General features: G+C 36.4%; 40 non-coding genes across 40 annotated transcripts; 5 read left to right on the top strand and 35 right to left on the bottom strand.

Moving 5' to 3' along the window:
- Nucleotides 1-6,085: 6,085 nt before the first annotated feature.
- Nucleotides 6,086-6,253, bottom strand: LOC134951809 (U1 spliceosomal RNA). Its single transcript, XR_010184480.1, has one exon. It is a non-coding gene; the product is annotated as a U1 spliceosomal RNA (small nuclear RNA).
- Nucleotides 6,254-25,895: 19,642 nt separating this feature from the next.
- On the top strand, nt 25,896-25,969 carry TRNAS-ACU (transfer RNA serine (anticodon ACU)). Its single transcript has one exon. It is a non-coding gene; the product is annotated as a tRNA-Ser (tRNA).
- Nucleotides 25,970-27,065: 1,096 nt separating this feature from the next.
- TRNAS-ACU (transfer RNA serine (anticodon ACU)) lies at nt 27,066-27,139 on the top strand. Its single transcript has one exon. It is a non-coding gene; the product is annotated as a tRNA-Ser (tRNA).
- Nucleotides 27,140-28,234: 1,095 nt separating this feature from the next.
- On the top strand, nt 28,235-28,308 carry TRNAS-ACU (transfer RNA serine (anticodon ACU)). Its single transcript has one exon. It is a non-coding gene; the product is annotated as a tRNA-Ser (tRNA).
- Nucleotides 28,309-29,403: 1,095 nt separating this feature from the next.
- TRNAS-ACU (transfer RNA serine (anticodon ACU)) lies at nt 29,404-29,477 on the top strand. Its single transcript has one exon. It is a non-coding gene; the product is annotated as a tRNA-Ser (tRNA).
- Nucleotides 29,478-30,572: 1,095 nt separating this feature from the next.
- On the top strand, nt 30,573-30,646 carry TRNAS-ACU (transfer RNA serine (anticodon ACU)). The gene has a single exon. It is a non-coding gene; the product is annotated as a tRNA-Ser (tRNA).
- Nucleotides 30,647-39,795: 9,149 nt separating this feature from the next.
- On the bottom strand, nt 39,796-39,869 carry TRNAS-ACU (transfer RNA serine (anticodon ACU)). The gene has a single exon. It is a non-coding gene; the product is annotated as a tRNA-Ser (tRNA).
- Nucleotides 39,870-45,633: 5,764 nt separating this feature from the next.
- On the bottom strand, nt 45,634-45,707 carry TRNAS-ACU (transfer RNA serine (anticodon ACU)). Its single transcript has one exon. It is a non-coding gene; the product is annotated as a tRNA-Ser (tRNA).
- Nucleotides 45,708-47,970: 2,263 nt separating this feature from the next.
- On the bottom strand, nt 47,971-48,044 carry TRNAS-ACU (transfer RNA serine (anticodon ACU)). Its single transcript has one exon. It is a non-coding gene; the product is annotated as a tRNA-Ser (tRNA).
- A 4,607-nt stretch (nt 48,045-52,651) lies between these two features.
- On the bottom strand, nt 52,652-52,725 carry TRNAS-ACU (transfer RNA serine (anticodon ACU)). Its single transcript has one exon. It is a non-coding gene; the product is annotated as a tRNA-Ser (tRNA).
- A 1,096-nt stretch (nt 52,726-53,821) lies between these two features.
- On the bottom strand, nt 53,822-53,895 carry TRNAS-ACU (transfer RNA serine (anticodon ACU)). The gene has a single exon. It is a non-coding gene; the product is annotated as a tRNA-Ser (tRNA).
- Nucleotides 53,896-56,158: 2,263 nt separating this feature from the next.
- TRNAS-ACU (transfer RNA serine (anticodon ACU)) lies at nt 56,159-56,232 on the bottom strand. The gene has a single exon. It is a non-coding gene; the product is annotated as a tRNA-Ser (tRNA).
- Nucleotides 56,233-62,002: 5,770 nt separating this feature from the next.
- On the bottom strand, nt 62,003-62,076 carry TRNAS-ACU (transfer RNA serine (anticodon ACU)). The gene has a single exon. It is a non-coding gene; the product is annotated as a tRNA-Ser (tRNA).
- Nucleotides 62,077-64,343: 2,267 nt separating this feature from the next.
- TRNAS-ACU (transfer RNA serine (anticodon ACU)) lies at nt 64,344-64,417 on the bottom strand. The gene has a single exon. It is a non-coding gene; the product is annotated as a tRNA-Ser (tRNA).
- A 2,264-nt stretch (nt 64,418-66,681) lies between these two features.
- TRNAS-ACU (transfer RNA serine (anticodon ACU)) lies at nt 66,682-66,755 on the bottom strand. The gene has a single exon. It is a non-coding gene; the product is annotated as a tRNA-Ser (tRNA).
- Nucleotides 66,756-70,188: 3,433 nt separating this feature from the next.
- TRNAS-ACU (transfer RNA serine (anticodon ACU)) lies at nt 70,189-70,262 on the bottom strand. The gene has a single exon. It is a non-coding gene; the product is annotated as a tRNA-Ser (tRNA).
- Nucleotides 70,263-72,528: 2,266 nt separating this feature from the next.
- On the bottom strand, nt 72,529-72,602 carry TRNAS-ACU (transfer RNA serine (anticodon ACU)). The gene has a single exon. It is a non-coding gene; the product is annotated as a tRNA-Ser (tRNA).
- Nucleotides 72,603-74,866: 2,264 nt separating this feature from the next.
- TRNAS-ACU (transfer RNA serine (anticodon ACU)) lies at nt 74,867-74,940 on the bottom strand. The gene has a single exon. It is a non-coding gene; the product is annotated as a tRNA-Ser (tRNA).
- Nucleotides 74,941-77,206: 2,266 nt separating this feature from the next.
- Nucleotides 77,207-77,280, bottom strand: TRNAS-ACU (transfer RNA serine (anticodon ACU)). Its single transcript has one exon. It is a non-coding gene; the product is annotated as a tRNA-Ser (tRNA).
- A 4,604-nt stretch (nt 77,281-81,884) lies between these two features.
- Nucleotides 81,885-81,958, bottom strand: TRNAS-ACU (transfer RNA serine (anticodon ACU)). The gene has a single exon. It is a non-coding gene; the product is annotated as a tRNA-Ser (tRNA).
- A 2,265-nt stretch (nt 81,959-84,223) lies between these two features.
- TRNAS-ACU (transfer RNA serine (anticodon ACU)) lies at nt 84,224-84,297 on the bottom strand. The gene has a single exon. It is a non-coding gene; the product is annotated as a tRNA-Ser (tRNA).
- Nucleotides 84,298-86,563: 2,266 nt separating this feature from the next.
- On the bottom strand, nt 86,564-86,637 carry TRNAS-ACU (transfer RNA serine (anticodon ACU)). The gene has a single exon. It is a non-coding gene; the product is annotated as a tRNA-Ser (tRNA).
- A 4,605-nt stretch (nt 86,638-91,242) lies between these two features.
- Nucleotides 91,243-91,316, bottom strand: TRNAS-ACU (transfer RNA serine (anticodon ACU)). The gene has a single exon. It is a non-coding gene; the product is annotated as a tRNA-Ser (tRNA).
- Nucleotides 91,317-98,258: 6,942 nt separating this feature from the next.
- Nucleotides 98,259-98,332, bottom strand: TRNAS-ACU (transfer RNA serine (anticodon ACU)). The gene has a single exon. It is a non-coding gene; the product is annotated as a tRNA-Ser (tRNA).
- A 3,434-nt stretch (nt 98,333-101,766) lies between these two features.
- Nucleotides 101,767-101,840, bottom strand: TRNAS-ACU (transfer RNA serine (anticodon ACU)). The gene has a single exon. It is a non-coding gene; the product is annotated as a tRNA-Ser (tRNA).
- Nucleotides 101,841-105,272: 3,432 nt separating this feature from the next.
- On the bottom strand, nt 105,273-105,346 carry TRNAS-ACU (transfer RNA serine (anticodon ACU)). Its single transcript has one exon. It is a non-coding gene; the product is annotated as a tRNA-Ser (tRNA).
- A 2,267-nt stretch (nt 105,347-107,613) lies between these two features.
- Nucleotides 107,614-107,687, bottom strand: TRNAS-ACU (transfer RNA serine (anticodon ACU)). Its single transcript has one exon. It is a non-coding gene; the product is annotated as a tRNA-Ser (tRNA).
- A 4,605-nt stretch (nt 107,688-112,292) lies between these two features.
- On the bottom strand, nt 112,293-112,366 carry TRNAS-ACU (transfer RNA serine (anticodon ACU)). The gene has a single exon. It is a non-coding gene; the product is annotated as a tRNA-Ser (tRNA).
- A 3,433-nt stretch (nt 112,367-115,799) lies between these two features.
- On the bottom strand, nt 115,800-115,873 carry TRNAS-ACU (transfer RNA serine (anticodon ACU)). The gene has a single exon. It is a non-coding gene; the product is annotated as a tRNA-Ser (tRNA).
- A 2,263-nt stretch (nt 115,874-118,136) lies between these two features.
- On the bottom strand, nt 118,137-118,210 carry TRNAS-ACU (transfer RNA serine (anticodon ACU)). The gene has a single exon. It is a non-coding gene; the product is annotated as a tRNA-Ser (tRNA).
- Nucleotides 118,211-120,474: 2,264 nt separating this feature from the next.
- Nucleotides 120,475-120,548, bottom strand: TRNAS-ACU (transfer RNA serine (anticodon ACU)). Its single transcript has one exon. It is a non-coding gene; the product is annotated as a tRNA-Ser (tRNA).
- A 3,434-nt stretch (nt 120,549-123,982) lies between these two features.
- On the bottom strand, nt 123,983-124,056 carry TRNAS-ACU (transfer RNA serine (anticodon ACU)). Its single transcript has one exon. It is a non-coding gene; the product is annotated as a tRNA-Ser (tRNA).
- Nucleotides 124,057-127,488: 3,432 nt separating this feature from the next.
- TRNAS-ACU (transfer RNA serine (anticodon ACU)) lies at nt 127,489-127,562 on the bottom strand. Its single transcript has one exon. It is a non-coding gene; the product is annotated as a tRNA-Ser (tRNA).
- A 1,095-nt stretch (nt 127,563-128,657) lies between these two features.
- TRNAS-ACU (transfer RNA serine (anticodon ACU)) lies at nt 128,658-128,731 on the bottom strand. Its single transcript has one exon. It is a non-coding gene; the product is annotated as a tRNA-Ser (tRNA).
- A 3,435-nt stretch (nt 128,732-132,166) lies between these two features.
- TRNAS-ACU (transfer RNA serine (anticodon ACU)) lies at nt 132,167-132,240 on the bottom strand. Its single transcript has one exon. It is a non-coding gene; the product is annotated as a tRNA-Ser (tRNA).
- A 1,094-nt stretch (nt 132,241-133,334) lies between these two features.
- On the bottom strand, nt 133,335-133,408 carry TRNAS-ACU (transfer RNA serine (anticodon ACU)). The gene has a single exon. It is a non-coding gene; the product is annotated as a tRNA-Ser (tRNA).
- A 4,603-nt stretch (nt 133,409-138,011) lies between these two features.
- Nucleotides 138,012-138,085, bottom strand: TRNAS-ACU (transfer RNA serine (anticodon ACU)). The gene has a single exon. It is a non-coding gene; the product is annotated as a tRNA-Ser (tRNA).
- A 1,096-nt stretch (nt 138,086-139,181) lies between these two features.
- Nucleotides 139,182-139,255, bottom strand: TRNAS-ACU (transfer RNA serine (anticodon ACU)). The gene has a single exon. It is a non-coding gene; the product is annotated as a tRNA-Ser (tRNA).
- A 3,435-nt stretch (nt 139,256-142,690) lies between these two features.
- On the bottom strand, nt 142,691-142,764 carry TRNAS-ACU (transfer RNA serine (anticodon ACU)). Its single transcript has one exon. It is a non-coding gene; the product is annotated as a tRNA-Ser (tRNA).
- A 1,094-nt stretch (nt 142,765-143,858) lies between these two features.
- Nucleotides 143,859-143,932, bottom strand: TRNAS-ACU (transfer RNA serine (anticodon ACU)). The gene has a single exon. It is a non-coding gene; the product is annotated as a tRNA-Ser (tRNA).
- Between the last annotated feature and the right edge of the window lie 247 nt (nt 143,933-144,179).

Genomic DNA, 144,179 nt, shown 5'->3' with positions numbered 1-144,179 from the left:
AAGACTTCCTGATGAAGTCCCCACTCTCCCGGATGTAGGTCGTGTCTGCTGAGGAAGTCTGCTTCCCAGTTGTCCACTCCCAGAATGAACACTGCTGACAGTGCGCTTGTGTGATTCTCCACCCAGCGAAGAATTCTGGTGGCTTGTGCCATCGCCACTCTGCTCCTTGTGCCGCCTTGGCGGTTTACATGAGCCACTGCGGTGACGTTGTCTGACTGGATCAGAACCGGTTGGTCGCGAAGTAAGGTCTCCGCTTGACGTAGGGCATTGTATATGGCCCCTAGTTTCAGGATGTTGATGTGAAGACAAGTCTCTTGACTTGACCAAAGACCTTGGATATTTCTTCCCTGTGTGACTGCTCCCCAACCTTGGAGGCTTGCCTCTGTGGTCACCAGGATCCAGTCCTGAATGCCGAATCTGCGTCACTCGAGAAGGTGAGCACTCTGCAGCCACCACAGGAGTGATACCCTGACCCTGGGGGACAGGGTGATCAACCAATGCATCTGCAAATGTGACCCAGACCACTTGTCCAGTAGGTCCCATTGGAAAGTCCTCGCATGGAACCTGCCGAATGGAATGGCTTCGTATGATGCCACCATCTTTCCCAGGACTCGAGTGCAGTGATGCACTGACACAAGTTTTGGTTTCAATAGGTTCCTGACAAGAGTCATGAGTTCCTGGGCCTTTCCTATCGGGAGATAAACTCTCTTCTGGTCTGTGTCCAGAATCATGCCCAAGAAAGACAGACGAGTCGTAGAAACCAACTGCGACTTTGGGATATTGAAAATCCAGCCGTGTTGCTGTAACACTTTCAGTGAAAGTGATACGCTGTTCAGCAACTGCTCTCTTGATCTCGCTTTTATGAGATCGCTCAAGTACGGGATAATTGTGACACCTTGCTTACGCAGGAGAACCATCATTTCCGCCATTACCTTGGTGAAAATTCTCTGGGCCGTGGAGAGACCAAACAGCAACGTCTGAAATTGGCAATGACAATCCTGTACCGCAAATCTGAGGTACGCCTGATGAGATGGATAAATGGAGACATGAAGGTATGCATCCTGTACACAAATGCCGACAACAGGTGTCAAGCCGTGTGTTGCCTTTGTCAAGCTGTAATAAGTAGGGGTAAGGACGTTAACCACCTCAGAACATCCTCCCTTATACGTCACCTGCAGCGCATTAATCATAAGTCAGTGACAAGTTCAAAAACTTTGGATGACAGCGGAAGCAGTCCACTGACCACTAAATCCCTTCCTCTTGTAACCAAGCTCCTGCAAACCACACCACCAACTCCCTCAGTGTCAATTTCCTCCTTAGACAGGAAAGCCAATAGTCCTGCAGGCCATGTCACTGGCAAGTCTGACGAGTCCTCTCCTGCCTGGGATTCCTCCGATGCATCCTTGAGTGTAACGCCTACTGCTGCTGGCGCTGCTGTTGTTGCTGCTGGGAGTCGATCGTCATCCCAGAGGGGAAGTCGGAAGACCACTTGTACTACTTCCAGTAGGCAATTGACTGTCCAACAGTCCTTTGCGAGGAAGATGAAATATCACAGCAGTCATCCTGCTGCAAAGCGGATAACTCAGGTCTTGTCAGCCTGGGTGGTGAGAAACGTGGTTCCGGTATCCATCGTTAATTCAGAGGCAACTAGAGACTTGATTGAGGTACTGTGTCCCCGGTACCAAATGCCATCTAGGTTCCATTTCTCTAGGCAGGCGATACCGAAAATGTACACAGACCTCAGAAAAAGAGTCACCAGTGTCCTAAAAAATGCAGTTGTACCCAAGGTCCACTAGTCCACATGTCCGTGGTTAAGTGGAGCAGGGCAGACTCAGGACTATATGACTGTGAAAGCCCACTGGGTAGATGTATTGCCTCCCGCAGCAAGAACAGCAGCGGCGGCACCAGTAGCAGCATCTCGCAAATGCCAACTCGTTCCTAGGCAGACTACGCTTTGTATCACCGCTTTCCATAAGAGGCACACAGCTGACAACCTCTTACGGAAACTGAGGAACATCATCGCAGAATGGCTTACCCCAATTGGACTCTCCTGGGGATTTGTGACATCGGACAATGCCACCAATATTGTGCGTGCATTACATCTGGGCAAATTCCAGCACGTCCCATGTTTTGCACATACATTGAATTTGGTGGTGCAGAATTATTTAAAAAAATGACAGGGGCGTGCAAGAGATGCTGTCGGTGGCCCGAAGAATTGCGGGCCACTTTCTGCATTCAGCCACCGCGTGCCGAAGACTGGAGCACCACCAAACATTCCTGCACCTGCCCTGCCATCCTCTGAAGCAAGAGGTGGTAACGAGGTGGAATTCAACCCTCTATATGCTTCAGAGGATGGAGGAGCAGCAAAAGGCCATTCAAGCCTATACATCTACCCACGATATAGACAAAGGAGGGGGAATGCACCTGACTCAAGCGCAGTGGAGAATGATTTCAACGTTGTGTAAGGTTCTGCAACCCTTTGAACTTGCCACACGTGAAGTCAGTTCAGACACTGCCAGGCTTTTGCAGAAGAAGCTGGAGACATTGAAGGAGGAGCTAAAACAGAGCGATTCCGCTAGGCATGTGGGACTTGTGGATGGAGCCCTTAATTCGCTTAACCAGGATTCAATCTGTTGAAATCAGAGCAATACATTTTGGCCACCGTGCTCGATCCTAGATTTAAAACCTACATTGTATCTCTCTTTCCGGCAGACACAAGTCTGCAGAGGTTCAAAGACCTGCTGGTGAGAAAATTGTCAAGTCAAGTGGAACGTGACCCGTCAACAGCTCCTCCTTCACATTCTCCCGCAACTGGGGGTGCAAGGAAAAGGCTAAGAATTCCGAGCCCACCCGCTGGCGGTGATGCAGGGCAGTTTGGAGTGAGTGCTGACATCTGGTCCGGACTGAAGGACCTGGCAACGATTACTGACATGTCGTCTACTGTCACTACATATGATTCTGTCACCTTTGAAAGAATGGTGGAGGATTATATGAGTGACCGCATCCAGGTAGGCACGTCAGACAGTCCGTATGTATACTGGCAGGAAAAAGAGGCAATTTGGAGGCCCTTGCACAAACTGGCTTTATTCTACCTAAGTTGCCCTCCCTCCAGTGTGTACTCCAAAAGAGTGTTTAGTGCAGCCGCTCACCTTGTCAGCAATCGGCGTACGAGGTTACTTCCAGAAAATGTGGAGAAGATGATGATCATCAAAATGAATTATAATCAATTCCTCCGTGGAGACATTTACCAGCAATTGCCTCCAGAAAGTACACAGGGATCTGAGATGGTGGATTCCAGTGGGGACGAATTAATAATATGTGAGGGGGGCGATGTACACAGTGAAAGAGGTGAGGAATCGGAGGATGATGAGGTGGACATCTTGCCTCTGTAGAGCCAGTTTGTGCAAGGAGAGATTGATTGCTTCTTTTTTGGTGGGGACCCAAACCAACCAGTCATTTCAGTCAGCCGTGTGGCAGACCCTGTTGCTGAAATGATGGGTTCGTCAATGTTTTTCTTTTCAATCTAAGCCCCTGCAGTTTTCTGTAAGAATCTGCTTCGCTATGATGATCAACAAGTCACAAGGGCAAACACTCAGGGCTGGAGGTGTAGATCTTAGGACCAGCTGCTACAAGCATGGCAAAGGTGTCACTATCATTGGTGACACCCAGAGAGGCAGCGAGGGAGATTGTAATGCAGTGCGCGCAGATAAGCAGCGCAATGGTAAAAAGGAGGCATGGTCTCATAGGTAGGGGTGTGGCCTGTTTTCCTGAATCTCTGAATCTCCATTTTGTTGCTCCGGGTATCCCGGGGGTTGAGTGCTGCACCCGGGGACTAGTGTGTGAGTGGTGCTGGCTCCTGCACAGTGACAGAAACTGGGTGTTGCACGTAATGTTACAGTGAAACACCCATATTCTGTCACTGAAGAGGAGCCGGCACTTTGGTGTCACCCCCCTTGGCGGGTGACACTCGGGTGTGGGCCGCAACCCCGTTGTGATGCCACTGACCCATGGGAAGCTTTACGTGGCTTACCCATGTGTTAGTAGCCCCAAGCATCTTTTGTGTTAGTCCCTGAAGAAAAACTTCAAATATTTACAAATACATTTTGTAATCAATGGGCCTAATTCAGTAAGGATTGCAAATTCTGCTAAGTAACAGAATTTGCAATCCTTTGGTTCGCATGCTGGGGCCACCCAGCATGCCGCCTCCCTTCTTGACCACGCTGAAATTGCAGTCTCAGTGCAGTTCAGCGTGATCATAAAAAATGGGTTAGCCTCCTGTTGGTGCAGACTGTATGTGTGCGCAGGAAGCCGCCACCATTTTTGTGATCGCAGCTGCTGCATGTGATGTCATGCAGCAGCTCTGACCACGCCTCCTGTTTCTCCGTTGCCGACCCCATTTTGTAGCCCTGCCCATGCACCGCTCCATCTCCGACTTGGAAATGGATTGTTGCTGCCCCCCCCCCCCAGCACCGATTGACAGTCAGAAGCGATCGCATTATCTGCGGGGTGCCGCAGAAAATGCAGGCGCATGCGTATGCTCTTAGCAATTTTTGCAGTTGGATTGCTTATTGCGATTGCAATCCAACCTGAATCAGGCTCTATTACCTATCACAATGCACTGCGGGTAGTACAAAATGGGGTTAATATAAGAGAAAAACCCCCCAGAGCTGTGCTCCTTAACTGTCCCTGGTGGCTAGTGGAGCGGCTGCCCAGTAATCAGTGTCCACGCCAGTGCGCACATGGCCCACCCCCTACAGCCACGCTGGATCACGGTATAGTGTGGGCACAGAAGTCCCTTACCTCCCTTTCATCAGCGGCCTCGTGATCCCGGAGGGCGGTGTGTGTGTGACTGACCTTAGGAAGAAACCGGAGCCTCCGCTGCAGTGACCCAGCAACCAGGGCACGGGAGTATACTGCGCCGCTGGGAGTGATGGAGCTGCAGTAAAGATGTCTATTAGACCTAACCTGCTGCAGCCCTTGTAGATTCTTATAAAAAAAAGTTCTTCTTTTCTTGTCAAAATTAATAGCTAAGAATAGGCTGCCTGAGGCAGCCCCCTGTTAAGTGGCCTGCTACTGAAGGCACCAACTACAAACTGAGCTCCCTGTTCATGGAAGCGAGGTTATAGAGCAGGGGGCGCTGAGCATCTTGGGAACAGTCAAAAGCTTTGAGCCTGTTGGTGCCTCAGATCAAGATCCTACTCTACACCCCAATGTGAATCCTTGTGGAGTCCAGTGTACCCCACAGAAGAAATGAATGTGTCACACCCATTGGCAGCAACATTAGAATAGCTGCTGATGGGCACAATTGAGAAAGGAAGGGGGGAAAACATTTGAATCCAGCACATATATGTAATTTGAATATGTAATTTGTACCTTCCTACTTTAAAATGTAATGGATGAACCTCACCCTGTGAGAACTATCTTCATGATCAAGAGATCTCATACGCAAGAAAAGCATGTGTTGGGATAGGGCTGTGGAGGGCGGCTGCTCGAGCACACCCCCGTCAAGTTAAGGAGATTCAACTGAGGAAGCACAAGGGAACTCTTGTCTGGGGACAACAACTGCAGGGAGACCACATCTTTTCAGATGAAAATGAGAGGGCGGAAGGCTGCCTAATACTGAAGCACCCTCAAACATCAAACCATATGCAACAACTAGTACAAGCATTCCTGGGGAAAGGTCTGCAGCAGACGGATTTGCATACGGTGATGTCATCCAAGCAGTGGGCCAAAGTTGGCTGGAACCCTCATCTGCATATGAAAAGAGAAAAGGGGCGCTTGGATGACCCCTAGTTCGCATTGAACACCCCCCACCCTCCTTTGGTGTGGGGCTCATGTTGGCCATGCCCCAGCCCCTGAAGCATTCAAGCTGCTCTGTAATGCAAATAAAAGGGTGTGGGCCCTGCAACACCACCTGTAGTTCGCATTGTGCGTTGGAAGGCACAAAGTAAGCAGACGGGAGAAGTCAGGATAGTGCGCAAGGGCATAGAAGGGAGGGGCTCAAGAAAAGAGAAGTGGAAACAGACAGCAAACTAGGCGGGAGAGAGACCTGAGACAATGAGATCTAAATTATACCAGAGCCAACCAGGGGAAAGCACAAATGCAGTCCCCCCCCCCCTACCACAAATTATGCAGTCGAGATTCCCACATTTGGGGAAATTACAGAGGTCAGCATACCCAGAATGCAATGAATGAACCTCACCCTGGGAAAACAATCTTCATGACCATGGTATCACCTAAGCAAAATAAGTATGATTTGAGATAGGGCTGGGGAGGGCCGCTGCTCAGGCACACCTCCGTCAAGTAAAGGAGATTCAACTGAGGCAGCACAAGGGAACTCTCATCTGGGGACAACAACTGCAGGGAGAACACATTTTCAGACGAATGTGTGAGGGCAGAAGGCTGCCTAATACTGAAGCACCCCCCAAACAACAAACCAAATGCAACAACTAGTGCAAGCATTCCTGGGGGAAGGCCTGCAGCAGATGGATTCGCATATGGTGATGTCATCCAAGCAATGGGTATAGTTGGCTGCAACCCTCGTCTGCATATGAAAAGAGAAAATGGTCACGCAGGGCATGGCGGCCTTTGTGGGGTTGCGCTTGGATGACCCCTAGATCGCTTTATACACCCCCATCAGTGTGGGGCTCATGTTGGCCATGCCCCAGCCCCTGAAGCATTCAAGCTGATTTCTTGCAGCAGCTGGACCCAGTAACAGCTCCAGAGTTGCTCTACAAGACAAGTAAAAGGGTGTGAGCCATGCAGCACCACCTGTAGTTTGCATACACACATATATAGGACAGCATCTCTTATATGCCCCAGGGGCAATAAAATAGTATCCTTATCTAGAGTATCCGTCCATGCCGCTACAGCACTACACATACACACCCAGGCCGACGCAATTGCCGGTCTGAGTAAGGTACCTGAATGTGTATAAATGGACTTCAGGGTAATCTCCTGTTTGCGGTCAGCAGACTCTTTGAGGGTAGCCGTATCCTGGGACGGGAGGGCTAACTTCTTGGATAAGCGTGTTAATGCTTTGTCCACCCAAGGGGAGGATTCCCATCGTAACCTATCCGTTGATGGGAAAGGATACGCCATAAGAATCCTTTTGGAAATCTGCAGGAGATTCCCAAGCTTTTTCACATAACTCGTTCAGCTCGTGTGAGGCTCAGGCTTCTTTCCCTTGTACATATGTACCCTCTTGTCAGGGATAGGGGGCTCCTCTGTGATGTGCAAAACATCTTTTATTGCCATAATCATATATCAAATGTATTTTGCCAATTTTGGCTGTAACTTTGCATCATCGTAATCGACACTGGAGTCAGAATCCGTGTCGGTATCTGTGTCAACAATCTGGATAGTGGGCACTTATGAGACCCTGACAGTCCCTGCGACATAGGATCAGGCATGGGTTGAGACCCTGACTGTCCCAAAGCTTCAGCCTTGTCTAATCTTTTGTGCAATGAGTTTACACTAGCATTTAAAACATTCCACATATCCATCCAATCAGGTGTCGGCGGAGACACCACATTCATTTGCTCCCGCTCCTCTCTAATATAGCCTTCTTCCTCAGACATGTCGACACACGCGTACCGACACACCACACACACAGGGAATGCTTTTACTGAAGACATTTCCCCCACAAGGCCCTTTGGCAGAGCTGGCCCTAACCAATATGATGCCCTAGGCAAGATTTTGCCTGGTGCCCCCTAGCACCACCGCTGGTTCCGCCTCTGACCTTGCACCTCTTTCCCAGCACCATCAACCCTCACCCATAACAGTACTTATTTTGGTGTTTGTACCCCCTATATTTTAAACAGGAACAGTTCGCACATTTGGCGCACAGTCCAAAAAGGGGTGTGTTTTTGCTGGCAATGGGCATGTCCTCACAATAGTACCCCCAATTAAAATTCCGCCACACAGTACTGCAATTTTATTCACATTTGATCACGCGATAGTGTCCATAATTCACATTACATCCCACAGTAGTATTACTTTACCTTATAAACGTTACTTCTCACAGTAGTGCTCCTTATTCACATTACATCACACTGAATTGCTCCTTATTTACATTACACCACACCCTATTGCTCTTTATTCACATTAGACGACACAGTAAATGCCCTTTCTATACGCAACGCTACATATTAGAGCACCTTATACACATAATGCCACACATTAGTAATGCATTTATACACATAATTCCACACAGTAATGCCCCTTACACATATGAGACACATCACTAATGTCCTTATAAACATAATGCGTCTTACACATTATGACAACCTTTATTAATGCCCTTTTACACATAATGGCCCTCATTCCGAGTTGTTAGCTCGCAAGCTGCTTTTAGCAGCATTGCACACGTTAAGCCGCCGCCTACTGGGAGTGAATCTTAGCTTATCAAAATTGCGAACGAAAGATTAGCAGAATTGCGAATAGACACTTCTTAGCAGTTTCTGAGTAGCTCCAGACTTACTCGACAACTGTGATCAGTTCAGTCAGTTTCGTTCCTGGTTTGACGTCACAAACACACCCAGCGTTCGCCCAGACACTCCCCCGTTTCTTCAGACACTCCCGCGTTTTACCCAGAAACGGCAGCGTTTTTTCACACACACCCATAAAACGGCCAGTTTCCGCCCAGAAACACCCACTTCCTGTCAATCACACTACGATCAGCAGAACAAAGAAAAAACCTCGTAATGCCGTGAGTAAAATACCTAACTGCATAGCAAATTTACTTTGCGCAGTCGCAGAGCGAACATTGCGCATGCGCAATTAGCTGAAAATCGCTGCGATGCGAAGAAAATTACAGAGCGAACAACTCGGAATGACCACCCTTGCGCATGCGCAATTAGCGGAAAATCGCTGCGATGCGAAGAAAATTACAGAGCGAACAACTCGAAATGACCACCAATGTCCCTTACACATATGCCGCACATTATTAATGCCCTTATACACATAATGACACACATAGTGCCCCTTACCCATATGTTGCACATTATTAATGCATTTTTACATGACACACATAATGCTCCTTACTCATATTCCGAACACTACTGCACAATCAACCCACTCACATGCACACAGCACTCACACTGCCACTAACACTGTGACCTCTGCCTCTGCTTGGATACAGATGTGTCCTCATAAATCTTGCCTCAATGCTAACGTTGGGGCACCTTTTTTTTTATTAAAATGCATCTTATTTGCATTGCTATGTTGTTAGGATGCACACGCAGCTTCTGCCGATTAAAATGATATGCAGCACGCCTATATACTGTGTGAGACTGTGGCTGTATCTGCATATGAAATGCTACACACAGAATATAGGCATGCCGCATATCATTTTAATCAGCAGAAGTTGCTGATGCCCCTAGGCATATCAAATGCCCTAGGCAATTGCCTAGTTTGCCTATGCCTATGGCCGGCTCTGCCCTTTGGAGAGACAGAGAGAGAGTATGCCAGCACATACCCCAGCGCTATATAACCCAGGAATAGCACAGTAACTTAATGTTTGCACAGTAGCGCTGCTGTAAGTAATTTGCGCCAAATTATGTGCCCCCCCCCCCTCTCTTTTCAACCCTCTTGTCTACCGTGGTATAAGCAGGGGAGAGTCCGGGGAGCTTCCTCTCAGCGGTGCTGTGGAGAAAAAATGGTGCTGGTGAGTGCTGAGGGAGAAGCCCCGCCCCCTCGGCGGCGGGCTTCTGTCCTGCTTAAACTGTACAATTGGCGGGGGCTCATACATATATACAGTGCCCAGCTGTATATATGTTATATTTCTGCCAAAAAGAGGTTTATATTGCAGCCCAGGGCGCCCCCCCTGCGCCCTGCACCCTTACAGTGACCGGAGTATGTGAGGTGTATGGGAGCAATGGCGCACAGCTGCAGTGCTGTGCGTTACCTCAATGAAGATCATGAAGTCCTCTGCCGCCTCTGAAGTCTTCTTTTCTTCTCATACTCACCCGGCTTCTATCTTCCGGCTCTGTGAGGGGGACGGCGGCGCGGCTCTGGGACGGACGGCGAGGGTGAGATCCTGCGTACCAATCCCTTTGGAGCTAATCCCTTTGGAGCTAATGGTGTCCAGTAGCTTAAGAAGCAGGACCTTGCAACTCGGAGAGTAGGGCTGCTTCTCTCCCCTCAGTCCCTCGATGCAGGGAGTCTGTTGCCAGCAGTGCTCCCTGAAAATTAAAAACCTAACAAAATACTTTCTGTCAGAAAGCTCAGGAGAGCTCCTGAAAAGCACCCAGTCTCCACTGGGCACAGTATCAAACTGAGGTATGGAGGAGGGGCATAGAGGGAGGAGCCAGTGCACACCCAGAACTAAAGTCTTTCTTAAAGTGCCCATGTCTCCTGCGGAGCCGTCTATCCCCATGGTCCTTACGGAGTCCCCAGCATCCTCTAGGACGTTAGAGAAAATAGGATTTTAATACCTACAGGTAAATCCTTTTCTCTTATTCCGTAGAGGATGCTGGGCACCCGTCCCAGTGCGTACTGTGTCTGCAGTTATTAAATGGCCCTTAACTCCAGAACATTTATGTGGAGACAACTTTCCCGACTTGACCATCTTCCTTGGACGTTTTCCCCCTGTGTGACTGCTCCCCAGCCTCGGAGGGTTGCATCCATGGTCCCTAGGATCCAGTCCTGGATCCCGAACCTTCGCCCCTCTAGGAGGTGAGAACTGTGCAGCCACCAATGGAGTGAGATTCTGGTCTTGGAAGACAGGATTATCCTCCGGTGCGTGTGTAGGTGGGATCCGGACCACTTGTCCAACAGGTCCCACTGGAACACTCTGGCATGGAACCAGCCAAACTGAATGGGCTCGTAGGCCGCAACCATCTTACCCAGCAACCAAATGCATTGATGGATTAACACTCTTGCTGGTTTCAGAATTTGTTTGACCAGACTCTGGATCTCCAGAGCCTTTCCACTGGAAGAAAACCTCTTCTGTGTCCAGTATCACTCCCAAAAACAACAACCGCGTCATTGGGACCAACTGCGATTTTGGCAAGTTTAGGAGCCAACTATGTTGTTGAAGAACTGTCAGGGAGAGTGCAATGTTTTGCACTAACTGGTCCCTGGATTTCGCCTTTATCAAAAGATCATCCAAGTACGGGATAATTGTTACTCCTTGCTTGCGATCACCCTGGTGAAAATCCTCAGAGCCGTGGACAGACCAAACGGCAATGTCTGAAATTGGTAATGACAATACTGAATTGCAAACCTCATGTAGCTTGATGCAGAGGCTAAATGGGAACATGTAAGTAGGCATCCTTTATGTCTACCAAAACCATGAAATCTCCTTCCTCCGGACTGGAGATCACTGCACTGAGAGATTCCATCTTGAAATTTAATTTCCTTAGGTAGAAATTGAGGGATTTCAGATTTCAGATTGGTCTGACTGAGCTGTCCGGCTTAGGGACCACGAAGAGGCTTGAATAAAAACCTTCTCCCTGCTGACTAAAGCCGATTTGAACAATCGGTGAGGGGGAACGTCTTGAAACCCCAGTTTGTACCCTTGGGACACTATTTGTAAAACACACGAGTCCATGTCCGAATGAATCCAGAACTGACTGAAGAGTTTTAGACGTGCCCCCACTGGTGCGGGCTCCTGCAAGAGAGCCCCAGCGTCATGCGGTGGATTTGGCAGAAGCAGAGGATGATCTCTGCTCCTGCGATCTTGAAGAGGATGCAGACCTCTTCCCTCTTCTCCTTCCTCTACCTGCAAAGAAAGGGGAATCTTAACTTCTTGCATATCTATTGGGCCGAAATGACTGCATCAGATAATGATGCGTCTTCATCCGTTGGGAGGGAACATAGGGCAAGAAGGTTGACTTACCTGCGGGAGCTGCCGAGATCAAATTAACTAGGCAGTCACCAAACAACGCTTCACCTTCATAGGGAAGGGACTCCCTTTCTTCTTGGAGTCAGCATCAGCATTCTCTTGGTGAATCCACAATGCCCTCCTATCCGAGACTGCCATGAAATTGGCCCGTGAACTCAAGAGTCCTATATCCCTTGCAGTCTCACGTAAGTATGCTGCAGTGTCCTTGATATGATACAACGTAAGGAGTATCCCATCTCTCCAAGGTATCTATATCGGATGACAAGGTATTCGACCAATTCTTGAATACTACTACTCACCCATGCACATGTAATGGCAGGTCTAAGTAATGTACCCTTGGTTACATAACTAGAAATAATGTAGCTTCCTGCATACGATCCGCTGGATTTGTGACAGGGCCCCGTGCAGAACAGGGGGTGACTCCCACTTTATTCTGTCCGCGGCGGGAAATGAATAAACAACCAGAATCCTTTTGGGGATTTGAAACCATCTTGTCGAGCTGGCCCAGACTTTCTCAAACAGAGATGGAGGAACGTTACATCAGCTTTCATTATATATCTATATATACATACATATAGACCCCTTTCTCAGGAACAGCAGGGTCTTCAGTGATTTTAATATGTCCTTAATATCCACAATCATGTACTGAATGCTCCTTGCCAATATTGGATCTAATCAGGAAACATTATGGTCGACATAGGAATCAGTATCCGTGTCAGTATCAGTGTGTAGTAACTGGGCAAAATAACATTTTTGCGACCCCGTGGGGCCTGAGGGAAAAGAAACATAGCCATGAACATCACATCTATTCTCTACGTCTGTGTCTGGGACACAGATTTATCCAACCTTACTCTGATATTACTGAAACTTTTACCCAGTCAGTTATTGGTGGTGCCAACAGGGCCACCATCATATGTCTGCATTCCTAATATAGTTTCCTCTTGGGAAAAACATTCAGCCATCGACATGTTGACACACATGTACCAAGTACCCACAGACACATCGGCTTATGGGGGACAGACCGTCAGTAAATCTGTCAGAGGGACACAGAGGATTTTTCAGCTCACAATCCAGCGCCAAAAGTACACAGTCTGGGAAATAATAAACTCTATAGTGATAGACTTGTAATGCTCTAAAGATGTTCTGGTGAGGTGAGGAAGAAGCCCCGCTACTGTAATGGCGCGTATCTGTCCTGCTCAGAAATAATTAATTACGCTAGCGGGGTAAGGACAGTGCCCAGGCACTAATGTCCACTTTTTCCAGCCTTTTGTGAGGAATTTATGCTGCCCAGGGTGCCCCCCCCCCCCCGTGCCCTGCACCCTGCAGTGCCTGTGTTTGTGTGGGAGCATGGCGCGCAGCGTTCCGCTCGCTGCTCGGTACCTCAGAATGCCATCACTGGAGAAGAAGTCTTCTGTTCTTCTGCTACTCACCTGTCTTCTGGCTCTGTAAGGGGGTGACGGCAGGCTGCGGGAGTGTGCATCTAGGCGTACCCAGCGATCAGCACCCTCAGGAGCTAATGGTGTCCTGTCAGCCTGAAGCAGAGCTATTGAACTCACTAGAAGTTGGTCATACTTCTCTCCCCTAAGTCCCACGAAGCAGGGAGACTGTTGCCAGCAGCCTCCCTGAAAATAAAAAAAACTAACAAGTCTTTTCAGAGAAACTCAGTAGAGCTCCCCTGTAGTGCATCCAGTATCACTGCGCACAATACTAAAACTGGAGTCTGGAGGAGGGGCATAGAGGGAGGAGACAGTTCACACCCTTTGAAAGTCTTAAAGTGCCCATGTCTCCTGCGGATCCAGTCTATACCCCAAGGTTCTTAATGTGACCCCAGCATCATCTAGGACGTATGAGAAAACAAATAACGCACACATGAGGAGGAGAGAACTAAGGAAGCTATAAGGAGAAGAGGGGAGGGGGGGTTGAAAGGTAAGGTAGTAAAGGCATATTGGATAAACTACAACCTTATACATATTCATTAATGTACCAGTAGTTAGAAGTAGAAGAGCTCTAACAGAAACCACAAAGCTTATCTAAAGCCACACCACACTGGATATGCCCAATCTCATTTGATTTTTGAAGCAAAGCAGTATTGGACTTTGTTAATACATGGATGGGAGACTGCTTGGTAGTATCAGATTCTTTAGGTGTTTTTAAACTACCAACACCATTTTCTTGGTACATTTAATTTTTACATGTATTCTTTTATGTACCAGAAGTTAGAAGTAGAAGAGCTGTAATAAAAACCACCAGCTCATCTACAGCCACAGCACACTGGATTTGCCCAATCTCTCCTGATCATGGAAGCTGAGCAGTGTTGGTCCTGGTTTTAGTACTTGGATGGGAGACCACCAGGAAATACCAGGAGCGGTGTGTATTTTTACAATACTAACACCGTTCTCTTGATGCATTCCATTTTGAAACATTGGGGCAGATCTATTAAGCCTGGTGAACTGATAAAGTGCAAGGTGATAAAGTACCAGCCAGTCAGCTCCTAACTGTCATTTTTCAAACCCAGCCTGTGACATGGCAATTAGGAGCTGATTGGCTGGTACTTTATCACCATGCAAATTATCATTTCACCAGGTTTAATAAATCGTCCGCTTACTCATTTATGTACGAGTAGTTAGAAGTAGAAGAACTCTAACAGAAACCACTAAGCTCATCTACAGCCACACCACACTGTATATGCCCAATATCACCTGATTTTAGGCCTGGTTTGTTCTTGGATGTGAGACCACCTGGGAATACCAGGTGCTGTAGGTAGTTTTATACTACCAACACCGTTCTCTTGATGCATTCTATTTTGAAACTTATTCATTGATGTACCAGTAGTTAGAAGTAGAAGTTAGAAACAGCAAAAATCATCTACAGCCGCATCACACTGGATATGTCCAATCTCATCTGATGTTGGAAGCTAAGCAGTGTTGTGCCTGGTTAGTTTTTGGATTTCAGGTCCTGCCTTCTGGTTTGGCCACGGCACCTCGGAAATTCACCAAGGTCATGGCCGTGATGACGACCCTTCACCATCGGTGGACCAGGGAGGAATCTCTCCTCCCGATAAACATTCTGGAATTGCAGGCAGTGTTCAATTCATTGACACTGGCCCTGCCTCTAGTACAGAACAGGCCTGTTCAAGTACAATTGGACAACGCCACCACGGTAGTGTACACAAATCATCAAGGCGGCACTCGAAATTGCATAGCAAAGCTGGAAGTATCAAAAATCCTCAGTTGGGTAGAACGTCATCTGCCAGCAATATCGGCAGTGTTCATTCCCGGAGTCCTCAACTGGGAAGCGGATTTCCTCAGTCGTCAGGACGTTCACGCTGGAGAGTGGAGAGGCCGCAGCAGAAATGTCTGCACTGGTGTCAGTAGGTGACTGAGGCAGGGATGACTGGGAGATAGTGGGTGACTGAAGCATGTATGAGTGGGAGATAGTGGGTGACTGAGGCCGGGGTGACAGAGATAGTGGGTGACTAAAGCAGGGGTGACTGGTATAGTGGGTGACTGAGGCAGGGGTCGCAGGTATAGTGGTTAACTGAGGCAGCGGTGACTGGGAGATAGTGGGTAACTGGGGCAGGGGTGACAGGGAAAGTGTGTGACTCAGGCAGGGGTGATAGGGAGATAGTGGGCAGCAGATCACTGCCTTGCTGACAGCAGCACATCCCTGCTTCACTGACAGCAGCACATCCCTGCCTCACTTATAGCAGCACATCCCTGCCTTACTGACAGCAGCAGATCACTGCCTCACTGACAGCAGCAGATCACTGCTTCACTGACAGCAGCACATCCCTGCCTCACTGGCAGCAGCAGATCCCTGCCTCACTGGCAGCAGCAGATCCCTGCCTCACTGGCAGCAGCAGATCCCTGCCTTACTGACAGCTGTATATAGGGCCTAATTCAGACCTGATCTCTGCTGTGCATATTCACACAACAGGAGATCAGGTCTGCAGTGTGTGTGTGTGCTGGTGCCGCAGTGCACCGGCACATGCCAGAGATGCGATCAGCATCTCTGCCCAGTGAGCGCCTCTGCCAACACATACTTATCTTGCATATGAGATCTCTTGATCATAAAGATAGTTCTCACAGGGTGAGGTTCATCCATTACATTTTAAAGTAGGAAGGTACAAATTACATATTCAAATTACATATATGTGCTGGATTCAAATGTTTTCCCCCCTTCCTTTCTCAATTGTGCCCATCAGCAGCTATTCTAATGTTGCTGCCAATGGGTGTGACACATTCATTTCTTCTGTGGGGTACACTGGACTCCACAAGGATTCACATTGGGGTGTAGAGTAGGATCTTGATCTGAGGCACCAACAGGCTCAAAGCTTTTGACTGTTCCCAAGATGCTCAGCGCCCCCTGCTCTATAACCTCGCTTCCATGAACAGGGAGCTCAGTTTGTAGTTGGTGCCTTCAGTAGCAGGCCACTTAACAGGGGGCTGCCTCAGGCAGCCTATTCTTAGCTATTAATTTTGACAAGAAAAGAAGAACTTTTTTTATAAGAATCTACAAGGGCTGCAGCAGGCTAGGTCTAATAGACATCTTTACTGCAGCTCCATCACTCCCAGCGGCGCAGTATACTCCCATGCCCTGGTTGCTGGGTCACTGCAGCGGAGGCTCCGGTTTCTTCCTAAGGTCAGTCACACACACACACCGCCCTCCGGGATCACGAGGCCGCTGATGAAAGGGAGGTAAGGGGCTTCTGTGCCCACACTATACCGAGATCCAGCGTGGCTGTAGGGGGCGGGCCGTGTGCGCACTGGCGTGGACACTGATTACTGGGCAGCCGCTCCACTAGCCACCAGGGACAGTTAAGGAGCACAGCTCTGGGGGGTTTTTCTCCTATATTAACCCCATTTTGTACTACCTGCACTGCATTGTGATAGGTAATAGAGCCTGATTCAGGTTGGATTGTAATCGCAAAGAGCTGCGCATTGGAAAATTCAGGGCTATGCCGTGTAGATGATGGCCTAACAGGAGGCTTTAAAATTTTCTTTCTAGTGTCCTTCGTTTGGAATTTTAAAGCCTCCTGTTAGGCCATCATCTACACGGCATAGCCCTGAATTTTCCAATGCGCAGCTCTTTGCAAAAGAGAGATATTGGCAAGGAAAAGCTGTCTTGTACCTTTGCATTTTTCTCCCAAACGAAGGACACTAGAAAATTTTTTTTAAAGCCTCCTGTTAGGCCATCATCTACACGGCATAGCCCTGAATTTTCCAATGCGCAGCTCTTTGCAAAAGAGAGATATTGGCAAGGAAAAGCTGTCTTGTACCATTGGATTTTTCTCCCAAACGAAGGACACTAGAATGAAAATTTTAAAGCCTCCTGTTAGTGCTTCATCTACACGGTATAGCCCTGAATTTTCCAATGCGTAGCTCTTTGCAAAAGAGAGATATTGGCAAGGAAAAGCTGTCTTGTACCTTTGCATTTTTCTCCCAAACAAATGTAGTTTGTTTTTGTCAATTACCATTTTAATAATAGGGTAAAAAAAATTAAGTAGATTTTTGAAAGAAAACAATACTGTCAATATACTATTAAAACAAATTAAAATGGTAAAAGTTATTGTACTTTAAGAAAACATAAAAGAGCTAACATATCAATCCCAGTTTTGGATTACTTTAATTAACAAAAAAAAATGCATATAGCAGAGGATAGTTTCAATCTGCCTACCTCTGGGTTATGGGCCCAGCATGCTTCCATTGCAGTACTCTGCTGCACATGTAAGTGCAAGAGATCCTGAAGCACTCACTCATCATGGGAAAGTACCAATGTGTTTCTTCATTGGTTGATGGAAGAAACATCTTACAAAAACTCTCCAGATTATTGACTTTTTAAAGTTTTTCTAGGAAACGTTCTAGATGTATGCTTATTAGACTTTGTCAGTATGTACTTTTTGCAAAGTGTCTCTGTGGCGCAATCGGTTAGTGTGTTCGGCTACTAACCCAAAGGTTAGTGGTTCAATCCCAACCAGGGACGTAATTGACCTTGTTATCAGATTTTGGTGATCTTTAAGTAGACAAGTCAAAATTTCAAACCCCCTGTTATGGTGTAGGGTACCTGGCCTTCTCTGATGTAATCAGAGTTAGATTTGATTCAGTGATTTAATAAAAACAGCTAGGAAGCACAATTTAGCAGTGGGTTGCAGAGAAAAAGAAATAAGCTGGCAAAAAAAATCCAATTGAGTGATTAAACAGCTCTTCATTTTCTGGCTTTATTTTTATGCTAACAAATTTGTTCTCTGAAAAGTGTCCACAAAGCCAAGTCTCTGATTAACACCTTTGTAGGGATGGTTTTTCACCTATTACTAAATTAAACTTGCTTCATTGGAAAGGCAGCAAGATGCATCCTCATTTCAATGTCTACTGAAATAATACAGGTTGACACCAGGAAACATTAACGCCACGGTATCCTTGCTGCTTTCTCATGTGGAAGTCTGTTTAATGTGAAAACAAGGTGATATCTAATTAGCACACAGGTAAGGAATTAAGAAAATCTTTATTTAAGGGTGAAGATGTTTCTCACAAAATCGTTGCCCCAATGCATCATTGAAATTCAAGCTGGAAAGATGATTTTAATATATCACTTGTACATTTTGTATTGCTCTTCTGGTGACAATGTAGTTTGTTTTTGTCAATTACCATTTTAATAATAGGGTAAAGAAAATTAAGTGGATTTTTGAAAGAAAACAATACTGTCAATATACTATTAAAACAAATTAAAATGGTAAAAGTTATTGTACTTTAAGTAAAAATAAAAGAGCCAAAATATCAATCCCAGTTTTGGATTACTTTAATTAACAAAAAAAAATGCATATAGCAGAGGATAGTTTCAATCTGCCTACCGCTGGGTTATGGGCCCAGCATGCTTCCATTGCTGTACTCTGCTGCACATGTAAGTGCAAGAGATCCTGAAGCACTCACTCATCATGGGAAAGTACCAATGTGTTTCTTCGTTGGTTGATGGAAGAAACATCTTACAAAAACTCTCCAGATTATTGACTTTTTAAAGTTTTTCTAGGAAACGTTTTAGATGAATGCTTATTAGCCTTTGTCAGTATGGCCTTTCGCAAAGTGTCTCTGTGGCGCAATCAGTTAGTGTGCATGGCTATTAATCAAAAGGTTGGTGGTTCAATCCCACCCAGAGACGTAATTGACCTTGTTATCAGATTTTGGTGATCTTTAAGTAGACAAGTCAAAATTTCAAACCCCCTCTTATGGTGTAGGGTACCTGGCCTTCTCTGATGTAATCAGAGTTAGATTTGATTCAGTGATTTTATAAAAACAGCTAGGAAGCACAATTTAGCAGTGGGTTGCAGAGAAAAAGAAATATGCTGGCAAAAAAATCCAATTGAGTGATTAAACAGCTCTTCATTTTCTGGCTTTATTTTTATGCTAACAAATTTGTTCTCTGAATAGTGTCCACAAAGCCAAGTCTCTGATTAACACCTTTGTAAGGATGGTTTTTCACCTATTACTAAATTAAACTTGCTTCATTGGAAAGGCAGCAAGATGCATCCTCATTTCAATGTCTACTGAAATAATACAGGTTGACACCAGGAAACATTAACGCCACTGCATCCTTGCTGCTTTCTCATGTGGAAGTCTGTTTAATGTGAAAACAAGGTGATATCTAATTAGCACACAGGTAAGGAATTAAGAAAATCTTTATTTAAGGGTGAAAATGTTTCTCACAAAATCGTTGCCCCAATGCATCATTGAAATTCAAGCTGGAAAGATGATTTTAATATATCACTTGTACATTTTGTATTGCTCTTCTGGTGACAATGTAGTTTGTTTTTGTCAATTACCATTTTAATAATAGGGTAAAGAAAATTAAGTGGATTTTTAAAAGAAAACAATACTTTCAATATACTATTAAAACAAATTAAAATGGTAAAAGTTATTGTACTTTAATGAAAAATAAAAGAGCAAAAATATCAATCCCAGTTTTGGATTACTTTAATTAACAAAAAAAATGCATATAGCAGAGGATAGTTTTAATCTGCCTACCTCTGGGTTATGGGCCCAGCATGCTTCCATTGCAGTACTCTGCTGCACATGTAAGTGCAATAAATCCTGAAGCACTCACTCATCATGGGAAAGTACCAATGTGTTTCTTCGTTGGTGGATGGAAGAAACATTTTACAAAAACTCTCCAGATTATTGACTTTTTAAAGTTTTTCTAGGAAACGTTTTAGATGAATGCTTATTAGACTTTGTCAGTATGCACTTTTGCAAAGTGTCTCTGTGGCGCAATCAGTTAGTGTGTACGGCTATAAACCAAACGGTTGGTGGTTCAATCCCACCCAGGGACGTAATTGACCTTGTTATCAGATTTTGGTGATCTTTAAGTAGACAAGTCAAAATTTCAAACCCCCTCTTATGGTGTAGGGTACCTGGCCTTCTCTGATGTAATCAGAGTTAGATTTGATTCAGTGATTTTATAAAAACAGCTAGGAAGCACAATTTAGCTGTGGGTTGCAGAGAAAAAGAAATATGCTGGCAAAAAAATCCAATTGAGTGATTAAACAGCTCTTCATTTTCTGGCTTTATTTTTATGCTAACAAATTTGTTCTCTGAAAAGTGTCCACAAAGCCAAGTCTCTGATTACCACCTTTGTAGGGATGGTTTTTCACCTATTACTAAATTAAATTTGCTTCATTGGAAAGGCAGCAAGATGCATCCTCATTTCAATGTCTACTGAAATAATACGGGTTGACACCAGGAAACATTAACGCCACTGCATCCTTGCTGCTTTCTCATGTGGAAGTCTGTTTAATGTGAAAACAAGGTGATATCTAATTAGCACACAGGTAAGGATTTAAGAAAATCTTTATTTAAGGGTGAAGATGTTTCTCACAAAATCGTTGCCCCAATGCATCATTGAAATTCAAGCTGGAAAGATGATTTTAATATATCACTTGTACATTTTGTATTGATTTTCTGGTGACAATGTAGTTTGTTTTTGTCAATTACCCTTTTAATAATAGGGTAAAGAAAATTAAGTTGATTTTTTAAAGAAAACTATACTGTCAATATACTATTCAAACAAATTAAAATGGTAAAAGTTATTGTACTTCAAGTAAAAAAGAGCAAAAATATCAATCCCAGTTTTGATTACTTAAATTAACAAAAAAAATGCATATAGCAAAGGATAGTTTCAATCTGCCTACCTCTGGGTTATGGGCCCAGCATGCTTCCATTGCAGTACTCTGCTGCACATGGAAGTGCAAGAGATCCTGAAGCACTCACTCATCATGGGAAAGTACCAATGTGTTTCTTCGTTGGTGGATGGAAGAAACATCTTACAAAAACTCTCCAGATTATTGACTTTTTAAAGTTTTTCTAGGAAACGTTTTAGATGAATGCTTATTAGCCTTTGTCAGTATGTACTTTTGCGAAGTGTCTCTGTGGTGCAATCAGTTAGTGTGTACGGCTATAAACCAAAAGGTTGGTGGTTCAATCCCACCCAGGGACGTAATTGACCTTGTTATCAGATTTTGGTGATCTTTAAGTAGACAAGTCAAAATTTCAAATCCCCTCTTATGGTGTAGGGTACCTGGCCTTCTCTGATGTAATCAGAGTAAGATTTGATTCAGTGATTTTATAAAAACAGCTAGGAAGCACAATTTAGCAGTGGGTTGCAGAGAAAAAGAAATATGCTGGCAAAAAAATCCAATTGAGTGATTAAACAGCTCTTCATTTTCTGGCATTATTTTTATGCTAACAAATTTGTTCTCTGAAAAGTGTCCACAAAGCCAAGTCTCTGATGAACACCTTTGTAAGGATGGTTTTTCACCTATTACTAAATTAAACTTGCTTCATTGGAAAGGCAGCAAGATGCATCCTCATTTCAATGTCTACTGAAATAATACAGGTTGACACCAGGAAACATTAACGCCAATGCATCCTTGCTGCTTTCTCATGTGGAAGTCTGTTTAATGTGAAAACAAGGTGATATCTAATTAGCACACAGGTAAGGAATTAAGAAAATCTTTATTTAAGGGTGAAGATGTTTCTCACAAAATCGTTGCCCCAATGCATCATTGAAATTCAAGCTGGAAAGATGATTTTAATATATCACTTGTACATTTTGTATTGCTCTTCTGGTGACAATGTAGTTTGTTTTTGTCAATTACCCTTTTAATAATAGGGTAAAGAAAATTAAGTGGATTTAAACAAATTAAAATGGTAAAAGTTATTGTACTTCAAGTAAAAATAAAAGAGCAAAAATATCAATCCCAGTTTTGATTACTTAAATTAACAAAAAAAATGCATATAGCAAAGGACAGTTTCAATCTGCCTACCTCTGGGTTATGGGCCCAGCATGCTTCCATTGCAGTACTCTGCTGCACATGTAAGTGCAAGAGATCCTGAAGCACTCACTCATCATGGGAAAGTACCAATGTGTTTCTTCGTTGGTTGATGGAAGAAACATTTTACAAAAACTCTCCAGATTATTGACTTTTTAAAGTTTTTCTAGGGAACGTTCTAGATGTATGCTTATTAGCCTTTGTCAGTAGGTACTTTTTGTGAAGTGTCTCTGTGGCGCAATCGGTTAGTGTGTCTGGCAACTAACCAAAAGGTTGGTGGTTCAATCCCACCCAGGGACGTAATTGACCTTGTTATCAGATTTTGGTGATCTTTAAGTAGACAAGTCAAAATTTCAAACCCCCTGTTATGTTGTAGGGTACCTGGCCTTCTCTGATGTAATCAGAGTTAGATTTGATTCAGTGATTTTATAAAAACAGATAGGAAGCACAATTTAGCAGTGGGTTGCAGAGAAAAAGAAATATGCTGGGAAAAAAATCCAATTGAGTGATTAAACAGCTCTTCATTTTCTGGCTTTATTTTTATGCTAACAAATTTGTTCTCTGAAAAGTGTCCACAAAGCCAAGTCTCTGATTAACACCTTTGTAGGGATGGTTTTTCACCTATTACTAAATTAAACTTGCTTCATTGGAAAGGCAGCAAGATGCATCCTCATTTCAATTTCTACTGAAATAATACAGGTTGACAACAGGAAACATTAACGCCACTGCATCCTTGCTGCTTTCTCATGTGGAAGTCTGTTTAATGTGAACACAAGGTGATATCTAATTAGCACACAGGTAAGGAATTAAGAAAATCTTTATTTAAGGGTGAAGATGTTTCTCACAAAATCGTTGCCCCAATGCATCATTGAAATTCAAGCTGGAAAGATGATTTTAATATATCACTTGTACATTTTGTATTGCTCTTCTGGTGACAATGTAGTTTGTTTTTGTCAATTACCCTTTTAATAATAGGGTAAAGAAAATTAAGTTGATTTTTTAAAGAAAACTATACTGTCAATATACTATTTAAACAAATTAAAATGGTAAAAGTTATTGTTCTTCAAGTAAAAAAGAGCAAAAATATCAATCCCAGTTTTGATTACTTAAATTAACAAAAAAAATGCATATAGCAAAGGATAGTTTCAATCTGCCTACCTCTGGGTTATGGGCCCAGCATGCTTCCATTGCAGTACTCTGCTGCACATGGAAGTGCAAGAGATCCTGAAGCACTCACTCATCATGGGAAAGTACCAATGTGTTTCTTCGTTGGTGGATGGAAGAAACATCTTACAAAAACTCTCCAGATTATTGACTTTTTAAAGTTTTTCTAGGAAACGTTTTAGATGAATGCTTATTAGCCTTTGTCAGTATGGAGTTTTGCAAAGTGTCTCTGTGGTGCAATCAGTTAGTGTGTACGGCTATAAACCAAAAGGTTGGTGGTTCAATCCCACCCAGGGACGTAATTGACCTTGTTATCAGATTTTGGTGATCTTTAAGTAGACAAGTCAAAATTTCAAATCCCCTCTTATGGTGTAGGGTACCTGGCCTTCTCTGATGTAATCAGAGTTAGATTTGATTCAGTGATTTTATAAAAACAGCTAGGAAGCACAATTTAGCAGTGGGTTGCAGAGAAAAAGAAATATGCTGGCAAAAAAATCCAATTGAGTGATTAAACAGCTCTTCATTTTCTGGCTTTATTTTTATGCTAACAAATTTGTTCTCTGAAAAGTGTCCACAAAGCCAAGTCTCTGATGAACACCTTTGTAAGGATGGTTTTTCACCTATTACTAAATTAAACTTGCTTCATTGGAAAGGCAGCAAGATGCATCCTCATTTCAATGTCTACTGAAATAATACAGGTTGACACCAGGAAACATTAACGCCAATGCATCCTTGCTGCTTTCTCATGTGGAAGTCTGTTTAATGTGAAAACAAGGTGATATCTAATTAGCACACAGGTAAGGAATTAAGAAAATCTTTATTTAAGGGTGAAGATGTTTCTCACAAAATCGTTGCCCCAATGCATCATTGAAATTCAAGCTGGAAAGATGATTTTAATATATCACTTGTACATTTTGTATTGCTCTTCTGGTGACAATGTAGTTTGTTTTTGTCAATTACCATTTTAATAATAGGGTAAAGAAAATTAAGTGGATTTTTGAAAGAAAACAATACTGTCAATATACTATTAAAACAAATTAAAATGGTAAAAGTTATTGTACTTTAAGTAAACATAAAATAGCTAACATATCAATCCCAGTTTTGGATTACTTTAATTAACAAAAAAAATGCATATAGCAGAGGATAGTTTCAATCTGCCTACCTCTGGGTTATGGGCCCAGCATGCTTCCATTGCAGTACTCTGCTGCACATGTAAGTGCAAGAGATCCTGAAGCACTCACTCATCATGGGAAAGTACCAATGTGTTTCTTCGTTGGTTGATGGAAGAAACATCTTACAAAAACTCTCCAGATTATTGACTTTTTAAAGTTTTTCTAGGAAACGTTCTAGATGTATGCTTATTAGCCTTTGTCAGTATATATTTTTTGCAAAGTGTCTCTGTGGCGCAATCGGTTAGTGTGTCCAGCTACTAACCAAAAGGTTGGTGGTTCAATCCCACCCAGGGACGTAATTGAACTTGTTATCAGATTTTGGTGATCTTTAAGTAGACAAGTCAAAATTTCAAACCCCCTCTTATGGTGTAGGGTACCTGGCCTTCTCTGATGTAATCAGAGTTAGATTTGATTCAGTGATTTTATAAAAACAGCTAGGAAGCACAATTTAGCAGTGGGTTGCAGAGAAAAAGAAATATGCTGGCAAAAAAAAATCCAATTGAGTGATTAAACAGCTCTTCATTTTCTGGCTTTATTTTTATGCTAACAAATTTGTTCTCTGAAAAGTGTCCACAAAGCCAAGTCTCTGATTAACACCTTTGTAGGGATGGTTTTTCACCTATTACTAAATTAAACTTGCTTCATTGGAAAGGCAGCAAGATGCATCCTCATTTCAATGTCTACTGAAATAATACAGGTTGACACCAGGAAACATTAACGCCACTGCATCCTTGCTGCTTTCTCATGTAGAAGTCTGTTTAATGTGAAAACAAGGTGATATCTAATTAGCACACAGGTAAGGAATTAAGAAAATCTTTATTTAAGGGTGAAGATGTTTCTCACAAAATCGTTGCCCCAATGCATCATTGAAATTCAAGCTGGAAAGATGATTTTAATATATCACTTGTACATTTTGTATTGCTCTTCTGGTGACAATGTAGTTTGTTTTTGTCAATTACCCTTTTAATAATAGGGTAAAGAAAATTAAGTGGATTTTTTAAAGAAAACTATACTGTCAATATACTATTAAAACAAATTAAAATGGTAAAAGTTATTGTACTTTAAGTAAAAATAAAAGAGCAAAAATATCAATCCCAGTTTTGATTACTTAAATTAACAAAAAAAAATGCATATAGCAAAGGATAGTTTCAATCTGCCTACCTCTGGGTTATGGGCCCAGCATGCTTCCATTGCAGTACTCTGCTGCACATGTAAGTGCAAGAGATCCTGAAGCACTCACTCATCATGGGAAAGTACCAATGTGTTTCTTCGTTGGTTGATGGAAGAAACATCTTACAAAAACTCTCCAGATTATTGACTTTTTAAAGTTTTTCTAGGAAACGTTCTAGATGTATGCTTATTAGCCTTTGTCAGTATATACTTTTTGCAAAGTGTCTCTGTGGCGCAATCGGTTAGTGTGTCCGGCTACTAACCAAAAGGTTGGTGGTTCAATCCCACCCAGGGACGTAATTGAACTTGTTATCAGATTTTGGTGATCTTTAAGTAGACAAGTCAAAATTTCAAACCCCCTCTTATGGTGTAGGGTACCTGGCCTTCTCTGATGTAATCAGAGTTAGATTTGATTCAGTGATTTTATAAAAACAGCTAGGAAGCACAATTTAGCAGTGGGTTGCAGAGAAAAAGAAATATGCTGGCAAAAAAAATCCAATTGAGTGATTAAACAGCTCTTCATTTTCTGGCTTTATTTTTATGCTAACAAATTTGTTCTCTGAAAAGTGTCCACAAAGCCAAGTCTCTGATTAACACCTTTGTAGGGATGGTTTTTCACCTATTACTAAATTAAACTTGCTTCATTGGAAAGGCAGTAAGATGCATCCTCATTTCAATGTCTACTGAAATAATACAGGTTGACACCAGGAAACATTAACGCCACTGCATCCTTGCTGCTTCCTCATGTAGAAGTCTGTTTAATGTGAAAACAAGGTGATATCTAATTAGCACACAGGTAAGGAATTAAGAAAATCTTTATTTAAGGGTGAAGATGTTTCTCACAAAATCGTTGCCCCAATGCATCATTGAAATTCAAGCTGGAAAGATGATTTTAATATATCACTTGTACATTTTGTATTGCTCTTCTGGTGACAATGTAGTTTGTTTTTGTCAATTACCCTTTTAATAATAGGGTAAAGAAAATTAAGTGGATTTTTTAAAGAAAACTATACTGTCAATATACTATTAAAACAAATTAAAATGGTAAAAGTTATTGTACTTTAAGTAAAAATAAAAGAGCAAAAATATCAATCCCAGTTTTGATTACTTAAATTAACAAAAAAAAATGCATATAGCAAAGGATAGTTTCAATCTGCCTACCTCTGGGTTATGGGCCCAGCATGCTTCCATTGCAGTACTCTGCTGCACATGTAAGTGCAAGAGATCCTGAAGCACTCACTCATCATGGGAAAGTACCAATGTGTTTCTTCGTTGGTTGATGGAAGAAACATCTTACAAAAACTCTCCAGATTATTGACTTTTTAAAGTTTTTCTAGGAAACGTTCTAGATGTATGCTTATTAGCCTTTGTCAGTATATACTTTTTGCAAAGTGTCTCTGTGGCGCAATCGGTTAGTGTGTCTGGCTACTAACCAAAAGGTTGGTGGTTCAATCCCACCCAGGGACGTAATTGAACTTGTTATCAGATTTTGGTGATCTTTAAGTAGACAAGTCAACATTTCAAACCCCCTCTTATGGTGTAGGGTACCTGGCCTTCTCTGATGTAATCAGAGTTAGATTTGATTCAGTGATTTTATAAAAACAGCTAGGAAGCACAATTTAGCAGTGGGTTGCAGAGAAAAAGAAATATGCTGGCAAAAAAAATCCAATTGAGTGATTAAACAGCTCTTCATTTTCTGGCTTTATTTTTATGCTAACAAATTTGTTCTCTGAAAAGTGTCCACAAAGCCAAGTCTCTGATTAACACCTTTGTAGGGATGGTTTTTCACCTATTACTAAATTAAACTTGCTTCATTGGAAAGGCAGTAAGATGCATCCTCATTTCAATGTCTACTGAAATAATACAGGTTGACACCAGGAAACATTAACGCCACTGCATCCTTGCTGCTTTCTCATGTAGAAGTCTGTTTAATGTGAAAACAAGGTGATATCTAATTAGCACACAGGTAAGGAATTAAGAAAATCTTTATTTAAGGGTGAAGATGTTTCTCACAAAATCGTTGCCCCAATGCATCATTGAAATTCAAGCTGGAAAGATGATTTTAATATATCACTTGTACATTTTGTATTGCTCTTCTGGTGACAATGTAGTTTGTTTTTGTCAATTACCCTTTTAATAATAGGGTAAAGAAAATTAAGTGGATTTTTTAAAGAAAACTATACTGTCAATATACTATTAAAACAAATTAAAATGGTAAAAGTTATTGTACTTTAAGTAAAAATAAAAGAGCAAAAATATCAATCCCAGTTTTGATTACTTAAATTAACAAAAAAAATGCATATAGCAAAGGATAGTTTCAATCTGCCTACCTCTGGGTTATGGGCCCAGCATGCTTCCATTGCAGTACTCTGCTGCACATGTAAGTGCAAGAGATCCTGAAGCACTCACTCATCATGGGAAAGTACCAATGTGTTTCTTCGTTGGTTGATGGAAGAAACATCTTACAAAAACTCTCCAGATTATTGACTTTTTAAAGTTTTTCTAGGAAACGTTCTAGATGTATGCTTATTAGCCTTTGTCAGTACGCACTTTTTACAAAGTGTCTCTGTGGCGCAATCGGTTAGTGTGTCTGGCTACTAACCAAAAAGTTGGTGGTTCAATCCCACCCAGGGACGTAATTGACCTTGTTATCAGATTTTGGTGATCTTTAAGTAGACAAGTCAAAATTTCAAACCCCCTGTTATGTTGTAGGGTACCTGGCCTTCTCTGATGTAATCAGAGTTAGATTTGATTCAGTGATTTTATAAAAACAGATAGGAAGCACAATTTAGCAGTGGGTTGCAGAGAAAAAGAAATATGCTGGAAAAAAAATCCAATTGAGTGATTAAACAGCTCTTCATTTTCTGGCTTTATTTTTATGCTAACAAATTTGTTCTCTGAAAAGTGTCCACAAAGCCAAGTCTCTGATTAACACCTTTGTAGGGATGGTTTTTCACCTATTACTAAATTAAACTTGCTTCATTGGAAAGGCAGTAAGATGCATCCTCATTTCAATGTCTACTGAAATAATACAGGTTGACACCAGGAAACATTAACGCCACTGCATCCTTGCTGCTTTCTCATGTAGAAGTCTGTTTAATGTGAAAACAAGGTGATATCTAATTAGCACACAGGTAAGGAATTAAGAAAATCTTTATTTAAGGGTGAAGATGTTTCTCACAAAATCGTTGCCCCAATGCATCATTGAAATTCAAGCTGGAAAGATGATTTTAATATATCACTTGTACATTTTGTATTGCTCTTCTGGTGACAATGTAGTTTGTTTTTGTCAATTACCCTTTTAATAATAGGGTAAAGAAAATTAAGTGGATTTTTTAAAGAAAACTATACTGTCAATATACTATTAAAACAAATTAAAATGGTAAAAGTTATTGTACTTTAAGTAAAAATAAAAGAGCAAAAATATCAATCCCAGTTTTGATTACTTAAATTAACAAAAAAAAATGCATATAGCAAAGGATAGTTTCAATCTGCCTACCTCTGGGTTATGGGCCCAGCATGCTTCCATTGCAGTACTCTGCTGCACATGTAAGTGCAAGAGATCCTGAAGCACTCACTCATCATGGGAAAGTACCAATGTGTTTCTTCGTTGGTTGATGGAAGAAACATCTTACAAAAACTCTCCAGATTATTGACTTTTTAAAGTTTTTCTAGGAAACGTTCTAGATGTATGCTTATTAGCCTTTGTCAGTATATACTTTTTGCAAAGTGTCTCTGTGGCGCAATCGGTTAGTGTGTCTGGCTACTAACCAAAAGGTTGGTGGTTCAATCCCACCCAGGGACGTAATTGAACTTGTTATCAGATTTTGGTGATCTTTAAGTAGACAAGTCAACATTTCAAACCCCCTCTTATGGTGTAGGGTACCTGGCCTTCTCTGATGTAATCAGAGTTAGATTTGATTCAGTGATTTTATAAAAACAGCTAGGAAGCACAATTTAGCAGTGGGTTGCAGAGAAAAAGAAATATGCTGGCAAAAAAAATCCAATTGAGTGATTAAACAGCTCTTCATTTTCTGGCTTTATTTTTATGCTAACAAATTTGTTCTCTGAAAAGTGTCCACAAAGCCAAGTCTCTGATTAACACCTTTGTAGGGATGGTTTTTCACCTATTACTAAATTAAACTTGCTTCATTGGAAAGGCAGTAAGATGCATCCTCATTTCAATGTCTACTGAAATAATACAGGTTGACACCAGGAAACATTAACGCCACTGCATCCTTGCTGCTTTCTCATGTAGAAGTCTGTTTAATGTGAAAACAAGGTGATATCTAATTAGCACACAGGTAAGGAATTAAGAAAATCTTTATTTAAGGGTGAAGATGTTTCTCACAAAATCGTTGCCCCAATGCATCATTGAAATTCAAGCTGGAAAGATGATTTTAATATATCACTTGTACATTTTGTATTGCTCTTCTGGTGACAATGTAGTTTGTTTTTGTCAATTACCCTTTTAATAATAGGGTAAAGAAAATTAAGTGGATTTTTTAAAGAAAACTATACTGTCAATATACTATTAAAACAAATTAAAATGGTAAAAGTTATTGTACTTTAAGTAAAAATAAAAGAGCAAAAATATCAATCCCAGTTTTGATTACTTAAATTAACAAAAAAAATGCATATAGCAAAGGATAGTTTCAATCTGCCTACCTCTGGGTTATGGGCCCAGCATGCTTCCATTGCAGTACTCTGCTGCACATGTAAGTGCAAGAGATCCTGAAGCACTCACTCATCATGGGAAAGTACCAATGTGTTTCTTCGTTGGTTGATGGAAGAAACATCTTACAAAAACTCTCCAGATTATTGACTTTTTAAAGTTTTTCTAGGAAACGTTCTAGATGTATGCTTATTAGCCTTTGTCAGTACGCACTTTTTACAAAGTGTCTCTGTGGCGCAATCGGTTAGTGTGTCTGGCTACTAACCAAAAAGTTGGTGGTTCAATCCCACCCAGGGACGTAATTGACCTTGTTATCAGATTTTGGTGATCTTTAAGTAGACAAGTCAAAATTTCAAACCCCCTGTTATGTTGTAGGGTACCTGGCCTTCTCTGATGTAATCAGAGTTAGATTTGATTCAGTGATTTTATAAAAACAGCTAGGAAGCACAATTTAGCAGTGGGTTGCAGAGAAAAAGAAATATGCTGGCAAAAAAATCCAATTGAGTGATTAAACAGCTCTTCATTTTCTGGCTTTATTTTTATGCTAACAAATTTGTTCTCTGAAAAGTGTCCACAAAGCCAAGTCTCTGATGAACACCTTTGTAAGGATGGTTTTTCACCTATTACTAAATTAAACTTGCTTCATTGGAAAGGCAGCAAGATGCATCCTCATTTCAATGTCTACTGAAATAATACAGGTTGACACCAGGAAACATTAACGCCAATGCATCCTTGCTGCTTTCTCATGTGGAAGTCTGTTTAATGTGAAAACAAGGTGATATCTAATTAGCACACAGGTAAGGAATTAAGAAAATCTTTATTTAAGGGTGAAGATGTTTCTCACAAAATCGTTGCCCCAATGCATCATTGAAATTCAAGCTGGAAAGATGATTTTAATATATCACTTGTACATTTTGTATTGCTCTTCTGGTGACAATGTAGTTTGTTTTTGTCAATTACCCTTTTAATAATAGGGTAAAGAAAATTAAGTGGATTTTCTTTACCCTATTATTAAATGCAGTGGCGTAAAAATAAAGCCAGAAAATGAAGAGCTGTTTAATCACTCAATTGGATTTTTTTGCCAGCATATTTCTTTTTCTCTGCAACCCACTGCTAAATTGTGCTTCCTAGCTGTTTTTATAAAATCACTGAATCAAATCTAACTCTGATTACATCAGAGAAGGCCAGGTACCCTACACCATAAGAGGGGGTTTGAAATTTTGACTTGTCTACTTAAAGATCACCAAAATCTGATAACAAGGTCAATTACATCCCTGGGTGGGATTGAACCACCAACCTTTTGGTTAATAGCCATACACACTAACTGATTGCGCCACAGAGACACTTTGCAAAAGTACATACTGACAAAGGCTAATAAGCATTCATCTAAAACGTTTCCTAGAAAAACTTTAAAAATTCAATAATCTGGAGAGTTTTTGTAAGATGTTTCTTCCATCAACCAACGAAGAAACACATTGGTACTTTCTCATGATGAGTGAGTGCTTCAGGATCTATTGCACTTACATGTGCCGCAGAGTACAGCAATGGAAGCATGCTGGGCACATAACCCAGAGGTAGGCAGATTGAAACTATCCTCTGCTATATGCATTTTTTTTTGTTAATTAAAGTAATCCAAAACTGGGATTGATATGTTGGCTCTTTTATTTTTACTTACAGTACAATAACTTTTACCATTTTAATTTGTTTTAATAGTATATTGACAGTATTGTTTTCTTTCAAAAATCCACTTAATTTTCTTTACCCTATTATTAAAATGGTAATTGACAAAAACAAACTACATTGTCACCAGAAGAGCAATACAAAATGTACAAGTGATATATTAAAATCATCTTTCCAGCTTGAATTTCAATGATGCATTGGGGCAACGATTTTGTGAGAAACATTTTCACCCTTAAATAAAGATTTTCTTAATTCCTTACCTGTGTGCTAATTAGATATCACCTTGTTTTCACATTAAACAGACTTCCACATGAGAAAGCAGCAAGGATGCAGTGGCGTTAATGTTTCCTGGTGTCAACCTGTATTATTTCAGTAGACATTGAAATGAGGATGCATCTTGCTGCCTTTCCAATGAAGCAAGTTTAATTTAGTAATAGGTTAAAAACCATCCTTACAAAGGTGTTAATCAGAGACTTGGCTTTGTGGACACTTTTCAGAGAACAAATTTGTTAGCATAAAAATAAAGCTAGAAAATTAAGAGCTGTTTAATCACTCAATTGGATTTTTTTTTGCCAGCATATTTCTTTTTCTCTGCAACCCACTGCTAAATTGTGCTTCCTAGCTGTTTTTATAAAATCACTGAATCAAATCTAACTCTGATTACATCATTGAAGGCCAGGTACCCTACACCAGAACAGGGGGTTTGAAATTTTGACTTGTCTACTTAAAGATCACCAAAATCTGATAACAAGGTCAATTACGTCCCTGGGTGTGTTTGAACCACCAACCTTTTGGTTAATAGCCATGCACACTAACTGATTGCGCCACAGAGACACTTTGCAAAAGTCCTTACTGACAAAGGCTAATAAGCATTCATCTAAAACGTTTCCTAGAAAAACTTTAAAAAGTCAATAATCTGGAGAGTTTTTGTAAGATGTTTCTTCCATCAACCAACGAAGAAACACATTGGTACTTTCCAATGATGAGTGAGTGCTTCAGGATCTCTTGCACTTACATGTGCAGCAGAGTACAGCAATGGAAGCATGCTGGGCCCATAACCCAGCGGTAGGCAGATTGAAACTATCCTCTGCTATATGCATTTTTTTTGTTAATTAAAGTAATCCAAAACTGGGATTGATATTTTGGCTCTTTTATTTTTACTTGAAGTACAATAACTTTTACCATTTTAATTTGTTTGAATAGTATATTGACAGTATAGTTTTCTTTAAAAAATCCACTTAATTTTCTTTACCCTATTATTAAAAGGGTAATTGACAAAAACAAACTACATTGTCACCAGAAGAGCAATACAAAATGTACAAGTGATATATTAAAATCATCTTTCCAGCTTGAATTTCAATGATGCATTGGGGCAACGATTTTGTGAGAAACATCTTCACCCTTAAATAAAGATTTTCTTAATTCCTTACCTGTGTGCTAATTAGATATCACCTTGTTTTCACATTAAACAGACTTCCACATGAGAAAGCAGCAAGGATACAGTGGCGTTAATGTTTCCTGGTGTTAACCTGTATTATTTCAGTAGACATTGAAATGAGGATGCATCTTGCTGCCTTTCCAATGAAGCAAGTTTAATTTAGTAATAGGTGAAAAACCATCCCTACAAAGGTGTTAATCAGAGACTTGGCTTTGTGGACACTTTTCAAAGAACAAATTTGTTAGCATAAAAATAAAGCCAGAAAATGAAGAGCTGTTTAATCACTCAATTGGATTTTTTTTGCCAGCATATTTCTTTTTCTCTGCAACCCACTGCTAAATTGTGCTTCCTAGCTGTTTTTATAAAATCACTGAATCAAATCTAACTCTGATTACACCAGAGAAGGCCAGGTACCCTACACCATAACAGGGGGTTTGAAATTTTGACTTGTCTACTTAAAGATCACCAAAATCTGATAACAAGGTCAATTACGTCCCTGGTTGGGATTGAACCACTAACCTTTTGGTTAGTAGCCGGACACACTAACCGATTGCGCCACAGAGACACTTTGCAAAAAGTACATACTGACAAAGTCTAATAAGCATACATCTAGAACGTTTCCTAGAAAAACTTTAAAAAGTCAATAATCTGGAGAGTTTTTGTAAGATGTTTCTTCCATCAACCAATGAAGACACACATTGGTACTTTCCCATGATGAGTGAGGGCTTCAGGATCTATTGCACTTACATGTGCAGCAGAGTACAGCAATGGAAGCATGCTGGGCACATAACCCAGAGGTAGGCAGATTGAAACTAGCCTCTGCTATATGCATTTTTTTTGTTAATTAAAGTAATGCAAAACTGGGATTGATATGTTGGCTCTTTTATTTTTACTTACAGTACAATAACTTTTACCATTTTAATTTGTTTTAATAGTATATAGACAGTATTGTTTTCTTTCAAAAATCCACTTAATTTTCTTTACCGTATTATTAAAATGGTAATTGACAAAAACAAACTACATTGTCACCAGAAGAGCAATACAAAATGTACAAGTGATATATTAAAATCATCTTTCCAGCTTGAATTTCAATGATGCATTGGGGCAACGATTTTGTGAGAAACATTTTCACCCTTAAATAAAGATTTTCTTAATTCCTTACCTGTGTGCTAATTAGATATCACCTTGTTTTCACATTAAACAGACTTCCACATGAGAAAGCAGCAAGGATGCAGTGGCGTTAATGTTTCCTGGTGTCAACCTGTATTATTTCAGTAGAAATTGAAATGAGGATGCATCTTGCTGCCTTTCCAATGAAGCAAGTTTAATTTAGTAATAGGTTAAAAACCATCCTTACAAAGGTGTTAATCAGAGACTTGGCTTTGTGGACACTTTTCAGAGAACAAATTTGTTAGCATAAAAATAAAGCCAGAAAATGAAGAGCTGTTTAATCACTCAATTGGATTTTTTTTGCCAGCATATTTCTTTTTCTCTGCAACCCACTGCTAAATTGTGCTTCCTAGCTGTTTTTATAAAATCAATGAATCAAATCTAACTACATCAGAGAAGGCCAGGTACCCTACACCAGAACAGGGGGCTTGAAATTTTGACTTGTCTACTTAAAGATCACCAAAATCTGATAACAAGGTCAATTACGCCCCTGGGTGGGATTGAACCACCAACCTTTTGGTTTATAGCCATACACACTAACTGATTGCGCCACAGAGACACTTTGCAAAAGTACATACTGACAAAGGCTAATAAGCATTCATCTAAAACGTTTCCTAGAAAAACTTTAAAAAGTCAATAATCTGGAGAGTTTTTGTAAGATGTTTCTTCCATCCACCAACGAAGAAACACATTGGTACTTTCCCATGATGAGTGAGTGCTTCAGGATCTCTTGCACTTACATGTGCAGCAGAGTACTGCAATGGAAGCATGCTGGGCCCATAACCCAGAGGTAGGCAGATTAAAACTATCCTCTGCTATATGCATTTTTTTTGGTAATTAAAGTAATCCAAAACTGGGATTGATATTTTTGCTCTTTTATTTTTCATTAAAGTACAATAACTTTTACCATTTTAATTTGTTTTAATAGTATATTGAAAGTATTGTTTTCTTTTAAAAATCCACTTAATTTTCTTTACCCTATTATTAAAATGGTAATTGACAAAAACAAACTACATTGTCACCAGAAGAGCAATACAAAATGTACAAGTGATATATTAAAATCATCTTTCCAGCTTGAATTTCAATGATGCATTGGGGCAACGATTTTGTGAGAAACATTTTCACCCTTAATTAAAGATTTTCTTAATTCCTTACCTGTGTGCTAATTAGATATCACCTTGTTTTCACATTAAACAGACTTCCACATGAGAAAGCAGCAAGGATGCAGTGGCGTTAATGTTTCCTGGTGTCAACCTGTATTATTTCAGTAGACATTGAAATGAGGATGCATCTTGCTGCCTTTCCAATGAAGCAAGTTTAATTTAGTAATAGGTGAAAAACCATCCTTACAAAGGTGTTAATCAGAGACTTGGCTTTGTGGAAACTTTTCAGAGAACAAATTTGTTAGCATAAAAATAAAGCCAGAAAATGAAGAGCTGTTTAATCACTCAATTGGATTTTTTTGCCATCATATTTCTTTTTCTCTGCAACCCACTGCTAAATTGTGCTTCCTAGCTGTTTTTATAAAATCACTGAATCAAATCTAACTCTGATTACATCAGAGAAGGCCAGGTACCCTACACCATAAGAGGGGGTTTGAAATTTTGACTTGTCTACTTAAAGATCACCAAAATCTGATAACAAGGTCAATTACGTCCCTGGGTGGGATTGAACCACCAACCTTTTGGTTAATAGCCATACACACTAACTGATTGCGCCACAGAGACACTTTGCAAAAGTCCATACTGACAAAGGCTAATAAGCATTCATCTAAAACGTTTCCTTGAAAAACTTTAAAAAGTCAATAATCTGGAGAGTTTTTGTAAGATGTTTCTTCCATCAACCAACGAAGAAACACATTGGTACTTTCCCATGATGAGTGAGTGCTTCAGGATCTCTTGCACTTACATGTGCAGCAGAGTACTGCAATGGAAGCATGCTGGGCCCATAACCCAGAGGTAGGCAGATTGAAACTATCCTTTGCTATATGCATTTTTTTTTGTTAATTTAAGTAATCAAAACTGGGATTGATATTTTTGCTCTTTTATTTTTACTTAAAGTACAATAACTTTTACCATTTTAATTTGTTTTAATAGTATATTGACAGTATAGTTTTCTTTAAAAAATCCACTTAATTTTCTTTACCCTATTATTAAAAGGGTAATTGACAAAAACAAACTACATTGTCACCAGAAGAGCAATACAAAATGTACAAGTGATATATTAAAATCATCTTTCCAGCTTGAATTTCAATGATGCATTGGGGCAACGATTTTGTGAGAAACATCTTCACCCTTAAATAAAGATTTTCTTAATTCCTTACCTGTGTGCTAATTAGATATCACCTTGTTTTCACATTAAACAGACTTCTACATGAGAAAGCAGCAAGGATGCAGTGGCGTTAATGTTTCCTGGTGTCAACCTGTATTATTTCAGTAGACATTGAAATGAGGATGCATCTTGCTGCCTTTCCAATGAAGCAAGTTTAATTTAGTAATAGGTGAAAAACCATCCCTACAAAGATGTTAATCAGAGACTTGGCTTTGTGGACACTTTTCAGAGAACAAATTTGTTAGCATAAAAATAAAGCCAGAAAACGAATAGCTGTTTAATCACTCAATTGGATTTTTTTTGCCAGCATATTTCTTTTTCTCTGCAACCCACTGCTAAATTGTGCTTCCTAGCTGTTTTTATAAAATCAATGAATCAAATCTAACTCTGATTACATCAGAGAAGGCCAGGTACCCTACACCAGAACAGGGGGTTTGAAATTTTGACTTGTCTACTTAAAGATCACCAAAATCTGATAACAAGGTCAATTACGTCCCTGGTTGGGATTGAACCACCAACCATTTGTTTAGTAGCCAGACACACTAACCGATTGCGCCACAGAGACACTTTGCAAAAACCACATACTGACAAATGCTAATAAGCATACATCTAGAACGTTTCCTAGAAAAACTTTAAAAAGTCAATAATCTGGAGAGTTTTTGTAAAATGTTTCTTCCATCAACCAACGAAGAAACACATTGGTACTTTCCCATGATGAGTGAGTGCTTCAGGATCTCTTGCACTTACATGTGCAGCAGAGTACTGCAATGGAAGCATGCTGGGCCCATAACCCAGAGGTAGGCAGATTGAAACTATCCTTTGCTATATGCATTTTTTTTGTTAATTTAAGTAATCAAAACTGGGATTGATATTTTTGCTCTTTTATTTTTACTTGAAGTACAATAACTTTTACCATTTTAATTTGTTTGAATAGTATATTGACAGTATAGTTTTCTTTAAAAAATCCACTTAATTTTCTTTACCCTATTATTAAAAGGGTAATTGACAAAAACAAACTACATTGTCACCAGAAGAGCAATACAAAATGTACAAGTGATATATTAAAATCATCTTTCCAGCTTGAATTTCAATGATGCATTGGGGCAACGATTTTGTGAGAAACATCTTCACCCTTAAATAAAGATTTTCTTAATTCCTTACCTGTGTGCTAATTAGATATCACCTTGTTTTCACATTAAACAGACTTCTACATGAGAAAGCAGCAAGGATGCAGTGGCGTTAATGTTTCCTGGTGTCAACCTGTATTATTTCAGTAGACATTGAAATAAGGATGCATCTTGCTGCCTTTCCAATGAAGCAAGTTTAATTCAGTAATAGGTGAAAAACCATCCCTACAAAGGTGTTAATCAGAGACTTGGCTTTGTGGACACTTTTCAGAGAACAAATTTGTTAGCATAAAAATAAAGGCAGAAAATGAAGAGCTGTTTAATCACTCAATTGGATTTTTTTTGCCAGCATATTTCTTTTTCTCTGCAACCCACTGCTAAATTGTGCTTCCTAGCTGTTTTTATAAAATCACTGAATCAAATCTAACTCTGATTACATCAGAGAAGGCCAGGTACCCTACACCAGAACAGGGGGTTTGAAATTTTGACTTGTCTACTTAAAGATCACCAAAATCTGATAACAAGGTCAATTACGTCCCTGGTTGGGATTGAACCACCAACCATTTGGTTAGTAGCCGGACACACTTACCGATTGCGCCACAGAGACACTTTGCAAAAAGCACATACTGACAAAGGCTAATAAACATACATCTAGAACGTTTCCTAGAAAAACTTTAAAAAGTCAATAATCTGGAGAGTTTTTGTAAGATGTTTCTTCCATCCACCAACGAAGAAACACATTGGTACTTTCCCATGATGACTGAGTGCTTCAGGATCTCTTGCACTTACATGTACAGCAGAGTACTGCAATGGAAGCATGCTGGGCCCATAACCCAGAGGTAGGCAGATTAAAACTATCCTCTGCTATATGCATTTTTTTTGTTAATTAAAGTAATCCAAAACTGGGATTGATATTTTTGCTCATTTATTTTTCATTAAAGTACAATAACTTTTACCATTTTAATTTGTTTTAATAGTATATTGAAAGTATTGTTTTCTTTTAAAAATCCACTTAATTTTCTTTACCCTATTATTAAAATGGTAATTGACAAAAACAAACTACATTGTCACCAGAAGAGCAATACAAAATGTACAAGTGATATATTAAAATCATCTTTCCAGCTTGAATTTCAATGATGCATTGGGGCAACGATTTTGTGAGAAACATTTTCACCCTTAAATAAAGATTTTCTTAATTCCTTACCTGTGTGCTAATTAGATATCACCTTGTTTTCACATTAAACAGACTTCCACATGAGAAAGCAGCAAGGATGCAGTGGCGTTAATGTTTCCTGGTGTCAACCTGTATTATTTCAGTAGAAATTGAAATGAGGATGCATCTTGCTGCCTTTCCAATGAAGCAAGTTTAATTTAGTAATAGGTGAAAAACCATCCCTACAAAGGTGTTAATCAGAGACTTGGCTTTGTGGACACTTTTCAGAGAACAAATTTGTTAGCATAAAAATAAAGCCAGAAAATGAAGAGCTGTTTAATCACTCAATTGGATTTTTTTGCCAGCATATTTCTTTTTCTCTGCAACCCACTGCTAAATTGTGCTTCCTATCTGTTTTTATAAAATCACTGAATCAAATCTAACTCTGATTACATCAGAGAAGGCCAGGTACCCTACACCATAACAGGGGGTTTGAAATTTTGACTTGTCTACTTAAAGATCACCAAAATCTGATAACAAGGTCAATTACGTCCCTGGGTGGGATTAAACCACCAACCTTTTGGTTAGTAGCCAGACACACTAACCGATTGCGCCACAGAGACACTTTGCAAAATTAACATACTGACAAAGGCTAATAAGCATACATCTAGAACGTTTCCTAGAAAAACTTTAAAAAGTCAATAATCTGGAGAGTTTTTGTAAGATGTTTCTTCCATCAACCAACGAAGAAACACATTGGTACTTTCCCATGATGAGTGAGTGCTTCAGGATCTCTTGCACTTACATGTACAGCAGAGTACTGCAATGGAAGCATGCTGGGCCCATAACCCAGAGGTAGGCAGATTGAAACTATCCTTTGCTATATGCATTTTTTTTTGTTAATTTAAGTAATCAAAACTGGGATTGATATTTTTGCTCTTTTATTTTTACTTAAAGTACAATAACTTTTACCATTTTAATTTGTTTTAATAGTATATTGACAGTATAGTTTTCTTTAAAAAATCCACTTAATTTTCTTTACCCTATTATTAAAAGGGTAATTGACAAAAACAAACTACATTGTCACCAGAAGAGCAATACAAAATGTACAAGTGATATATTAAAATCATCTTTCCAGCTTGAATTTCAATGATGCATTGGGGCAACGATTTTGTGAGAAACATCTTCACCCTTAAATAAAGATTTTCTTAATTCCTTACCTGTGTGCTAATTAGATATCACCTTGTTTTCACATTAAACAGACTTCTACATGAGAAAGCAGCAAGGATGCAGTGGCGTTAATGTTTCCTGGTGTCAACCTGTATTATTTCAGTAGACATTGAAATGAGGATGCATCTTGCTGCCTTTCCAATGAAGCAAGTTTAATTTAGTAATAGGTGAAAAACCATCCCTACAAAGGTGTTAATCAGAGACTTGGCTTTGTGGACACTTTTCAGAGAACAAATTTGTTAGCATAAAAATAAAGCCAGAAAATGAAGAGCTGTTTAATCACTCAATTGGATTTTTTTTGCCAGCATATTTCTTTTTCTCTGCAACCCACTGCTAAATTGTGCTTCCTAGCTGTTTTTATAAAATCAATGAATCAAATCTAACTCTGATTACATCAGAGCAGGCGAGGTACCCTACACCAGAAAAGGGGGTTTGAAATTTTGACTTGTCTACTTAAAGATCACCAAAATCTGATAACAAGGTCAATTACGTCCCTGGGTGTGATTGAACCACCAACCATTTGGTTAGTAGCCAGACACACTAACCGATTGCGCCACAGAGACACTTTGCAAAAAGTACATACTGACAAAGGCTAATAAGCATACATCTAGAACGTTTCCTAGAAAAACTTTAAAAAGTCAATAATCTGGAGAGTTTTTGTAAGATGTTTCTTCCATCAACCAACGAAGAAACACATTGGTACTTTCCCATGATGAGTGAGTGCTTCAGGATCTCTTGCACTTACATGTGCAGCAGAGTACTGCAATGGAAGCATGCTGGGCCCATAACCCAGAGGTAGGCAGATTGAAACTATCCTTTGCTATATGCATTTTTTTTTGTTAATTTAAGTAATCAAAACTGGGATTGATATTTTTGCTCTTTTATTTTTACTTAAAGTACAATATCTTTTACCATTTTAATTTGTTTTAATAGTATATTGACAGTATAGTTTTCTTTCAAAAATCCACTTAATTTTCTTTACCCTATTATTAAAATGGTAATTGACAAAAACAAACTACATTGTCACCAGAAGAGCAATACAAAATGTACAAGTGATATATTAAAATCATCTTTCCAGCTTGAATTTCAATGATGCATTGGGGCAACGATTTTGTGAGAAACATTTTCACCCTTAAATAAAGATTTTCTTAATTCCTTACCTGTGTGCTAATTAGATATCACCTTGTTTTCACATTAAACAGACTTCCACATGAGAAAGCAGCAAGGATGCAGTGGCGTTAATGTTTCCTGGTGTCAACCTGTATTATTTCAGTAGACATTGAAATGAGGATGCATCTTGCTGCCTTTCCAATGAAGCAAGTTTAATTTAGTAATAGGTTAAAAACCATCCTTACAAAGGTGTTAATCAGAGACTTGGCTTTGTGGACACTTTTCAGAGAACAAATTTGTTAGCATAAAAATAAAGCTAGAAAATTAAGAGCTGTTTAATCACTCAATTGGATTTTTTTTTGCCAGCATATTTCTTTTTCTCTGCAACCCACTGCTAAATTGTGCTTCCTAGCTGTTTTTATAAAATCACTGAATCAAATCTAACTCTGATTACACCAGAGAAGGCCAGGTACCCTACACCATAACAGGGGGTTTGAAATTTTGACTTGTCTACTTAAAGATCACCAAAATCTGATAACAAGGTCAATTACGTCCCTGGTTGGGATTGAACCACTAACCTTTTGGTTAGTAGCCGGACACACTAACCGATTGTGCCACAGAGACACTTTGCAAAAAGTACATACTGACAAAGTCTAATAAGCATACATCTAGAACGTTTCCTAGAAAAACTTTAAAAAGTCAATAATCTGGAGAGTTTTTGTAAGATGTTTCTTCCATCAACCAATGAAGACACACATTGGTACTTTCCCATGATGAGTGAGTGCTTCAGGATCTATTGCACTTACATGTGCAGCAGAGTACAGCAATGGAAGCATGCTGGGCACATAACCCAGAGGTAGGCAGATTGAAACTATCCTTTGCTATATGCATTTTTTTTGTTAATTAAAGTAATCCAAAACTGGGATTGATATGTTGGCTCTTTTATTTTTACTTACAGTACAATAACTTTTACCATTTTAATTTGTTTTAATAGTATATAGACAGTATTGTTTTCTTTCAAAAATCCACTTAATTTTCTTTACCGTATTATTAAAATGGTAATTGACAAAAACAAACTACATTGTCACCAGAAGAGCAATACAAAATGTACAAGTGATATATTAAAATCATCTTTCCAGCTTGAATTTCAATGATGCATTGGGGCAACGATTTTGTGAGAAACATTTTCACCCTTAAATAAAGATTTTCTTAATTCCTTACCTGTGTGCTAATTAGATATCACCTTGTTTTCACATTAAACAGACTTCCACATGAGAAAGCAGCAAGGATGCAGTGGCGTTAATGTTTCCTGGTGTCAACCTGTATTATTTCAGTAGAAATTGAAATGAGGATGCATCTTGCTGCCTTTCCAATGAAGCAAGTTTAATTTAGTAATAGGTTAAAAACCATCCTTACAAAGGTGTTAGAGACTTGGCTTTGTGGACACTTTTCAGAGAACAAATTTGTTAGCATAAAAATAAAGCCAGAAAATGAAGAGCTGTTTAATCACTCAATTGGATTTTTTTTGCCAGCATATTTCTTTTTCTCTGCAACCCACTGCTAAATTGTGCTTCCTAGCTGTTTTTATAAAATCAATGAATCAAATCTAACTACATCAGAGAAGGCCAGGTACCCTACACCAGAACAGGGGGCTTGAAATTTTGACTTGTCTACTTAAAGATCACCAAAATCTGATAACAAGGTCAATTACGCCCCTGGGTGGGATTGAACCACCAACCTTTTGGTTTATAGCCATACACACTAACTGATTGCGCCACAGAGACACTTTGCAAAAGTACATACTGACAAAGGCTAATAAGCATTCATCTAAAACGTTTCCTAGAAAAACTTTAAAAAGTCAATAATCTGGAGAGTTTTTGTAAGATGTTTCTTCCATCCACCAACGAAGAAACACATTGGTACTTTCCCATGATGAGTGAGTGCTTCAGGATCTCTTGCACTTACATGTGCAGCAGAGTACTGCAATGGAAGCATGCTGGGCCCATAACCCAGAGGTAGGCAGATTAAAACTATCCTCTGCTATATGCATTTTTTTTGGTAATTAAAGTAATCCAAAACTGGGATTGATATTTTTGCTCTTTTATTTTTCATTAAAGTACAATAACTTTTACCATTTTAATTTGTTTTAATAGTATATTGAAAGTATTGTTTTCTTTTAAAAATCCACTTAATTTTCTTTACCCTATTATTAAAATGGTAATTGACAAAAACAAACTACATTGTCACCAGAAGAGCAATACAAAATGTACAAGTGATATATTAAAATCATCTTTCCAGCTTGAATTTCAATGATGCATTGGGGCAACAATTTTGTGAGAAACATCTTCACCCTTAAATACAGATTTTCTTAATTCCTTACCTGTGTGCTAATTAGATATCACCTTGTTTTCACATTAAACAGACTTCCACATGAGAAAGCAGCAAGGATGCAGTGTCGTTAATGTTTCCTGGTGTCAACCTGTATTATTTCAGTAGACATTGAAATGAGGATGCATCTTGCTGCCTTTCCAATGAAGCAAGTTTAATTTAGTAATAGGTGAAAAACCATCCTTACAAAGGTGTTAATCAGAGACTTGGCTTTGTGGAAACTTTTCAGAGAACAAATTTGTTAGCATAAAAATAAAGCCAGAAAATGAAGAGCTGTTTAATCACTCAATTGGATTTTTTTGCCATCATATTTCTTTTTCTCTGCAACCCACTGCTAAATTGTGCTTCCTAGCTGTTTTTATAAAATCACTGAATCAAATCTAACTCTGATTACATCAGAGAAGGCCAGGTACCCTACACCATAAGAGGGGGTTTGAAATTTTGACTTGTCTACTTAAAGATCACCAAAATCTGATAACAAGGTCAACTACGTCCCTGGGTGGGATTGAACCACCAACCTTTTGGTTAATAGCCATACACACTAACTGATTGCGCCACAGAGACACTTTGCAAAAGTCCATACTGACAAAGGCTAATAAGCATTCATCTAAAACGTTTCCTTGAAAAACTTTAAAAAGTCAATAATCTGGAGAGTTTTTGTAAGATGTTTCTTCCATCAACCAACGAAGAAACACATTGGTACTTTCCCATGATGACTGAGTGCTTCAGGATCTCTTGCACTTACATGTGCAGCAGAGTACAGCAATGGAAGCATGCTGGGCCCATAACCCAGCGGTAGGCAGATTGAAACTATCCTTTGCTATATGCATTTTTTTTGTTAATTTAAGTAATCAAAACTGGGATTGATATTTTTGCTCTTTTATTTTTACTTGAAGTACAATAACTTTTACCATTTTAATTTGTTTGAATAGTATATTGACAGTATAGTTTTCTTTAAAAAATCCACTTAATTTTCTTTACCCTATTATTAAAAGGGTAATTGACAAAAACAAACTACATTGTCACCAGAAGAGCAATACAAAATGTACAAGTGATATATTAAAATCATCTTTCCAGCTTGAATTTCAATGATGCATTGGGGCAACGATTTTGTGAGAAACATCTTCACCCTTAAATAAAGATTTTCTTAATTCCTTACCTGTGTGCTAATTAGATATCACCTTGTTTTCACATTAAACAGACTTCCACATGAGAAAGCAGCAAGGATGCAGTGGCGTTAATGTTTCCTGGTGTCAACCTGTATTATTTCAGTAGAAATTGAAATGAGGATGCATCTTGCTGCCTTTCCAATGAAGCAAGTTTAATTTAGTAATAGGTGAAAAACCATCCCTACTAAGGTGTTAATCAGAGACTTGGCTTTGTGGACACTTTTCAGAGAACAAATTTGTTAGCATAAAAATAAAGCCAGAAAATGAAGAGCTGTTTAATCACTCAATTGGATTTTTTTTTGCCAGCATATTTCTTTTTCTCTGCAACCCACTGCTAAATTGTGCTTCCTATCTGTTTTTATAAAATCACTGAATCAAATCTAACTCTGATTACATCAGAGAAGGCCAGGTACCCTACACCATAACAGGGGGTTTGAAATTTTGACTTGTCTACTTAAAGATCACCAAAATCTGATAACAAGGTCAATTACGTCCCTGGATGGGATTGAACCACCAACCTTTTGGTTAGTAGCCAGACACACTAACCGATTGCGCCACAGAGACACTTTGTAAAAATTACATACTGACAAAGGCTAATAAGCATACATCTAGAACGTTTCCTAGAAAAACTTTAAAAAGTCAATAATCTGGAGAGTTTTTGTAAGATGTTTCTTCCATCAACCAACGAAGAAACACATTGGTACTTTCCCATGATGAGTGAGTGCTTCAGGATCTCTTGCACTTACATGTGCAGCAGAGTACTGCAATGGAAGCATGCTGGGCCCATAACCCAGAGGTAGGCAGATTGAAACTATCCTTTGCTATATGCATTTTTTTTTGTTAATTTAAGTAATCAAAACTGGGATTGATATTTTTGCTCTTTTATTTTTACTTAAAGTACAATAACTTTTACCATTTTAATTTGTTTTAATAGTATATTGACAGTATAGTTTTCTTTAAAAAATCCACTTAATTTTCTTTACCCTATTATTAAAAGGGTAATTGACAAAAACAAACTACATTGTCACCAGAAGAGCAATACAAAATGTACAAGTGATATATTAAAATCATCTTTCCAGCTTGAATTTCAATGATGCATTGGGGCAACGATTTTGTGAGAAACATCTTCACCCTTAAATAAAGATTTTCTTAATTCCTTACCTGTGTGCTAATTAGATATCACCTTGTTTTCACATTAAACAGACTTCTACATGAGAAAGCAGCAAGGATGCAGTGGCGTTAATGTTTCCTGGTGTCAACCTGTATTATTTCAGTAGACATTGAAATGAGGATGCATCTTGCTGCCTTTCCAATGAAGCAAGTTTAATTTAGTAATAGGTGAAAAACCATCCCTACAAAGATGTTAATCAGAGACTTGGCTTTGTGGACACTTTTCAGAGAACAAATTTGTTAGCATAAAAATAAAGCCAGAAAATGAATAGCTGTTTAATCACTCAATTGGATTTTTTTGCCAGCATATTTCTTTTTCTCTGCAACCCACTGCTAAATTGTGCTTCCTAGCTGTTTTTATAAAATCAATGAATCAAATCTAACTCTGATTACATCAGAGAAGGCCAGGTACCCTACACCAGAACAGGGGGTTTGAAATTTTGACTTGTCTACTTAAAGATCACCAAAATCTGATAACAAGGTCAATTACGTCCCTGGTTGGGATTGAACCACCAACCATTTGGTTAGTAGCCAGACACACTAACCGATTGCGCCACAGAGACACTTTGCAAAAACCACATACTGACAAATGCTAATAAGCATACATCTAGAACGTTTCCTAGAAAAACTTTAAAAAGTCAATAATCTGGAGAGTTTTTGTAAAATGTTTCTTCCATCAACCAACGAAGAAACACATTGGTACTTTCCCATGATGAGTGAGTGCTTCAGGATCTCTTGCACTTACATGTGCAGCAGAGTACTGCAATGGAAGCATGCTGGGCCCATAACCCAGAGGTAGGCAGATTGAAACTATCCTTTGCTATATGCATTTTTTTTGTTAATTTAAGTAATCAAAACTGGGATTGATATTTTTGCTCTTTTATTTTTACTTGAAGTACAATAACTTTTACCATTTTAATTTGTTTGAATAGTATATTGACAGTATTGTTTTCTTTTAAAAATCCACTTAATTTTCTTTACCCTATTATTAAAATGGTAATTGACAAAAACAAACTACATTGTCACCAGAAGAGCAATACAAAATGTACAAGTGATATATTAAAATCATCTTTCCAGCTTGAATTTCAATGATGCATTGGGGCAACGATTTTGTGAGAACATTTTCACCCTTAAATAAAGATTTTCTTAATTCCTTACCTGTGTGCTAATTAGATATCACCTTGTTTTCACATTAAACAGACTTCCACATGAGAAAGCAGCAAGGATGCAGTGGCGTTAATGTTTCCTGGTGTCAACCTGTATTATTTCAGTAGAAATTGAAATGAGGATGCATCTTGCTGCCTTTCCAATGAAGCAAGTTTAATTTAGTAATAGGTGAAAAACCATCCCTACAAAGGTGTTAATCAGAGACTTGGCTTTGTGGACACTTTTCAGAGAACAAATTTGTTAGCATAAAAATAAAGCCAGAAAATGAAGAGCTGTTTAATCACTCAATTGGATTTTTTTTGCCAGCATATTTCTTTTTCTCTGCAACCCACTGCTAAATTGTGCTTCCTATCTGTTTTTATAAAATCACTGAATCAAATCTAACTCTGATTACATCAGAGAAGGCCAGGTACCCTACACCATAACAGGGGGTTTGAAATTTTGACTTGTCTACTTAAAGATCACCAAAATCTGATAACAAGGTCAATTACGTCCCTGGGTGGGATTAAACCACCAACCTTTTGGTTAGTAGCCAGACACACTAACCGATTGCGCCACAGAGACACTTTGTAAAAACTACATACTGACAAAGGCTAATAAGCATACATCTAGAACGTTTCCTAGAAAAACTTTAAAAAGTCAATAATCTGGAGAGTTTTTGTAAGATGTTTCTTCCATCAACCAACGAAGAAACACATTGGTACTTTCCCATGATGAGTGAGTGCTTCAGGATCTCTTGCACTTACATGTGCAGCAGAGTACTGCAATGGAAGCATGCTGGGCCCATAACCCAGAGGTAGGCAGATTGAAACTATCCTTTGCTATATGCATTTTTTTTTGTTAATTTAAGTAATCAAAACTGGGATTGATATTTTTGCTCTTTTATTTTTACTTAAAGTACAATAACTTTTACCATTTTAATTTGTTTTAATAGTATATTGATAGTATAGTTTTCTTTAAAAAATCCACTTAATTTTCTTTACCCTATTATTAAAAGGGTAATTGACAAAAACAAACTACATTGTCACCAGAAGAGCAATACAAAATGTACAAGTGATATATTAAAATCATCTTTCCAGCTTGAATTTCAATGATGCATTGGGGCAACGATTTTGTGAGAAACATCTTCACCCTTAAATAAAGATTTTCTTAATTCCTTACCTGTGTGCTAATTAGATATCACCTTGTTTTCACATTAAACAGACTTCTACATGAGAAAGCAGCAAGGATGCAGTGGCGTTAATGTTTCCTGGTGTCAACCTGTATTATTTCAGTAGACATTGAAATGAGGATGCATCTTGCTGCCTTTCCAATGAAGCAAGTTTAATTTAGTAATAGGTGAAAAACCATCCCTACAAAGGTGTTAATCAGAGACTTGGCTTTGTGGACACTTTTCAGAGAACAAATTTGTTAGCATAAAAATAAAGCCAGAAAATGAAGAGCTGTTTAATCACTCAATTGGATTTTTTTTGCCAGCATATTTCTTTTTCTCTGCAACCCACTGCTAAATTGTGCTTCCTAGCTGTTTTTATAAAATCACTGAATCAAATCTAACTCTGATTACATCAGAGAAGGCCAGGTACCCTACACCATAATAGGGGATTTGAAATTTTGACTTGTCTACTTAAAGATCACCAAAATCTGATAACAAGGTCAATTACGTCCCTGGGTGGGATTGAACCACCAACCTTTTGGTTATTAGCCGTGCACACTAACTGATTGCGCCACAAAGACACTTTGCAAAAGTATATACTGACAAAGGCTAATAAGCATTCATCTAAAACGTTTCCTAGAAAAACTTTAAAAAGTCAATAATCTGGAGAGTTTTTGTAAAATGTTTCTTCCATCAACCAACGAAGAAACACATTGGTACTTTCCCATGATGAGTGAGTGCTTCGGGATCTCTTGCACTTACATGTGCAGCAGAGTACAGCAATGGAAGCATGCTGGGCCCATAACCCAGCGGTAGGCAGATTGAAACTATCCTCTGCTATATGCATTTTTTTTTTGTTAATTAAAGTAATCCAAAACTGGGATTGATATTTTGGCTCTTTTATTTTTACTTAAAGTACAATAACTTTTACCATTTTAATTTGTTTTAATAGTATATTGACAGTATTGTTTTCTTTCAAAAATCCACTTAATTTTCTTTACCCTATTATTAAAATGGTAATTGACAAAAACAAACTACATTGTCACCAGAAGAGCAATACAAAATGTACAAGTGATATATTAAAATCATCTTTCCAGCTTGAATTTCAATGATGCATTGGGGCAACAATTTTGTGAGAAACATCTTCACCCTTAAATAAAGATTTTCTTAATTCCTTACCTGTGTGCTAATTAGATATCACCTTGTTTTCACATTAAACAGACTTCCACATGAGAAAGCAGCAAGGATACAGTGGCGTTAATGTTTCCTGGTGTCAACCTGTATTATTTCAGTAGACATTGAATTGAGGATGCATCTTGCTGCCTTTCCAATGAAGCAAGTTTAATTTAGTAATAGGTGAAAAACCATCCCTACAAAGGTGTTAATCAGAGACTTGGCTTTGTGGACACTTTTCAGAGAACAAATTTGTTAGCATAAAAATAAAGCCAGAAAATGAAGAGCTGTTTAATCACTCAATTGGATTTTTTTTGCCAGCATATTTATTTTTCTCTGCAACCCACTGCTAAATTGTGCTTCCTAGCTAATTTTATAAAATCACTGAATCAAATCTAACTCTGATTACATCAGAGAAGGCCAGGTACCCTACACCATAACAGGGGGTTTGAAATTTTGACTTGTCTACTTAAAGATCACCAAAATCTGATAACAAGGTCAATTAAGTCCCTGGTTGGGATTGAACCACCAACCTTTTGGTTAGTAGCCGGACACACTAACCGATTGCGCCACAGAGACACTTTGCAAAAAGTACATACTGACAAAGTCTAATAAGCATACATCTAGAACGTTTCCTAGAAAAACTTTAAAAAGTCAATAATCTGGAGAGTTTTTGTAAGATGTTTCTTCCATCAACCAATGAAGAAACACATTGGTACTTTCCCATGATGAGTGAGTGCTTCAGGATCTCTTGCACTTACATGTGCAGCAGAGTACTGCAATGGAAGCATGCTGGGCCCATAACCCAGAGGTAGGCAGATTGAAACTATCCTTTGCTATATGCATTTTTTTTTTGTTAATTTAAGTAAACAAAACTGGGATTGATATTTTTGCTCTTTTATTTTTACTTAAAGTACAATAACTTTTACCATTTTAATTTGTTTTAATAGTATATTGACAGTATAGTTTTCTTTAAAAAATCCACTTAATTTTCTTTACCCTATTATTAAAAGGGTAATTGACAAAAACAAACTACATTGTCACCAGAAGAGCAATACAAAATGTACAAGTGATATATTAAAATCATCTTTCCAGCTTGAATTTCAATGATGCATTGGGGCAACGATTTTGTGAGAAACATCTTCACCCTTAAATAAAGATTTTCTTAATTCCTTACCTGTGTGCTAATTAGATATCACCTTGTTTTCACATTAAACAGACTTCTATATGAGAAAGCAGCAAGGATGCAGTGGCGTTAATGTTTCCTGGTGTCAACCTGTATTATTTCAGTAGACATTGAAATGAGGATGCATCTTGCTGCCTTTCCAATGAAGCAAGTTTAATTTAGTAATAGGTGAAAAACCATCCCTACAAAGGTGTTAATCAGAGACTTGGCTTTGTGGACACTTTTCAGAGAACAAATTTGTTAGCATAAAAATAAAGCCAGAAAATGAAGAGCTGTTTAATCACTCAATTGGATTTTTTTTGCCAGCATATTTCTTTTTCTCTGCAACCCACTGCTAAATTGTGCTTCCTAGCTTTTTTTATAAAATCAATGAATCAAATCTAACTCTGATTACATCAGAGAAGGCCAGGTACCCTACACCATAACAGGGGGTTTGAAATTTTGACTTGTCTACTTAAAGATCACCAAAATCTGATAACAAGGTCAATTACGTCCCTGGTTGGGATTGAACCACCAACCTTTTGGTTAGTAGCAGGACACATTAACCGATTGCGCCACAGAGACACTTTGCAAAAAGAACATACTGACAAAGGCTAATAAGCATACATCTAGAACGTTTCCTAGAAAAACTTTAAAAAGTCAATAATCTGGAGAGTTTTTGTAAGATGTTTCTTCCATCAACCAACGAAGAAACACATTGGTACTTTCCCATGATGACTGAGTGCTTCAGGATCTCTTGCACTTACATGTGCAGCAGTGTACTGCAATGGAAGCATGCTGGGCCCATAACCCAGAGGTAGGCAGATTGAAACTATCCTTTGCTATATGCATTTTTTTTGTTAATTTAAGTAATCAAAACTGGGATTGATATTTTTGCTCTTTTATTTTTACTTAAAGTACAATAACTTTTACCATTTTAATTTGTTTTAATAGTATATTGACAGTATAGTTTTCTTTAAAAAATCCACTTAATTTTCTTTACCCTATTATTAAAAGGGTAATTGACAAAAACAAACTACATTGTCACCAGAAGAGCAATACAAAATGTACAAGTGATATATTAAAATCATCTTTCCAGCTTGAATTTCAATGATGCATTGGGGCAACAATTTTGTGAGAAACATCTTCACCCTTAAATACAGATTTTCTTAATTCCTTACCTGTGTGCTAATTAGATATCACCTTGTTTTCACATTAAACAGACTTCTACATGAGAAAGCAGCAAGGATGCAGTGGCGTTAATGTTTCCTGGTGTCAACCTGTATTATTTCAGTAGACATTGAAATGAGGATGCATCTTGCTGCCTTTCCAATGAAGCAAGTTTAATTTAGTAATAGGTGAAAAACCATCCCTACAAAGGTGTTAATCAGAGACTTGGCTTTGTGGACACTTTTCAGAGAACAAATTTGTTAGCATAAAAATAAAGCCAGAAAATGAAGAGCTGTTTAATCACTCAATTGGATTTTTTTTGCCAGCATATTTCTTTTTCTCTGCAACCCACTGCTAAATTGTGCTTCCTAGCTTTTTTTATAAAATCAATGAATCAAATCTAACTCTGATTACATCAGAGAAGACCAGGTACCCTACACCATAACAGGGGGTTTGAAAATTTGACTTGTCTACTTAAAGATCACCAAAATCTGATAACAAGGTCAATTACGTCCCTGGGTGGGATTGAACCACCAACCTTTTGGTTAGTAGCCGGACACACTAACCGATTGCGCCACAGAGACTCTTTACAAAAAGTACGTACTGACAAAGGCTAATAAGTATACATCTAGAACGTTTCCTAGAAAAACTTTAAAAAGTCAATAATCTGGAGAGTTTTTGTAAGATGTTTCTTCCATCAACCAACGAAGAAACACATTGGTACTTTCCCATGATGACTGAGTGCTTCAGGATCTCTTGCACTTACATGTGCAGCAGAGTACTGCAATGGAAGCATGCTGGGCCCATAACCCAGAGGTAGGCAGATTGAAACTATCCTTTGCTATATGCATTTTTTTTGTTAATTTAAGTAATCAAAACTGGGATTGATATTTTTGCTCTTTTATTTTTACTTAAAGTACAATAACTTTTACCATTTTAATTTGTTTTAATAGTATATTGACAGTATAGTTTTCTTTAAAAAATCCACTTAATTTTCTTTACCCTATTATTAAAAGGGTAATTGACAAAAACAAACTACATTGTCACCAGAAGAGCAATACAAAATGTACAAGTGATATATTAAAATCATCTTTCCAGCTTGAATTTCAATGATGCATTGGGGCAACGATTTTGTGAGAAACATCTTCACCCTTAAATAAAGATTTTCTTAATTCCTTACCTGTGTGCTAATTAGATATCACCTTGTTTTCACATTAAACAGACTTCTACATGAGAAAGCAGCAAGGATGCAGTGGCGTTAATGTTTCTTGGTGTCAACCTGTATTATTTCAGTAGACATTGAAATGAGGATGCATCTTGCTGCCTTTCCAATGAAGCAAGTTTAATTTAGTAATAGGTGAAAAACCATCCCTACAAAGGTGTTAATCAGAGACTTGGCTTTGTGGACACTTTTCAGAGAACAAATTTGTTAGCATAAAAATAAAGCCAGAAAATGAAGAGCTGTTTAATCACTCAATTGGATTTTTTTTTGCCAGCATATTTCTTTTTCTCTGCAACCCACTGCTAAATTGTGCTTCCTAGCTGTTTTTATAAAATCAATGAATCAAATCTAACTCTGATTACATCAGAGAAGGCCAGGTACCCTACACCATAAGAGGGGGTTTGAAATTTTGACTTGTCTACTTAAAGATCACCAAAATATGATAACAAGGTCAATTACGTCCCTGGGTGGGATTGAACCACCAACCTTTTGGTTAGTAGCCGGACACACTAACCGATTGCGCCACAGAGACACTTTGCAAAAAGTATATTCTGACAAAGGCTAATAAGCATACATCTAGAACGTTTCCTAGAAAAACTTTAAAAAGTCAATAATCTGGAGAGTTTATGTAAGATGTTTCTTCCATCAACCAACGAAGAAACACATTGGTACTTTCCCATGATGACTGAGTGCTTCAGGATCTCTTGCACTTACATGTGCAGCAGAGTACTGCAATGGAAGCATGCTGGGCCCATAACCCAGAGGTAGGCAGATTGAAACTATCCTTTGCTATATGCATTTTTTTTGTTAATTTAAGTAATCAAAACTGGGATTGATATTTTTGCTCTTTTATTTTTACTTAAAGTACAATAACTTTTACCATTTTAATTTGTTTTAATAGTATATTGACAGTATAGTTTTCTTTAAAAAATCCACTTAATTTTCTTTACCCTATTATTAAAAGGGTAATTGACAAAAACAAACTACATTGTCACCAGAAGAGCAATACAAAATGTACAAGTGATATATTAAAATCATCTTTCCAGCTTGAATTTCAATGATGCATTGGGGCAACGATTTTGTGAGAAACATCTTCACCCTTAAATAAAGATTTTCTTAATTCCTTTCCTGTGTGCTAATTAGATATCACCTTGTTTTCACATTAAACAGACTTCTACATGAGAAAGCAGCAAGGATGCAGTGGCGTTAATGTTTCCTGGTGTCAACCTGTATTATTTCAGTAGACATTGAAATGAGGATGCATCTTGCTGCCTTTCCAATGAAGCAAGTTTAATTTAGTAATAGGTGAAAAACCATCCCTACAAAGGTGTTAATCAGAGACTTGGCTTTGTGGACACTTTTCAGAGAACAAATTTGTTAGCATAAAAATAAAGCCAGAAAATGAAGAGCTGTTTAATCACTCAATTGGATTTTTTTTTGCCAGCATATTTCTTTTTCTCTGCAACCCTCTGCTAAATTGTGCTTCCTAGCTGTTTTTATAAAATCAATGAATCAAATCTAACTCTGATTACATCAGAGAAGGCCAGGTACCCTACACCATAACAGGGGGTTTGAAATTTTGACTTGTCTACTTAAAGATCACCAAAATCTGATAACAAGGTCAATTACGTCCCTGGGTGGGATTGAACCACCAACCTTTTGGTTAGTAGCCTGACACACTAACCGATTGCGCCACAGAGACACTTTGCAAAAATTACATACTGACAAAGGCTAATAAGCATACATCTAGAACGTTTCATAGAAAAACTTTAAAAAGTCAATAATCTGGAGAGTTTTTGTAAGATGTTTCTTCCATCAACCAACGAAGAAACACATTGGTACTTTCCCATGATGACTGAGTGCTTCAGGATCTCTTGCACTTACATGTGCAGCAGAGTACTGCAATGGAAGCATGCTGGGCCCATAACCCAAAGGTAGGCAGATTGAAACTATCCTTTGCTATATGCATTTTTTTTGTTAATTTAAGTAATCAAAACTGGGATTGATATTTTTGCTCTTTTATTTTTACTTGAAGTACAATAACTTTTACCATTTTAATTTGTTTGAATAGTATATTGACAGTATAGTTTTCTTTAAAAAATCAACTTAATTTTCTTTACCCTATTATTAAAAGGGTAATTGACAAAAACAAACTACATTGTCACCAGAAGAGCAATACAAAATGTACAAGTGATATATTAAAATCATCTTTCCAGCTTGAATTTCAATGATGCATTGGGGCAACGATTTTGTGAGAAACATCTTCACCCTTAAATAAAGATTTTCTTAATTCCTTACCTGTGTGCTAATTAGATATCACCTTGTTTTCACATTAAACAGACTTCCACATGAGAAAGCAGCAAGGATGCAGTGGCGTTAATGTTTCCTGGTGTCAACCTGTATTATTTCAGTAGAAATTGAAATGAGGATGCATCTTGCTGCCTTTCCAATGAAGCAAGTTTAATTTAGTAATAGGTGAAAAACCATCCCTACAAAGGTGTTAATCAGAGACTTGGCTTTGTGGACACTTTTCAGAGAACAAATTTGTTAGCATAAAAATAAAGCCAGAAAATGAAGAGCTGTTTAATCACTCAATTGGATTTTTTTCCAGCATATTTCTTTTTCTCTGCAACCCACTGCTAAATTGTGCTTCCTATCTGTTTTTATAAAATCACTGAATCAAATCTAACTCTGATTACATCAGAGAAGGCCAGGTACCCTACACCATAACAGGGGGTTTGAAATTTTGACTTGTCTACTTAAAGATCACCAAAATCTGATAACAAGGTCAATTACGTCTCTGGGTGGGATTGAACCACCAACCTTTTGGTTAGTAACCAGACACACTAACCGATTGCGCCACAGAGACACTTTGTAAAAAGTACGTACTGACAAAGGCTAATAAGCATACATCTAGAACGTTTCCTAGAAAAACTTTAAAAAGTCAATAATCTGGAGAGTTTTTGTAAGATGTTTCTTCCATCAACCAACGAAGAAACACATTGGTACTTTCCTATGATGAGTGAGTGCTTCAGGATCTCTTGCACTTACATGTGCAGCAGAGTACTGCAATGGAAGCGTGCTGGGCCCATAACCCAGAGGTAGGCAGATTGAAACTATCCTTTGCTATATGCATTTTTTTTGTTAATTTAAGTAAACAAAACTGGGATTGATATTTTTGCTCTTTTATTTTTACTTAAAGTACAATAACTTTTACCATTTTAATTTGTTTTAATAGTATATTGACAGTATTGTTTTCTTTCAAAAATCCACTTAATTTTCTTTACCCTATTATTAAAATGGTAATTGACAAAAACAAACTACATTGTCATCATAAGAGCAATACAAAATGTACAAGTGATATATTAAAATCATCTTTCCAGCTTGAATTTCAATGATGCATTGGGGCAACGATTTTGTTAGAAACATCTTCACCCTTAAATAAAGATTTTCTTAATTCCTTACCTGTGTGCTAATTAGATATCACCTTGTTTTCACATTAAACAGACTTCCACATGAGAAAGCAGCAAGGATGCAGTGGCGTTAATGTTTCCTGGTGTCAACCCGTATTATTTCAGTAGACATTGAAATGAGGATGCATCTTGCTGCCTTTCCAATGAAGCAAATTTAATTTAGTAATAGGTGAAAAACCATCCCTACAAAGGTGTTAATCAGAGACTTGGCTTTGTGGACACTTTTCAGAGAACAAATTTGTTAGCATAAAAATAAAGCCAGAAAATTAAGAGCTGTTTAATCACTCAATTGGATTTTTTTGCCAGCATATTTCTTTTTCTCTGCAACCCACTGCTAAATTGTGCTTCCTAGCTGTTTTTATAAAATCACTGAATCAAATCTAACTCTGATTACATCAGAGAAGGCCAGGTACCCTACAACATAAGAGGGGGTTTGAAATGTTGACTTGTCTACTTAAAGATCACCAAAATCTGATCACAAGGTCAATTACGTCCCTGGGTGGGATTGAACCACCAACCTTTTGGTTTATAGCCGTTCACACTAACTGATTGCGCCACAGAGACACTTTGCAAAAGTATATACTGACAAAGGCTAATAAGCATTCATCTAAAACGTTTCCTAGAAAAACTTTAAAAAGTCAATAATCTGGAGAGTTTTTGTAAGATGTTTCTTCCATCCACCAACGAAGAAACACATTGGTACTTTCCCATGATGAGTGAGTGCTTCAGGATCTCTTGCACTTACATGTGCAGCAAAGTACTGCAATGGAAGCATGCTGGGCCCATAACCCAGAGGTAGGCAGATTAAAACTATCCTCTGCTATATGCATATTTTTTTGTTAATTAAAGTAATCCAAAACTGGGATTGATATTTTTGCTCTTTTATTTTTCATTAAAGTACAATAACTTTTACCATTTTAATTTGTTTTAATAGTATATTGAAAGTATTATTTTCTTTAAAAAATCCACTTAATTTTCTTTACCCTATTATTAAAATGGTAATTGACAAAAACAAACTACATTGTCACCAGAAGAGCAATACAAAATGTACAAGTGATATATTAAAATCATCTTTCCAGCTTGAATTTCAATGATGCATTGGGGCAACGATTTTGTGAGAAACATCTTCACCCTTAAATAAAGATTTTCTTAATTCCTTACCTGTGTGCTAATTAGATATCACCTTGTTTTCACATTAAACAGACTTCCACATGAGAAAGCAGCAAGGATGCAGTGGCGATAATGTTTCCTGGTGTCAACCTGTATTATTTCAGTAGACATTGAAATGAGGATGCATCTTGCTGCCTTTCCAATGAAGCAAGTTTAATTTAGTAATAGGTGAAAAACCATCCTTACAAAGGTGTTAATCAGAGACTTGGCTTTGTGGACACTTTTCAGAGAACAAATTTGTTAGCATAAAAATAAAGCCAGAAAATGAAGAGCTGTTTAATCACTCAATTGGATTTTTTTGCCAGCATATTTCTTTTTCTCTGCAACCCACTGCTAAATTGTGCTTCCTAGCTGTTTTTATAAAATCACTGAATCAAATCTAACTCTGATTACATCAGAGAAGGCCAGGTACCCTACACCATAAGAGGGGGTTTGAAATTTTGACTTGTCTACTTAAAGATCACCAAAATCTGATAACAAGGTCAATTACGTCCCTGGGTGGGATTGAACCACCAACCTTTTAGTTAATAGCCATACACACTAACTGATTGCGCCACAGAGACACTTTGCAAAAGTACATACTGACAAAGGCTAATAAGCATTCATCTAAAACGTTTCCTAGAAAAACTTTAAAAAGTCAATAATCTGGAGAGTTTTTGTAAGATGTTTCTTCCATCAACCAACGAAGAAACACATTGGTACTTTCCCATGATGAGTGAGTGCTTCAGGATCTACTGCACTTACATGTGCAGTAGAGTACAGCAATGGAAGCATGCTGGGCACATAACCCAGAGGTAAGCAGATTGAAACTATCCTCTGCTATATGCATTTTTTTTTGTTAATTAAAGTAATCCAAAACTGGGATTGATATTTTGGCTCTTTTATTTTTACTTAAAGTACAATAACTTTTACCATTTTAATTTGTTTTAATAGTATATTGACAGTATTGTTTTCTTTCAAAAATCCACTTAATTTTCTTTACCCTATTATTAAAATGGTAATTGACAAAAACAAACTACATTGTCACCAGAAGAGCAATACAAAATGTACAAGTGATATATTAAAATCATCTTTCCAGTTTGAATTTCAATGATGCATTGGGGCAACGATTTTGTGAGAAACATCTTCACCCTTAAATAAAGATTTTCTTAATTCCTTACCTGTGTGCTAATTAGATATCACCTTGTTTTCACATTAAACAGACTTCTACATGAGAAAGCAGCAAGGATGCAGTGGCGGTAATGTTTCCTGGTGTCAACCTGTATTATTTCAGTAGACATTGAAATGAAGATGCATCTTGCTGCCTTTCCAATGAAGCAAGTTTAATTTAGTAATAGGTGAAAAACCATCCCTACAAAGGTGTTAATCAGAGACTTGGCTTTGTGGACACTTTTCAGAGAACAAATTTGTTAGCATAAAAATAAAGCCAGAAAATGAAGAGCTGTTTAATCACTCAATTGGATTTTTTTTGCCAGCATATTTCTTTTTCTCTGCAACCCACTGCTAAATTGTGCTTCCTAGCTGTTTTTATTAAATCACTGAATCAAATCTAACTCTGATTACATCAGAAAAGGCCAGGTACCCTACACCATAACAGGGGGTTTGAAATTTTGACTTGTCTACTTAAAGATCACCAAAATCTGATAACAAGGTCAATTACGTCCCTGGGTGGGATTGAACCACCAACATTTTGGTTAGTAGCCGGACACACTAACCTATTGCGCCACAGAGACACTTTGTAAAAAGTACATACTGACAAAGGCTAATAAGCATACATCTAGAACGTTTCCTAGAAAATCTTTAAAAAGTCAATAATCTGGAGAGTTTTTGTAAGATGTTTCTTCCATCAACCAACGAAGAAACACATTGGTACTTTCCTATGATGAGTGAGTGCTTCAGGATCTCTTGCACTTACATGTGCAGCAGAGTACTGCAATGGAAGCATGCTGGGCCCATAACCCAGAGGTAGGCAGATTGAAACTATCCTTTGCTATATGCATTTTTTTTGTTAATTTAAGTAATCAAAACTGGGATTGATATTTTTGCTCTTTTATTTTCACTTAAAGTACAATAACTTTTACCATTTTAATTTGTTTTAATAGTATATTGACAGTATTGTTTTCTTTCAAAAATCCACTTAATTTTCTTTACCCTATTATTAAAATGGTAATTGACAAAAACAAACTACATTGTCACCAGAAGAGCAATACAAAATGTACAAGTGATATATTAAAATCATCTTTCCAGCTTGAATTTCAATGATGCATTGGGGCAACGATTTTGTGAGAAACATCTTCACCCTTAAATAAAGATTTTCTTAATTCCTTACCTGTGTGCTAATTAGATATCACCTTGTTTTCACATTAAACAGACTTCCACATGAGAAAGCAGCAAGGATGCAGTGGCGTTAATGTTTCCTGGTGTCAACCCGTATTATTTCAGTAGACATTGAAATGAGGATGCATCTTGCTGCCTTTCCAATGAAGCAAATTCAATTTAGTAATAGGTGAAAAACCATCCCTACAAAGGTGTTAATCAGAGACTTGGCTTTGTGGACACTTTTCAGAGAACAAATTTGTTAGCATAAAAATAAAGCCAGAAAATTAAGAGCTGTTTAATCACTCAATTGGATTTTTTTGCCAGCATATTTCTTTTTCTCTGCAACCCACTGCTAAATTGTGCTTCCTAGCTGTTTTTATAAAATCACTGAATCAAATCTAACTCTGATTACATCAGAGAAGGCCAGGTACCCTACACCATAAGAGGGGGTTTGAAATGTTGACTTGTCTACTTAAAGATCACCAAAATCTGATCACAAGGTCAATTACGTCCCTGGGTGGGATTGAACCACCAACCTTTTGGTTTACAGCCATTCACACTAACTGATTGCGCCACAGAGACACTTTGCAAAAGTATATACTGACAAAGGCTAATAAGCATTCATCTAAAACGTTTCCTAGAAAAACTTTAAAAAGTCAATAATCTGGAGAGTTTTTGTAAGATGTTTCTTCCATCCACCAACGAAGAAACACATTGGTACTTTCCCATGATGAGTGAGTGCTTCAGGATCTCTTGCACTTACATGTGCAGCAAAGTACTGCAATGGAAGCATGCTGGGCCCATAACCCAGAGGTAGGCAGATTAAAACTATCCTCTGCTATATGCATATTTTTTGTTAATTAAAGTAATCCAAAACTGGGATTGATATTTTTGCTCTTTTATTTTTCATTAAAGTACAATAACTTTTACCATTTTAATTTGTTTTAATAGTATATTGACAGTATTGTTTTCTTTCAAAAATCCACTTAATTTTCTTAACCCTATTATTAAAATGGTAATTGACAAAAACAAACTACATTGTCACCAGAAGAGCAATACAAAATGTACAAGTGGTATATTAAAATCATCTTTCCAGCTTGAATTTCAATGATGCATTGGGGCAACGATTTTGTGAGAAACATCTTCACCCTTAAATAAAGATTTTCTTAATTCCTTACCTGTGTGCTAATTAGATATCACCTTGTTTTCACATTAAACAGACTTCTACATGAGAAAGCAGCAAGGATGCAGTGGCGGTAATGTTTCCTGGTGTCAACCTGTATTATTTCAGTAGACATTGAAATGAAGATGCATCTTGCTGCCTTTCCAATGAAGCAAGTTTAATTTAGTAATAGGTGAAAAACCATCCCTACAAAGGTGTTAATCAGAGACTTGGCTTTGTGGACACTTTTCAGAGAACAAATTTGTTAGCATAAAAATAAAGCCAGAAAATGAAGAGCTGTTTAATCACTCAATTGGATTTTTTTTGCCAGCATATTTCTTTTTCTCTGCAACCCACTGCTAAATTGTGCTTCCTAGCTGTTTTTATTAAATCACTGAATCAAATCTAACTCTGATTACATCAGAAAAGGCCAGGTACCCTACACCATAACAGGGGGTTTGAAATTTTGACTTGTCTACTTAAAGATCACCAAAATCTGATCACAAGGTCAATTACGTCCCTGGGTGGGATTGAACCACCAACCTTTTGGTTAGTAGCCGGACACACTAACCGATTGCGCCACAGAGACACTTTGCAAAAAGTACATACTAACAAAGGCTAATAAGCATACATCTAGAACGTTTCCTAGAAAAACTTTAAAAAGTCAATAATCTGGAGAGTTTTTGTAAGATGTTTCTTCCATCAACCAACGAAGAAACACATTGGTACTTTCCCATGATGAGTGAGTGCTTCAGGATCTCTTGCACTTACATGTGCAGCAAAGTACTGCAATGGAAGCATGCTGGGCCCATAACCCAGAGGTAGGCAGATTAAAACTATCCTCTGCTATATGCATATTTTTTTGTTAATTAAAGTAATCCAAAACTGGGATTGATATTTTTGCTCTTTTATTTTTCATTAAAGTACAATAACTTTTACCATTTTAATTTGTTTTAATAGTATATTGAAAGTATTATTTTCTTTAAAAAATCCACTTAATTTTCTTTACCCTATTATTAAAATGGTAATTGACAAAAACAAACTACATTGTCACCAGAAGAGCAATACAAAATGTACAAGTGATATATTAAAATCATCTTTCCAGCTTGAATTTCAATGATGCATTGGGGCAACGATTTTGTGAGAAACATCTTCACCCTTAAATAAAGATTTTCTTAATTCCTTACCTGTGTGCTAATTAGATATCACCTTGTTTTCACATTAAACAGACTTCCACATGAGAAAGCAGCAAGGATGCAGTGGCGATAATGTCTCCTGGTGTCAACCTGTATTATTTCAGTAGACATTGAAATGAGGATGCATCTTGCTGCCTTTCCAATGAAGCAAGTTTAATTTAGTAATAGGTGAAAAACCATCCTTACAAAGGTGTTAATCAGAGACTTGGCTTTGTGGACACTTTTCAGAGAACAAATTTGTTAGCATAAAAATAAAGCCAGAAAATGAAGAGCTGTTTAATCACTCAATTGCATTTTTTTGCCAGCATATTTCTTTTTCTCTGCAACCCACTGCTAAATTGTGCTTCCTAGCTGTTTTTATAAAATCACTGAATCAAATCTAACTCTGATTACATCAGAGAAGGCCAGGTACCCTACACCATAAGAGGGGGTTTGAAATTTTGACTTGTCTACTTAAAGATCACCAAAATCTGATAACAAGGTCAATTACGTCCCTGGGTGGGATTGAACCACCAACCTTTTGGTTAATAGCCATACACACTAACTGATTGCGCCACAGAGACACTTTGCAAAAGTACATACTGACAAAGGCTAATAAGCATTCATCTAAAACGTTTCCTAGAAAAACTTTAAAAAGTCAATAATCTGGAGAGTTTTTGTAAGATGTTTCTTCCATCAACCAACGAAGAAACACATTGGTACTTTCCCATGATGAGTGAGTGCTTCAGGATCTACTGCACTTACATGTGCAGCAGAGTACAGCAATGGAAGCATGCTGGGCACATAACCCAGAGGTAAGCAGATTGAAACTATCCTCTGCTATATGCATTTTTTTTTTGTTAATTAAAGTAATCCAAAACTGGGATTGATATTTTTGCTCTTTTATTTTTACTTAAAGTACAACAACTTTTACCATTTTAATTTGTTTTAATAGTATATTGACAGTATTGTTTTCTTTCAAAAATCCACTTAATTTTCTTTACCCTATTATTAAAATGGTAATTGACAAAAACAAACTACATTGTCACCAGAAGAGCAATACAAAATGTACAAGTGATATATTAAAATCATCTTTCCAGCTTGAATTTCAATGATGCATTGGGGCAACGATTTTGTGAGAAACATCTTCACCCTTAAATAAAGATTTTCTTAATTCCTTACCTGTGTGCTAATTAGATATCACCTTGTTTTCACATTAAACAGACTTCTACATGAGAAAGCAGCAAGGATGCAGTGGCGGTAATGTTTCCTGGTGTCAACCTGTATTATTTCAGTAGACATTGAAATGAAGATGCATCTTGCTGCCTTTCCAATGAAGCAAGTTTAATTTAGTAATAGGTGAAAAACCATCCCTACAAAGGTGTTAATCAGAGACTTGGCTTTGTGGACACTTTTCAGAGAACAAATTTGTTAGCATAAAAATAAAGCCAGAAAATGAAGAGCTGTTTAATCACTCAATTGGATTTTTTTTGCCAGCATATTTCTTTTTCTCTGCAACCCACTGCTAAATTGTGCTTCCTAGCTGTTTTTATTAAATCACTGAATCAAATCTAACTCTGATTACATCAGAAAAGGCCAGGTACCCTACACCATAACAGGGGGTTTGAAATTTTGACTTGTCTACTTAAAGATCACCAAAATCTGATAACAAGGTCAATTACGTCCCTGGGTGGGATTGAACCACCAACCTTTTGGTTAGTAGCCGGACACACTAACCGATTGCGCCACAGAGACACTTCGCAAAAAGTACATACTGACAAAGGCTAATAAGCATACATCTAGAACGTTTCCTAGAAAAACTTTAAAAAGTCAATAATCTGGAGAGTTTTTGTAAGATGTTTCTTCCATCAACCAACGAAGAAACACATTGGTACTTTCCTATGATGAGTGAGTGCTTCAGGATCTCTTGCACTTACATGTGCAGCAGAGTACTGCAATGGAAGCATGCTGGGCCCATAACCCAGAGGTAGGCAGATTGAAACTATCCTTTGCTATATGCATTTTTTTTGTTAATTTAAGTAATCAAAACTGGGATTGATATTTTTGCTCTTTTATTTTTACTTAAAGTACAATAACTTTTACCGTTTTAATTTGTTTTAATAGTATATTGACAGTATTGTTTTCTTTCAAAAATCCACTTAATTTTCTTTACCCTATTATTAAAATGGTAATTGACAAAAACAAACTACATTGTCACCAGAAGAGCAATACAAAATGTACAAGTGATATATTAAAATCATCTTTCCAGCTTGAATTTCAATGATGCATTGGGGCAACGATTTTGTGAGAAACATCTTCACCCTTAAATAAAGATTTTCTTAATTCCTTACCTGTGTGCTAATTAGATATCACCTTGTTTTCACATTAAACAGACTTCCACATGAGAAAGCAGCAAGGATGCAGTGGCGTTAATGTTTCCTGGTGTCAACCCGTATTATTTCAGTAGACATTGAAATGAGGATGCATCTTGCTGCCTTTCCAATTAAGCAAATTTAATTTAGTAATAGGTGAAAAACCATCCTTACAAAGGTGTTAATCAGAGACTTGGCTTTGTGGACACTTTTCAGAGAACAAATTTGTTAGCATAAAAATAAAGCCAGAAAATGAAGAGCTGTTTAATCACTCAATTGGATTTTTTTGCCAGCATATTTCTTTTTCTCTGCAACCCACTGCTAAATTGTGCTTCCTAGCTGTTTTTATAAAATCACTGAATCAAATCTAACTCTGATTACATCAGAGAAGGCCAGGTACCCTACACCATAAGAGGGGGTTTGAAATGTTGACTTGTCTACTTAAAGATCACCAAAATCGGATCACAAGGTCAATTACGTCCCTGGGTGGGATTGAATCACCAACCTTTTGGTTTATAGCCGTTCACACTAACTGATTGCACCACAGAGACACTTTGCAAAAGTATATACTGACAAAGGCTAATAAGCATTCATCTAAAACGTTTCCTAGAAAAACTTTAAAAAGTCAATAATCTGGAGAGTTTTTGTAAGATGTTTCTTCCATCCACCAACGAAGAAACACATTGGTACTTTCCCATGATGAGTGAGTGCTTCAGGATCTCTTGCACTTACATGTGCAGCAAAGTACTGCAATGGAAGCATGCTGGGCCCATAACCCAGAGGTAGGCAGATTAAAACTATCCTCTGCTATATGCATATTTTTTTGTTAATTAAAGTAATCCAAAACTGGGATTGATATTTTTGCTCTTTTATTTTTCATTAAAGTACAATAACTTTTACCATTTTAATTTGTTTTAATAGTATATTGAAAGTATTATTTTCTTTAAAAAATCCACTTAATTTTCTTTACCCTATTATTAAAATGGTAATTGACAAAAACAAACTACATTGTCACCAGAAGAGCAATACAAAATGTACAAGTGATATATTAAAATCATCTTTCCAGCTTGAATTTCAATGATGCATTGGGGCAACGATTTTGTGAGAAACATCTTCACCCTTAAATAAAGATTTTCTTAATTTCTTACCTGTGTGCTAATTAGATATCACCTTGTTTTCACATTAAACAGACTTCTACATGAGAAAGCAGCAAGGATGCAGTGGCGGTAATGTTTCCTGGTGTCAACCTGTATTATTTCAGTAGACATTGAAATGAAGATGCATCTTGCTGCCTTTCCAATGAAGCAAGTTTAATTTAGTAATAGGTGAAAAACCATCCCTACAAAGGTGTTAATCAGAGACTTGGCTTTGTGGACACTTTTCAGAGAACAAATTTGTTAGCATAAAAATAAAGCCAGAAAATGAAGAGCTGTTTAATCACTCAATTGGATTTTTTTTGCCAGCATATTTCTTTTTCTCTGCAACCCACTGCTAAATTGTGCTTCCTAGCTGTTTTTATTAAATCACTGAATCAAATCTAACTCTGATTACATCAGAAAAGGCCAGGTACCCTACACCATAACAGGGGGTTTGAAATTTTGACTTGTCTACTTAAAGATCACCAAAATCTGATCACAAGGTCAATTACGTCCCTGGGTGGGATTGAACCACCAACCTTTTGGTTAGTAGCCGGACACACTAACCGATTGCGCCACAGAGACACTTTGCAAAAAGTACATACTGACAAAGGCTAATAAGCATACATCTAGAACGTTTCCTAGAAAAACTTTAAAAAGTCAATAATCTGGAGAGTTTTTGTAAGATGTTTCTTCCATCAACCAACGAAGAAACACATTGGTACTTTCCCATGATGAGTGAGTGCTTCAGGATCTCTTGCACTTACATGTGCAGCAAAGTACTGCAATGGAAGCATGCTGGGCCCATAACCCAGAGGTAGGCAGATTAAAACTATCCTCTGCTATATGCATATTTTTTTGTTAATTAAAGTAATCCAAAACTGGGATTGATATTTTTGCTCTTTTATTTTTCATTAAAGTACAATAACTTTTACCATTTTAATTTGTTTTAATAGTATATTGAAAGTATTATTTTCTTTAAAAAATCCACTTAATTTTCTTTACCCTATTATTAAAATGGTAATTGACAAAAACAAACTACATTGTCACCAGAAGAGCAATACAAAATGTACAAGTGATATATTAAAATCATCTTTCCAGCTTGAATTTCAATGATGCATTGGGGCAACGATTTTGTGAGAAACATCTTCACCCTTAAATAAAGATTTTCTTAATTCCTTACCTGTGTGCTAATTAGATATCACCTTGTTTTCACATTAAACAGACTTCCACATGAGAAAGCAGCAAGGATGCAGTGGCGATAATGTCTCCTGGTGTCAACCTGTATTATTTCAGTAGACATTGAAATGAGGATGCATCTTGCTGCCTTTCCAATGAAGCAAGTTTAATTTAGTAATAGGTGAAAAACCATCCTTACAAAGGTGTTAATCAGAGACTTGGCTTTGTGGACACTTTTCAGAGAACAAATTTGTTAGCATAAAAATAAAGCCAGAAAATGAAGAGCTGTTTAATCACTCAATTGCATTTTTTTGCCAGCATATTTCTTTTTCTCTGCAACCCACTGCTAAATTGTGCTTCCTAGCTGTTTTTATAAAATCACTGAATCAAATCTAACTCTGATTACATCAGAGAAGGCCAGGTACCCTACACCATAAGAGGGGGTTTGAAATTTTGACTTGTCTACTTAAAGATCACCAAAATCTGATAACAAGGTCAATTACGTCCCTGGGTGGGATTGAACCACCAACCTTTTGGTTAATAGCAATACACACTAACTGATTGCGCCACAGAGACACTTTGCAAAAGTACATACTGACAAAGGCTAATAAGCATTCATCTAAAACGTTTCCTAGAAAAACTTTAAAAAGTCAATAATCTGGAGAGTTTTTGTAAGATGTTTCTTCCATCAACCAACGAAGAAACACATTGGTACTTTCCCATGATGAGTGAGTGCTTCAGGATCTCTTGCACTTACATGTGCAGCAGAGTACTGCAATGGAAGCATGCTGGGCCCATAACCCAGAGGTAGGCAGATTGAAACTATCCTTTGCTATATGCATTTTTTTTGTTAATTTAAGTAATCAAAACTGGGATTGATATTTTTGCTCTTTTATTTTTACTTAAAGTACAATAACTTTTACCATTTTAATTTGTTTTAATAGTATATTGACAGTATTGTTTTCTTTCAAAAATCCACTTAATTTTCTTTACCCTATTATTAAAATGGTAATTGACAAAAACAAACTACATTGTCACCAGAAGAGCAATACAAAATGTACAAGTGATATATTAAAATCATCTTTCCAGCTTGAATTTCAATGATGCATTGGGGCAACGATTTTGTGAGAAACATCTTCACCCTTAAATAAAGATTTTCTTAATTCCTTACCTGTGTGCTAATTAGATATCACCTTGTTTTCACATTAAACAGACTTCCACATGAGAAAGCAGCAAGGATGCAGTGGCGTTAATGTTTCCTGGTGTCTACCCGTATTATTTCAGTAGACATTGAAATGAGGATGCATCTTGCTGCCTTTCCAATTAAGCAAATTTAATTTAGTAATAGGTGAAAAACCATCCTTACAAAGGTGTTAATCAGAGACTTGGCTTTGTGGACACTTTTCAGAGAACAAATTTGTTAGCATAAAAATAAAGCCAGAAAATGAAGAGCTGTTTAATCACTCAATTGGATTTTTTTGCCAGCATATTTCTTTTTCTCTGCAACCCACTGCTAAATTGTGCTTCCTAGCTGTTTTTATAAAATCACTGAATCAAATCTAACTCTGATTACATCAGAGAAGGCCAGGTACCCTACACCATAAGAGGGGGTTTGAAATGTTGACTTGTCTACTTAAAGATCACCAAAATCTGATCACAAGGTCAATTACGTCCCTGGGTGGGATTGAATCACCAACCTTTTGGTTTATAGCCGTTCACACTAACTGATTGCACCACAGAGACACTTTGCAAAAGTATATACTGACAAAGGCTAATAAGCATTCATCTAAAACGTTTCCTAGAAAAACTTTAAAAAGTCAATAATCTGGAGAGTTTTTGTAAGATGTTTCTTCCATCAACCAACGAAGAAACACATTGGTACTTTCCCATGATGAGTGAGTGCTTCAGGATCTCTTGCACTTACATGTGCAGCAAAGTACTGCAATGGAAGCATGCTGGGCCCATAACCCAGAGGTAGGCAGATTAAAACTATCCTCTGCTATATGCATATTTTTTTGTTAATTAAAGTAATCCAAAACTGGGATTGATATTTTTGCTCTTTTATTTTTCATTAAAGTACAATAACTTTTACCATTTTAATTTGTTTTAATAGTATATTGAAAGTATTATTTTCTTTAAAAAATCCACTTAATTTTCTTTACCCTATTATTAAAATGGTAATTGACAAAAACAAACTACATTGTCACCAGAAGAGCAATACAAAATGTACAAGTGATATATTAAAATCATCTTTCCAGCTTGAATTTCAATGATGCATTGGGGCAACGATTTTGTGAGAAACATCTTCACCCTTAAATAAAGATTTTCTTAATTTCTTACCTGTGTGCTAATTAGATATCACCTTGTTTTCACATTAAACAGACTTCTACATGAGAAAGCAGCAAGGATGCAGTGGCGGTAATGTTTCCTGGTGTCAACCTGTATTATTTCAGTAGACATTGAAATGAAGATGCATCTTGCTGCCTTTCCAATGAAGCAAGTTTAATTTAGTAATAGGTGAAAAACCATCCCTACAAAGGTGTTAATCAGAGACTTGGCTTTGTGGACACTTTTCAGAGAACAAATTTGTTAGCATAAAAATAAAGCCAGAAAATGAAGAGCTGTTTAATCACTCAATTGGATTTTTTTTGCCAGCATATTTCTTTTTCTCTGCAACCCACTGCTAAATTGTGCTTCCTAGCTGTTTTTATTAAATCACTGAATCAAATCTAACTCTGATTACATCAGAAAAGGCCAGGTACCCTACACCATAACAGGGGGTTTGAAATTTTGACTTGTCTACTTAAAGATCACCAAAATCTGATCACAAGGTCAATTACGTCCCTGGGTGGGATTGAACCACCAACCTTTTGGTTAGTAGCCGGACACACTAACCGATTGCGCCACAGAGACACTTTGCAAAAAGTACATACTGACAAAGGCTAATAAGCATACATCTAGAACGTTTCCTAGAAAAACTTTAAAAAGTCAATAATCTGGAGAGTTTTTGTAAGATGTTTCTTCCATCAACCAACGAAGAAACACATTGGTACTTTCCCATGATGAGTGAGTGCTTCAGGATCTCTTGCACTTACATGTGCAGCAAAGTACTGCAATGGAAGCATGCTGGGCCCATAACCCAGAGGTAGGCAGATTAAAACTATCCTCTGCTATATGCATATTTTTTTGTTAATTAAAGTAATCCAAAACTGGGATTGATATTTTTGCTCTTTTATTTTTCATTAAAGTACAATAACTTTTACCATTTTAATTTGTTTTAATAGTATATTGAAAGTATTATTTTCTTTAAAAAATCCACTTAATTTTCTTTACCCTATTATTAAAATGGTAATTGACAAAAACAAACTACATTGTCACCAGAAGAGCAATACAAAATGTACAAGTGATATATTAAAATCATCTTTCCAGCTTGAATTTCAATGATGCATTGGGGCAACGATTTTGTGAGAAACATCTTCACCCTTAAATAAAGATTTTCTTAATTCCTTACCTGTGTGCTAATTAGATATCACCTTGTTTTCACATTAAACAGACTTCCACATGAGAAAGCAGCAAGGATGCAGTGGCGATAATGTCTCCTGGTGTCAACCTGTATTATTTCAGTAGACATTGAAATGAGGATGCATCTTGCTGCCTTTCCAATGAAGCAAGTTTAATTTAGTAATAGGTGAAAAACCATCCTTACAAAGGTGTTAATCAGAGACTTGGCTTTGTGGACACTTTTCAGAGAACAAATTTGTTAGCATAAAAATAAAGCCAGAAAATGAAGAGCTGTTTAATCACTCAATTGCATTTTTTTGCCAGCATATTTCTTTTTCTCTGCAACCCACTGCTAAATTGTGCTTCCTAGCTGTTTTTATAAAATCACTGAATCAAATCTAACTCTGATTACATCAGAGAAGGCCAGGTACCCTACACCATAAGAGGGGGTTTGAAATTTTGACTTGTCTACTTAAAGATCACCAAAATCTGATAACAAGGTCAATTACGTCCCTGGGTGGGATTGAACCACCAACCTTTTGGTTAATAGCAATACACACTAACTGATTGCGCCACAGAGACACTTTGCAAAAGTACATACTGACAAAGGCTAATAAGCATTCATCTAAAACGTTTCCTAGAAAAACTTTAAAAAGTCAATAATCTGGAGAGTTTTTGTAAGATGTTTCTTCCATCAACCAACGAAGAAACACATTGGTACTTTCCCATGATGAGTGAGTGCTTCAGGATCTACTGCACTTACATGTGCAGCAGAGTACAGCAATGGAAGCATGCTGGGCACATAACCCAGAGGTAAGCAGATTGAAACTATCCTCTGCTATATGCATTTTTTTTTGTTAATTAAAGTAATCCAAAACTGGGATTGATATTTTTGCTCTTTTATTTTTACTTAAAGTACAACAACTTTTACCATTTTAATTTGTTTTAATAGTATATTGACAGTATTGTTTTCTTTCAAAAATCCACTTAATTTTCTTTACCCTATTATTAAAATGGTAATTGACAAAAACAAACTACATTGTCACCAGAAGAGCAATACAAAATGTACAAGTGATATATTAAAATCATCTTTCCAGCTTGAATTTCAATGATGCATTGGGGCAACGATTTTGTGAGAAACATCTTCACCCTTAAATAAAGATTTTCTTAATTCCTTACCTGTGTGCTAATTAGATATCACCTTGTTTTCACATTAAACAGACTTCTACATGAGAAAGCAGCAAGGATGCAGTGGCGGTAATGTTTCCTGGTGTCAACCTGTATTATTTCAGTAGACATTGAAATGAAGATGCATCTTGCTGCCTTTCCAATGAAGCAAGTTTAATTTAGTAATAGGTGAAAAACCATCCCTACAAAGGTGTTAATCAGAGACTTGGCTTTGTGGACACTTTTCAGAGAACAAATTTGTTAGCATAAAAATAAAGCCAGAAAATGAAGAGCTGTTTAATCACTCAATTGGATTTTTTTTGCCAGCATATTTCTTTTTCTCTGCAACCCACTGCTAAATTGTGCTTCCTAGCTGTTTTTATTAAATCACTGAATCAAATCTAACTCTGATTACATCAGAAAAGGCCAGGTACCCTACACCATAACAGGGGGTTTGAAATTTTGACTTGTCTACTTAAAGATCACCAAAATCTGATAACAAGGTCAATTACGTCCCTGGGTGGGATTGAACCACCAACCTTTTGGTTAGTAGCCGGACACACTAACCGATTGCGCCACAGAGACACTTCGCAAAAAGTACATACTGACAAAGGCTAATAAGCATACATCTAGAACGTTTCCTAGAAAAACTTTAAAAAGTCAATAATCTGGAGAGTTTTTGTAAGATGTTTCTTCCATCAACCAACGAAGAAACACATTGGTACTTTCCTATGATGAGTGAGTGCTTCAGGATCTCTTGCACTTACATGTGCAGCAGAGTACTGCAATGGAAGCATGCTGGGCCCATAACCCAGAGGTAGGCAGATTGAAACTATCCTTTGCTATATGCATTTTTTTTGTTAATTTAAGTAATCAAAACTGGGATTGATATTTTTGCTCTTTTATTTTTACTTAAAGTACAATAACTTTTACCATTTTAATTTGTTTTAATAGTATATTGACAGTATTGTTTTCTTTCAAAAATCCACTTAATTTTCTTTACCCTATTATTAAAATGGTAATTGACAAAAACAAACTACATTGTCACCAGAAGAGCAATACAAAATGTACAAGTGATATATTAAAATCATCTTTCCAGCTTGAATTTCAATGATGCATTGGGGCAACGATTTTGTGAGAAACATCTTCACCCTTAAATAAAGATTTTCTTAATTCCTTACCTGTGTGCTAATTAGATATCACCTTGTTTTCACATTAAACAGACTTCCACATGAGAAAGCAGCAAGGATGCAGTGGCGTTAATGTTTCCTGGTGTCTACCCGTATTATTTCAGTAGACATTGAAATGAGGATGCATCTTGCTGCCTTTCCAATGAAGCAAATTTAATTTAGTAATAGGTGAAAAACCATCCTTACAAAGGTGTTAATCAGAGACTTGGCTTTGTGGACACTTTTCAGAGAACAAATTTGTTAGCATAAAAATAAAGCCAGAAAATGAAGAGCTGTTTAATCACTCAATTGGATTTTTTTGCCAGCATATTTCTTTTTCTCTGCAACCCACTGCTAAATTGTGCTTCCTAGCTGTTTTTATAAAATCACTGAATCAAATCTAACTCTGATTACATCAGAGAAGGCCAGGTACCCTACACCATAAGAGGGGGTTTGAAATGTTGACTTGTCTACTTAAAGATCACCAAAATCTGATCACAAGGTCAATTACGTCCCTGGGTGGGATTGAATCACCAACCTTTTGGTTTATAGCCGTTCACACTAACTGATTGCACCACAGAGACACTTTGCAAAAGTATATACTGACAAAGGCTAATAAGCATTCATCTAAAACGTTTCCTAGAAAAACTTTAAAAAGTCAATAATCTGGAGAGTTTTTGTAAGATGTTTCTTCCATCCACCAACGAAGAAACACATTGGTACTTTCCCATGATGAGTGAGTGCTTCAGGATCTCTTGCACTTACATGTGCAGCAAAGTACTGCAATGGAAGCATGCTGGGCCCATAACCCAGAGGTAGGCAGATTAAAACTATCCTCTGCTATATGCATATTTTTTTGTTAATTAAAGTAATCCAAAACTGGGATTGATATTTTTGCTCTTTTATTTTTCATTAAAGTACAATAACTTTTACCATTTTAATTTGTTTTAATAGTATATTGAAAGTATTATTTTCTTTAAAAAATCCACTTAATTTTCTTTACCCTATTATTAAAATGGTAATTGACAAAAACAAACTACATTGTCACCAGAAGAGCAATACAAAATGTACAAGTGATATATTAAAATCATCTTTCCAGCTTGAATTTCAATGATGCATTGGGGCAACGATTTTGTGAGAAACATCTTCACCCTTAAATAAAGATTTTCTTAATTCCTTACCTGTGTGCTAATTAGATATCACCTTGTTTTCACATTAAACAGACTTCTACATGAGAAAGCAGCAAGGATGCAGTGGCGGTAATGTTTCCTGGTGTCAACCTGTATTATTTCAGTAGACATTGAAATGAAGATGCATCTTGCTGCCTTTCCAATGAAGCAAGTTTAATTTAGTAATAGGTGAAAAACCATCCCTACAAAGGTGTTAATCAGAGACTTGGCTTTGTGGACACTTTTCAGAGAACAAATTTGTTAGCATAAAAATAAAGCCAGAAAATGAAGAGCTGTTTAATCACTCAATTGGATTTTTTTTGCCAGCATATTTCTTTTTCTCTGCAACCCACTGCTAAATTGTGCTTCCTAGCTGTTTTTATTAAATCACTGAATCAAATCTAACTCTGATTACATCAGAAAAGGCCAGGTACCCTACACCATAACAGGGGGTTTGAAATTTTGACTTGTCTACTTAAAGATCACCACAATCTGATCACAAGGTCAATTACGTCCCTGGGTGGGATTGAACCACCAACCTTTTGGTTAGTAGCCGGACACACTAACCGATTGCGCCACAGAGACACTTTGCAAATAGTACATACTGACAAAGGCTAATAAGCATACATCTAGAACGTTTCCAAGAAAAACTTTAAAAAGTCAATAATCTGGAGAGTTTTTGTAAGATGTTTCTTCAATCAACCAACGAAGAAACACATTGGTACTTTCCCATGATGAGTGAGTGCTTCAGGATCTCTTGCACTTACATGTGCAGCAAAGTACTGCAATGGAAGCATGCTGGGCCCATAACCCAGAGGTAGGCAGATTAAAACTATCCTCTGCTATATGCATATTTTTTTGTTAATTAAAGTAATCCAAAACTGGGATTGATATTTTTGCTCTTTTATTTTTCATTAAAGTACAATAACTTTTACCATTTTAATTTGTTTTAATAGTATATTGAAAGTATTATTTTCTTTAAAAAATCCACTTAATTTTCTTTACCCTATTATTAAAATGGTAATTGACAAAAACAAACTACATTGTCACCAGAAGAGCAATACAAAATGTACAAGTGATATATTAAAATCATCTTTCCAGCTTGAATTTCAATGATGCATTGGGGCAACGATTTTGTGAGAAACATCTTCACCCTTAAATAAAGATTTTCTTAATTCCTTACCTGTGTGCTAATTAGATATCACCTTGTTTTCACATTAAACAGACTTCCACATGAGAAAGCAGCAAGGATGCAGTGGCGATAATGTCTCCTGGTGTCAACCTGTATTATTTCAGTAGACATTGAAATGAGGATGCATCTTGCTGCCTTTCCAATGAAGCAAGTTTAATTTAGTAATAGGTGAAAAACCATCCTTACAAAGGTGTTAATCAGAGACTTGGCTTTGTGGACACTTTTCAGAGAACAAATTTGTTAGCATAAAAATAAAGCCAGAAAATGAAGAGCTGTTTAATCACTCAATTGGATTTTTTTGCCAGCATATTTCTTTTTCTCTGCAACCCACTGCTAAATTGTGCTTCCTAGCTGTTTTTATAAAATCACTGAATCAAATCTAACTCTGATTACATCAGAGAAGGCCAGGTACCCTACACCATAAGAGGGGGTTTGAAATTTTGACTTGTCTACTTAAAGATCACCAAAATCTGATAACAAGGTCAATTACGTCCCTGGGTGGGATTGAACCACCAACCTTTTGGTTAATAGCCATACACACTAACTGATTGCGCCACAGAGACACTTTGCAAAAGTATATACTGACAAAGGCTAATAAGCATTCATCTAAAACGTTTCCTAGAAAAACTTTAAAAAGTCAATAATCTGGAGAGTTTTTGTAAGATGTTTCTTCCATCAACCAACGAAGAAACACATTGGTACTTTCCCATGATGAGTGAGTGCTTCAGGATCTACTGCACTTACATGTGCAGCAGAGTACAGCAATGGAAGCATGCTGGGCACATAACCCAGAGGTAAGCAGATTGAAACTATCCTCTGCTATATGCGTTTTTTTTTGTTAATTAAAGTAATCCAAAACTGGGATTGATATTTTTGCTCTTTTATTTTTACTTAAAGTACAACAACTTTTACCATTTTAATTTGTTTTAATAGTATATTGACAGTATTGTTTTCTTTCAAAAATCCACTTAATTTTCTTTACCCTATTATTAAAATGGTAATTGACAAAAACAAACTACATTGTCACCAGAAGAGCAATACAAAATGTACAAGTGATATATTAAAATCATCTTTCCAGCTTGAATTTCAATGATGCATTGGGGCAACGATTTTGTGAGAAACATCTTCACCCTTAAATAAAGATTTTCTTAATTCCTTACCTGTGTGCTAATTAGATATCACCTTGTTTTCACATTAAACAGACTTCTACATGAGAAAGCAGCAAGGATGCAGTGGCGGTAATGTTTCCTGGTGTCAACCTGTATTATTTCAGTAGACATTGAAATGAAGATGCATCTTGCTGCCTTTCCAATGAAGCAAGTTTAATTTAGTAATAGGTGAAAAACCATCCCTACAAAGGTGTTAATCAGAGACTTGGCTTTGTGGACACTTTTCAGAGAACAAATTTGTTAGCATAAAAATAAAGCCAGAAAATGAAGAGCTGTTTAATCACTCAATTGGATTTTTTTTGCCAGCATATTTCTTTTTCTCTGCAACCCACTGCTAAATTGTGCTTCCTAGCTGTTTTTATTAAATCACTGAATCAAATCTAACTCTGATTACATCAGAAAAGGCCAGGTACCCTACATCATAACAGGGGGTTTGAAATTTTGACTTGTCTACTTAAAGATCACCAAAATCTGATAACAAGGTCAATTACGTCCCTGGGTGGGATTGAACCACCAACCTTTTGGTTAGTAGCCGGACACACTAACCGATTGCGCCACAGAGACACTTCGCAAAAAGTACATACTGACAAAGGCTAATAAGCATACATCTAGAACGTTTCCTAGAAAAACTTTAAAAAGTCAATAATCTGGAGAGTTTTTGTAAGATGTTTCTTCCATCAACCAACGAAGAAACACATTGGTACTTTCCTATGATGAGTGAGTGCTTCAGGATCTCTTGCACTTACATGTGCAGCAGAGTACTGCAATGGAAGCATGCTGGGCCCATAACCCAGAGGTAGGCAGATTGAAACTATCCTTTGCTATATGCATTTTTTTTGTTAATTTAAGTAATCAAAACTGGGATTGATATTTTTGCTCTTTTATTTTTACTTAAAGTACAATAACTTTTACCATTTTAATTTGTTTTAATAGTATATTGACAGTATTGTTTTCTTTCAAAAATCCACTTAATTTTCTTTACCCTATTATTAAAATGGTAATTGACAAAAACAAACTACATTGTCACCAGAAGAGCAATACAAAATGTACAAGTGATATATTAAAATCATCTTTCCAGCTTGAATTTCAATGATGCATTGGGGCAACGATTTTGTGAGAAACATCTTCACCCTTAAATAAAGATTTTCTTAATTCCTTACCTGTGTGCTAATTAGATATCACCTTGTTTTCACATTAAACAGACTTCCACATGAGAAAGCAGCAAGGATGCAGTGGCGTTAATGTTTCCTGGTGTCAACCCGTATTATTTCAGTAGACATTGAAATGAGGATGCATCTTGCTGCCTTTCCAATGAAGCAAATTTAATTTAGTAATAGGTGAAAAACCATCCTTACAAAGGTGTTAATCAGAGACTTGGCTTTGTGGACACTTTTCAGAGAACAAATTTGTTAGCATAAAAATAAAGCCAGAAAATGAAGAGCTGTTTAATCACTCAATTGGATTTTTTTGCCAGCATATTTCTTTTTCTCTGCAACCCACTGCTAAATTGTGCTTCCTAGCTGTTTTTATAAAATCACTGAATCAAATCTAACTCTGATTACATCAGAGAAGGCCAGGTACCCTACACCATAAGAGGGGGTTTGAAATGTTGACTTGTCTACTTAAAGATCACCAAAATCTGATCACAAGGTCAATTACGTCCCTGGGTGGGATTGAATCACCAACCTTTTGGTTTATAGCCGTTCACACTAACTGATTGCACCACAGAGACACTTTGCAAAAGTATATACTGACAAAGGCTAATAAGCATTCATCTAAAACGTTTCCTAGAAAAACTTTAAAAAGTCAATAATCTGGAGAGTTTTTGTAAGATGTTTCTTCCATCCACCAACGAAGAAACACATTGGTACTTTCCCATGATGAGTGAGTGCTTCAGGATCTCTTGCACTTACATGTGCAGCAAAGTACTGCAATGGAAGCATGCTGGGCCCATAACCCAGAGGTAGGCAGATTAAAACTATCCTCTGCTATATGCATATTTTTTTGTTAATTAAAGTAATCCAAAACTGGGATTGATATTTTTGCTCTTTTATTTTTCATTAAAGTACAATAACTTTTACCATTTTAATTTGTTTTAATAGTATATTGAAAGTATTATTTTCTTTAAAAAATCCACTTAATTTTCTTTACCCTATTATTAAAATGGTAATTGACAAAAACAAACTACATTGTCACCAGAAGAGCAATACAAAATGTACAAGTGATATATTAAAATCATCTTTCCAGCTTGAATTTCAATGATGCATTGGGGCAACGATTTTGTGAGAAACATCTTCACCCTTAAATAAAGATTTTCTTAATTCCTTACCTGTGTGCTAATTAGATATCACCTTGTTTTCACATTAAACAGACTTCTACATGAGAAAGCAGCAAGGATGCAGTGGCGGTAATGTTTCCTGGTGTCAACCTGTATTATTTCAGTAGACATTGAAATGAAGATGCATCTTGCTGCCTTTCCAATGAAGCAAGTTTAATTTAGTAATAGGTGAAAAACCATCCCTACAAAGGTGTTAATCAGAGACTTGGCTTTGTGGACACTTTTCAGAGAACAAATTTGTTAGCATAAAAATAAAGCCAGAAAATGAAGAGCTGTTTAATCACTCAATTGGATTTTTTTTGCCAGCATATTTCTTTTTCTCTGCAACCCACTGCTAAATTGTGCTTCCTAGCTGTTTTTATTAAATCACTGAATCAAATCTAACTCTGATTACATCAGAAAAGGCCAGGTACCCTACACCATAACAGGGGGTTTGAAATTTTGACTTGTCTACTTAAAGATCACCAAAATCTGATCACAAGGTCAATTACGTCCCTGGGTGGGATTGAACCACCAACCTTTAGGTTAGTAGCCGGACACACTAGCCGATTGCGCCACAGAGACACTTCGCAAAAAGTACATACTGACAAAGGCTAATAAGCATACATCTAGAACGTTTCCTAGAAAAACTTTAAAAAGTCAATAATCTGGAGAGTTTTTGTAAGATGTTTCTTCCATCAACCAACGAAGAAACACATTGGTACTTTCCCATGATGAGTGAGTGCTTCAGGATCTCTTGCACTTACATGTGCAGCAAAGTACTGCAATGGAAGCATGCTGGGCCCATAACCCAGAGGTAGGCAGATTAAAACTATCCTCTGCTATATGCATATTTTTTTGTTAATTAAAGTAATCCAAAACTGGGATTGATATTTTTGCTCTTTTATTTTTCATTAAATTACAATAACTTTTACCATTTTAATTTGTTTTAATAGTATATTGAAAGTATTATTTTCTTTAAAAAATCCACTTAATTTTCTTTACCCTATTATTAAAATGGTAATTGACAAAAACAAACTACATTGTCACCAGAAGAGCAATACAAAATGTACAAGTGATATATTAAAATCATCTTTCCAGCTTGAATTTCAATGATGCATTGGGGCAACGATTTTGTGAGAAACATCTTCACCCTTAAATAAAGATTTTCTTAATTCCTTACCTGTGTGCTAATTAGATATCACCTTGTTTTCACATTAAACAGACTTCCACATGAGAAAGCAGCAAGGATGCAGTGGCGATAATGTCTCCTGGTGTCAACCTGTATTATTTCAGTAGACATTGAAATGAGGATGCATCTTGCTGCCTTTCCAATGAAGCAAGTTTAATTTAGTAATAGGTGAAAAACCATCCTTACAAAGGTGTTAATCAGAGACTTGGCTTTGTGGACACTTTTCAGAGAACAAATTTGTTAGCATAAAAATAAAGCCAGAAAATGAAGAGCTGTTTAATCACTCAATTGGATTTTTTTGCCAGCATATTTCTTTTTCTCTGCAACCCACTGCTAAATTGTGCTTCCTAGCTGTTTTTATAAAATCACTGAATCAAATCTAACTCTGATTACATCAGAGAAGGCCAGGTACCCTACACCATAAGAGGGGGTTTGAAATTTTGACTTGTCTACTTAAAGATCACCAAAATCTGATAACAAGGTCAATTACGTCCCTGGGTGGGATTGAACCACCAACCTTTTGGTTAATAGCCATACACACTAACTGATTGCGCCACAGAGACACTTTGCAAAAGTACATACTGACAAAGGCTAATAAGCATTCATCTAAAACGTTTCCTAGAAAAACTTTAAAAAGTCAATAATCTGGAGAGTTTTTGTAAGATGTTTCTTCCATCAACCAACGAAGAAACACATTGGTACTTTCCCATGATGAGTGAGTGCTTCAGGATCTACTGCACTTACATGTGCAGCAGAGTACAGCAATGGAAGCATGCTGGGCACATAACCCAGAGGTAAGCAGATTGAAACTATCCTCTGCTATATGCATTTTTTTTTGTTAATTAAAGTAATCCAAAACTGGGATTGATATTTTTGCTCTTTTATTTTTACTTAAAGTACAACAACTTTTACCATTTTAATTTGTTTTAATAGTATATTGACAGTATTGTTTTCTTTCAAAAATCCACTTAATTTTCTTTACCCTATTATTAAAATGGTAATTGACAAAAACAAACTACATTGTCACCAGAAGAGCAATACAAAATGTACAAGTGATATATTAAAATCATCTTTCCAGCTTGAATTTCAATGATGCATTGGGGCAACGATTTTGTGAGAAACATCTTCACCCTTAAATAAAGATTTTCTTAATTCCTTACCTGTGTGCTAATTAGATATCACCTTGTTTTCACATTAAACAGACTTCTACATGAGAAAGCAGCAAGGATGCAGTGGCGGTAATGTTTCCTGGTGTCAACCTGTATTATTTCAGTAGACATTGAAATGAAGATGCATCTTGCTGCCTTTCCAATGAAGCAAGTTTAATTTAGTAATAGGTGAAAAACCACCCCTACAAAGGTGTTAATCAGAGACTTGGCTTTGTGGACACTTTTCAGAGAACAAATTTGTTAGCATAAAAATAAAGCCAGAAAATGAAGAGCTGTTTAATCACTCAATTGGATTTTTTTTGCCAGCATATTTCTTTTTCTCTGCAACCCACTGCTAAATTGTGCTTCCTAGCTGTTTTTATTAAATCACTGAATCAAATCTAACTCTGATTACATCAGAAAAGGCCAGGTACCCTACACCATAACAGGGGGTTTGAAATTTTGACTTGTCTACTTAAAGATCACCAAAATCTGATAACAAGGTCAATTACGTCCCTGGGTGGGATTGAACCACCAACCTTTTGGTTAGTAGCCAGACACACTAACCGATTGCGCCACAGAGACACTTCGCAAAAAGTACATACTGACAAAGGCTAATAAGCATACATCTAGAACGTTTCCTAGAAAAACTTTAAAAAGTCAATAATCTGGAGAGTTTTTGTAAGATGTTTCTTCCATCAACCAACGAAGAAACACATTGGTACTTTCCTATGATGAGTGAGTGCTTCAGGATCTCTTGCACTTACATGTGCAGCAGAGTACTGCAATGGAAGCATGCTGGGCCCATAACCCAGAGGTAGGCAGATTGAAACTATCCTTTGCTATATGCATTTTTTTTGTTAATTTAAGTAATCAAAACTGGGATTGATATTTTTGCTCTTTTATTTTTACTTAAAGTACAATAACTTTTACCATTTTAATTTGTTTTAATAGTATATTGACAGTATTGTTTTCTTTCAAAAATCCACTTAATTTTCTTTACCCTATTATTAAAATGGTAATTGACAAAAAAAAAACTACATTGTCACCAGAAGAGCAATACAAAATGTACAAGTGATATATTAAAATCATCTTTCCAGCTTGAATTTCAATGATGCATTGGGGCAACGATTTTGTGAGAAACATCTTCACCCTTAAATAAAGATTTTCTTAATTCCTTACCTGTGTGCTAATTAGATATCACCTTGTTTTCACATTAAACAGACTTCCACATGAGAAAGCAGCAAGGATGCAGTGGCGTTAATGTTTCCTGGTGTCAACCCGTATTATTTCAGTAGACATTGAAATGAGGATGCATCTTGCTGCCTTTCCAATGAAGCAAATTTAATTTAGTAATAGGTGAAAAACCATCCTTACAAAGGTGTTAATCAGAGACTTGGCTTTGTGGACACTTTTCAGAGAACAAATTTGTTAGCATAAAAATAAAGCCAGAAAATGAAGAGCTGTTTAATCACTCAATTGGATTTTTTTGCCAGCATATTTCTTTTTCTCTGCAACCCACTGCTAAATTGTGCTTCCTAGCTGTTTTTATAAAATCACTGAATCAAATCTAACTCTGATTACATCAGAGAAGGCCAGGTACCCTACACCATAAGAGGGGGTTTGAAATGTTGACTTGTCTACTTAAAGATCACCAAAATCTGATCACAAGGTCAATTACGTCCCTGGGTGGGATTGAATCACCAACCTTTTGGTTTATAGCCGTTCACACTAACTGATTGCACCACAGAGACACTTTGCAAAAGTATATACTGACAAAGGCTAATAAGCATTCATCTAAAACGTTTCCTAGAAAAACTTTAAAAAGTCAATAATCTGGAGAGTTTTTGTAAGATGTTTCTTCCATCCACCAACGAAGAAACACATTGGTACTTTCCCATGATGAGTGAGTGCTTCAGGATCTCTTGCACTTACATGTGCAGCAAAGTACTGCAATGGAAGCATGCTGGGCCCATAACCCAGAGGTAGGCAGATTAAAACTATCCTCTGCTATATGCATATTTTTTTGTTAATTAAAGTAATCCAAAACTGGGATTGATATTTTTGCTCTTTTATTTTTCATTAAAGTACAATAACTTTTACCATTTTAATTTGTTTTAATAGTATATTGAAAGTATTATTTTCTTTAAAAAATCCACTTAATTTTCTTTACCCTATTATTAAAATGGTAATTGACAAAAACAAACTACATTGTCACCAGAAGAGCAATACAAAATGTACAAGTGATATATTAAAATCATCTTTCCAGCTTGAATTTCAATGATGCATTGGGGCAACGATTTTGTGAGAAACATCTTCACCCTTAAATAAAGATTTTCTTAATTCCTTACCTGTGTGCTAATTAGATATCACCTTGTTTTCACATTAAACAGACTTCTACATGAGAAAGCAGCAAGGATGCAGTGGCGGTAATGTTTCCTGGTGTCAACCTGTATTATTTCAGTAGACATTGAAATGAAGATGCATCTTGCTGCCTTTCCAATGAAGCAAGTTTAATTTAGTAATAGGTGAAAAACCATCCCTACAAAGGTGTTAATCAGAGACTTGGCTTTGTGGACACTTTTCAGAGAACAAATTTGTTAGCATAAAAATAAAGCCAGAAAATGAAGAGCTGTTTAATCACTCAATTGGATTTTTTTTGCCAGCATATTTCTTTTTCTCTGCAACCCACTGCTAAATTGTGCTTCCTAGCTGTTTTTATTAAATCACTGAATCAAATCTAACTCTGATTACATCAGAAAAGGCCAGGTACCCTACACCATAACAAGGGGTTTGAAATTTTGACTTGTCTACTTAAAGATCACCAAAATCTGATCACAAGGTCAATTACGTCCCTGGGTGGGATTGAACCACCAACCTTTTGGTTAGTAGCCGGACACACTAACCGATTGCGCCACAGAGACACTTTGCGAAAAGTACATACTGACAAAGGCTAATAAGCATACATCTAGAACGTTTCCTAGAAAAACTTTAAAAAGTCAATAATCTGGAGAGTTTTTGTAAGATGTTTCTTCCATCAACCAACGAAGAAACACATTGGTACTTTCCCATGATGAGTGAGTGCTTCAGGATCTCTTGCACTTACATGTGCAGCAAAGTACTGCAATGGAAGCATGCTGGGCCCATAACCCAGAGGTAGGCAGATTAAAACTATCCTCTGCTATATGCATATTTTTTTGTTAATTAAAGTAATCCAAAACTGGGATTGATATGTTTGCTCTTTTATTTTTCATTAAAGTACAATAACTTTTACCATTTTAATTTGTTTTAATAGTATATTGAAAGTATTATTTTCTTTAAAAAATCCACTTAATTTTCTTTACCCTATTATTAAAATGGTAATTGACAAAAACAAACTACATTGTCACCAGAAGAGCAATACAAAATGTACAAGTGATATATTAAAATCATCTTTCCAGCTTGAATTTCAATGATGCATTGGGGCAACGATTTTGTGAGAAACATCTTCACCCTTAAATAAAGATTTTCTTAATTCCTTACCTGTGTGCTAATTAGATATCACCTTGTTTTCACATTAAACAGACTTCCACATGAGAAAGCAGCAAGGATGCAGTGGCGATAATGTCTCCTGGTGTCAACCTGTATTATTTCAGTAGACATTGAAATGAGGATGCATCTTGCTGCCTTTCCAATGAAGCAAGTTTAATTTAGTAATAGGTGAAAAACCATCCTTACAAAGGTGTTAATCAGAGACTTGGCTTTGTGGACACTTTTCAGAGAACAAATTTGTTAGCATAAAAATAAAGCCAGAAAATGAAGAGCTGTTTAATCACTCAATTGGATTTTTTTGCCAGCATATTTCTTTTTCTCTGCAACCCACTGCTAAATTGTGCTTCCTAGCTGTTTTTATAAAATCACTGAATCAAATCTAACTCTGATTACATCAGAGAAGGCCAGGTACCCTACACCATAAGAGGGGGTTTGAAATTTTGACTTGTCTACTTAAAGATCACCAAAATCTGATAACAAGGTCAATTACGTCCCTGGGTGGGATTGAACCACCAACCTTTTGGTTAATAGCCATACACACTAACTGATTGCGCCACAGAGACACTTTGCAAAAGTACATACTGACAAAGGCTAATAAGCATTCATCTAAAACGTTTCCTAGAAAAACTTTAAAAAGTCAATAATCTGGAGAGTTTTTGTAAGATGTTTCTTCCATCAACCAACGAAGAAACACATTGGTACTTTCCCATGATGAGTGAGTGCTTCAGGATCTACTGCACTTACATGTGCAGCAGAGTACAGCAATGGAAGCATGCTGGGCACATAACCCAGAGGTAAGCAGATTGAAACTATCCTCTGCTATATGCATTTTTTTTTGTTAATTAAAGTAATCCAAAACTGGGATTGATATTTTTGCTCTTTTATTTTTACTTAAAGTACAACAACTTTTACCATTTTAATTTGTTTTAATAGTATATTGACAGTATTGTTTTCTTTCAAAAATCCACTTAATTTTCTTTACCCTATTATTAAAATGGTAATTGACAAAAACAAACTACATTGTCACCAGAAGAGCAATACAAAATGTACAAGTGATATATTAAAATCATCTTTCCAGCTTGAATTTCAATGATGCATTGGGGCAACGATTTTGTGAGAAACATCTTCACCCTTAAATAAAGATTTTCTTAATTCCTTACCTGTGTGCTAATTAGATATCACCTTGTTTTCACATTAAACAGACTTCTACATGAGAAAGCAGCAAGGATGCAGTGGCGGTAATGTTTCCTGGTGTCAACCTGTATTATTTCAGTAGACATTGAAATGAAGATGCATCTTGCTGCCTTTCCAATGAAGCAAGTTTAATTTAGTAATAGGTGAAAAACCATCCCTACAAAGGTGTTAATCAGAGACTTGGCTTTGTGGACACTTTTCAGAGAACAAATTTGTTAGCATAAAAATAAAGCCAGAAAATGAAGAGCTGTTTAATCACTCAATTGGATTTTTTTTGCCAGCATATTTCTTTTTCTCTGCAACCCACTGCTAAATTGTGCTTCCTAGCTGTTTTTATTAAATCACTGAATCAAATCTAACTCTGATTACATCAGAAAAGGCCAGGTACCCTACACCATAACAGGGGGTTTGAAATTTTGACTTGTCTACTTAAAGATCACCAAAATCTGATAACAAGGTCAATTACGTCCCTGGGTGGGATTGAACCACCAACCTTTTGGTTAGTAGCCGGACACACTAACCGATTGCGCCACAGAGACACTTCGCAAAAAGTACATACTGACAAAGGCTAATAAGCATACATCTAGAACGTTTCCTAGAAAAACTTTAAAAAGTCAATAATCTGGAGAGTTTTTGTAAGATGTTTCTTCCATCAACCAACGAAGAAACACATTGGTACTTTCCTATGATGAGTGAGTGCTTCAGGATCTCTTGCACTTACATGTGCAGCAGAGTACTGCAATGGAAGCATGCTGGGCCCATAACCCAGAGGTAGGCAGATTGAAACTATCCTTTGCTATATGCATTTTTTTTGTTAATTTAAGTAATCAAAACTGGGATTGATATTTTTGCTCTTTTATTTTTACTTAAAGTACAATAACTTTTACCATTTTAATTTGTTTTAATAGTATATTGACAGTATTGTTTTCTTTCAAAAATCCACTTAATTTTCTTTACCCTATTATTAAAATGGTAATTGACAAAAAAAAAACTACATTGTCACCAGAAGAGCAATACAAAATGTACAAGTGATATATTAAAATCATCTTTCCAGCTTGAATTTCAATGATGCATTGGGGCAACGATTTTGTGAGAAACATCTTCACCCTTAAATAAAGATTTTCTTAATTCCTTACCTGTGTGCTAATTAGATATCACCTTGTTTTCACATTAAACAGACTTCCACATGAGAAAGCAGCAAGGATGCAGTGGCGTTAATGTTTCCTGGTGTCAACCCGTATTATTTCAGTAGACATTGAAATGAGGATGCATCTTGCTGCCTTTCCAATGAAGCAAATTTAATTTAGTAATAGGTGAAAAACCATCCTTACAAAGGTGTTAATCAGAGACTTGGCTTTGTGGACACTTTTCAGAGAACAAATTTGTTAGCATAAAAATAAAGCCAGAAAATGAAGAGCTGTTTAATCACTCAATTGGATTTTTTTGCCAGCATATTTCTTTTTCTCTGCAACCCACTGCTAAATTGTGCTTCCTAGCTGTTTTTATAAAATCACTGAATCAAATCTAACTCTGATTACATCAGAGAAGGCCAGGTACCCTACACCATAAGAGGGGGTTTGAAATGTTGACTTGTCTACTTAAAGATCACCAAAATCTGATCACAAGGTCAATTACGTCCCTGGGTGGGATTGAATCACCAACCTTTTGGTTTATAGCCGTTCACACTAACTGATTGCACCACAGAGACACTTTGCAAAAGTATATACTGACAAAGGCTAATAAGCATTCATCTAAAACGTTTCCTAGAAAAACTTTAAAAAGTCAATAATCTGGAGAGTTTTTGTAAGATGTTTCTTCCATCCACCAACGAAGAAACACATTGGTACTTTCCCATGATGAGTGAGTGCTTCAGGATCTCTTGCACTTACATGTGCAGCAAAGTACTGCAATGGAAGCATGCTGGGCCCATAACCCAGAGGTAGGCAGATTAAAACTATCCTCTGCTATATGCATATTTTTTTGTTAATTAAAGTAATCCAAAACTGGGATTGATATTTTTGCTCTTTTATTTTTCATTAAAGTACAATAACTTTTACCATTTTAATTTGTTTTAATAGTATATTGAAAGTATTATTTTCTTTAAAAAATCCACTTAATTTTCTTTACCCTATTATTAAAATGGTAATTGACAAAAACAAACTACATTGTCACCAGAAGAGCAATACAAAATGTACAAGTGATATATTAAAATCATCTTTCCAGCTTGAATTTCAATGATGCATTGGGGCAACGATTTTGTGAGAAACATCTTCACCCTTAAATAAAGATTTTCTTAATTCCTTACCTGTGTGCTAATTAGATATCACCTTGTTTTCACATTAAACAGACTTCTACATGAGAAAGCAGCAAGGATGCAGTGGCGGTAATGTTTCCTGGTGTCAACCTGTATTATTTCAGTAGACATTGAAATGAAGATGCATCTTGCTGCCTTTCCAATGAAGCAAGTTTAATTTAGTAATAGGTGAAAAACCATCCCTACAAAGGTGTTAATCAGAGACTTGGCTTTGTGGACACTTTTCAGAGAACAAATTTGTTAGCATAAAAATAAAGCCAGAAAATGAAGAGCTGTTTAATCACTCAATTGGATTTTTTTTGCCAGCATATTTCTTTTTCTCTGCAACCCACTGCTAAATTGTGCTTCCTAGCTGTTTTTATTAAATCACTGAATCAAATCTAACTCTGATTACATCAGAAAAGGCCAGGTACCCTACACCATAACACGGGGTTTGAAATTTTGACTTGTCTACTTAAAGATCACCAAAATCTGATCACAAGGTCAATTACGTCCCTGGGTGGGATTGAACCACCAACCTTTTGATTAGTAGCCGGACACACTAACCGATTGCGCCACAGAGACACTTTGCAAAAAGTACATACTGACAAAGGCTAATAAGCATACATCTAGAACGTTTCCTAGAAAAACTTTAAAAAGTCAATAATCTGGAGAGTTTTTGTAAGATGTTTCTTCCATCAACCAACGAAGAAACACATTGGTACTTTCCCATGATGAGTGAGTGCTTCAGGATCTCTTGCACTTACATGTGCAGCAAAGTACTGCAATGGAAGCATGCTGGGCCCATAACCCAGAGGTAGGCAGATTAAAACTATCCTCTGCTATATGCATATTTTTTTGTTAATTAAAGTAATCCAAAACTGGGATTGATATGTTTGCTCTTTTATTTTTCATTAAAGTACAATAACTTTTACCATTTTAATTTGTTTTAATAGTATATTGAAAGTATTATTTTCTTTAAAAAATCCACTTAATTTTCTTTACCCTATTATTAAAATGGTAATTGACAAAAACAAACTACATTGTCACCAGAAGAGCAATACAAAATGTACAAGTGATATATTAAAATCATCTTTCCAGCTTGAATTTCAATGATGCATTGGGGCAACGATTTTGTGAGAAACATCTTCACCCTTAAATAAAGATTTTCTTAATTCCTTACCTGTGTGCTAATTAGATATCACCTTGTTTTCACATTAAACAGACTTCCACATGAGAAAGCAGCAAGGATGCAGTGGCGATAATGTCTCCTGGTGTCAACCTGTATTATTTCAGTAGACATTGAAATGAGGATGCATCTTGCTGCCTTTCCAATGAAGCAAGTTTAATTTAGTAATAGGTGAAAAACCATCCTTACAAAGGTGTTAATCAGAGACTTGGCTTTGTGGACACTTTTCAGAGAACAAATTTGTTAGCATAAAAATAAAGCCAGAAAATGAAGAGCTGTTTAATCACTCAATTGGATTTTTTTGCCAGCATATTTCTTTTTCTCTGCAACCCACTGCTAAATTGTGCTTCCTAGCTGTTTTTATAAAATCACTGAATCAAATCTAACTCTGATTACATCAGAGAAGGCCAGGTACCATACACCATAAGAGGGGGTTTGAAATTTTGACTTGTCTACTTAAAGATCACCAAAATCTGATAACAAGGTCAATTACGTCCCTGGGTGGGATTGAACCACCAACCTTTTGGTTAATAGCCATACACACTAACTGATTGCGCCACAGAGACACTTTGCAAAAGTACATACTGACAAAGGCTAATAAGCATTCATCTAAAACGTTTCCTAGAAAAACTTTAAAAAGTCAATAATCTGGAGAGTTTTTGTAAGATGTTTCTTCCATCAACCAACGAAGAAACACATTGGTACTTTCCCATGATGAGTGAGTGCTTCAGGATCTACTGCACTTACATGTGCAGCAGAGTACAGCAATGGAAGCATGCTGGGCACATAACCCAGAGGTAAGCAGATTGAAACTATCCTCTGCTATATGCATTTTTTTTTGTTAATTAAAGTAATCCAAAACTGGGATTGATATTTTTGCTCTTTTATTTTTACTTAAAGTACAACAACTTTTACCATTTTAATTTGTTTTAATAGTATATTGACAGTATTGTTTTCTTTCAAAAATCCACTTAATTTTCTTTACCCTATTATTAAAATGGTAATTGACAAAAACAAACTACATTGTCACCAGAAGAGCAATACAAAATGTACAAGTGATATATTAAAATCATCTTTCCAGCTTGAATTTCAATGATGCATTGGGGCAACGATTTTGTGAGAAACATCTTCACCCTTAAATAAAGATTTTCTTAATTCCTTACCTGTGTGCTAATTAGATATCACCTTGTTTTCACATTAAACAGACTTCTACATGAGAAAGCAGCAAGGATGCAGTGGCGGTAATGTTTCCTGGTGTCAACCTGTATTATTTCAGTAGACATTGAAATGAAGATGCATCTTGCTGCCTTTCCAATGAAGCAAGTTTAATTTAGTAATAGGTGAAAAACCATCCCTACAAAGGTGTTAATCAGAGACTTGGCTTTGTGGACACTTTTCAGAGAACAAATTTGTTAGCATAAAAATAAAGCCAGAAAATGAAGAGCTGTTTAATCACTCAATTGGATTTTTTTTGCCAGCATATTTCTTTTTCTCTGCAACCCACTGCTAAATTGTGCTTCCTAGCTGTTTTTATTAAATCACTGAATCAAATCTAACTCTGATTACATCAGAAAAGGCCAGGTACCCTACACCATAACAGGGGGTTTGAAATTTTGACTTGTCTACTTAAAGATCACCAAAATCTGATAACAAGGTCAATTACGTCCCTGGGTGGGATTGAACCACCAACCTTTTGGTTAGTAGCCGGACACACTAACCGATTGCGCCACAGAGACACTTCGCAAAAAGTACATACTGACAAAGGCTAATAAGCATACATCTAGAACGTTTCCTAGAAAAACTTTAAAAAGTCAATAATCTGGAGAGTTTTTGTAAGATGTTTCTTCCATCAACCAACGAAGAAACACATTGGTACTTTCCTATGATGAGTGAGTGCTTCAGGATCTCTTGCACTTACATGTGCAGCAGAGTACTGCAATGGAAGCATGCTGGGCCCATAACCCAGAGGTAGGCAGATTGAAACTATCCTTTGCTATATGCATTTTTTTTGTTAATTTAAGTAATCAAAACTGGGATTGATATTTTTGCTCTTTTATTTTTACTTAAAGTACAATAACTTTTACCATTTTAATTTGTTTTAATAGTATATTGACAGTATTGTTTTCTTTCAAAAATCCACTTAATTTTCTTTACCCTATTATTAAAATGGTAATTGACAAAAAAAAAACTACATTGTCACCAGAAGAGCAATACAAAATGTACAAGTGATATATTAAAATCATCTTTCCAGCTTGAATTTCAATGATGCATTGGGGCAACGATTTTGTGAGAAACATCTTCACCCTTAAATAAAGATTTTCTTAATTCCTTACCTGTGTGCTAATTAGATATCACCTTGTTTTCACATTAAACAGACTTCCACATGAGAAAGCAGCAAGGATGCAGTGGCGTTAATGTTTCCTGGTGTCAACCCGTATTATTTCAGTAGACATTGAAATGAGGATGCATCTTGCTGCCTTTCCAATGAAGCAAATTTAATTTAGTAATAGGTGAAAAACCATCCTTACAAAGGTGTTAATCAGAGACTTGGCTTTGTGGACACTTTTCAGAGAACAAATTTGTTAGCATAAAAATAAAGCCAGAAAATGAAGAGCTGTTTAATCACTCAATTGGATTTTTTTGCCAGCATATTTCTTTTTCTCTGCAACCCACTGCTAAATTGTGCTTCCTAGCTGTTTTTATAAAATCACTGAATCAAATCTAACTCTGATTACATCAGAGAAGGCCAGGTACCCTACACCATAAGAGGGGGTTTGAAATGTTGACTTGTCTACTTAAAGATCACCAAAATCTGATCACAAGGTCAATTACGTCCCTGGGTGGGATTGAATCACCAACCTTTTGGTTTATAGCCGTTCACACTAACTGATTGCACCACAGAGACACTTTGCAAAAGTATATACTGACAAAGGCTAATAAGCATTCATCTAAAACGTTTCCTAGAAAAACTTTAAAAAGTCAATAATCTGGAGAGTTTTTGTAAGATGTTTCTTCCATCCACCAACGAAGAAACACATTGGTACTTTCCCATGATGAGTGAGTGCTTCAGGATCTCTTGCACTTACATGTGCAGCAAAGTACTGCAATGGAAGCATGCTGGGCCCATAACCCAGAGGTAGGCAGATTAAAACTATCCTCTGCTATATGCATATTTTTTTGTTAATTAAAGTAATCCAAAACTGGGATTGATATTTTTGCTCTTTTATTTTTCATTAAAGTACAATAACTTTTACCATTTTAATTTGTTTTAATAGTATATTGAAAGTATTATTTTCTTTAAAAAATCCACTTAATTTTCTTTACCCTATTATTAAAATGGTAATTGACAAAAACAAACTACATTGTCACCAGAAGAGCAATACAAAATGTACAAGTGATATATTAAAATCATCTTTCCAGCTTGAATTTCAATGATGCATTGGGGCAACGATTTTGTGAGAAACATCTTCACCCTTAAATAAAGATTTTCTTAATTCCTTACCTGTGTGCTAATTAGATATCACCTTGTTTTCACATTAAACAGACTTCCACATGAGAAAGCAGCAAGGATGCAGTGGCGATAATGTTTCCTGGTGTCAACCTGTATTATTTCAGTAGACATTGAAATGAGGATGCATCTTGCTGCCTTTCCAATGAAGCAAGTTTAATTTAGTAATAGGTGAAAAACCATCCTTACAAAGGTGTTAATCAGAGACTTGGCTTTGTGGACACATTTCAGAGAACAAATTTGTTAGCATAAAAATAAAGCTAGAAAATGAAGAGCTGTTTAATCACTCAATTGGATTTTTTTGCCAGCATATTTCTTTTTCTCTGCAACCCACTGCTAAATTGTGCTTCCTAGCTGTTTTTATAAAATCACTGAATCAAATCTAACTCTGATTACATCAGAGAAGGCCAGGTACCCTACACCATAAGAGGGGGTTTTAAATTTTGACTTGTCTACTTAAAGATCACCAAAATCTGATAACAAGGTCAATTACGTCCCTGGGTGGGATTGAACCACCAACCTTTTGGTTAATAGCCATACACACTAACTGATTGCGCCACAGAGACACTTTGCAAAAGTACATACTGACAAAGGCTAATAAGCATTCATCTAAAACGTTTCCTAGAAAAACTTTAAAAAGTCAATAATCTGGAGAGTTTTTGTAAGATGTTTCTTCCATCAACCAACGAAGAAACACATTGGTACTTTCCCATGATGAGTGAGTGCTTCAGGATCTACTGCACTTACATGTGCAGCAGAGTACAGCAATGGAAGCATGCTGGGCACATAACCCAGAGGTAAGCAGATTGAAACTATCCTCTGCTATATGCATTTTTTTTTGTTAATTAAAGTAATCCAAAACTGGGATTGATATTTTGGCTCTTTTATTTTTACTTAAAGTACAATAACTTTTACCATTTTAATTTGTTTTAATAGTATATTGACAGTATTGTTTTCTTTCAAAAATCCACTTAATTTTCTTTACCCTATTATTAAAATGGTAATTGAAAAAAACAAACTACATTGTCACCAGAAGAGCAATACAAAATGTACAAGTGATATATTAAAATCATCTTTCCAGCTTGAATTTCAATGATGCATTGGGGCAACGATTTTGTGAGAAACATCTTCACCCTTAAATAAAGATTTTCTTAATTCCTTACCTGTGTGCTAATTAGATATCACCTTGTTTTCACATTAAACAGACTTCCACATGAGAAAGCAGCAAGGATGCAGTGGCGATAATGTTTCCTGGTGTCAACCTGTATTATTTCAGTAGACATTGAAATGAGGATGCATCTTGCTGCCTTTCCAATGAAGCAAGTTTAATTTAGTAATAGGTGAAAAACCATCCTTACAAAGGTGTTAATCAGAGACTTGGCTTTGTGGACACATTTCAGAGAACAAATTTGTTAGCATAAAAATAAAGCTAGAAAATGAAGAGCTGTTTAATCACTCAATTGGATTTTTTTGCCAGCATATTTCTTTTTCTCTGCAACCCACTGCTAAATTGTGCTTCCTAGCTGTTTTTATAAAATCACTGAATCAAATCTAACTCTGATTACATCAGAGAAGGCCAGGTACCCTACACCATAAGAGGGGGTTTTAAATTTTGACTTGTCTACTTAAAGATCACCAAAATCTGATAACAAGGTCAATTACGTCCCTGGGTGGGATTGAACCACCAACCTTTTGGTTAATAGCCATACACACTAACTGATTGCGCCACAGAGACACTTTGCAAAAGTACATACTGACAAAGGCTAATAAGCATTCATCTAAAACGTTTCCTAGAAAAACTTTAAAAAGTCAATAATCTGGAGAGTTTTTGTAAGATGTTTCTTCCATCAACCAACGAAGAAACACATTGGTACTTTCCCATGATGAGTGAGTGCTTCAGGATCTACTGCACTTACATGTGCAGCAGAGTACAGCAATGGAAGCATGCTGGGCACATAACCCAGAGGTAAGCAGATTGAAACTATCCTCTGCTATATGCATTTTTTTTTGTTAATTAAAGTAATCCAAAACTGGGATTGATATTTTGGCTCTTTTATTTTTACTTAAAGTACAATAACTTTTACCATTTTAATTTGTTTTAATAGTATATTGACAGTATTGTTTTCTTTCAAAAATCCACTTAATTTTCTTTACCCTATTATTAAAATGGTAATTGAAAAAAACAAACTACATTGTCACCAGAAGAGCAATACAAAATGTACAAGTGATATATTAAAATCATCTTTCCAGCTTGAATTTCAATGATGCATTGGGGCAACGATTTTGTGAGAAACATCTTCACCCTTAAATAAAGATTTTCTTAATTCCTTACCTGTGTGCTAATTAGATATCACCTTGTTTTCACATTAAACAGACTTCTACATGAGAAAGCAGCAAGGATGCAGTGGCGGTAATGTTTCCTGGTGTCAACCTGTATTATTTCAGTAGACATTGAAATGAAGATGCATCTTGCTGCCTTTCCAATGAAGCAAGTTTAATTTAGTAATAGGTGAAAAACCATCCCTACAAAGGTGTTAATCAGAGACTTGGCTTTGTGGACACTTTTCAGAGAACAAATTTGTTAGCATAAAAATAAAGCCAGAAAATGAAGAGCTGTTTAATCACTCAATTGGATTTTTTTTGCCAGCATATTTCTTTTTCTCTGCAACCCACTGCTAAATTGTGCTTCCTAGCTGTTTTTATAAAATCACTGAATCAAATCTAACTCTGATTACATCAGAGAAGGCCAGGTACCCTACACCATAAGAGGGGGTTTGAAATGTTGACTTGTCTACTTAAAGATCACCAAAATCTGATCACAAGGTCAATTACGTCCCTGGGTGGGATTGAATCACCAACCTTTTGGTTTATAGCCGTTCACACTAACTGATTGCACCACAGAGACACTTTGCAAAAGTATATACTGACAAAGGCTAATAAGCATTCATCTAAAACGTTTCCTAGAAAAACTTTAAAAAGTCAATAATCTGGAGAGTTTTTGTAAGATGTTTCTTCCATCCACCAACGAAGAAACACATTGGTACTTTCCCATGATGAGTGAGTGCTTCAGGATCTCTTGCACTTACATGTGCAGCAAAGTACTGCAATGGAAGCATGCTGGGCCCATAACCCAGAGGTAGGCAGATTAAAACTATCCTCTGCTATATGCATATTTTTTTGTTAATTAAAGTAATCCAAAACTGGGATTGATATTTTTGCTCTTTTATTTTTCATTAAAGTACAATAACTTTTACCATTTTAATTTGTTTTAATAGTATATTGAAAGTATTATTTTCTTTAAAAAATCCACTTAATTTTCTTTACCCTATTATTAAAATGGTAATTGACAAAAACAAACTACATTGTCACCAGAAGAGCAATACAAAATGTACAAGTGATATATTAAAATCATCTTTCCAGCTTGAATTTCAATGATGCATTGGGGCAACGATTTTGTGAGAAACATCTTCACCCTTAAATAAAGATTTTCTTAATTCCTTACCTGTGTGCTAATTAGATATCACCTTGTTTTCACATTAAACAGACTTCCACATGAGAAAGCAGCAAGGATGCAGTGGCGATAATGTTTCCTGGTGTCAACCTGTATTATTTCAGTAGACATTGAAATGAGGATGCATCTTGCTGCCTTTCCAATGAAGCAAGTTTAATTTAGTAATAGGTGAAAAACCATCCTTACAAAGGTGTTAATCAGAGACTTGGCTTTGTGGACACATTTCAGAGAACAAATTTGTTAGCATAAAAATAAAGCTAGAAAATGAAGAGCTGTTTAATCACTCAATTGGATTTTTTTGCCAGCATATTTCTTTTTCTCTGCAACCCACTGCTAAATTGTGCTTCCTAGCTGTTTTTATAAAATCACTGAATCAAATCTAACTCTGATTACATCAGAGAAGGCCAGGTACCCTACACCATAAGAGGGGGTTTTAAATTTTGACTTGTCTACTTAAAGATCACCAAAATCTGATAACAAGGTCAATTACGTCCCTGGGTGGGATTGAACCACCAACCTTTTGGTTAATAGCCATACACACTAACTGATTGCGCCACAGAGACACTTTGCAAAAGTACATACTGACAAAGGCTAATAAGCATTCATCTAAAACGTTTCCTAGAAAAACTTTAAAAAGTCAATAATCTGGAGAGTTTTTGTAAGATGTTTCTTCCATCAACCAACGAAGAAACACATTGGTACTTTCCCATGATGAGTGAGTGCTTCAGGATCTACTGCACTTACATGTGCAGCAGAGTACAGCAATGGAAGCATGCTGGGCACATAACCCAGAGGTAAGCAGATTGAAACTATCCTCTGCTATATGCATTTTTTTTTGTTAATTAAAGTAATCCAAAACTGGGATTGATATTTTGGCTCTTTTATTTTTACTTAAAGTACAATAACTTTTACCATTTTAATTTGTTTTAATAGTATATTGACAGTATTGTTTTCTTTCAAAAATCCACTTAATTTTCTTTACCCTATTATTAAAATGGTAATTGAAAAAAACAAACTACATTGTCACCAGAAGAGCAATACAAAATGTACAAGTGATATATTAAAATCATCTTTCCAGCTTGAATTTCAATGATGCATTGGGGCAACGATTTTGTGAGAAACATCTTCACCCTTAAATAAAGATTTTCTTAATTCCTTACCTGTGTGCTAATTAGATATCACCTTGTTTTCACATTAAACAGACTTCTACATGAGAAAGCAGCAAGGATGCAGTGGCGGTAATGTTTCCTGGTGTCAACCTGTATTATTTCAGTAGACATTGAAATGAAGATGCATCTTGCTGCCTTTCCAATGAAGCAAGTTTAATTTAGTAATAGGTGAAAAACCATCCCTACAAAGGTGTTAATCAGAGACTTGGCTTTGTGGACACTTTTCAGAGAACAAATTTGTTAGCATAAAAATAAAGCCAGAAAATGAAGAGCTGTTTAATCACTCAATTGGATTTTTTTTGCCAGCATATTTCTTTTTCTCTGCAACCCACTGCTAAATTGTGCTTCCTAGCTGTTTTTATTAAATCACTGAATCAAATCTAACTCTGATTACATCAGAAAAGGCCAGGTACCCTACACCATAACAGGGGGTTTGAAATTTTGACTTGTCTACTTAAAGATCACCAAAATCTGATAACAAGGTCAATTACGTCCCTGGGTGGGATTGAACCACCAACCTTTTGGTTAGTAGCCGGACACACTAACCGATTGCGCCACAGAGACACTTCGCAAAAAGTACATACTGACAAAGGCTAATAAGCATACATCTAGAACGTTTCCTAGAAAAACTTTAAAAAGTCAATAATCTGGAGAGTTTTTGTAAGATGTTTCTTCCATCAACCAACGAAGAAACACATTGGTACTTTCCTATGATGAGTGAGTGCTTCAGGATCTCTTGCACTTACATGTGCAGCAGAGTACTGCAATGGAAGCATGCTGGGCCCATAACCCAGAGGTAGGCAGATTGAAACTATCCTTTGCTATATGCATTTTTTTTGTTAATTTAAGTAATCAAAACTGGGATTGATATTTTTGCTCTTTTATTTTTACTTAAAGTACAATAACTTTTACCATTTTAATTTGTTTTAATAGTATATTGACAGTATTGTTTTCTTTCAAAAATCCACTTAATTTTCTTTACCCTATTATTAAAATGGTAATTGACAAAAAAAAAACTACATTGTCACCAGAAGAGCAATACAAAATGTACAAGTGATATATTAAAATCATCTTTCCAGCTTGAATTTCAATGATGCATTGGGGCAACGATTTTGTGAGAAACATCTTCACCCTTAAATAAAGATTTTCTTAATTCCTTACCTGTGTGCTAATTAGATATCACCTTGTTTTCACATTAAACAGACTTCCACATGAGAAAGCAGCAAGGATGCAGTGGCGTTAATGTTTCCTGGTGTCAACCCGTATTATTTCAGTAGACATTGAAATGAGGATGCATCTTGCTGCCTTTCCAATGAAGCAAATTTAATTTAGTAATAGGTGAAAAACCATCCTTACAAAGGTGTTAATCAGAGACTTGGCTTTGTGGACACTTTTCAGAGAACAAATTTGTTAGCATAAAAATAAAGCCAGAAAATGAAGAGCTGTTTAATCACTCAATTGGATTTTTTTGCCAGCATATTTCTTTTTCTCTGCAACCCACTGCTAAATTGTGCTTCCTAGCTGTTTTTATAAAATCACTGAATCAAATCTAACTCTGATTACATCAGAGAAGGCCAGGTACCCTACACCATAAGAGGGGGTTTGAAATGTTGACTTGTCTACTTAAAGATCACCAAAATCTGATCACAAGGTCAATTACGTCCCTGGGTGGGATTGAATCACCAACCTTTTGGTTTATAGCCGTTCACACTAACTGATTGCACCACAGAGACACTTTGCAAAAGTATATACTGACAAAGGCTAATAAGCATTCATCTAAAACGTTTCCTAGAAAAACTTTAAAAAGTCAATAATCTGGAGAGTTTTTGTAAGATGTTTCTTCCATCCACCAACGAAGAAACACATTGGTACTTTCCCATGATGAGTGAGTGCTTCAGGATCTCTTGCACTTACATGTGCAGCAAAGTACTGCAATGGAAGCATGCTGGGCCCATAACCCAGAGGTAGGCAGATTAAAACTATCCTCTGCTATATGCATATTTTTTTGTTAATTAAAGTAATCCAAAACTGGGATTGATATTTTTGCTCTTTTATTTTTCATTAAAGTACAATAACTTTTACCATTTTAATTTGTTTTAATAGTATATTGAAAGTATTATTTTCTTTAAAAAATCCACTTAATTTTCTTTACCCTATTATTAAAATGGTAATTGACAAAAACAAACTACATTGTCACCAGAAGAGCAATACAAAATGTACAAGTGATATATTAAAATCATCTTTCCAGCTTGAATTTCAATGATGCATTGGGGCAACGATTTTGTGAGAAACATCTTCACCCTTAAATAAAGATTTTCTTAATTCCTTACCTGTGTGCTAATTAGATATCACCTTGTTTTCACATTAAACAGACTTCCACATGAGAAAGCAGCAAGGATGCAGTGGCGATAATGTTTCCTGGTGTCAACCTGTATTATTTCAGTAGACATTGAAATGAGGATGCATCTTGCTGCCTTTCCAATGAAGCAAGTTTAATTTAGTAATAGGTGAAAAACCATCCTTACAAAGGTGTTAATCAGAGACTTGGCTTTGTGGACACATTTCAGAGAACAAATTTGTTAGCATAAAAATAAAGCTAGAAAATGAAGAGCTGTTTAATCACTCAATTGGATTTTTTTGCCAGCATATTTCTTTTTCTCTGCAACCCACTGCTAAATTGTGCTTCCTAGCTGTTTTTATAAAATCACTGAATCAAATCTAACTCTGATTACATCAGAGAAGGCCAGGTACCCTACACCATAAGAGGGGGTTTTAAATTTTGACTTGTCTACTTAAAGATCACCAAAATCTGATAACAAGGTCAATTACGTCCCTGGGTGGGATTGAACCACCAACCTTTTGGTTAATAGCCATACACACTAACTGATTGCGCCACAGAGACACTTTGCAAAAGTACGTACTGACAAAGGCTAATAAGCATTCATCTAAAACGTTTCCTAGAAAAACTTTAAAAAGTCAATAATCTGGAGAGTTTTTGTAAGATGTTTCTTCCATCAACCAACGAAGAAACACATTGGTACTTTCCCATGATGAGTGAGTGCTTCAGGATCTACTGCACTTACATGTGCAGCAGAGTACAGCAATGGAAGCATGCTGGGCACATAACCCAGAGGTAAGCAGATTGAAACTATCCTCTGCTATATGCATTTTTTTTTGTTAATTAAAGTAATCCAAAACTGGGATTGATATTTTGGCTCTTTTATTTTTACTTAAAGTACAATAACTTTTACCATTTTAATTTGTTTTAATAGTATATTGACAGTATTGTTTTCTTTCAAAAATCCACTTAATTTTCTTTACCCTATTATTAAAATGGTAATTGAAAAAAACAAACTACATTGTCACCAGAAGAGCAATACAAAATGTACAAGTGATATATTAAAATCATCTTTCCAGCTTGAATTTCAATGATGCATTGGGGCAACGATTTTGTGAGAAACATCTTCACCCTTAAATAAAGATTTTCTTAATTCCTTACCTGTGTGCTAATTAGATATCACCTTGTTTTCACATTAAACAGACTTCTACATGAGAAAGCAGCAAGGATGCAGTGGCGGTAATGTTTCCTGGTGTCAACCTGTATTATTTCAGTAGACATTGAAATGAAGATGCATCTTGCTGCCTTTCCAATGAAGCAAGTTTAATTTAGTAATAGGTGAAAAACCATCCCTACAAAGGTGTTAATCAGAGACTTGGCTTTGTGGACACTTTTCAGAGAACAAATTTGTTAGCATAAAAATAAAGCCAGAAAATGAAGAGCTGTTTAATCACTCAATTGGATTTTTTTTGCCAGCATATTTCTTTTTCTCTGCAACCCACTGCTAAATTGTGCTTCCTAGCTGTTTTTATTAAATCACTGAATCAAATCTAACTCTGATTACATCAGAAAAGGCCAGGTACCCTACACCATAACAGGGGGTTTGAAATTTTGACTTGTCTACTTAAAGATCACCAAAATCTGATAACAAGGTCAATTACGTCCCTGGGTGGGATTGAACCACCAACCTTTTGGTTAGTAGCCGGACACACTAACCGATTGCGCCACAGAGACACTTCGCAAAAAGTACATACTGACAAAGGCTAATAAGCATACATCTAGAACGTTTCCTAGAAAAACTTTAAAAAGTCAATAATCTGGAGAATTTTTGTAAAATGTTTCTTCCATCAACCAACGAAGAAACACATTGGTACTTTCCCATGATGAGTGAGTGCTTCAGGATCTCTTGCACTTACATGTGCAGCAGAGTACTGCAATGGAAGCATGCTGGGCCCATAACCCAGAGGTAGGCAGATTGAAACTATCCTTTGCTATATGCATTTTTTTTGTTAATTTAAGTAATCAAAACTGGGATTGATATTTTTGCTCTTTTATTTTCACTTAAAGTACAATAACTTTTACCATTTTATTTGTTTTAATAGTATATTGACAGTATTGTTTTCTTTCAAAAATCCACTTAATTTTCTTTACCCTATTATTAAAATGGTAATTGACAAAAACAAACTACATTGTCACCAGAAGAGCAATACAAAATGTACAAGTGATATATTAAAATCATCTTTCCAGCTTGAATTTCAATGATGCATTGGGGCAACGATTTTGTGAGAAACATCTTCACCCTTAAATAAAGATTTTCTTAATTCCTTACCTGTGTGCTAATTAGATATCACCTTGTTTTCACATTAAACAGACTTCCACATGAGAAAGCAGCAAGGATGCAGTGGCGTTAATGTTTCCTGGTGTCAACCCGTATTATTTCAGTAGACATTGAAATGAGGATGCATCTTGCTGCCTTTCCAATGAAGCAAATTTTATTTAGTAATAGGTGAAAAACCATCCCTACAAAGGTGTTAATCAGAGACTTGGCTTTGTGGACACTTTTCAGAGAACAAATTTGTTAGCATAAAAATAAAGCCAGAAAATTAAGAGCTGTTTAATCACTCAATTGGATTTTTTTGCCAGCATATTTCTTTTTCTCTGCAACCCACTGCTAAATTGTGCTTCCTAGCTGTTTTTATAAAATCACTGAATCAAATCTAACTCTGATTACATCAGAGAAGGCCAGGTACCCTACACCATAAGAGGGGGTTTGAAATGTTGACTTGTCTACTTAAAGATCACCAAAATCTGATCACAAGGTCAATTACGTCCCTGGGTGGGATTGAACCACCAACCTTTTTGTTTATAGCCGTTCACACTAACTGATTGCGCCACAGAGACACGTTGCAAAAGTGTATACTGACAAAGGCTAATAAGCATTCATCTAAAACGTTTCCTAGAAAAACTTTAAAAAGTCAATAATCTGGAGAGTTTTTGTAAGATGTTTCTTCCATCCACCAACGAAGAAACACATTGGTACTTTCCCATGATGAGTGAGTGCTTCAGGATCTCTTGCACTTACATGTGCAGCAAAGTACTGCAATGGAAGCATGCTGGGCCCATAACCCAGAGGTAGGCAGATTAAAACTATCCTCTGCTATATGCATATTTTTTTGTTAATTAAAGTAATCCAAAACTGGGATTGATATTTTTGCTCTTTTATTTTTCATTAAAGTACAATAACTTTTACCATTTTAATTTGTTTTAATAGTATATTGAAAGTATTATTTTCTTTAAAAAATCCACTTAATTTTCTTTACCCTATTATTAAAATGGTAATTGACAAAAACAAACTACATTGTCACCAGAAGAGCAATACAAAATGTACAAGTGATATATTAAAATCATCTTTCCAGCTTGAATTTCAATGATGCATTGGGGCAACGATTTTGTGAGAAACATCTTCACCCTTAAATAAAGATTTTCTTAATTCCTTACCTGTGTGCTAATTAGATATCACCTTGTTTTCACATTAAACAGACTTCCACATGAGAAAGCAGCAAGGATGCAGTGGCGTTAATGTTTCCTGGTGTCAACCCGTATTATTTCAGTAGACATTGAAATGAGGATGCATCTTGCTGCCTTTCCAATGAAGCAAATTTAATTTAGTAATAGGTGAAAAACCATCCTTACAAAGGTGTTAATCAGAGACTTGGCTTTGTGGACACTTTTCAGAGAACAAATTTGTTAGCATAAAAATAAAGCCAGAAAATGAAGAGCTGTTTAATCACTCAATTGGATTTTTTTGCCAGCATATTTCTTTTTCTCTGCAACCCACTGCTAAATTGTGCTTCCTAGCTGTTTTTATAAAATCACTGAATCAAATCTAACTCTGATTACATCAGAGAAGGCCAGGTACCCTACACCATAAGAGGGGGTTTGAAATGTTGACTTGTCTACTTAAAGATCACCAAAATCTGATCACAAGGTCAATTACGTCCCTGGGTGGGATTGAATCACCAACCTTTTGGTTTATAGCCGTTCACACTAACTGATTGCACCACAGAGACACTTTGCAAAAGTATATACTGACAAAGGCTAATAAGCATTCATCTAAAACGTTTCCTAGAAAAACTTTAAAAAGTCAATAATCTGGAGAGTTTTTGTAAGATGTTTCTTCCATCCACCAACGAAGAAACACATTGGTACTTTCCCATGATGAGTGAGTGCTTCAGGATCTCTTGCACTTACATGTGCAGCAAAGTACTGCAATGGAAGCATGCTGGGCCCATAACCCAGAGGTAGGCAGATTAAAACTATCCTCTGCTATATGCATATTTTTTTGTTAATTAAAGTAATCCAAAACTGGGATTGATATTTTTGCTCTTTTATTTTTCATTAAAGTACAATAACTTTTACCATTTTAATTTGTTTTAATAGTATATTGAAAGTATTATTTTCTTTAAAAAATCCACTTAATTTTCTTTACCCTATTATTAAAATGGTAATTGACAAAAACAAACTACATTGTCACCAGAAGAGCAATACAAAATGTACAAGTGATATATTAAAATCATCTTTCCAGCTTGAATTTCAATGATGCATTGGGGCAACGATTTTGTGAGAAACATCTTCACCCTTAAATAAAGATTTTCTTAATTCCTTACCTGTGTGCTAATTAGATATCACCTTGTTTTCACATTAAACAGACTTCTACATGAGAAAGCAGCAAGGATGCAGTGGCGGTAATGTTTCCTGGTGTCAACCTGTATTATTTCAGTAGACATTGAAATGAAGATGCATCTTGCTGCCTTTCCAATGAAGCAAGTTTAATTTAGTAATAGGTGAAAAACCATCCCTACAAAGGTGTTAATCAGAGACTTGGCTTTGTGGACACTTTTCAGAGAACAAATTTGTTAGCATAAAAATAAAGCCAGAAAATGAAGAGCTGTTTAATCACTCAATTGGATTTTTTTTGCCAGCATATTTCTTTTTCTCTGCAACCCACTGCTAAATTGTGCTTCCTAGCTGTTTTTATTAAATCACTGAATCAAATCTAACTCTGATTACATCAGAAAAGGCCAGGTACCCTACACCATAACAAGGGGTTTGAAATTTTGACTTGTCTACTTAAAGATCACCAAAATCTGATCACAAGGTCAATTACGTCCCTGGGTGGGATTGAACCACCAACCTTTTGGTTAGTAGCCGGACACACTAACCGATTGCGCCACAGAGACACTTTGCAAAAAGTACATACTGACAAAGGCTAATAAGCATACATCTAGAACGTTTCCTAGAAAAACTTTAAAAAGTCAATAATCTGGAGAGTTTTTGTAAGATGTTTCTTCCATCAACCAACGAAGAAACACATTGGTACTTTCCCATGATGAGTGAGTGCTTCAGGATCTCTTGCACTTACATGTGCAGCAAAGTACTGCAATGGAAGCATGCTGGGCCCATAACCCAGAGGTAGGCAGATTAAAACTATCCTCTGCTATATGCATATTTTTTTGTTAATTAAAGTAATCCAAAACTGGGATTGATATGTTTGCTCTTTTATTTTTCATTAAAGTACAATAACTTTTACCATTTTAATTTGTTTTAATAGTATATTGAAAGTATTATTTTCTTTAAAAAATCCACTTAATTTTCTTTACCCTATTATTAAAATGGTAATTGACAAAAACAAACTACATTGTCACCAGAAGAGCAATACAAAATGTACAAGTGATATATTAAAATCATCTTTCCAGCTTGAATTTCAATGATGCATTGGGGCAACGATTTTGTGAGAAACATCTTCACCCTTAAATAAAGATTTTCTTAATTCCTTACCTGTGTGCTAATTAGATATCACCTTGTTTTCACATTAAACAGACTTCCACATGAGAAAGCAGCAAGGATGCAGTGGCGATAATGTCTCCTGGTGTCAACCTGTATTATTTCAGTAGACATTGAAATGAGGATGCATCTTGCTGCCTTTCCAATGAAGCAAGTTTAATTTAGTAATAGGTGAAAAACCATCCTTACAAAGGTGTTAATCAGAGACTTGGCTTTGTGGACACTTTTCAGAGAACAAATTTGTTAGCATAAAAATAAAGCCAGAAAATGAAGAGCTGTTTAATCACTCAATTGGATTTTTTTTGCCAGCATATTTCTTTTTCTCTGCAACCCACTGCTAAATTGTGCTTCCTAGCTGTTTTTATAAAATCACTGAATCAAATCTAACTCTGATTACATCAGAGAAGGCCAGGTACCCTACACCATAAGAGGGGGTTTGAAATTTTGACTTGTCTACTTAAAGATCACCAAAATCTGATAACAAGGTCAATTACGTCCCTGGGTGGGATTGAACCACCAACCTTTTGGTTAATAGCCATACACACTAACTGATTGCGCCACAGAGACACTTTGCAAAAGTACATACTGACAAAGGCTAATAAGCATTCATCTAAAACGTTTCCTAGAAAAACTTTAAAAAGTCAATAATCTGGAGAGTTTTTGTAAGATGTTTCTTCCATCAACCAACGAAGAAACACATTGGTACTTTCCCATGATGAGTGAGTGCTTCAGGATCTACTGCACTTACATGTGCAGCAGAGTACAGCAATGGAAGCATGCTGGGCACATAACCCAGAGGTAAGCAGATTGAAACTATCCTCTGCTATATGCATTTTTTTTTGTTAATTAAAGTAATCCAAAACTGGGATTGATATTTTTGCTCTTTTATTTTTACTTAAAGTACAACAACTTTTACCATTTTAATTTGTTTTAATAGTATATTGACAGTATTGTTTTCTTTCAAAAATCCACTTAATTTTCTTTACCCTATTATTAAAATGGTAATTGACAAAAACAAACTACATTGTCACCAGAAGAGCAATACAAAATGTACAAGTGATATATTAAAATCATCTTTCCAGCTTGAATTTCAATGATGCATTGGGGCAACGATTTTGTGAGAAACATCTTCACCCTTAAATAAAGATTTTCTTAATTCCTTACCTGTGTGCTAATTAGATATCACCTTGTTTTCACATTAAACAGACTTCTACATGAGAAAGCAGCAAGGATGCAGTGGCGGTAATGTTTCCTGGTGTCAACCTGTATTATTTCAGTAGACATTGAAATGAAGATGCATCTTGCTGCCTTTCCAATGAAGCAAGTTTAATTTAGTAATAGGTGAAAAACCATCCCTACAAAGGTGTTAATCAGAGACTTGGCTTTGTGGACACTTTTCAGAGAACAAATTTGTTAGCATAAAAATAAAGCCAGAAAATGAAGAGCTGTTTAATCACTCAATTGGATTTTTTTTGCCAGCATATTTCTTTTTCTCTGCAACCCACTGCTAAATTGTGCTTCCTAGCTGTTTTTATTAAATCACTGAATCAAATCTAACTCTGATTACATCAGAAAAGGCCAGGTACCCTACACCATAACAGGGGGTTTGAAATTTTGACTTGTCTACTTAAAGATCACCAAAATCTGATAACAAGGTCAATTACGTCCCTGGGTGGGATTGAACCACCAACCTTTTGGTTAGTAGCCGGACACACTAACCGATTGCGCCACAGAGACACTTCGCAAAAAGTACATACTGACAAAGGCTAATAAGCATACATCTAGAACGTTTCCTAGAAAAACTTTAAAAAGTCAATAATCTGGAGAGTTTTTGTAAGATGTTTCTTCCATCAACCAACGAAGAAACACATTGGTACTTTCCTATGATGAGTGAGTGCTTCAGGATCTCTTGCACTTACATGTGCAGCAGAGTACTGCAATGGAAGCATGCTGGGCCCATAACCCAGAGGTAGGCAGATTGAAACTATCCTTTGCTATATGCATTTTTTTTGTTAATTTAAGTAATCAAAACTGGGATTGATATTTTTGCTCTTTTATTTTTACTTAAAGTACAATAACTTTTACCATTTTAATTTGTTTTAATAGTATATTGACAGTATTGTTTTCTTTCAAAAATCCACTTAATTTTCTTTACCCTATTATTAAAATGGTAATTGACAAAAAAAAAACTACATTGTCACCAGAAGAGCAATACAAAATGTACAAGTGATATATTAAAATCATCTTTCCAGCTTGAATTTCAATGATGCATTGGGGCAACGATTTTGTGAGAAACATCTTCACCCTTAAATAAAGATTTTCTTAATTCCTTACCTGTGTGCTAATTAGATATCACCTTGTTTTCACATTAAACAGACTTCCACATGAGAAAGCAGCAAGGATGCAGTGGCGTTAATGTTTCCTGGTGTCAACCCGTATTATTTCAGTAGACATTGAAATGAGGATGCATCTTGCTGCCTTTCCAATGAAGCAAATTTAATTTAGTAATAGGTGAAAAACCATCCTTACAAAGGTGTTAATCAGAGACTTGGCTTTGTGGACACTTTTCAGAGAACAAATTTGTTAGCATAAAAATAAAGCCAGAAAATGAAGAGCTGTTTAATCACTCAATTGGATTTTTTTGCCAGCATATTTCTTTTTCTCTGCAACCCACTGCTAAATTGTGCTTCCTAGCTGTTTTTATAAAATCACTGAATCAAATCTAACTCTGATTACATCAGAGAAGGCCAGGTACCCTACACCATAAGAGGGGGTTTGAAATGTTGACTTGTCTACTTAAAGATCACCAAAATCTGATCACAAGGTCAATTACGTCCCTGGGTGGGATTGAATCACCAACCTTTTGGTTTATAGCCGTTCACACTAACTGATTGCACCACAGAGACACTTTACAAAAGTATATACTGACAAAGGCTAATAAGCATTCATCTAAAACGTTTCCTAGAAAAACTTTAAAAAGTCAATAATCTGGAGAGTTTTTGTAAGATGTTTCTTCCATCCACCAACGAAGAAACACATTGGTACTTTCCCATGATGAGTGAGTGCTTCAGGATCTCTTGCACTTACATGTGCAGCAAAGTACTGCAATGGAAGCATGCTGGGCCCATAACCCAGAGGTAGGCAGATTAAAACTATCCTCTGCTATATGCATATTTTTTTGTTAATTAAAGTAATCCAAAACTGGGATTGATATTTTTGCTCTTTTATTTTTCATTAAAGTACAATAACTTTTACCATTTTAATTTGTTTTAATAGTATATTGAAAGTATTATTTTCTTTAAAAAATCCACTTAATTTTCTTTACCCTATTATTAAAATGGTAATTGACAAAAACAAACTACATTGTCACCAGAAGAGCAATACAAAATGTACAAGTGATATATTAAAATCATCTTTCCAGCTTGAATTTCAATGATGCATTGGGGCAACGATTTTGTGAGAAACATCTTCACCCTTAAATAAAGATTTTCTTAATTCCTTACCTGTGTGCTAATTAGATATCACCTTGTTTTCACATTAAACAGACTTCTACATGAGAAAGCAGCAAGGATGCAGTGGCGGTAATGTTTCCTGGTGTCAACCTGTATTATTTCAGTAGACATTGAAATGAAGATGCATCTTGCTGCCTTTCCAATGAAGCAAGTTTAATTTAGTAATAGGTGAAAAACCATCCCTACAAAGGTGTTAATCAGAGACTTGGCTTTGTGGACACTTTTCAGAGAACAAATTTGTTAGCATAAAAATAAAGCCAGAAAATGAAGAGCTGTTTAATCACTCAATTGGATTTTTTTTGCCAGCATATTTCTTTTTCTCTGCAACCCACTGCTAAATTGTGCTTCCTAGCTGTTTTTATTAAATCACTGAATCAAATCTAACTCTGATTACATCAGAAAAGGCCAGGTACCCTACACCATAACACGGGGTTTGAAATTTTGACTTGTCTACTTAAAGATCACCAAAATCTGATCACAAGGTCAATTACGTCACTGGGTGGGATTGAACCACCAACCTTTTGATTAGTAGCCGGACACACTAACCGATTGCGCCACAGAGACACTTTGCAAAAAGTACATACTGACAAAGGCTAATAAGCATACATCTAGAACGTTTCCTAGAAAAACTTTAAAAAGTCAATAATCTGGAGAGTTTTTGTAAGATGTTTCTTCCATCAACCAACGAAGAAACACATTGGTACTTTCCCATGATGAGTGAGTGCTTCAGGATCTCTTGCACTTACATGTGCAGCAAAGTACTGCAATGGAAGCATGCTGGGCCCATAACCCAGAGGTAGGCAGATTAAAACTATCCTCTGCTATATGCATATTTTTTTGTTAATTAAAGTAATCCAAAACTGGGATTGATATGTTTGCTCTTTTATTTTTCATTAAAGTACAATAACTTTTACCATTTTAATTTGTTTTAATAGTATATTGAAAGTATTATTTTCTTTAAAAAATCCACTTAATTTTCTTTACCCTATTATTAAAATGGTAATTGACAAAAACAAACTACATTGTCACCAGAAGAGCAATACAAAATGTACAAGTGATATATTAAAATCATCTTTCCAGCTTGAATTTCAATGATGCATTGGGGCAACGATTTTGTGAGAAACATCTTCACCCTTAAATAAAGATTTTCTTAATTCCTTACCTGTGTGCTAATTAGATATCACCTTGTTTTCACATTAAACAGACTTCCACATGAGAAAGCAGCAAGGATGCAGTGGCGATAATGTCTCCTGGTGTCAACCTGTATTATTTCAGTAGACATTGAAATGAGGATGCATCTTGCTGCCTTTCCAATGAAGCAAGTTTAATTTAGTAATAGGTGAAAAACCATCCTTACAAAGGTGTTAATCAGAGACTTGGCTTTGTGGACACTTTTCAGAGAACAAATTTGTTAGCATAAAAATAAAGCCAGAAAATGAAGAGCTGTTTAATCACTCAATTGGATTTTTTTGCCAGCATATTTCTTTTTCTCTGCAACCCACTGCTAAATTGTGCTTCCTAGCTGTTTTTATAAAATCACTGAATCAAATCTAACTCTGATTACATCAGAGAAGGCCAGGTACCATACACCATAAGAGGGGGTTTGAAATTTTGACTTGTCTACTTAAAGATCACCAAAATCTGATAACAAGGTCAATTACGTCCCTGGGTGGGATTGAACCACCAACCTTTTGGTTAATAGCCATACACACTAACTGATTGCGCCACAGAGACACTTTGCAAAAGTACATACTGACAAAGGCTAATAAGCATTCATCTAAAACGTTTCCTAGAAAAACTTTAAAAAGTCAATAATCTGGAGAGTTTTTGTAAGATGTTTCTTCCATCAACCAACGAAGAAACACATTGGTACTTTCCCATGATGAGTGAGTGCTTCAGGATCTACTGCACTTACATGTGCAGCAGAGTACAGCAATGGAAGCATGCTGGGCACATAACCCAGAGGTAAGCAGATTGAAACTATCCTCTGCTATATGCATTTTTTTTTGTTAATTAAAGTAATCCAAAACTGGGATTGATATTTTTGCTCTTTTATTTTTACTTAAAGTACAACAACTTTTACCATTTTAATTTGTTTTAATAGTATATTGACAGTATTGTTTTCTTTCAAAAATCCACTTAATTTTCTTTACCCTATTATTAAAATGGTAATTGACAAAAACAAACTACATTGTCACCAGAAGAGCAATACAAAATGTACAAGTGATATATTAAAATCATCTTTCCAGCTTGAATTTCAATGATGCATTGGGGCAACGATTTTGTGAGAAACATCTTCACCCTTAAATAAAGATTTTCTTAATTCCTTACCTGTGTGCTAATTAGATATCACCTTGTTTTCACATTAAACAGACTTCTACATGAGAAAGCAGCAAGGATGCAGTGGCGGTAATGTTTCCTGGTGTCAACCTGTATTATTTCAGTAGACATTGAAATGAAGATGCATCTTGCTGCCTTTCCAATGAAGCAAGTTTAATTTAGTAATAGGTGAAAAACCATCCCTACAAAGGTGTTAATCAGAGACTTGGCTTTGTGGACACTTTTCAGAGAACAAATTTGTTAGCATAAAAATAAAGCCAGAAAATGAAGAGCTGTTTAATCACTCAATTGGATTTTTTTTGCCAGCATATTTCTTTTTCTCTGCAACCCACTGCTAAATTGTGCTTCCTAGCTGTTTTTATTAAATCACTGAATCAAATCTAACTCTGATTACATCAGAAAAGGCCAGGTACCCTACACCATAACAGGGGGTTTGAAATTTTGACTTGTCTACTTAAAGATCACCAAAATCTGATAACAAGGTCAATTACGTCCCTGGGTGGGATTGAACCACCAACCTTTTGGTTAGTAGCCGGACACACTAACCGATTGCGCCACAGAGACACTTCGCAAAAAGTACATACTGACAAAGGCTAATAAGCATACATCTAGAACGTTTCCTAGAAAAACTTTAAAAAGTCAATAATCTGGAGAGTTTTTGTAAGATGTTTCTTCCATCAACCAACGAAGAAACACATTGGTACTTTCCTATGATGAGTGAGTGCTTCAGGATCTCTTGCACTTACATGTGCAGCAGAGTACTGCAATGGAAGCATGCTGGGCCCATAACCCAGAGGTAGGCAGATTGAAACTATCCTTTGCTATATGCATTTTTTTTGTTAATTTAAGTAATCAAAACTGGGATTGATATTTTTGCTCTTTTATTTTTACTTAAAGTACAATAACTTTTACCATTTTAATTTGTTTTAATAGTATATTGACAGTATTGTTTTCTTTCAAAAATCCACTTAATTTTCTTTACCCTATTATTAAAATGGTAATTGACAAAAAAAAAACTACATTGTCACCAGAAGAGCAATACAAAATGTACAAGTGATATATTAAAATCATCTTTCCAGCTTGAATTTCAATGATGCATTGGGGCAACGATTTTGTGAGAAACATCTTCACCCTTAAATAAAGATTTTCTTAATTCCTTACCTGTGTGCTAATTAGATATCACCTTGTTTTCACATTAAACAGACTTCCACATGAGAAAGCAGCAAGGATGCAGTGGCGTTAATGTTTCCTGGTGTCAACCCGTATTATTTCAGTAGACATTGAAATGAGGATGCATCTTGCTGCCTTTCCAATGAAGCAAATTTAATTTAGTAATAGGTGAAAAACCATCCTTACAAAGGTGTTAATCAGAGACTTGGCTTTGTGGACACTTTTCAGAGAACAAATTTGTTAGCATAAAAATAAAGCCAGAAAATGAAGAGCTGTTTAATCACTCAATTGGATTTTTTTGCCAGCATATTTCTTTTTCTCTGCAACCCACTGCTAAATTGTGCTTCCTAGCTGTTTTTATAAATCACTGAATCAAATCTAACTCTGATTACATCAGAGAAGGCCAGGTACCCTACACCATAAGAGGGGGTTTGAAATGTTGACTTGTCTACTTAAAGATCACCAAAATCTGATCACAAGGTCAATTACGTCCCTGGGTGGGATTGAATCACCAACCTTTTGGTTTATAGCCGTTCACACTAACTGATTGCACCACAGAGACACTTTGCAAAAGTATATACTGACAAAGGCTAATAAGCATTCATCTAAAACGTTTCCTAGAAAAACTTTAAAAAGTCAATAATCTGGAGAGTTTTTGTAAGATGTTTCTTCCATCCACCAACGAAGAAACACATTGGTACTTTCCCATGATGAGTGAGTGCTTCAGGATCTCTTGCACTTACATGTGCAGCAAAGTACTGCAATGGAAGCATGCTGGGCCCATAACCCAGAGGTAGGCAGATTAAAACTATCCTCTGCTATATGCATATTTTTTTGTTAATTAAAGTAATCCAAAACTGGGATTGATATTTTTGCTCTTTTATTTTTCATTAAAGTACAATAACTTTTACCATTTTAATTTGTTTTAATAGTATATTGAAAGTATTATTTTCTTTAAAAAATCCACTTAATTTTCTTTACCCTATTATTAAAATGGTAATTGACAAAAACAAACTACATTGTCACCAGAAGAGCAATACAAAATGTACAAGTGATATATTAAAATCATCTTTCCAGCTTGAATTTCAATGATGCATTGGGGCAACGATTTTGTGAGAAACATCTTCACCCTTAAATAAAGATTTTCTTAATTCCTTACCTGTGTGCTAATTAGATATCACCTTGTTTTCACATTAAACAGACTTCCACATGAGAAAGCAGCAAGGATGCAGTGGCGATAATGTTTCCTGGTGTCAACCTGTATTATTTCAGTAGACATTGAAATGAGGATGCATCTTGCTGCCTTTCCAATGAAGCAAGTTTAATTTAGTAATAGGTGAAAAACCATCCTTACAAAGGTGTTAATCAGAGACTTGGCTTTGTGGACACATTTCAGAGAACAAATTTGTTAGCATAAAAATAAAGCTAGAAAATGAAGAGCTGTTTAATCACTCAATTGGATTTTTTTGCCAGCATATTTCTTTTTCTCTGCAACCCACTGCTAAATTGTGCTTCCTAGCTGTTTTTATAAAATCACTGAATCAAATCTAACTCTGATTACATCAGAGAAGGCCAGGTACCCTACACCATAAGAGGGGGTTTTAAATTTTGACTTGTCTACTTAAAGATCACCAAAATCTGATAACAAGGTCAATTACGTCCCTGGGTGGGATTGAACCACCAACCTTTTGGTTAATAGCCATACACACTAACTGATTGCGCCACAGAGACACTTTGCAAAAGTACATACTGACAAAGGCTAATAAGCATTCATCTAAAACGTTTCCTAGAAAAACTTTAAAAAGTCAATAATCTGGAGAGTTTTTGTAAGATGTTTCTTCCATCAACCAACGAAGAAACACATTGGTACTTTCCCATGATGAGTGAGTGCTTCAGGATCTACTGCACTTACATGTGCAGCAGAGTACAGCAATGGAAGCATGCTGGGCACATAACCCAGAGGTAAGCAGATTGAAACTATCCTCTGCTATATGCATTTTTTTTTGTTAATTAAAGTAATCCAAAACTGGGATTGATATTTTGGCTCTTTTATTTTTACTTAAAGTACAATAACTTTTACCATTTTAATTTGTTTTAATAGTATATTGACAGTATTGTTTTCTTTCAAAAATCCACTTAATTTTCTTTACCCTATTATTAAAATGGTAATTGAAAAAAACAAACTACATTGTCACCAGAAGAGCAATACAAAATGTACAAGTGATATATTAAAATCATCTTTCCAGCTTGAATTTCAATGATGCATTGGGGCAACGATTTTGTGAGAAACATCTTCACCCTTAAATAAAGATTTTCTTAATTCCTTACCTGTGTGCTAATTAGATATCACCTTGTTTTCACATTAAACAGACTTCTACATGAGAAAGCAGCAAGGATGCAGTGGCGGTAATGTTTCCTGGTGTCAACCTGTATTATTTCAGTAGACATTGAAATGAAGATGCATCTTGCTGCCTTTCCAATGAAGCAAGTTTAATTTAGTAATAGGTGAAAAACCATCCCTACAAAGGTGTTAATCAGAGACTTGGCTTTGTGGACACTTTTCAGAGAACAAATTTGTTAGCATAAAAATAAAGCCAGAAAATGAAGAGCTGTTTAATCACTCAATTGGATTTTTTTTGCCAGCATATTTCTTTTTCTCTGCAACCCACTGCTAAATTGTGCTTCCTAGCTGTTTTTATTAAATCACTGAATCAAATCTAACTCTGATTACATCAGAAAAGGCCAGGTACCCTACACCATAACAGGGGGTTTGAAATTTTGACTTGTCTACTTAAAGATCACCAAAATCTGATAACAAGGTCAATTACGTCCCTGGGTGGGATTGAACCACCAACCTTTTGGTTAGTAGCCGGACACACTAACCGATTGCGCCACAGAGACACTTCGCAAAAAGTACATACTGACAAAGGCTAATAAGCATACATCTAGAACGTTTCCTAGAAAAACTTTAAAAAGTCAATAATCTGGAGAATTTTTGTAAAATGTTTCTTCCATCAACCAACGAAGAAACACATTGGTACTTTCCCATGATGAGTGAGTGCTTCAGGATCTCTTGCACTTACATGTGCAGCAGAGTACTGCAATGGAAGCATGCTGGGCCCATAACCCAGAGGTAGGCAGATTGAAACTATCCTTTGCTATATGCATTTTTTTTGTTAATTTAAGTAATCAAAACTGGGATTGATATTTTTGCTCTTTTATTTTCACTTAAAGTACAATAACTTTTACCATTTTATTTGTTTTAATAGTATATTGACAGTATTGTTTTCTTTCAAAAATCCACTTAATTTTCTTTACCCTATTATTAAAATGGTAATTGACAAAAACAAACTACATTGTCACCAGAAGAGCAATACAAAATGTACAAGTGATATATTAAAATCATCTTTCCAGCTTGAATTTCAATGATGCATTGGGGCAACGATTTTGTGAGAAACATCTTCACCCTTAAATAAAGATTTTCTTAATTCCTTACCTGTGTGCTAATTAGATATCACCTTGTTTTCACATTAAACAGACTTCCACATGAGAAAGCAGCAAGGATGCAGTGGCGTTAATGTTTCCTGGTGTCAACCCGTATTATTTCAGTAGACATTGAAATGAGGATGCATCTTGCTGCCTTTCCAATGAAGCAAATTTTATTTAGTAATAGGTGAAAAACCATCCCTACAAAGGTGTTAATCAGAGACTTGGCTTTGTGGACACTTTTCAGAGAACAAATTTGTTAGCATAAAAATAAAGCCAGAAAATTAAGAGCTGTTTAATCACTCAATTGGATTTTTTTGCCAGCATATTTCTTTTTCTCTGCAACCCACTGCTAAATTGTGCTTCCTAGCTGTTTTTATAAAATCACTGAATCAAATCTAACTCTGATTACATCAGAGAAGGCCAGGTACCCTACACCATAAGAGGGGGTTTGAAATGTTGACTTGTCTACTTAAAGATCACCAAAATCTGATCACAAGGTCAATTACGTCCCTGGGTGGGATTGAACCACCAACCTTTTTGTTTATAGCCGTTCACACTAACTGATTGCGCCACAGAGACACGTTGCAAAAGTGTATACTGACAAAGGCTAATAAGCATTCATCTAAAACGTTTCCTAGAAAAACTTTAAAAAGTCAATAATCTGGAGAGTTTTTGTAAGATGTTTCTTCCATCCACCAACGAAGAAACACATTGGTACTTTCCCATGATGAGTGAGTGCTTCAGGATCTCTTGCACTTACATGTGCAGCAAAGTACTGCAATGGAAGCATGCTGGGCCCATAACCCAGAGGTAGGCAGATTAAAACTATCCTCTGCTATATGCATATTTTTTTGTTAATTAAAGTAATCCAAAACTGGGATTGATATTTTTGCTCTTTTATTTTTCATTAAAGTACAATAACTTTTACCATTTTAATTTGTTTTAATAGTATATTGAAAGTATTATTTTCTTTAAAAAATCCACTTAATTTTCTTTACCCTATTATTAAAATGGTAATTGACAAAAACAAACTACATTGTCACCAGAAGAGCAATACAAAATGTACAAGTGATATATTAAAATCATCTTTCCAGCTTGAATTTCAATGATGCATTGGGGCAACGATTTTGTGAGAAACATCTTCACCCTTAAATAAAGATTTTCTTAATTCCTTACCTGTGTGCTAATTAGATATCACCTTGTTTTCACATTAAACAGACTTCCACATGAGAAAGCAGCAAGGATGCAGTGGCGGTAATGTTTCCTGGTGTCAACCTGTATTATTTCAGTAGACATTGAAATGAAGATGCATCTTGCTGCCTTTCCAATGAAGCAAGTTTAATTTAGTAATAGGTGAAAAACCATCCCTACAAAGGTGTTAATCAGAGACTTGGCTTTGTGGACACTTTTCAGAGAACAAATTTGTTAGCATAAAAATAAAGCCAGAAAATGAAGAGCTGTTTAATCACTCAATTGGATTTTTTTTGCCAGCATATTTCTTTTTCTCTGCAACCCACTGCTAAATTGTGCTTCCTAGCTGTTTTTATTAAATCACTGAATCAAATCTAACTCTGATTACATCAGAAAAGGCCAGGTACCCTACACCATAACAGGGGGTTTGAAATTTTGACTTGTCTACTTAAAGATCACCAAAATCTGATAACAAGGTCAATTACGTCCCTGGGTGGGATTGAACCACCAACCTTTTGGTTAGTAGCCGGACACACTAACCGATTGCGCCACAGAGACACTTCGCAAAAAGTACATACTGACAAAGGCTAATAAGCATACATCTAGAACGTTTCCTAGAAAAACTTTAAAAAGTCAATAATCTGGAGAGTTTTTGTAAGATGTTTCTTCCATCAACCAACGAAGAAACACATTGGTACTTTCCTATGATGAGTGAGTGCTTCAGGATCTCTTGCACTTACATGTGCAGCAGAGTACTGCAATGGAAGCATGCTGGGCCCATAACCCAGAGGTAGGCAGATTGAAACTATCCTTTGCTATATGCATTTTTTTTGTTAATTTAAGTAATCAAAACTGGGATTGATATTTTTGCTCTTTTATTTTTACTTAAAGTACAATAACTTTTACCATTTTAATTTGTTTTAATAGTATATTGACAGTATTGTTTTCTTTCAAAAATCCACTTAATTTTCTTTACCCTATTATTAAAATGGTAATTGACAAAAACAAACTACATTGTCACCAGAAGAGCAATACAAAATGTACAAGTGATATATTAAAATCATCTTTCCAGCTTGAATTTCAATGATGCATTGGGGCAACGATTTTGTGAGAAACATCTTCACCCTTAAATAAAGATTTTCTTAATTCCTTACCTGTGTGCTAATTAGATATCACCTTGTTTTCACATTAAACAGACTTCCACATGAGAAAGCAGCAAGGATGCAGTGGCGATAATGTTTCCTGGTGTCAACCTGTATTATTTCAGTAGACATTGAAATGAGGATGCATCTTGCTGCCTTTCCAATGAAGCAAGTTTAATTTAGTAATAGGTGAAAAACCATCCTTACAAAGGTGTTAATCAGAGACTTGGCTTTGTGGACACATTTCAGAGAACAAATTTGTTAGCATAAAAATAAAGCTAGAAAATGAAGAGCTGTTTAATCACTCAATTGGATTTTTTTGCCAGCATATTTCTTTTTCTCTGCAACCCACTGCTAAATTGTGCTTCCTAGCTGTTTTTATAAAATCACTGAATCAAATCTAACTCTGATTACATCAGAGAAGGCCAGGTACCCTACACCATAAGAGGGGGTTTTAAATTTTGACTTGTCTACTTAAAGATCACCAAAATCTGATAACAAGGTCAATTACGTCCCTGGGTGGGATTGAACCACCAACCTTTTGGTTAATAGCCATACACACTAACTGATTGCGCCACAGAGACACTTTGCAAAAGTACATACTGACAAAGGCTAATAAGCATTCATCTAAAACGTTTCCTAGAAAAACTTTAAAAAGTCAATAATCTGGAGAGTTTTTGTAAGATGTTTCTTCCATCAACCAACGAAGAAACACATTGGTACTTTCCCATGATGAGTGAGTGCTTCAGGATCTACTGCACTTACATGTGCAGCAGAGTACAGCAATGGAAGCATGCTGGGCACATAACCCAGAGGTAAGCAGATTGAAACTATCCTCTGCTATATGCATTTTTTTTTGTTAATTAAAGTAATCCAAAACTGGGATTGATATTTTGGCTCTTTTATTTTTACTTAAAGTACAATAACTTTTACCATTTTAATTTGTTTTAATAGTATATTGACAGTATTGTTTTCTTTCAAAAATCCACTTAATTTTCTTTACCCTATTATTAAAATGGTAATTGAAAAAAACAAACTACATTGTCACCAGAAGAGCAATACAAAATGTACAAGTGATATATTAAAATCATCTTTCCAGCTTGAATTTCAATGATGCATTGGGGCAACGATTTTGTGAGAAACATCTTCACCCTTAAATAAAGATTTTCTTAATTCCTTACCTGTGTGCTAATTAGATATCACCTTGTTTTCACATTAAACAGACTTCTACATGAGAAAGCAGCTAGGATGCAGTGGCGGTAATGTTTCCTGGTGTCAACCTGTATTATTTCAGTAGACATTGAAATGAAGATGCATCTTGCTGCCTTTCCAATGAAGCAAGTTTAATTTAGTAATAGGTGAAAAACCATCCCTACAAAGGTGTTAATCAGAGACTTGGCTTTGTGGACACTTTTCAGAGAACAAATTTGTTAGCATAAAAATAAAGCCAGAAAATGAAGAGCTGTTTAATCACTCAATTGGATTTTTTTTGCCAGCATATTTCTTTTTCTCTGCAACCCACTGCTAAATTGTGCTTCCTAGCTGTTTTTAGTAAATCACTGAATCAAATCTAACTCTGATTACATCAGAAAAGGCCAGGTACCCTACACCATAACAGGGGGTTTGAAATTTTGACTTGTCTACTTAAAGATCACCAAAATCTGATAACAAGGTCAATTACGTCCCTGGGTGGGATTGAACCACCAACCTTTTGGTTAGTAGCCGGACACACTAACCGATTGCGCCACAGAGACACTTCGCAAAAAGTACATACTGACAAAGGCTAATAAGCATACATCTAGAACGTTTCCTAGAAAAACTTTAAAAAGTCAATAATCTGGAGAATTTTTGTAAAATGTTTCTTCCATCAACCAACGAAGAAACACATTGGTACTTTCCCATGATGAGTGAGTGCTTCAGGATCTCTTGCACTTACATGTGCAGCAGAGTACTGCAATGGAAGCATGCTGGGCCCATAACCCAGAGGTAGGCAGATTGAAACTATCCTTTGCTATATGCATTTTTTTTGTTAATTTAAGTAATCAAAACTGGGATTGATATTTTTGCTCTTTTATTTTCACTTAAAGTACAATAACTTTTACCATTTTATTTGTTTTAATAGTATATTGACAGTATTGTTTTCTTTCAAAAATCCACTTAATTTTCTTTACCCTATTATTAAAATGGTAATTGACAAAAACAAACTACATTGTCACCAGAAGAGCAATACAAAATGTACAAGTGATATATTAAAATCATCTTTCCAGCTTGAATTTCAATGATGCATTGGGGCAACGATTTTGTGAGAAACATCTTCACCCTTAAATAAAGATTTTCTTAATTCCTTACCTGTGTGCTAATTAGATATCACCTTGTTTTCACATTAAACAGACTTCCACATGAGAAAGCAGCAAGGATGCAGTGGCGTTAATGTTTCCTGGTGTCAACCCGTATTATTTCAGTAGACATTGAAATGAGGATGCATCTTGCTGCCTTTCCAATGAAGCAAATTTTATTTAGTAATAGGTGAAAAACCATCCCTACAAAGGTGTTAATCAGAGACTTGGCTTTGTGGACACTTTTCAGAGAACAAATTTGTTAGCATAAAAATAAAGCCAGAAAATTAAGAGCTGTTTAATCACTCAATTGGATTTTTTTGCCAGCATATTTCTTTTTCTCTGCAACCCACTGCTAAATTGTGCTTCCTAGCTGTTTTTATAAAATCACTGAATCAAATCTAACTCTGATTACATCAGAGAAGGCCAGGTACCCTACACCATAAGAGGGGGTTTGAAATGTTGACTTGTCTACTTAAAGATCACCAAAATCTGATCACAAGGTCAATTACGTCCCTGGGTGGGATTGAACCACCAACCTTTTTGTTTATAGCCGTTCACACTAACTGATTGCGCCACAGAGACACGTTGCAAAAGTGTATACTGACAAAGGCTAATAAGCATTCATCTAAAATGTTTCCTAGAAAAACTTTAAAAAGTCAATAATCTGGAGAGTTTTTGTAAGATGTTTCTTCCATCCACCAACGAAGAAACACATTGGTACTTTCCCATGATGAGTGAGTGCTTCAGGATCTCTTGCACTTACATGTGCAGCAAAGTACTGCAATGGAAGCATGCTGGGCCCATAACCCAGAGGTAGGCAGATTAAAACTATCCTCTGCTATATGCATATTTTTTTGTTAATTAAAGTAATCCAAAACTGGGATTGATATTTTTGCTCTTTTATTTTTCATTAAAGTACAATAACTTTTACCATTTTAATTTGTTTTAATAGTATATTGAAAGTATTATTTTCTTTAAAAAATCCACTTAATTTTCTTTACCCTATTATTAAAATGGTAATTGACAAAAAACAAACTACATTGTCACCAGAAGAGCAATACAAAATGTACAAGTGATATATTAAAATCATCTTTCCAGCTTGAATTTCAATGATGCATTGGGGCAACGATTTTGTGAGAAACATCTTCACCCTTAAATAAAGATTTTCTTAATTCCTTACCTGTGTGCTAATTAGATATCACCTTGTTTTCACATTAAACAGACTTCTACATGAGAAAGCAGCAAGGATGCAGTGGCGGTAATGTTTCCTGGTGTCAACCTGTATTATTTCAGTAGACATTGAAATGAAGATGCATCTTGCTGCCTTTCCAATGAAGCAAGTTTAATTTAGTAATAGGTGAAAAACCATCCCTACAAAGGTGTTAATCAGAGACTTGGCTTTGTGGACACTTTTCAGAGAACAAATTTGTTAGCATAAAAATAAAGCCAGAAAATGAAGAGCTGTTTAATCACTCAATTGGATTTTTTTTGCCAGCATATTTCTTTTTCTCTGCAACCCACTGCTAAATTGTGCTTCCTAGCTGTTTTTATTAAATCACTGAATCAAATCTAACTCTGATTACATCAGAAAAGGCCAGGTACCCTACACCATAACAGGGGGTTTGAAATTTTGACTTGTCTACTTAAAGATCACCAAAATTTGATAACAAGGTCAATTACGTCCCTGGGTGGGATTGAAACACCAACCTTTTGGTTAGTAGCCGGACACACTAACCGATTGCGCCACAGAGACACTTCGCAAAAAGTACATCCTGACAAAGGCTAATAAGCATACATCTAGAACGTTTCCTAGAAAAACTTTAAAAAGTCAATAATATGGAGAATTTTTGTAAAATGTTTCTTCCATCAACCAACGAAGAAACACATTGGTACTTTCCCATGATGAGTGAGTGCTTCAGGATCTCTTGCACTTACATGTGCAGCAGAGTACTGCAATGGAAGCATGCTGGGCCCATAACCCAGAGGTAGGCAAATTGAAACTATCCTTTGCTATATGCATTTTTTTTTGTTAATTTAAGTAATCAAAACTGGGATTGATATTTTTGCTCTTTTATTTTTACTTGAAGTACAATAACTTTTACCATTTTAATTTGTTTGAATAGTATATTGACAGTATAGTTTTCTTTAAAAAATCAACTTAATTTTCTTTACCCTATTATTAAAAGGGTAATTGACAAAAACAAACTACATTGTCACCAGAAGAGCAATACAAAATGTACAAGTGATATATTAAAATCATCTTTCCAGCTTGAATTTCAATGATGCATTGGGGCAACGATTTTGTGAGAAACATCTTCACCCTTAAATAAAGATTTTCTTAATTCCTTACCTGTGTGCTAATTAGATATCACCTTGTTTTCACATTAAACAGACTTCCACATGAGAAAGCAGCAAGGATGCAGTGGCGTTAATGTTTCCTGGTGTCAACCTGTATTATTTCAGTAGAAATTGAAATGAGGATGCATCTTGCTGCCTTTCCAATGAAGCAAGTTTAATTTAGTAATAGGTGAAAAAACATCCCTACAAAGGTGTTAATCAGAGACTTGGCTTTGTGGACACTTTTCAGAGAACAAATTTGTTAGCATAAAAATAAAGCCAGAAAATGAAGAGCTGTTTAATCACTCAATTGGATTTTTTTTCCCAGCATATTTCTTTTTCTCTGCAACCCACTGCTAAATTGTGCTTCCTATCTGTTTTTATAAAATCACTGAATCAAATCTAACTCTGATTACATCAGAGAAGGCCAGGTACCCTACACCATAATAGGGGGTTTGAAATTTTGACTTGTCTACTTAAAGATCACCAAAATCTGATAACAAGGTCAATTACGTCCCTGGGTGGGATTGAACCACCAACCTTTTGGTTAGTAACCAGACACACTAACCGATTGCGCCACAGAGACACTTTGTAAAAAGTACGTACTGACAAAGGCTAATAAGCATACATCTAGAACGTTTCCTAGAAAAACTTTAAAAAGTCAATAATCTGGAGAGTTTTTGTAAGATGTTTCTTCCATCAACCAACGAAGAAACACATTGGTACTTTCCTATGATGAGTGAGTGCTTCAGGATCTCTTGCACTTACATGTGCAGCAGAGTACTGCAATGGAAGCATGCTGGGCCCATAACCCAGAGGTAGGCAGATTGAAACTATCCTTTGCTATATGCATTTTTTTTGTTAATTTAAGTAATCAAAACTGGGATTGATATTTTTGCTCTTTTATTTTTACTTAAAGTACAATAACTTTTACCATTTTAATTTGTTTTAATAGTATATTGACAGTATAGTTTTCTTTAAAAAATCCACTTAATTTTCTTTACCCTATTATTAAAAGGGTAATTGACAAAAACAAACTACATTGTCACCAGAAGAGCAATACAAAATGTACAAGTGATGTATTAAAATCATCTTTCCAGCTTGAATTTCAATGATGCATTGGGGCAACGATTTTGTGAGAAACATCTTCACCCTTAAATAAAGATTTTCTTAATTCCTTACCTGTGTGCTAATTAGATATCACCTTGTTTTCACATTAAACAGACTTCTACATGAGAAAGCAGCAAGGATGCAGCGGCGTTAATGTTTCCTGGTGTCAACCTGTATTATTTCAGTAGACATTGAAATGAGGATGCATCTTACTGCCTTTCCAATGAAGCAAGTTTAATTTAGTAATAGGTGAAAAACCATCCCTACAAAGGTGTTAATCAGAGACTTGGCTTTGTGGACACTTTTCAGAGAACAAATTTGTTAGCATAAAAATAAAGCCAGAAAATGAAGAGCTGTTTAATCACTCAATTGGATTTTTTTGCCAGCATATTTCTTTTTCTCTGCAACCCACTGCTAAATTGTGCTTCCTAGCTGTTTTTATAAAATCACTGAATCAAATCTAACTCTGATTACATCAGAGACGGCCAGGTACCCTACACCATATGAGGGGGTTTGAAATTTTGACTTGTCTACTTAAAGATCACCAAAATCTGATAACAAGTTCAATTACGTCCCTGGGTGGGATTGAACCACCAACCTTTTGGTTAGTAGCTGGACACACTAACCGATTGCGCCACAGAGACACTTTGCGAAAAGTATATACTGACAAAGGCTAATAAGCATACATCTAGAACGTTTCCTAGAAAAGCTTTAAAAAGTCAATAATCTGGAGAGTTTTTGTAAGATGTTTCTTCCATCAACCAACGAAGAAACACATTGGTACTTTCCCATGATGAGTGAGTGCTTCAGGATCTCTTGCACTTACATGTGCAGCAGAGTACTGCAATGGAAGCATGCTGGGCCCATAACCCAGAGGTAGGCAGATTGAAACTATCCTTTGCTATATGCATTTTTTTTTGTTAATTTAAGTAATCAAAACTGGGATTGATATTTTTGCTCTTTTATTTTTACTTAAAGTACAATAACTTTTACCATTTTAATTTGTTTGAATAGTATATTGACAGTATAGTTTTCTTTAAAAAATCAACTTAATTTTCTTTACCCTATTATTAAAAGGGTAATTGACAAAAACAAACTACATTGTCACCAGAAGAGCAATACAAAATGTACAAGTGATATATTAAAATCATCTTTCCAGCTTGAATTTCAATGATGCATTGGGGCAACGATTTTGTGAGAAACATCTTCACCCTTAAATAAAGATTTTCTTAATTCCTTACCTGTGTGCTAATTAGATATCACCTTGTTTTCACATTAAACAGACTTCCACATGAGAAAGCAGCAAGGATGCAGTGGCGTTAATGTTTCCTGGTGTCAACCTGTATTATTTCAGTAGAAATTGAAATGAGGATGCATCTTGCTGCCTTTCCAATGAAGCAAGTTTAATTTAGTAATAGGTGAAAAACCATCCCTACAAAGGTGTTAATCAGAGACTTGGCTTTGTGGACACTTTTCAGAGAACAAATTTGTTAGCATAAAAATAAAGCCAGAAAATGAAGAGCTGTTTAATCACTCAATTGGATTTTTTTTCCCAGCATATTTCTTTTTCTCTGCAACCCACTGCTAAATTGTGCTTCCTATCTGTTTTCATAAAATCACTGAATCAAATCTAACTCTGATTACATCAGAGAAGGCCAGGTACCCTACACCATAACAGGGGGTTTGAAATTTTGACTTGTCTACTTAAAGATCACCAAAATCTGATAACAAGGTCAATTACGTACCTGGGTGGGATTGAACCACCAACCTTTTGGTTAGTAACCAGACACACTAACCGATTGCGCCACAGAGACACTTCGTAAAAAGTACGTACTGACAAAGGCTAATAAGCATACATCTAGAACGTTTCCTAGAAAAACTTTAAAAAGTCAATAATCTGGAGAGTTTTTGTAAGATGTTTCTTCCATCAACCAAAGAAGAAACACATTGGTACTTTCCCATGATGAGTGAGTGCTTCAGGATCTCTTGCACTTACATGTGCAGCAGAGTACTGCAATGGAAGCATGCTGGGCCCATAACCCAGAGGTAGGCAGATTGAAACTATCCTTTGCTATATGCATTTTTTTTGTTAATTTTAGTAATCAAAACTAGGATTGATATTTTTGCTCTTTTATTTTTACTTAAAGTACAATAACTTTTACCATTTTAATTTGTTTTAATAGTATATTGACAGTATAGTTTTCTTTAAAAAATCCACTTAATTTTCTTTACCCTATTATTAAAAGGGTAATTGACAAAAACAAACTACATTGTCACCAGAAGAGCAATACAAAATGTACAAGTGATATATTAAAATCATCTTTCCAGCTTGAATTTCAATGATGCATTGGGGCAACGATTTTGTGAGAAACATCTTCACCCTTAAATAAAGATTTTCTTAATTCCTTACCTGTGTGCTAATTAGATATCACCTTGTTTTCACATTAAACAGACTTCTACATGAGAAAGCAGCAAGGATGCAGTGGTGTTAATGTTTCCTGGTGTCAACCTGTATTATTTCAGTAGACATTGAAATGAGGATGCATCTTGCTGCCTTTCCAATGAAGCAAGTTTAATTTAGTTATAGGTGAAAAACCATCCCTACAAAGGTGTTAATCAGAGACTTGGCTTTGTGGATACTTTTTAGAGAACAAATTTGTTAGCATAAAAATAAAGGCAGAAAATGAAGAGCTGTTTAATCACTCAATTGGATTTTTCTGCCAGCATATTTTTTTTCTCTGCAACCCATTGCTAAATTGTGCTTCCTAGCTGTTTTTTATAAAATCACTGAATCAAATCTAACTCTGATTACATCAGAGAAGGCCAGGTACCCTACACCATAAGAGGGGGTTTGAAATTTTGACTTGTCTACTTAAATATCACCAAAACCTGATCACAATGTCAATTATGTCCCTGGGTGGAATTGAACCACCAACCTTTTGGTTAGTAGCCAGACACACTAACCGATTGCGCCACAGAGACACTTTGCAAAAAGTACATACTGACAAAGGCTAATAAGCATTCATCTAGAACGTTTCCTAGAAAAACTTTAAAAAGTCAATAATCTGGAGAGTTTTTGTAGGAATTTTCTTAACTCAACCAACGAAGAAACACATTGGTACTTTCCCATGATGAGATGAGTGCTTCAGGATCTCTTGCACTTACATGTGCAGCAGAGTACTGCAATGGAAGCATGCTGGGCCCATAACCCAGAGGTAGGCAGATTGAAACTATCCTTTGCTATATGCATTTTTTTTGTTAATTTTAGTAATCAAAACTAGGATTGATATTTTTGCTCTTTTATTTTTACTTAAAGTACAATAACTTTTACCATTTTAATTTGTTTTAATAGTATATTGACAGTATAGTTTTCTTTAAAAAATCCACTTAATTTTCTTTACCTTATTATTAAAAGGGTAATTGACAAAAACAAACTACATTGTCACCAGAAGAGCAATACAAAATGTACAAGTGATATATTAAAATCATCTTTCCAGCTTGAATTTCAATGATGCATTGGGGCAACGATTTTGTGAGAAACATCTTCACCCTTAAATAAAGATTTTCTTAATTCCTTACCTGTGTGCTAATTAGATATCACCTTGTTTTCACATTAAACAGACTTCTACATGAGAAAGCAGCAAGGATGCAGTGGTGTTAATGTTTCCTGGTGTCAACCTGTATTATTTCAGTAGACATTGAAATGAGGATGCATCTTGCTGCCTTTCCAATGAAGCAAGTTTAATTTAGTTATAGGTGAAAAACCATCCCTACAAAGGTGTTAATCAGAGACTTGGCTTTGTGGATACTTTTTAGAGAACAAATTTGTTAGCATAAAAATAAAGGCAGAAAATGAAGAGCTGTTTAATCACTCAATTGGATTTTTCTGCCAGCATATTTTTTTTCTCTGCAACCCATTGCTAAATTGTGCTTCCTAGCTGTTTTTTATAAAATCACTGAATCAAATCTAACTCTGATTACATCAGAGAAGGCCAGGTACCCTACACCATAAGAGGGGGTTTGAAATTTTGACTTGTCTACTTAAATATCACCAAAACCTGATCACAAGGTCAATTATGTCCCTGGGTGGGATTGAACCACCAACCTTTTGGTTAGTAGCCAGACACACTAACCGATTGCGCCACAGAGACACTTTGCAAAAAGTACATACTGACAAAGGCTAATAAGCATTCATCTAGAACGTTTCCTAGAAAAACTTTAAAAAGTCAATAATCTGGAGAGTTTTTGTAGGAATTTTCTTAACTCAACCAACGAAGAAACACATTGGTACTTTCCCATGATGAGATGAGTGCTTCAGGATCTCTTGCACTTACATGTGCAGCAGAGTACTGCAATGGAAGCATGCTGGGCCCATTACCCAGAGGTAGGCAGATTGAAACTATCCTCTGCTATATGCATTTTTTTTGTTAATTAAAGTAATCCAAAACTGGGATTGATATGTTAGCTATTTTATGTTTACTTAAAGTACAATAACTTTTACCATTTTAATTTGTTTTAATAGTATATTGACAGTATTGTTTTCTTTCAAAAATCCACTTAATTTTCTTTACCCTATTATTAAAATGGTAATTGACAAAAACAAACTACATTGTCACCAGAAGAGCAATACAAAATGTACAAGTGATATATTAAAATCATCTTTCCAGCTTGAATTCCAATGATGCATTGGGGCAACGATTTTGTGAGAAACATCTTCACCCTTAAATAAAGATTTTCTTAATTCCTTACCTGTGTGCTAATTAGATATCACCTTGTTTTCACATTAAACAGACTTCCACATGAGAAAGCAGCAAGGATGCATTGGCGTTAATGTTTCCTGGTGTCAACCTGTATTATTTCAGTAGACATTGAAATGAGGATGCATCTTACTGCCTTTCCAATGAAGCAAGTTTAATTTAGTAATAGGTGAAAAACCATCCCTACAAAGGTGTTAATCAGAGACTTGGCTTTGTGGACACTTTTCAGAGAACAAATTTGTTAGCATAAAAATAAAGCCAGAAAATGAAGAGCTGTTTAATCACTCAATTGGATTTTTTTGCCAGCATATTTCTTTTTCTCTGCAACCCACTGCTAAATTGTGCTTCCTAGCTGTTTTTATAAAATCACTGAATCAAATCTAACTCTGATTACATCAGAGAAGGCCAGGTACCCTACACCATAATAGGGGGTTTGAAATTTTGACTTGTCTACTTAAAGATCACCAAAATCTGATAACAAGTTCAATTACGTCCCTGGGTGGGATTGAACCACCAACCTTTTGCTTAGTAGCTGGACACACTAACCGATTGCGCCACAGAGACACTTTGCGAAAAGTATATACTGACAAAGGCTAATAAGCATACATCTAGAACGTTTCCTAGAAAAGCTTTAAAAAGTCAATAATCTGGAGAGTTTTTGTAAGATGTTTCTTCCATCAACCAACGAAGAAACACATTGGTACTTTCCCATGATGAGTGAGTGCTTCAGGATCTCTTGCACTTACATGTGCAGCAGAGTACTGCAATGGAAGCATGCTGGGCCCATAACCCAGAGGTAGGCAGATTGAAACTATCCTTTGCTATATGCATTTTTTTTTTGTTAATTTAAGTAATCAAGACTGGGATTGATATTTTTGCTCTTTTATTTTTACTTAAAGTACAATAACTTTTACCATTTTAATTTGTTTTAATAGTATATTGACAGTATAGTTTTCTTTAAAAAATCCACTTAATTTTCTTTACCCTATTATTAAAAGGGTAATTGACAAAAACAAACTACATTGTCACCAGAAGAGCAATACAAAATGTACAAGTGATATATTAAAATCATCTTTCCAGCTTGAATTTCAATGATGCATTGGGGCAACGATTTTGTGAGAAACATCTTCACCCTTAAATAAAGATTTTCTTAATTCCTTACCAGTGTGCTAATTAGATATCACCTTGTTTTCACATTAAACAGACTTCTACATGAGAAAGCAGCAAGGATGCAGTGGCGTTAATGTTTCCTGGTGTCAACCTGTATTATTTCAGTAGACATTGAAATGAGGATGCATCTTGCTGCCTTTCCAATGAAGCAAGTTTAATTTAGTTATAGGTGAAAAACCATCCCTACAAAGGTGTTAATCAGAGACTTGGCTTTGTGGACACTTTTTAGAGAACAAATTTGTTAGCATAAAAATAAAGGCAGAAAATGAAGAGCTGTTTAATCACTCAATTGGATTTTTCTGCCAGCATATTTTTTTTCTCTGCAACCCATTGCTAAATTGTGCTTCCTAGCTGTTTTTTATAAAATCACTGAATCAAATCTAACTCTGATTACATCAGAGAAGGCCAGGTACCCTACACCATAAGAGGGGGTATGAAATTTTGACTTGTCTACTTAAATATCACCAAAACCTGATCACAAGGTCAATTATGTCCCTGGGTGGGATTGAACCACCAACCTTTTGGTTAGTAGCCGGACACACTAACCAATTGCGCCACAGTGACACTTTGCAAAAAGTCCATACTGACAAAGGCTAATAAGCATTCATCTAGAACATTTCCTAGAAAAACTTTAAAAAGTCAATAATCTGGAGAGTTTTTGTAAGAATTTTCTTAAATCAACCAACGAAGAAACAAATTGGTACTTTCCCATGATGAGTGAGTGCTTCAGGATCTCTTGCACTTACATGTGCAGCAGAGTACTGCAATGGAAGCATGCTGGGCCCATTACCCAGAGGTAGGCAGATTGAAACTATCCTCTGCTATATGCATTTTTTTTGTTAATTAAAGTAATCCAAAACTGGGATTGATATGTTAGCTATTTTATGTTTACTTAAAGTACAATAACTTTTACCATTTTAATTTGTTTTAATAGTATATTGACAGTATTGTTTTCTTTCAAAAATCCACTTAATTTTCTTTACCCTATTATTAAAATGGTAATTGACAAAAACAAACTACATTGTCACCAGAAGAGCAATACAAAATGTACAAGTGATATATTAAAATCATCTTTCCAGCTTGAATTTCAATGATGCATTGGGGCAACGATTTTGTGAGAAACATCTTCACCCTTAAATAAAGATTTTCTTAATTCCTTACCTGTGTGCTAATTAGATATCACCTTGTTTTCACATTAAACAGACTTCCACATGAGAAAGCAGCAAGGATGCAGTGGCGTTAATGTTTCCTGGTGTCAACCTGTATTATTTCAGTAGAAATTGAAATGAGGATGCATCTTGCTGCCTTTCCAATGAAGCAAGTTTAATTTAGTAATAGGTGAAAAACCATCCCTACAAAGGTGTTAATCAGAGACTTGGCTTTGTGGACACTTTTCAGAGAACAAATTTGTTAGCATAAAAATAAAGCCAGAAAATGAAGAGCTGTTTAATCACTCAATTGGATTTTTTTTCCAGCATATTTCTTTTTCTCTGCAACCCACTGCTAAATTGTGCTTCCTAGCTGTTTTTATAAAATCACTGAATCAAATCTAACTCTGATTACATCAGAGAAGGCCAGGTACCCTACACCATAACAGGGGGTTTGAAATTTTGACTTGTCTACTTAAAGATCACCAAAATCTGATAACAAGGTCAATTACGTCCCTGGGTGGGATTGAACCACCAACCTTTTGGTTAGTAGCCAGACACACTAACCGATTGCGCCACAGAGACACTTTGTAAAAAGTACGTACTGACAAAGGCTAATAAGCATACATCTAGAACGTTTCCTAGAAAAACTTTAAAAAGTTAATAAGCTGGAGAGTTTTTGTAAGATGTTTCTTCCATCAACCAACGAAGAAACACATTGGTACTTTCCCATGATGAGTGAGTGCTTCAGGATCTCTTGCACTTACATGTGCAGCAGAGTACTGCAATGGAAGCATGCTGGGCCCATAACCCAGAGGTAGGCAGATTGAAACTATCCTTTGCTATATGCATTTTTTTTGTTAATTTAAGTAATCAAAACTGGGATTGATATTTTTGCTCTTTTATTTTTACTTAAAGTACAATAACTTTTACCATTTTAATTTGTTTTAATAGTATATTGACAGTATAGTTTTCTTTAAAAAATCCACTTAATTTTCTTTACCCTATTATTAAAAGGGTAATTGACAAAAACAAACTACATTGTCACCAGAAGAGCAATACAAAATGTACAAGTGATATATTAAAATCATCTTTCCAGCTTGAATTTCAATGATGCATTGGGGCAACGATTTTGTGAGAAACATCTTCACCCTTAAATAAAGATTTTCTTAATTCCTTACCTGTGTGCTAATTAGATATCACCTTGTTTTCACATTAAACAGACTTCTACATGAGAAAGCAGCAAGGATGCAGTGGTGTTAATGTTTCCTGGTGTCAACCTGTATTATTTCAGTAGACATTGAAATGAGGATGCATCTTGCTGCCTTTCCAATGAAGCAAGTTTAATTTAGTTATAGGTGAAAAACCATCCCTACAAAGGTGTTAATCAGAGACTTGGCTTTGTGGATACTTTTTAGAGAACAAATTTGTTAGCATAAAAATAAAGGCAGAAAATGAAGAGCTGTTTAATCACTCAATTGGATTTTTCTGCCAGCATATTTTTTTTCTCTGCAACCCATTGCTAAATTGTGCTTCCTAGCTGTTTTTTATAAAATCACTGAATCAAATCTAACTCTGATTACATCAGAGAAGGCCAGGTACCCTACACCATAAGAGGGGGTTTGAAATTTTGACTTGTCTACTTAAATATCACCAAAACCTGATCACAAGGTCAATTATGTCCCTGGGTGGGATTGAACCACCAACCTTTTGGTTAGTAGCCAGACACACTAACCGATTGCGCCACAGAGACACTTTGCAAAAAGTACATACTGACAAAGGCTAATAAGCATTCATCTAGAACGTTTCCTAGAAAAACTTTAAAAAGTCAATAATCTGGAGAGTTTTTGTAGGAATTTTCTTAACTCAACCAACGAAGAAACACATTGGTACTTTCCCATGATGAGTGAGTGCTTCAGGATCTCTTGCACTTACATGTGCAGCAGAGTACTGCAATGGAAGCATGCTGGGCCCATAACCCAGAGGTAGGCAGATTGAAACTATCCTTTGCTATATGCATTTTTTTTTGTTAATTTAAGTAATCAAAACTGGGATTGATATTTTTGCTCTTTTATTTTTACTTAAAGTACAATAACTTTTACCATTTTAATTTGTTTTAATAGTATATTGACAGTATAGTTTTCTTTAAAAAATCCACTTAATTTTCTTTACCCTATTATTAAAAGGGTAATTGACAAAAACAAACTACATTGTCACCAGAAGAGCAATACAAAATGTACAAGTGATATATTAAAATCATCTTTCCAGCTTGAATTTCAATGATGCATTGGGGCAACGATTTTGTGAGAAACATCTTCACCCTTAAATAAAGATTTTCTTAATTCCTTACCTGTGTGCTAATTAGATATCACCTTGTTTTCACATTAAACAGACTTCTACATGAGAAAGCAGCAAGGATGCAGTGGCGTTAATGTTTCCTGGTGTCAACCTGTATTATTTCAGTAGACATTGAAATGAGGATGCATCTTGCTGCCTTTCCAATGAAGCAAGTTTAATTTAGTAATAGGTGAAAAACCATCCCTACAAAGGTGTTAATCAGAGACTTGGCTTTGTGGACACTTTTCAGAGAACAAATTTGTTAGCATAAAAATAAAGCCAGAAAATGAAGAGCTGTTTAATCACTCAATTGGATTTTTTTTCCCAGCATATTTCTTTTTCTCTGCAACCCACTGCTAAATTGTGCTTCCTATATGTTTTTATAAAATCACTGAATCAAATCTAACTCTGATTACATCAGAGAAGGCCAGGTACCCTACACCATAACAGGGGGTTTGAAATTTTGACTTGTCTACTTAAAGATCACCAAAATCTGATAATAAGGTCAATTACGTCCCTGGGTGGGATTAAACCACCAACCTTTTGGTTAGTAACCAGACACACTAACCGATTGCGCCACAGAGACACTTTGTAAAAAGTACGTACTGACAAAGGCTAATAAGCATACATCTAGAACGTTTCCTAGAAAAACTTTAAAAAGTCAATAATCTGGAGAGTTTTTGTAAGATGTTTCTTCCATCAACCAACGAAGAAACACATTGGTACTTTCCTATGATGAGTGAGTGCTTCAGGATCTCTTGCACTTACATGTGCAGCAGAGTACTGCAATGGAAGCATGCTGGGCCCATAACCCAGAGGTAGGCAGATTGAAACTATCCTTTGCTATATGCATTTTTTTTGTTAATTTAAGTAATCAAAACTGGGATTGATATTTTTGCTCTTTTATTTTTACTTAAAGTACAATAACTTTTACCATTTTAATTTGTTTTAATAGTATATTGACAGTATAGTTTTCTTTAAAAAATCCACTTAATTTTCTTTACCCTATTATTAAAAGGGTAATTGACAAAAACAAACTACATTGTCACCAGAAGAGCAATACAAAATGTACAAGTGATATATTAAAATCATCTTTCCAGCTTGAATTTCAATGATGCATTGGGGCAACGATTTTGTGAGAAACATCTTCACCCTTAAATAAAGATTTTCTTAATTCCTTACCAGTGTGCTAATTAGATATCACCTTGTTTTCACATTAAACAGACTTCTACATGAGAAAGCAGCAAGGATGCAGTGGCGTTAATGTTTCCTGGTGTCAACCTGTATTATTTCAGTAGACATTGAAATGAGGATGCATCTTGCTGCCTTTCCAATGAAGCAAGTTTAATTTAGTTATAGGTGAAAAACCATCCCTACAAAGGTGTTAATCAGAGACTTGGCTTTGTGGACACTTTTTAGAGAACAAATTTGTTAGCATAAAAATAAAGCCAGAAAATGAAGAGCTGTTTAATCACTCAATTGGATTTTTTTGCCAGCATATTTCTTTTTCTCTGCAACCCACTGCTAAATTGTGCTTCCTAGCTGTTTTTATAAAATCACTGAATCAAATCTAACTCTGATTACATCAGAGAAGGCCAGGTACCCTACACCATAAGAGGGGGTTTGAAATTTTGACTTGTCTACTTAAAGATCACCAAAATCTGATAACAAGGTCAATTACGTTCCTGGGTGGGATTGAACCACCAACCTTTTGGTTAATAGCCATACACACTAACTGATTGCGCCACAGAGACACTTTGCAAAAGTACATACTGACAAAGGCTAATAAGCATTCATCTAAAACGTTTACTAGAAAAACTTTAAAAAGTCAATAATCTGGAGAGTTTTTGTAAGATGTTTCTTCCATCAACCAACGAAGAAACACATTGGTACTTTCCCATGATGAGTGAGTGCTTCAGGATCTACTGCACTTACATGTGCAGCAGAGTACAGCAATGGAAGCATGCTGGGCACATAACCCAGAGGTAAGCAGATTGAAACTATCCTCTGCTATATGCATTTTTTTTTGTTAATTAAAGTAATCCAAAACTGGGATTGATATTTTGGCTCTTTTATTTTTACTTAAAGTACAATAACTTTTACCATTTTAATTTGTTTTAATAGTATATTGACAGTATTGTTTTCTTTCAAAAATCCACTTAATTTTCTTTACCCTATTATTAAAATGGTAATTGACAAAAACAAACTACATTGTCACCAGAAGAGCAATACAAAATGTACAAGTGATATATTAAAATCATCTTTCCAGCTTGAATTTCAATGATGCATTGGGGCAACGATTTTGTGAGAAACATCTTCACCCTTAAATAAAGATTTTCTTAATTCCTTACCTGTGTGCTAATTAGATATCACCTTGTTTTCACATTAAACAGACTTCTACATGAGAAAGCAGCAAGGATGCAGTGGCGGTAATGTTTCCTGGTGTCAACCTGTATTATTTCAGTAGACATTGAAATGAAGATGCATCTTGCTGCCTTTCCAATGAAGCAAGTTTAATTTAGTAATAGGTGAAAAACCATCCCTACAAAGGTGTTAATCAGAGACTTGGCTTTGTGGACACTTTTCAGAGAACAAATTTGTTAGCATAAAAATAAAGCCAGAAAATGAAGAGCTGTTTAATCACTCAATTGGATTTTTTTTGCCAGCATATTTCTTTTTCTCTGCAACCCACTGCTAAATTGTGCTTCCTAGCTGTTTTTATGAAATCACTGAATCAAATCTAACTCTGATTACATCAGAAAAGGCCAGGTACCCTACACCATAACAGGGGGTTTGAAATTTTGACTTGTCTACTTAAAGATCACCAAAATTTGATAACAGGGTCAATTACGTCCCTGGGTGGGATTGAAACACCAACCTTTTGGTTAGTAGCCGGACACACTAACCGATTGCGCCACAGAGACACTTCGCAAAAAGTACATCCTGACAAAGGCTAATAAGCATACATCTAGAACGTTTCCTAGAAAAACTTTAAAAAGTCAATAATATGGAGAATTTTTGTAAAATGTTTCTTCCATCAACCAACGAAGAAACACATTGGTACTTTCCCATGATGAGTGAGTGCTTCAGGATCTCTTGCACTTACATGTGCAGCAGAGTACTGCAATGGAAGCATGCTGGGCCCATAACCCAGAGGTAGGCAGATTGAAACTATCCTTTGCTATATGCATTTTTTTTGTTAATTTAAGTAATCAAAACTGGGATTGATATTTTTGCTCTTTTATTTTTACTTGAAGTACAATAACTTTTACCATTTTAATTTGTTTGAATAGTATATTGACAGTATAGTTTTCTTTAAAAAATCAACTTAATTTTCTTTACCCTATTATTAAAAGGGTAATTGACAAAAACAAACTACATTGTCACCAGAAGAGCAATACAAAATGTACAAGTGATATATTAAAATCATCTTTCCAGCTTGAATTTCAATGATGCATTGGGGCAACGATTTTGTGAGAAACATCTTCACCCTTAAATAAAGATTTTCTTAATTCCTTACCTGTGTGCTAATTAGATATCACCTTGTTTTCACATTAAACAGACTTCCACATGAGAAAGCAGCAAGGATGCAGTGGCGTTAATGTTTCCTGGTGTCAACCTGTATTATTTCAGTAGAAATTGAAATGAGGATGCATCTTGCTGCCTTTCCAATGAAGCAAGTTTAATTTAGTAATAGGTGAAAAACCATCCCTACAAAGGTGTTAATCAGAGACTTGGCTTTGTGGACACTTTTCAGAGAACAAATTTGTTAGCATAAAAATAAAGCCAGAAAATGAAGAGCTGTTTAATCACTCAATTGGATTTTTTCCCCCAGCATATTTCTTTTTCTCTGCAACCCACTGCTAAATTGTGCTTCCTATCTGTTTTTATAAAATCACTGAATCAAATCTAACTCTGATTACATCAGAGAAGGCCAGGTACCCTACACCATAACAGGGGGTTTGAAATTTTGACTTGTCTACTTAAAGATCACCAAAATCTGATAACAAGGTCAATTACGTCCCTGGGTGGGATTGAACCACCAACCTTTTGGTTAGTAACCAAACACACTAACCGATTGCGCCACAGAGACACTTTGTAAAAAGTATGTACTGACAAAGGCTAATAAGCATACATCTAGAACGTTTCCTAGAAAAACTTTAAAAAGTCAATAATCTGGAGAGTTTTTGTAAGATGTTTCTTCCATCAACCAAAGAAGAAACACATTGGTACTTTCCCATGATGAGTGAGTGCTTCAGGATCTCTTGCACTTACATGTGCAGCAGAGTACTGCAATGGAAGCATGCTGGGCCCATAACCCAGAGGTAGGCAGATTGAAACTATCCTTTGCTATATGCATTTTTTTTGTTAATTTTAGTAATCAAAACTGGGATTGATATTTTTGCTCTTTTATTTTTACTTAAAGTACAATAACTTTTACCATTTTAATTTGTTTTAATAGTATATTGACAGTATAGTTTTCTTTAAAAAAATCCACTTAATTTTCTTTACCCTATTATTAAAAGGGTAATTGACAAAAACAAACTACATTGTCACCAGAAGAGCAATACAAAATGTACAAGTGATATATTAAAATCATCTTTCCAGCTTGAATTTCAATGATGCATTGGGGCAACGATTTTGTGAGAAACATCTTCACCCTTAAATAAAGATTTTCTTAATTCCTTACCTGTGTGCTAATTAGATATCACCTTGTTTTCACATTAAACAGACTTCTACATGAGAAAGCAGCAAGGATGCAGTGGTGTTAATGTTTCCTGGTGTCAACCTGTATTATTTCAGTAGACATTGAAATGAGGATGCATCTTGCTGCCTTTCCAATGAAGCAAGTTTAATTTAGTTATAGGTGAAAAACCATCCCTACAAAGGTGTTAATCAGAGACTTGGCTTTGTGGATACTTTTTAGAGAACAAATTTGTTAGCATAAAAATAAAGGCAGAAAATGAAGAGCTGTTTAATCACTCAATTGGATTTTTCTGCCAGCATATTTTTTTTCTCTGCAACCCATTGCTAAATTGTGCTTCCTAGCTGTTTTTTTATAAAATCACTGAATCAAATCTAACTCTGATTACATCAGAGAAGGCCAGGTACCCTACACCATAAGAGGGGGTTTGAAATTTTGACTTGTCTACTTAAATATCACCAAAACCTGATCACAAGGTCAATTATGTCCCTGGGTGGGATTGAACCACCAACCTTTTGGTTAGTAGCCAGACACACTAACCGATTGCGCCACAGAGACACTTTGCAAAAAGTACATACTGACAAAGGCTAATAAGCATTCATCTAGAACGTTTCCTAGAAAAACTTTAAAAAGTCAATAATCTGGAGAGTTTTTGTAGGAATTTTCTTAACTCAACCAACGAAGAAACACATTGGTACTTTCCCATGATGAGATGAGTGCTTCAGGATCTCTTGCACTTACATGTGCAGCAGAGTACTGCAATGGAAGCATGCTGGGCCCATTACCCAGAGGTAGGCAGATTGAAACTATCCTCTGCTATATGCATTTTTTTTGTTAATTAAAGTAATCCAAAACTGGGATTGATATGTTAGCTATTTTATGTTTACTTAAAGTACAATAACTTTTACCATTTTAATTTGTTTTAATAGTATATTGACAGTATTGTTTTCTTTCAAAAATCCACTTAATTTTCTTTACCCTATTATTAAAATGGTAATTGACAAAAACAAACTACATTGTCACCAGAAGAGCAATACAAAATGTACAAGTGATATATTAAAATCATCTTTCCAGCTTGAATTCCAATGATGCATTGGGGCAACGATTTTGTGAGAAACATCTTCACCCTTAAATAAAGATTTTCTTAATTCCTTACCTGTGTGCTAATTAGATATCACCTTGTTTTCACATTAAACAGACTTCCACATGAGAAAGCAGCAAGGATGCATTGGCGTTAATGTTTCCTGGTGTCAACCTGTATTATTTCAGTAGACATTGAAATGAGGATGCATCTTACTGCCTTTCCAATGAAGCAAGTTTAATTTAGTAATAGGTGAAAAACCATCCCTACAAAGGTGTTAATCAGAGACTTGGCTTTGTGGACACTTTTCAGAGAACAAATTTGTTAGCATAAAAATAAAGCCAGAAAATGAAGAGCTGTTTAATCACTCAATTGGATTTTTTTGCCAGCATATTTCTTTTTCTCTGCAACCCACTGCTAAATTGTGCTTCCTAGCTGTTTTTATAAAATCACTGAATCAAATCTAACTCTGATTACATCAGAGAAGGCCAGGTACCCTACACCATAAGAGGGGGTTTGAAATTTTGACTTGTCTACTTAAAGATCACCAAAATCTGATAACAAGTTCAATTACGTCCCTGGGTGGGATTGAACCACCAACCTTTTGGTTAGTAGCTGGACACACTAACCGATTGCGCCACAGAGACACTTTGCGAAAAGTATATACTGACAAAGGCTAATAAGCATACATCTAGAACGTTTCCTAGAAAAGCTTTAAAAAGTCAATAATCTGGAGAGTTTTTGTAAGATGTTTCTTCCATCAACCAACGAAGAAACACATTGGTACTTTCCCATGATGAGTGAGTGCTTCAGGATCTCTTGCACTTACATGTGCAGCAGAGTACTGCAATGGAAGCATGCTGGGCCCATAACCCAGAGGTAGGCAGATTGAAACTATCCTTTGCTATATGCATTTTTTTTTTGTTAATTTAAGTAATCAAAACTGGGATTGATATTTTTGCTCTTTTATTTTTACTTAAAGTACAATAACTTTTACCATTTTAATTTGTTTTAATAGTATATTGACAGTATAGTTTTCTTTAAAAAATCCACTTAATTTTCTTTACCCTATTATTAAAAGGGTAATTGACAAAAACAAACTACATTGTCACCAGAAGAGCAATACAAAATGTACAAGTGATATATTAAAATCATCTTTCCAGCTTGAATTTCAATGATGCATTGGGGCAACGATTTTGTGAGAAACATCTTCACCCTTAAATAAAGATTTTCTTAATTCCTTACCAGTGTGCTAATTAGATATCACCTTGTTTTCACATTAAACAGACTTCTACATGAGAAAGCAGCAAGGATGCAGTGGCGTTAATGTTTCCTGGTGTCAACCTGTATTATTTCAGTAGACATTGAAATGAGGATGCATCTTGCTGCCTTTCCAATGAAGCAAGTTTAATTTAGTTATAGGTGAAAAACCATCCCTACAAAGGTGTTAATCAGAGACTTGGCTTTGTGGACACTTTTTAGAGAACAAATTTGTTAGCATAAAAATAAAGGCAGAAAATGAAGAGCTGTTTAATCACTCAATTGGATTTTTCTGCCAGCATATTTTTTTTCTCTGCAACCCATTGCTAAATTGTGCTTCCTAGCTGTTTTTTTATAAAATCACTGAATCAAATCTAACTCTGATTACATCAGAGAAGGCCAGGTACCCTACACCATAAGAGGGGGTTTGAAATTTTGACTTGTCTACTTAAATATCACCAAAACCTGATCACAAGGTCAATTATGTCCCTGGGTGGGATTGAACCACCAACCTTTTGGTTAGTAGCCGGACACACTAACCGATTGCGCCACAGTGACACTTTGCAAAAAGTACATACTGACAAAGGCTAATAAGCATTCATCTAGAACATTTCCTAGAAAAACTTTAAAAAGTCAATAATCTGGAGAGTTTTTGTAAGAATTTTCTTAAATCAACCAACGAAGAAACAAATTGGTACTTTCCCATGATGAGTGAGTGCTTCAGGATCTCTTGCACTTACATGTGCAGCAGAGTACTGCAATGGAAGCATGCTGGGCCCATTACCCAGAGGTAGGCAGATTGAAACTATCCTCTGCTATATGCATTTTTTTTGTTAATTAAAGTAATCCAAAACTGGGATTGATATGTTAGCTATTTTATGTTTACTTAAAGTACAATAACTTTTACCATTTTAATTTGTTTTAATAGTATATTGACAGTATTGTTTTCTTTCAAAAATCCACTTAATTTTCTTTACCCTATTATTAAAATGGTAATTGACAAAAACAAACTACATTGTCACCAGAAGAGCAATACAAAATGTACAAGTGATATATTAAAATCATCTTTCCAGCTTGAATTTCAATGATGCATTGGGGCAACGATTTTGTGAGAAACATCTTCACCCTTAAATAAAGATTTTCTTAATTCCTTACCTGTGTGCTAATTAGATATCACCTTGTTTTCACATTAAACAGACTTCCACATGAGAAAGCAGCAAGGATGCAGTGGCGTTAATGTTTCCTGGTGTCAACCTGTATTATTTCAGTAGAAATTGAAATGAGGATGCATCTTGCTGCCTTTCCAATGAAGCAAGTTTAATTTAGTAATAGGTGAAAAACCATCCCTACAAAGGTGTTAATCAGAGACTTGGCTTTGTGGACACTTTTCAGAGAACAAATTTGTTAGCATAAAAATAAAGCCAGAAAATGAAGAGCTGTTTAATCACTCAATTGGATTTTTTTCCAGCATATTTCTTTTTCTCTGCAACCCACTGCTAAATTGTGCTTCCTAGCTGTTTTTATAAAATCACTGAATCAAATCTAACTCTGATTACATCAGAGAAGGCCAGGTACCCTACACCATAACAGGGGGTTTGAAATTTTGACTTGTCTACTTAAAGATCACCAAAATCTGATAACAAGGTCAATTACGTCCCTGGGTGGGATTGAACCACCAACCTTTTGGTTAGTAGCCAGACACACTAACCGATTGCGCCACAGAGACACTTTGTAAAAAGTACGTACTGACAAAGGCTAATAAGCATACATCTAGAACGTTTCCTAGAAAAACTTTAAAAAGTTAATAAGCTGGAGAGTTTTTGTAAGATGTTTCTTCCATCAACCAACGAAGAAACACATTGGTACTTTCCCATGATGAGTGAGTGCTTCAGGATCTCTTGCACTTACATGTGCAGCAGAGTACTGCAATGGAAGCATGCTGGGCCCATAACCCAGAGGTAGGCAGATTGAAACTATCCTTTGCTATATGCATTTTTTTTGTTAATTTAAGTAATCAAAACTGGGATTGATATTTTTGCTCTTTTATTTTTACTTAAAGTACAATAACTTTTACCATTTTAATTTGTTTTAATAGTATATTGACAGTATAGTTTTCTTTAAAAAATCCACTTAATTTTCTTTACCCTATTATTAAAAGGGTAATTGACAAAAACAAACTACATTGTCACCAGAAGAGCAATACAAAATGTACAAGTGATATATTAAAATCATCTTTCCAGCTTGAATTTCAATGATGCATTGGGGCAACGATTTTGTGAGAAACATCTTCACCCTTAAATAAAGATTTTCTTAATTCCTTACCTGTGTGCTAATTAGATATCACCTTGTTTTCACATTAAACAGACTTCTACATGAGAAAGCAGCAAGGATGCAGTGGTGTTAATGTTTCCTGGTGTCAACCTGTATTATTTCAGTAGACATTGAAATGAGGATGCATCTTGCTGCCTTTCCAATGAAGCAAGTTTAATTTAGTTATAGGTGAAAAACCATCCCTACAAAGGTGTTAATCAGAGACTTGGCTTTGTGGATACTTTTTAGAGAACAAATTTGTTAGCATAAAAATAAAGGCAGAAAATGAAGAGCTGTTTAATCACTCAATTGGATTTTTCTGCCAGCATATTTTTTTTCTCTGCAACCCATTGCTTAATTGTGCTTCCTAGCTGTTTTTTATAAAATCACTGAATCAAATCTAACTCTGATTACATCAGAGAAGGCCAGGTACCCTACACCATAAGAGGGGGTTTGAAATTTTGACTTGTCTACTTAAATATCACCAAAACCTGATCACAAGGTCAATTATGTCCCTGGGTGGGATTGAACCACCAACCTTTTGGTTAGTAGCCAGACACACTAACCGATTGCGCCACAGAGACACTTTGCAAAAAGTACATACTGACAAAGGCTAATAAGCATTCATCTAGAACGTTTCCTAGAAAAACTTTAAAAAGTCAATAATCTGGAGAGTTTTTGTAGGAATTTTCTTAACTCAACCAACGAAGAAACACATTGGTACTTTCCCATGATGAGATGAGTGCTTCAGGATCTCTTGCACTTACATGTGCAGCAGAGTACTGCAATGGAAGCATGCTGGGCCCATTACCCAGAGGTAGGCAGATTGAA

Source organism: Pseudophryne corroboree, chromosome 8 (genome assembly GCF_028390025.1).
Source record: "Pseudophryne corroboree isolate aPseCor3 chromosome 8, aPseCor3.hap2, whole genome shotgun sequence".
In the NCBI taxonomy this organism is placed as follows: Eukaryota; Metazoa; Chordata; class Amphibia; order Anura; family Myobatrachidae; genus Pseudophryne; species Pseudophryne corroboree.
The sequence above is the reverse complement of the archived record's forward strand: the minus strand, read 5'-3'. Positions and strand labels throughout refer to the sequence as shown.